This window comes from Meles meles, chromosome 8 (genome assembly GCF_922984935.1).
Source record: "Meles meles chromosome 8, mMelMel3.1 paternal haplotype, whole genome shotgun sequence".
In the NCBI taxonomy this organism is placed as follows: Eukaryota; Metazoa; Chordata; class Mammalia; order Carnivora; family Mustelidae; genus Meles; species Meles meles.
Genome location: NC_060073.1, coordinates 43,699,955 through 43,828,212, shown reverse-complemented (window position 1 = coordinate 43,828,212; position 128,258 = coordinate 43,699,955). Strand labels below are relative to the sequence as shown.

The 128,258-nt window shown below is 50.1% G+C and overlaps 3 protein-coding genes across 4 annotated transcripts; 1 reads left to right on the top strand and 2 right to left on the bottom strand.

The window, feature by feature from the left end:
* Positions 1-6,965: 6,965 nt before the first annotated feature.
* On the top strand, positions 6,966-11,331 carry TMEM86A (transmembrane protein 86A). Its single transcript, XM_046014208.1, has 3 exons — positions 6,966-7,091; positions 9,201-9,465; positions 9,823-11,331. Exons 1-3 carry the CDS (start codon positions 7,071-7,073, stop codon positions 10,257-10,259), a joined length of 723 nt encoding a protein of 240 aa, XP_045870164.1. The 5' UTR covers positions 6,966-7,070; the 3' UTR covers positions 10,260-11,331.
* Positions 11,332-12,422: 1,091 nt separating this feature from the next.
* Positions 12,423-36,840, bottom strand: IGSF22 (immunoglobulin superfamily member 22). Its single transcript, XM_046017417.1, has 23 exons — positions 36,017-36,840; positions 29,737-29,870; positions 27,428-27,559; positions 27,051-27,187; positions 26,250-26,349; positions 26,129-26,168; positions 25,749-25,923; positions 25,029-25,142; positions 24,374-24,536; positions 23,463-23,735; positions 22,215-22,499; positions 21,381-21,505; positions 21,128-21,269; positions 20,679-20,975; positions 19,358-19,660; positions 18,393-18,566; positions 18,055-18,183; positions 17,102-17,398; positions 16,579-16,667; positions 16,185-16,377; positions 15,163-15,462; positions 14,038-14,367; positions 12,423-12,766 (listed from the first exon to the last, which is right to left on the bottom strand). Exons 2-23 carry the CDS (start codon positions 29,843-29,845, stop codon positions 12,696-12,698), a joined length of 3,978 nt encoding a protein of 1,325 aa, XP_045873373.1. The 5' UTR covers positions 29,846-29,870; positions 36,017-36,840; the 3' UTR covers positions 12,423-12,695.
* Positions 33,082-87,909, bottom strand: PTPN5 (protein tyrosine phosphatase non-receptor type 5). 2 transcript variants are annotated; one of them, XM_046017416.1, is made up of 15 exons: positions 87,606-87,909; positions 72,222-72,311; positions 66,031-66,107; positions 47,289-47,482; positions 46,609-46,716; positions 46,293-46,370; positions 45,584-45,825; positions 44,229-44,418; positions 41,849-41,933; positions 38,122-38,201; positions 37,790-37,927; positions 37,194-37,304; positions 34,893-35,053; positions 34,689-34,802; positions 33,082-34,262 (listed from the first exon to the last, which is right to left on the bottom strand). In XM_046017416.1, the coding sequence occupies exons 2-15, from the start codon at positions 72,239-72,241 to the stop codon at positions 34,169-34,171; spliced, it is 1,692 nt and encodes a 563-aa protein (XP_045873372.1). In that variant the 5' UTR covers positions 72,242-72,311; positions 87,606-87,909; the 3' UTR covers positions 33,082-34,168. The 2 variants fall into 2 exon arrangements, with proteins under 2 accessions (XP_045873372.1, XP_045873371.1); XM_046017415.1 differs by lacking the exon at positions 87,606-87,909 and adding an exon at positions 69,286-69,549 and having other exon boundaries at positions 72,222-72,310.
* Between the last annotated feature and the right edge of the window lie 40,349 nt (positions 87,910-128,258).

Sequence of the window (128,258 nt, the reverse complement as noted above, 5' to 3'; positions counted from 1 at the left end):
TAATTTAAATTCAACTAACATATAATGCATTATTTGTTTCTGTGATTCATCAGTCTTATTTAACACCCAGTACTCATTACAACACATACCCTCCCCAATGTCCATCACACCGGTTACTCTATCCCTCCACCTCCCTGCCCTCCAGCAACCCTCAGTTGCTGGAGTAAGAGTAAGAGTAAGAGTCTCTTATGGTTTGTCTCCGTCTCTGGTTTCGTGTTGTTTCATTTGGTCATCAGTCTGAAACTCCTTAGACCACCACAAGCCAGTGCCATGCACATGTCCTACCACTCTCCCTGGCACCCTTTGCTCCAGCCATACCTACGCACACCCCCACTCACCATACCTATGCACACTCCCGCCTTTATGTCTTTGCACATGTCCACACTGCTCTGCCTGGGAAACCTGGCCTGCTCTTCAAGCTGTCCGATGCTCCCCACCCCAGTCCTGGTTACCCTTCGGCTACCCTTTCTTTGGTGCCCCTTTTCATCACAAGTCCACATAGTTACTTACTGATGTGTATGATCGTGTCCAACACAAACGTTGTCAAACTTCAGTATGCATACGAATCCTTTGGGGGGAGCTTGTTAAAACACAGATCCCGGAGCGACTGAGGCAGAACTCCTGGGTGAAGTTCTACTACCTGCCCGTTTAACCAGCTTCCCAAGGGACTCTGATGCACTCCCGGATCTGTGAAGGTTGAGAAGTCCCACCCATCTTCAGAAGAGACCGTGCCTAAGTGATTCCAAGCAGACAAATGCCCACTCGGAAAGGAAAGTAAGCATTCGATACAGAGCACTGATTTCAGCATCAGCATGTTACGTGCCTTCTGCACTTTTCTCATAAAAATCCCACCAAAAACTCTCTGAGGGAATTACTCGTTTCCGCAAAGGAAACTGACCCTCAGAAAGATTCAGACGTGTGCCCGGGAGAAGGTGGTGGGTTTGGTACTCCAACCAGGAACTGCTGGCCTCTGTGAGAGCCAGTGCTCTCTGGGTGCCCCATTCTTTATAGGGCACCATTGCTGCTGCTGGCCTAGAAGAAGGGGGAAAAAATCAACGTCATACAACCCTTGACACTAGGTTGAATCTATTTACAGGATTGGCCTCAATTCTGAGATTGCTTTCCATTTTTAGGGTTAAAATGTTTTTTCCTTTACTAAGTGAGAGAGATGGTAGTTGATTGTTTTCCCTTTTTTAGTCTTTACGTGGCAAAATAAAAAGTTGGTGGGGCACCTGGGTGGCTCAGTTGGTTAAACGACTGCCTTCAGCTCAGGTCATGATCCCAGGGTGCGTGTGTGGGGTGGGGTGGGGGGGTCCCCATTCAGCAGGGTGTCTACTTCTCCCCTCCCTCTCGCCTTCCGCCTGCTTGTGTTCTCTCTCTCTCTCAAATAAAATCTTAAAAAAAAATGCAACCCCTGATCACTGTCCTTTTTTCTTAAATTAGACTTGCTCTGGAAATCTTAAAATGTGGTACTGCTGATTTAAATGAGTGGGATCATCTAGGGGTTTTTTTCCCTCAAAAACTGTCCTCTTGCTCAAACCCCAGATAATTCTCCTTTCTTGTTTCTACTTCCTCATATTAATATCCCAACACTGAGGAAGAACAACTCAAAAGCACAACCCAAAGAGTTTAGGGTTGGATGGAAAGGGAAAATGGAGTGGGACTGAGGTTGGCAAGACAGCTGAACTTGAGTGACCCCCACATGAGGATTGACAAAACACTTGGACTTCACAGAGCTAGGGACTCTAGAAGCTTGGGCATTAGAGCTCATCTAATCCCACATACCCCACTGAAATCAGGGATCCCTCCTGGGGCATCTCTGGTATTGAACCCCATTAGGAGACCCTTTGTTTTGTATCTTTACAGTAAGAGAAATCTACGTAGGTCCAATGGCCTCATGATGTCCTTGTCAAAAGACAAAGGAAAGGAAAGAGGAGTAGAAACCCAGGTGTATCTGGCTCCAAGCCCAGAAGTCAACCAAAGAGCCCAGAATGTCCTTAGTGACACTGACCCACATACTATCTCAAAAGAGCATTAAAATTTAGAACCGAGTGTCTGGAAAGAGGAGTCCTGCTAAAATCTCTGTCTTTTTCCTAAAGGCTCCAGGAGCAGACCCCATATCATGGGCTATGTCAGGCACTCCAGAACTCACCTGCAAGGCCCATGTGGGCTCCAGCATGACAGAGGCATTCTGGAACGGATGTTTTCAGAGGATGAGTGATACTCAGATTTCATAACCTAGGCTGACTCCTGTAAGCAGAGGGGCACCTGTAGGCATGTCCTGTCCTGGGATGGGGGCGTTGAACCTCATACAGACCATGAGCTGATGGAACACACAGTCGGGAATGGAGAAGGGTCATTGTCCTCTGTCTTCAAAGCTTCTGACCCTACCACAATGGGGAAGCAGAACCACCATCTGTCATCTGTTCTGGAAGGAGGCAACCAAACACAGAGACCACAGATCATCTATGGAAGCGTATACTTCTCTGGGTGTGTCTCTTTCCTTGTGAGTATGCTTGGCCCTGGGTATATTTGGGTTTAGTAAGATATATCTATTTGTCTGTGTGTTTGCTTCCTCTCTGGTTCTCCTTTTTTATCCCTCCCTCTTCAATATCATATCCCCCAGGGTTTGGTCTGGCCCCTTTTCTCTATTCCCTCAAGACCTTTCTCTGGTTAATTTCATTCACATAGCTTTCAATATGGCTACGAATTCCAAATCTATATCCCTGTGTTCACCTTGGTCCTGAGCACCAGATTTGTATCCAAACACCTCGATTTGTTTGACACACATCCAGCTTGCTCCTAAGAACTCACCAACTCCCCCACATTATTATCAGAATATCTGAACTTGCCACACCCTCTTGAACACCTCTTCATTAATGTCTGATTTTCTTCCCCAGATTTACAGGTGGGGCAGCGGTGGGATGGGATGTGGAAGGATGGCTCTGAGAGTTGGTTAAAAGTGTTCTGGGAGCCCGGAACAAACACAGAGAAATTAGCAGGGATCCAGCAACGAATGGGTCAGGAAGAAGGTAAACAATTGTCTACGGCCATACCACGGTGAACATGCCCGATCTCATCTGATCTCACAAGAATAAGGTAAGCAATTTAGAGCTGGATTACAATGCCAAATGGAGCAAACCAGATGAGAACAAAGCATCTGGTGGCAAAACCGTGGGGGTCAGAGATGGACGAACTACTGGGTTAGATGAAGCCCCATAGGAGAAAGTGAGGCTGGCCCAGAATGATGGTCGGTCACCATTCCTACGTATTATCCATGTATCTGGCACGTGAGATCTGGGGACAATCAGAGAAGCTAGGGAATAAAAAACACCTAGCTTACTGTCATTTATAGATCGAGACCAAACTCCCCAGCCAGAACATTCAGATCCCCTCTGACCTGGATCATGCTTATTTCTACAGGGTCACTCTTTTCACTTTCCAGCTCATGCCACTACTGCAGGCATTTCCCCGATTCAGCGTGTCTCTTGTGCTCCTATGTGCACATGCAATTCCCTCTGCCTAGAATATTATTGCCATTTCCATTTTCATTTACTCAGTAAAGACCAACTCATCCCTATGGAGTTAGCCTGAGCTTCCTCAGCTCCTCCAGGCACAATGAATGATTCTGACGTCTTTCTGATGTCACCCGAAACATGCTTTTTTACCTCAGTTCTTTCAGTTGCTGTACTACATGATAATGGTGTTTACTTGCCTGCCTTAACTGAGCTGTGCGTCCCCTGAGGACAGAACTGTATCTTACTGCAGTGTTTAAACCCCCACATCTAATATGGTAGGTAGCACATAGTTGGTGCTCAGTAAACAGTTGCTGGCTGGCTGGATGAATGGATAATTAAAAAAAGGATGGATGGATGATGGATTGACTCACATTCTTATCAGGGAGACGGACAAGTAAAGAAAACAATTACAAAGCTGTGAGGAAAAGGCTGTGCTAACAGGTCATTTTGGGTACACAGAGGAAGGAATGCCGACTTCAGGCAGCCCTACTCCCTTTCTGCTCCCTGCAATATGCAATTCAACATAAAAACGCTAAACAGTAAAATAAAATTTTTGAAACAAACAGGAAATCTTCTCCCTAGACATGAAATGTCATAAGCGCTTTCTTTTTGGGAAGGGGAAACACCTCTGCTTTGTGGGTAACTCTACCAGTCAGGGTGCTTGTACCCTCAAGAGTATAACAGAAGAGAATGTCATGGCTCTTGGTAGAGACGTGGGCCGGTTAAGGAAACCAGCCAGGACTGAAGGGGTACCCACCTAAAGACAAGTGACAGCAGGAGGAAGTTGCCCTGCCTAGGCCTGAGGTCCAGGGTGGGAGCTAGAGCTGTGGCCATGGAAGAGTCCAGCCAGCAAGCTGGTGGGGGGGGGATCCCCAATCACACCCTCCTTCGACCTTCAGATCTGCCTCTGCCTCTTGTTAGCCAAACTCCATCAGGAACCAGAGGGCAAGTGAGCCCAGGTGCCACAGTCATAGAGGTCAGCCTCTGGGGCGGGGGAGAGAAGGGCTGAGAACGGAACTGGGTAGTGAGAGGGCAGAGGATAACCAGCACTGTGGGGAGAAATGCCTCTGCTTTGGAGGTGACCTATGTCTGTGATCACTGCCTGGACGCAAACATGGATTCAGGCCCCGCCGATGACAAGTCTACATCTCAGGCTTTCTCTATTTGGATATTTGCGTAGCCAAGCTTATTAAAATCTGTGCCCCTTAATTAGTAGGTCTGGGATGGGGCAAGGGTATCTAGGTTTTTAAAAAGCTTCCCAAGAAATTCTGATAGGCCTCGCTTGTTGAGAACCACTTGTATAGCCCCATCCTCTCACTTTTGTCAACAGGGAAACCAGCCTCTAGGGAAGTGAAGAAGGCCCTGACTTGTTCTTGCTCTGGGAATTATCCCTTAGGTGCCATTAAAGGGTTTGGCTGGAAAACGGACATGTTGGCACATGTCTCCCAGCCCCATTTCTCCATTTTTTGATGAGGAAACCCAGACTCCAAAGATGGAGTGGCGTGCCCAATTAATAGAGCTAGTAAGTCCCAGAGAAGGAGGGGCTAGCACCAAGTACAGTAGTTCTAACTTTCAATCCAGGCTTTTTTCTTGGCAGGACACTGTAGGAAGGGGTGTGTGTGTGTGTGTGTGTGTGTGTGTGTGTGTGACACCAAGCCCTCTAGGCAGCAATTATAGTCTCCCATTCTGGTAAGGTAGGTCTCCCTACCGCCCCTGGCCAGGAAGAGAGTGGAGCAGGCAGAGTTCCCTGCCCACTGGGGCCCTACGCAGAAGGGGCCTGGAGGCGGTGGGAGAAGGCTGTGTGTGACCCCAAATCCCAAGTCTTAATTCTCACCCTATTGCCCCTGCCTCTGAATCTCTGCTTGTCAATTCTGTCATGAAAGAGGGCTGCTCCCCACTCCACATGGGTGTCAGGTCAGCACAGGCTTTGGGGAAAGCTGGGCTGGTTCCAAAAGAGAAAGAAAGGGGCCCGCTATGGGACAGGCTCAGAGAAGGCAAGCTGCAGGCTTCTCCTGGCCCAGCACCAGGTCCGGGTGCAGCAACAGTGTCAGCCCAGGATGTTTAAAACTCCTTGTTGGCTGCTAATTGAGGCCAGTTAGGGCTGGTTATGCCCTCTAACCCCAATTCCCAAAGCCTGGCACACGGCGCCTTCCCTTCTCCAGCAGAAAGACCACAGGCCATCCTTTAAGAAGTATCTGAAATCTCTGTCTCCAGGATGCCTCCCAGACTTTCCTGACACCAGCAACCCACTCCTTCCCTGTCCTACACAACATGATGGCCTGGGAGGACACTTAGAGATCATGCACTTATCTTATATATGAGGAAATCAAGTCCAGAGAGGGCAGCTGATTCACCCAGTGGCCCAACATGGACCTGGCCAATTGGATCAGAGATCCCTGTCCACTTGACTACTTACCATGTAATTCCCACAGTTCTGATGAAGCCCGGTGGCAAATTGTCTGTAATGTGTCGCAAATTAGTCTCTGTAATCTTGACACTCAAGCTTCTTAAGCCGGATTTTGGCAAAGCTAGTCCTCACTCGTGTGGGTCCTTAAGTATGCTCAGGTCTGCCTGAGGGCCTCAGGTCTGTCGTTCCTGGTGCGTTCTTGTGTTACAGTTGTGTCTGAGATATGAGAGGCATGTACCTAAGAGCAATTAAGTATTTGTGGTCTGGAGGTGTGCCTGTCTCTGCCTCTCTTTATGTTGAAGGATGTGTGTCCACCTGCCGCTGGTGGTTTTAGGTCTACATATTTGTGTGATGCCCAAGGGTAACTGTAATTCTGTATAGTTTGTATATACGTGAGGACAATGGGTCTGCGGGCTGCTCTGGACTTATTGAGGTGTCTCCTTTCATGTTGAAGGTGGTATGTACGCTGACCACTGTGTCCATTTGCATGTGTGTTTGTACACAATGAAGGCTGTGGGTCTAATTGTAACTATGTCTGTGTATGGGGCGTGTGGGTGGCTCAGTCGGTTAAGCGGCTGCCCTGGGCTCGGCGTTGTGATCCCACGGTCCTGGAATCGAGCCCTATATCGGGCTCCTTGCTCAGCAGGAATATGCTTCCCCCTCTCCCACTCCCCCTGCTTCTGTGTGCGCTCCCTCTCTCTCTCAAATAAATTAGTAAAATCTTAAAAACAAACAAACCCGATGTCCCCGTAAATTGCGTGTTTAAAGGCTGAAGGGAATCAGCTTTTTATCCCCGGGTTACGTTGTGGGCCCACGACAGGAATGTGTTTGACTCTCAGCCAACCTCTGTCTTCACTCGGGGGAGGAGGGGGGGTGTCACAGTCAGATTCCGGGATGCCCTGGTCCGGGCTCCCGGAGGGGCGGGTCCTCGGACGCCCCGCCCCCCCGCCCCCAGCCCTCTCATTGGCGGTGTGCGCTGTGACGTCCGAGGGATCGCAGACAGAAATCCCAGCGCCCGGAGAGCGGGAGGTATTGTCCGTCACCCGGGGCTTTGTTACGTCTTCGCCTACTCACCTGGCCGCGGGCGCGTCCTGGCCGCTGCAGCCCGGAGCGGAGTGTCAGCCGCTGCCGCCGCCGCTGCCGCCATGGTGTCCCCGGTCACTGTGGTGAGTGAGCGAGCGAGCGAGCCAGTGTCCGGCGCGGCCGGAGCCCACCGGCCTGGGGACTGGGCTGCGGCAGGCCAGGCCGTCGGGGGCCGAGGAAAGACAGGGAGCCCGCGGCGGTTGGTGTCCCCGGGCGGGGAGGCGGGCGCTGTCAAGGGCCTCGCACCCGGGACCCGCGGCGCCCCTCCTCCACGCAGTCCCCGCCCGCCCGCGGGAGGGAGGAAAACAGTGGGCACGTGACTCGGAAGCGTGACTTTGTTGATGTCTGTGTGTCCCACGCGGGTCGGCGGGGTGGCTGCCAGGGAGAGAGAGGCGACAGCAGCTGGCCGCCAGGTTCTGCGTGGACAGACCACAGGGAGGCGTGGGACAGGGCGGGGAAGGGCAGGAGGGTGACTGGGACCTCTTGGGAATCCTAGCCAAACTTGTTTCCTCCCGCTCCTCATCCTATAAACAAGCCTGGGGCGCGAGAGGGGACGCCCCTGAGTCCTTGCAGCGTTGGTCTTGCGCTGGATGAAGAGGGCTCCTTCTCTCTTGACCACTCTTCCTATTCAGACTTCTCAACTCGAACCTCTTTCTCTTCCCCAACCTTCATCTTCTAGTGTTGGATTCTCTCTGACTGTCAAAAGTCTCACCAGCCGCTACTACTCTATGGCCTGTTTCTCCTTATAGGAAATATGGGGCTGGGGGAGGGGCATGGAGCAGACCTTGATGCTTCCAGGGGCTGGCAGGTTGTTGCTGGGGAGAACTGGGGACTGCGGTTGTTCATCTGCTCCAGTTTCCTCCTCTACCCATGCCCTTACCCCACTGAGCCTGGATGAGGGAGATCGCCATAGGAAGGAACTTAGTTGTCTTTTCTCCCTGCTCTCACCCCTGGCAGAGCAAGGGCAGGCTTGGACCCTGGGCCTACCCATCTGCCTCTTCCCAACCTCCTCCATCACAGTCTGATCAGTCCTCAGGTAACTGGCAGTCTGGGAATCAGTGTGTTCCCAGAGCCTTGTGCTGGACAGCTCACCCAGCTAGAGGCACAATCATTTTGGGCAGAGTGTATGTATACAGGGAACCTCAGGAGTTTTGAATCGCCCACAGAGACTCTGTACCCGAAGCCCCAAAAAACAGGGAGCTTCAGGGGATCACAGATTCAGAATATTTGCAGTAGCCCCCTCCCTCAGCCTGAAGTGGCCTCGGACATACCTTTCTTTAGCTGCCCTCCCCCCAATCCCGCTGAGGCCAAGTCAGCTGCTCCAACTTCCCCCTCTCAGTTCCACATCTCCTCCCAGCCAGTCTGCTGGCTGCAGATCAAAAGCTGGAAAGAGAACCCCTCCCCTGCTTCCTGCCTCTCTTTTTGATGAACTCTTGAATTGCTCTTGTTTTCTTGGAAATGAGACTGACCAAGAGACACCCTGCCCCTTCAACTCCCTGATCCCTGAAATCGTCCTCTAGCCAGCATCCCTATCTCCTCTCCTTGCTCTTGATGGTACCTTGAGGCTGGTACCTTTCAGGACAGCTGGAATGAAGGCTGAGGAGCAGGCCAGCCAAGGAGAGAGCCTGTGGGGGTTGAGGGCTCACCCTCACACATTCCTGGCACTCACCGGGTGTTGCCAGGGCCCTAAGCCTGTGCCCGGGCCCCACTGCAGAGGATCACGAGTTGGCTAGTTGTGGCGTCTCTGTGGTTTCCTGCTGACTCCACTCCATTCCAGACAGCCGGTGGCTGATGCTGGCAGAGATGGGTAAAGGGGCTTTGGGGAGGGACAGGGAGGAGGAGCCAGGAAGGGCAAAGCGTTGCTTGCAGGAGGGGACTTTATCCTCAGATATGTTTTCTGCCTACTGAGTGACCATTCTGGTCCGTTTTGGGCCAAGAAGGTACATGGGCAGCAGAACAATGGAGCCCTTCCCCTTCCTAATCGGTTAAGCCCCAGGGTGATGATGGGAATGTGCGTACTCGGCTGGCTGGTTGGGACAGGCCAAACTGGGTTTCTGGGGGTCAATCCTGCCTGCTTGGGAGGCAGGTCTGGCTCTGGGGTATATGTCTGGGTTGAGGGTGCTGGCTCTGAACACCTCCGTGGGCTTCTGAGCTCCAAGTGCTGAGTGCTGCCCTTGTCCTGTGTCCTCCAGGTGAAGAGTGAGGGACCCAAGCTGGTGCCCTTCTTCAAGGCCACCTGCGTGTATTTTGTGCTCTGGCTGCCCTCGTCCAGTCCATCGTGGGTCAGCGCCCTCATCAAGTGCCTGCCCATCTTCTGCCTCTGGCTCTTCCTTCTGGCCCATGGCCTAGGATTCCTGCTGACCCATCCCAGTGCCACCCGCATCTTTGCGGGGCTCGTCTTCTCTGCTCTAGGTGATGCCTTCCTCATCTGGCAGGACCAGGGTTACTTTATGCACGGTCAGTTGCCCCAGTAGCTGTCTGGGAGGAATCCTGGGGCTGGGTGCTAGCGGGGCTTAGGTGGCTGAGGACTGGGGAGAGGGAGCTTTGGAACAAGAATATGGCGAATCTGAGGGGTTCTGAGGCCAAAGACTGTGGGGCCCTTGTTGGAGGATTCCCTTGCACTGATCTGGTGATCAGTTCTAGAGTTTCTCGGGGGAAGGGAGAGTGTATCTTTACCTCTGTGCATTTCCTCCCACCCCTGAGACTTTCCAAAGCTGCTGGGTTATCCCCACACCCCCCTCCTACCCCCCACCCTGTTACTCATTACTCCCCTGAGCCCGCCCTCAGCATCCCCTCATCCCCTCTCACTCCCAGGTCTGCTGATGTTTGCTGTGACCCACGTGCTCTACGCCTCGGCCTTTGGCATGCGGCCATTGGCTCTTCGGACAGGCCTGGTGATGGCAGTGCTCTCGGGCCTGTGCTATGCTCTCCTCTACCCATGCCTCTCAGGTGCCTTCACTTATCTGGTGGGGATCTATGTGGCCCTCATCGGCTTCATGGGCTGGCGGGCTGTGTCAGGACTCCGGCTGGTCGGGGCAGCCTGGCGCTGGACCGAGCTGGCAGCAGGCAGTGGTGCGCTGCTCTTTATCATCTCAGACCTGACCATCGCCCTCAGCAAGTTCTGCTTCCCGGTGCCCTACGCACGGGCACTCATCATGTCCACCTACTATGCTGCCCAGATGTTCATCGCCCTGTCTGCCGTTGAGAGCCGGGAGCCAGTGGAAGACTACAGACAGAGCAAGGCCAACTGAAGGGCCAGGGTCTGGTTACCCCTCTCTCCTTCTGGGGCAGGGGTCCAGAACGTGCAAGAACTGGGTCAGGATGGCTGTAGGCCTAAGCTGGAGGAGCAGATACCACCTGGAAAATGTACAAGTTTGAGGGGGTAAGCAGGAAAAGGACCTCTCTAGCAAAGCTCGTGGTCTGGAACAATTCTGAGAGCCAAAAAGAGCCAGCCTAATTCTCCTTGAGTGGGGCCGGAATTAGACATCTCCCCACCTCTAACCCCACCTGGACTGTCGAAGCCCCTCTGGGGGGTGATGGTGCTCCATGTCTTGACCTCCCCCCACTTCTACTAGATGGAAGAGTCTGACTTACCCATTCCCGTTCTTTCTCATCTGTACAGAGTTGAGGGAAGAGAGAAGTCTGAGCCGAGATGACCCAAGCCCAGGGCTTGAAGCCCCTTTTGCAGGCCCCTAGTTGGGAAGATTGGATGAGGATGGAGTCTCCCTTTCCTTCATCTATCCTTGTTACTTGAACAATCTCTGTTTCTAAGTGTTGGGTGGGAAGGTGTAGGGGCGTCTTGTTGAGGTAGGTGAGACTGGGGACTTCATTGGCCTGGGAGCTTGGTGACCAAGGATTTAAGTTGGTCCCATCTCTCTCAGGGGCTAGCCCAGAGTGCAGGCCCACCACCACCACCCTTAGACCCTGTCCCCAGGGCTAGAGTGAACCATGCCAAAGGAAGGGGCCAGCCTGTATGTGTGCACGTGAGTCTGTGTGTATGTGGTCTGTCTCCCAGCCTGTCTGTCTGACTGTGCCATCTGTCTCTGTCCTGCTGTCTAAGTCTTAATAGGGAGAGGGCCTCAGGGAGTTGCTGAGAGGGTGCTGAGCCTGGCTTAGAGAGCTGGGACCCTACCCTGCCTCCATCAGTGCTTTTCTGTTTGCCCCTTCTGCACTGGGAGCCAGAGGAGGGGGCTCCAATGACATTCTAGGGTCATAAGACCTAAGGCACATTCAATGCAAAAGGAGCAAGGATGGGACAACTCCATCCTTTGCTGCTCATGTGAAAAAAAAAATAAAAACCAAGGGCCATTGGCTGTCCTCTTGTCCGCCTGTGTGGCATGTGCCTGTCCTGGAGGGGAGGGGTTGGGGGCATGGTGCCAGGGGCCCTGGATGTCCTTACAGCTTGGGTCACAGTCCTGGCCAGTGCATCTTGGCGCCAGGCGGTCTCCCTGGCTCTGGTGACACGGTGCTGGTTGGAGTGGGTCTCACTTCCCTGGTCACGTGTGTGGGTGAGGATGGTGTTCAGGAGGATGGGGGATGGGTAGTCACTACCATCCAAGTTTCTCCTTGATACATTCTCCTGTGCACCAGTGCCTGGCACCTTTGGTAAGTCTTAGTTACCCAGTGTCCTCTACTGCTGCCCACCTCCTCCCAGACCTGCTGCGTGCTCCAGAATGATCCATATTCCCTTCAAGGGTCTCCTCTCTTCTTGGACTGTGGGCTCCTTAAATAGCAGGGAGGAGGGAGATTAGATTGGTTGATTAGCACTTTAGATGAGAAGCCCAGGACAAACAATGGAGTGGAGTCACTCCACTCCAGGGGCATTTGCATCTTAATGGGCAGTGCCCTGACCCAGAAGCAGAAAGGGAAGCCTTGGGTAGTGGTGAATATATCTTTAGTGGAGAGGTTGTGGAGTTGTGGGGACTGGAGAGAGGAGGCAGGCTCAGTCCCATGTGGGTGGTGGGTGAATCAGTGATTTCCAAACTAGGATTTTTACAGAGACACCTGGTGGGGGACAGTGAAAGAATAAGTAGAGGAGAGAGGCTCCGAGATCCCCCCCTATCCTTGTTTGAAGTCCAGTATTTATGATTTATTTCTTTTACAGGAAGAATTCTGCTATAAAACCTAAATTTGAAACCTACTGAGCTGGATGACCAATTCCTTCTAGCTCTGAGATGCACTAAGTCTCAAATAGTGGGAACCCTGGATAGTAAAGAGGCAAGGCCCTGACCCCCTCAAGCCCCAGAACTCTGATGGCAGACCTACCTCTTGAAAAAGTAGGAGGGAAGGACCTGGAGAAGGATGAAGTTTATCAGGCCTTGCTTTCCCTTGCCCTGAGGGGAGGGGAGGGGAGGGGAGGGTGCAGTGTGGCTGCAGAGGAGCAGGGGGGCATGGGGAGGCCCAGTCAAGAAGGAGCTGGTCACTCCCACTGTGAGTGGGTTTGAACTAAGCTCTTGGAGCCATGTGTCCCCATCCATGCCCAAGTCCATGCCCTTGGTCCCATGCTGCACATGCCCTCAGGAACAGGCAGGTGAGCTTAGTCAATTTATTGTCCCATGCCTTCACTGACTTTCAACATTGACAAGCACCAGAGAGCCAACAGGATTGCCCTCCCTGGGGCCACACACAGGATGGGCCCCCAAACCACACATTCCAACATCCTCCTGATGCCTGGGCTGGGCTGGAGCTCACATAAGGTACTTCGACTTCTTCTGCAGACTTTCAGTGACTGATGCTAGGATGGACTTGTCATCTTTGTCTGAAAGAGCAAAACAAGGATTTGTCAGTGTTCATGTTGCTGGGAGGAAGGCAAACTCCAAACCCATGGCCTTGCAGTTAAGGCCCCAGTCTCCCAAGGTCAGCTGAGTGTGTGGGGCCAAGAGCTACCAGTTACTCAGCCCTTAATATTTGCCAAGCGTTGTGCCAGGCACTTCTGTGCACTATCTCATGTAAGCCTCCAAAGGGCCGTAAGGAATGGATGAGAAAACAGGCTCAGCGTGGTTTGCCAAGGTCGCACAGCCGGACAGCGGTGGAGCCCGGGCTCTGGGCCCACGTGCTTACAACCAGAATTAAGTTGTCAGGGATTTCTCTAGCTGTGGAATGAAAGCTGGATGTCTCCCACGGTGCCTTCCCTGGCCTAGTTCTGTCATACAGTTGAGCCACCCTCTGGAGGCCTTATCTCAGTGGCTAACATCTAGCTGAGTCCTTGAGGGACAGAGCACCAGGGTGTGGTACTTTCCCCAAAGAAAGGCACCAACAACAGGACACCAGTGGACTGTCACGGAGAGTTCAGGGAGTGGCAGAGGATGAGGCTGGAGAAGTAGATGTGAGAGGCAGGGGACAGGGTGGAGGACCTTGCGGGCTGAGGTTTACTCAAGAGGGTCATGGAAAAGTTAGGGAGTGAAAGCAAGAAGGGAGCAGCGCAGGGCAGCTTTGCTGTTGGAGAATTCCTGCTACTCGCTGCGTAGTTGTGAAGACAGCGGAGTGTGTAGGAAGAAAATAAGATAGTTCCCTGACACGTGCACACATGAGCAGAGGTGTGGCACACCGGTGCAGAGGAAGGGTCTCCACTAGGTCCCCTTCAGTCCTTCCCCCATTTGTACTTCCCGTCTCTCCTGACCCTAGACCAGCAGTTTTCAGTCTTGGTTGTGTATACGAATGACTTATCAAAATTTGTGAACATAAAATTTCCTTCCAGAAACCTGTCACAGAGACCGTAACTGGTGAGTCTGGTTTAGGCCTAATCACCAGTATCTTTTTCAAAGGCAAGTCTAGGCTCACCAAGGGTGGCAAACTACAGTTTGTTGAGGGATTGCAAACTCCCAAGTCTGCAAGGGCCAGGCACATGACAAATGACATGGAGAGGATGGGAGAAAGGAACCATGCACCGCCACTGGGGAATGTTTACACCACCTGATGGCAGAGGAAATAAAAAAGGGCAGGAGAGGGCCATCTTGCACCTCTGGAGCTGGTGGGCTGCAGGGACGCCTCCCCGCCCCCCACCGGGCCGGCCCTGCCAGGTGCCCTCACCATAGACAGTGAGTGCGCAGCTGCTGCGGTCCTTGCCCAGCTCGTTCTCCACCAGCACGCTGTAGTCGCCGCTGTCCTTGAGCGTGCAGGTGGGGATGACGATCGTGCAGACCCCGCTGGTGGAGTTGTACCAGAACTTGGAGTTGGCCGTGATGTTGACGTCGCCCTTGTAGAGAGTCACCGTGGGGCGCGGGTTCCCAAGGAAGGCGCAGGTCATAGTGCAGTCCTGGCCGCGCAGCACCGTGTGCGGCTTGAGCGGGATCAGGAAGCGCGGCGCGTGGCGCCAGTCCTTCTGCTCGTATGGCTTCAGCTTGGCACTCAGGTCCTCAACTGTGCGGGCAGGACACGGTGCACAGTGAGTGGGCCCGGCAGTCAAGCTGCCGCCCGCCCCTGAGAGCTCCCAAGGTGGCCCAGAGACCCAGCTCCCCAAGCCCCGATGGCCTGGGCTACATTCCCATGCTCTGCCAACTCTGGGGTCCCGATCTGACACTGGTGTGCCCGAGGTTCCCCTTCCGCCACCCTCCCACCCCTTGTCACTCCAGGGTTCCACGATCAAAGCCAGGTGCCCGCATTTGGGTTTTTACGCCTTTCCAGACCGGGGAGTCCTAACTTCTTGCCAGCTGCCAGCTGCCAGCTGCCAGCTTCCAAACGGAGCTACTATCTGGCTGTTAACTGCCCATCCAGGCTTTCCCCCGGCGTCCTCTCAGCCTCTACGATCTCCCCTCACCTCCATTTAGCTCCTCATTTCAAGCTTACCCGACCATATCCCCACCCTTAACCCCTTTCCTTCCTGGACATCATCCTCAGAGACCCTCCCCAGTCCTCACTTGTGGACCCCTTGGCTCTGAAGGTCCCTCTCAGCTCCACGCCGATTGCCCTCCCCTGTCACCCCCCGCCCCCAAGGGCACCTCCCCACCCTCGCGGTAGTCCCACCCCTCAGAGTATCCAGAAAGTGTCCTCGTCAGGCTTCAGGATGGCTACTTCCCCTCCCAGCTTCCCTGACATTAGGCGTTCCACCTCAGCGATTCTTAGATTTCACCTCAAATCTTGGGTACCCCCAGGAATGCTTATGCCATCCCTGCCATCGGGGATATAACCCCGACCCCTGAGTCCCCCAACACTCACTCTTGTCCTTGTTGACGAGCCAGGTGTCCTTGGAGTCGAGCGGGTCACTGTCACCGATCTCGTTCCGGGCCAGCACTCGGAAGTAGTACTTCCTGCCGGGGAGTAACCCTGTCACCGTGTACTTGTTGCTGAAAACGTGGTCGGCTGCTGTGAACCAGGTGGCAGTGCTGGCATCCCGCTTCAGGATGACGTAGTGGGCCTCGCTGTCCTCCTGCACGTCAGGGCTATGGTTCCAGGTCAGAGTCACTGTGTTGGGGACCTCCTCAAACAGCTGTAGGTTTGTGGGTGGCCGCGGAAAATCTGGAACAGCCACAAGGTCCGTCAGCCACCCTCGGGGGCCTGAAGAGTTGTGCCCCACCCCAGCCACCTGCCAAGCCCTATGGAAGATGGAATGGGGAATGTGTCTTCTTGGAGTGTTTTGGAGTCAGAAAGAACTATTTCTGAGGTGTAGCAGCCCTCATGTGGCCTCTCCCGTGTACCAGCCCTGTAAACTCTGGGACCCACTTCTTCATTTGCAAAATAGGGCTAACAGTAACTCCCCCAGAAACGTTGAGTAAAGTGCCTGGCACATAGTAACTATTCAATAAAAGTTTATCCCTTCATCCCTTGGGGGTTTAAGGCTTGATTATAAAGCTTCTAGCCCTCACTATGAGGTCACTCCAAATTTTAATGGACTCTTCTCCATCTGCCCCTCCTGCCTCCCACTCATTTTCTGTTCTCTCTCTCTCTCTCTGCCAACCATACTCTGCATACGTCCCCAAAGCTCATCAGCTATGAGTGCAGAAACTGAAACAAGGGTTTGGTCCTGGTTCAATGCCTCAAGGGCTCCAGGACATTGAGACAAGGTGGAAACTAACCTCCCCATGAAGGCAAAGGTCAGTCAGTCCTGAAGTGTGGCATGAGAGAAACCTTTACTACCTTCAGCCCGACTTTACTTTGGCAGGAACTCAGGCAGCAGTGGGGAGCTCTGTTTCAGAGTGTATGCAAAGGTGCCTCCCCGAGGCCTCTGCCCACAGTCGCACCTGCCACACGCACATGGATGTCATAGTACGCCTCTCCGAACTCATTCTGGAGCAAGATGCGGTACACGCCTGAGTCGGAGCGCTTGGTGCTGTTGATCAGGAACTGGGAGTGGTTTTTGCCCTTGGTGATGGTTTCCCGGCCCTTGGTGGGGATGCCATCTTTCTGCCAGATCACGTTGGGTGGTGGTGAGCCCTGCGTGGTGACAGGAGATGGCGCTGGGGTCACCCAGGTGATACTTGGGGGCGGGCCCTCTCCCACTCCACTAGCCAGGGGTCTCCTGCCAGGCTCTAGTGCCAGGGTCTGGCAAGGGGCAGACACAGAGATTATGATAGCTAAGGCAGCCATCTTGGCTAAGCGGGGGGCATTGGGGGGCCAGGGTCTGGAATGACTCACAGAGAAGGCAGCATGGATGCAGAGGGCTGTCCCAGCACGAACCACCATGTGACTCTTCAGCCGGGCACTGAGGTCAAACTTGGGGGCAGCTGAGTGAGATGGAGGAGACAGAGGTGGGGCCATGGACTCAGCTTTAAATCCTCTCTAGAGCCTTTCTCAGTCTCTCCTCCATGTTCCCATGACAGGTCATACGGACAGCCAGCAGTCCCAACACTGTGAAGCATTTAGTTGTTCCTCCTTTGTCTTCCCCCAATAGTATGTAAGATTCTAGGGCAGGTCCTGTGTCTTGTTTCTGTATTTCTAACACCTCCCTTGGCACATAGTAGATACTACTTGGCATACAGTGAGTAGGGATTTTTTTGGGGGGGTGGGACAGGTCACCCCTAGCCCCGTCCAGGCACAAGTACGGATGACTTCTTAATCATAGCATCTCCCAGTTTTCCCCTGTGGGCTGAAGTCCCAGAGAGGAAAGTATGGGGCCAGGATGTTGGGGCCTAAGCCCCTGCTCCCTCTGCATCCTCACCTGGGGGTGGCATGGCACGGACCCCCTCATCCAGCTCCACGGGCTCCCCAACCCCAGCCTCGTTCACAGCCCGGATTCGGAAGAAATATTTCTGCCTCTCGGTGAGGCCTCCCACGGTGTAGCAGGTGCCTGAGATGGGGATCTTTGTGCACTTGGACCACTCCTTCGTGTCCTCTGCCCGCATCTCAAGGATGTAACCGGAGGGTGGGTCTCCCTCTGCAGGCTCCCGCCAGGCCAGGGAGATGCTGGAGTTGGAGGAATCAGACACGTGCAGACCCTGCACCAGGCCTGGGGGTTCTGGGGTGGGGGGCACAGACATCCAGTCAGCCTTCCGACTCCTCTGCATTCAACCTCATACCCAGTTCCCGCACTCAGTACCCCTGAAACCTAACATCCACCACCTCTGCCTCCAGCTCCCAGGTAACACTTTCCACACCAGCCCTGCACGCTCAACAACCTCCAAATTCAATTCTTTCACTGGACCCACCCTTTCAGCCTTGAAGTCAGTACCCTCCAAATTCAACATACCCTACACCCTCAATCATCCCCCTACAGTCTAAACTCCATCAGCCTTTAGCCCAACCATCTCCACCACATCCATTTGTGTGCAGTACCCCCATCCCGCCTCCTAAACTCACCTCCCTCCCAACCATCTACCCTAGAGCCCCACCCCATCCTCAAACATGCGTCCACCACCTTACCTAACCAGAAATACTCAGAGTTTGATAATTTTTTTCCCTCACCCTGTCTCCTCGCTGACCCTGACTCTCAATCTTGATTTGCTGGCTTTCTTTTGGGTGTGAATGCTGTCCCTCTCTGAGGCTGGAAGCTCCCGGGAAGTGGAGATTATGTGAAGGGGTCATCCTGTTAGATTCTCCCAGAGGAGAAATCCACTGTCTACCCTGAATGGGCTAATTCTGCTACGTGATGGGGCTTCACAGCCCCCTACTCACTGACAGGGTCCTTGGCTACCACTGAGTTGGATGCCATACTGGGCTGTCCGGGGCCTGCCTTATTCACAGCTATAACTCGGAATTCATATTCTGTGTCCTCCAGGAGACCATCCACAGTGCACTTGGTGTCTGAAATGGGAATTTGAGGAGTCATGAGGCCGGGGGGCCAGAGATGGGAGACCACAGAGTGAGAGGACATGGAAGAGGGAGTTATGGGATGCTATTAAAACTCCCAAAGGAGTTGGGGAATGGAATATGTGCAGGGCAGGCAGGGGTACATAGGTCCACCCAGCAAAGCCTCCCTTGATCCTCCTGGGTGCTTCTCCCTAGGACCTCACCTTGGATGGGGTCCTTGTTGACTGGCACCCATAGGTTACTGCCTTTCTTCCTCCGTTCCACAATGTAGCCGAGCACTGGGGCTCCCCCATCCTGGGTAGGGGCATTCCATGTGATGGTCATGGTGTCTTTGGTCACATCAGTCACTTGAGGCTGGGAGGCAAGACCCGGGGGCTCTGGGGGAGACAAAGGTCAGAGGTTTGGATGGGGAGCGTGTAGATGGTTGTCCACCCTATGCTGATCTCTGGCTCCTGCTTAAAAAAAAAACAACCGATGATTCCTAACTGTGGTTGCGCACTAAGATCAAGTGGGGAGTTAAAAAAAAATACCATCACCAAAAAACAATGTCTGGGTTTTACCTCCAGATAGTTTAGTTTAATTGGCCTTGGGTGGAGGCCAATCACGGGCATGTTCTTCAAGACCTCAGATGATTCTACTGTGTGGCCAAGACTGAGAATCACCAACTCGAATCTTGCAACCTGTGTCATTCTCAGTGCCACAGTTCTCAATGTTCTTGACACATGGAGACAGGCAGACTTGGAGACCAACTGGGAGGAGTGTAGTAAGCAGTTAATTAACATAATTAAAATGCTAATGTTGTCAAAGGTTTTCTTTGGGAAAAAGTTAGAATAGAATCAAGGTTATCTCTAAGGTAATATCAGTTCCACTTGGATTTGGGATGGTTTCTGGAATAGAGAAACAAGTGGAGTCATTTCCCTGGAATCAAATGCAGTTCTGGATATACACATGGGAGTGTGTTGTACATGAGATCTGAGTGGGAAAAGTCGAGAATTGCTGCCCAGAATGATGTTCTGCTCTGGATTCCATCTGTCTCATAGGATAGCTACAGAGGTGACCCAGAATTCTGGTGACCCAGAATTCCCCCCCAGACTAGCATTCCTCACTGTCTGAAGACCCCCCTCCTGACCTCTGAGTTGCCCACTCAGCAGGGGGCTATGTCACTGACCAATGGGATTTCCTGCAAACACTTCATCTGTTTCCAGGGGGTCGCTCACTCCTTCTGAATTAACCGCCAGGATACGAAACTGGTAGGCTTTCCCCTCTTCTACTTTGTTGGTGGAGAAGTTCGTGACTTTGCTGTCCACCTCGCCTATCTTAATCCAGGACTTCTTGCCGACCATCCGCCGTTCCACTATGAACTGTGTCACAGGCCGCCCGCCATTGTCCTTCGGGGCCTTCCACTTCATGTGCACGCAGTTCCCCGAGAGTTCCAGGAACTCCACCCGGCCCTGGGGAGGCTTGGGACGGTCTGAAGACAGGAGACAGCATCAGAATGGGAGCGAAGGATCCGAAAGGCTTTATCCCACTCGCCAGAGGTCCAGCCAGACTGGGGATAATTAGATTTGGAGCTTTCTAGATGTGTCACCCTTCTCTGTGTTCACTGTCCCTCCTTGTAACACTTGCCCAAAGAGTTGGATCCTTGGCCCCCTGAGACTCTCACTTGACTAGCAGTGGGGGGACTGGGGACCTGAGGGGCCCCTGCCTCAGCTTATTCCCCCCTTGTCTCCTTCCAGACAAGATCTCCCCCTCCTCTCAGCTTCTAGAACTCCAATGCTTTCTGGTATTAATAGTTTATCTTATGTTATAATTACATGCCTGCTGGTTGAGAAACTGCTGGGACACTTCCATTGCTGTATCCTCAGCACTGAGAACACAGAAGAGCTCAGTCATGCTGCTGAATTGAATTGAAACCCAAACTTTCTCACTCCACAGCTTGATGGCATGGGGTGTGCGTGCATGTGTGTGTGTGTGTGTGTGTGTGCGCGCATTACAGGTTCACTCTGAGCTCACTAAGGCCAGCTCCTCATTCCTTTCCTTAGCCTTATGTTTAGACCCAGTCCAAATCCCTTTCATTTTTCCAACCTCATTTTATTCTCAATCTTATCTCAGCTCCCCTCACTCCATTTCACTTCTACCCCCAGAACTCCCCCACCAATCTCACTTCTATCCCTAAATCCAACCTCTGTCTATGATGTGTCCTGCACTCTCCTATGTGCCTTAAACTCAACTGAAATGGATACAGAAAATGACCCAACTAACAAAAAACCAAGTCATCCTGTTGCAGGTAAGAAACTGAGGCTTCAGAAAGTTCTCACCTTCTGTGACTCGCCCAAGATCACATAATTAGGAAGTCAGAACCTGCGGACTTCTGGCTGCAAAGCTAGCACCCCATTCCCTTTCTCAATTCCCAGCTCCATCTCTATCCACATCCCCAGCACCAAGCAACTGGTGCCCTCAGCCCCGCCCAGCCAGGGTCCTGCCCTCACCCAGCACGCTGAGGTGCAGAGTGGCTGTGGCTGTGCCGTGGTCATTCTTGAGCTTGAGCAGAATGAGGCCACTGTCCTCACGCACGCACGTTGAAATGGTGAGCATCGCCTGGTCTTCCCCGCGCTCCATGGACACACGCTCCTCCTCCGTCACCTCCACGCCGTCCTTGTACCACGTCACTTTGGGCAGCGGCTTCGCCCGGAAGGGCACCTTGATGTTCGCCGTGTGACCCACCTTCACAGTCACGGGGTGCGCTGCTAGCGCCTCCAGCACCGACGGGTCGATGGTAGGTGGATCTGTGGGGCGCGTCAGAGGAGGCTCGCCCAGCAGGAATGGGGGCGGGGCAGCGAGGGGTGGAGGAGGACCCTGTCCAGGTCTGGGAAGAGCTCTGAGCACGTGGGCGGGCCAGGCGTGGTTGAGTTTTGCTTCTAGGGGGCGGTGGCCTTACCTGCAATGAACACCGAGGCTTCACTCTCTGCGCCCTTGGCCCGGAATGTGTACTTGCCCTCGTGCTCCGGGCCCATATTGGGGAAGATGAGCTTGTGCACTGCACCCTGCTTCACAATCTGCACGCCCGGCAAGTCCGTGATCTGGGCAGCGGAGCGGGGTGGGGGCGGGGGCGAGGGGCGAGTGTGAGTGCGAATGTATGCCCTGTCGACCCCTATCCTCCTTGGTCCCCTTTTCTAGCCCTCGCCTCAGACCTCCTTGCCGTCCTTCAGCCACACACCCTCCACCTTCTCGTCGTTGAGCACGACGCACAGCTCAGCCGGGCTCCCAGTGGCAGCGTGCACGTCGGACAGCCCGCTCTTCACCGTGGCCAGACGCTCTGGGGAGAAAGGGAGCAGGGCTGGTCTAGGGTCTAGGGTGCTGGGGGCGGAAGGGACTCGGAGGAAAATGGCTGGTGGCCATGGCCAAAGGAAGGGGCTGGGGCGCCACCTCTATCAAAATAATTTATGATTAGCAGGAGGTTTGGAAAAGGTCAATGGATGACTGGGGGGACTGGAGCAAGTACGTGGGAGGTTGGGCAAAAATCAGTTGCATTGGGAAATGGCCAAGGAGGGCTTATCACGGGGTGGTGGGGGGGTGGGGGGGGGAGATGGTCGGTGGGGACTTGGGATGCTCAGCTGAAGAAGGGGACTAGATGGCGAGGCTGTGGGTGGTTAGAGGAGATGGGATGGTTAGTTGCGGTTATGGTAGATAGGTTAGACTATGTTTAGGAGTTGAGGGTGGTCAGGGGGGAATGGTCAGGATTAGTGAGTAGCGGGCTGGGCAGGGTCAAGGGATAAAGTCAAGGGATTTCAGATAGAGTTCAAGAGATGGGGTATGATCGGGGCCTAGGAGGTAGAGATGTTCAGGGCCTGCGAGGTGGGAGATGGTCAGAATTTGGGAGATGGGGGTGGTCAGAGTGGGGAAGTGGAAACTGATCATGGCCTGAGAAAGGCTAGCCTCAGTAGGGGGCGGATCAGTGTCCATGGTAGGGAGCTGTCAGGGTTGGGGGGGATGGGCCAGTGGGGACTGACAGGGTGGGTGTGTACCCTCCACGGTGACCATGGCAGTACTGTAGTATTCCGTGGGGTCTCCATCTTGCATGGCCACCACGGTGTACTCGCCACTGTCACTGAGCTGTGCATCCTCAATGACCAGCTCTGCTCGCTTGCCCTCATGGCTCATGCTGAACTTGGTGCTGCGTTCCAGCAGCTGCCCGTCCTTCTTCCAGTGCAGCGTCACGTCCTTGGACGTCAGCTCACACTCGAGGCATGCTCGGCCCCTCTCTTTCACACGTACGTTCTTTAGGGTTCTCACAAACTTGATGGGGATGCCTGTGGATAGATAGGCCCAGATGTGCACCCAATCTCTGACATTCCTTCTCCGCAGCTACCTGCTGCCTTGCTCCTCTTTTTGGTTCCAGAAACACAGGGACTTGTGATGTGGAATGTGTGCAACCTGTGACCCACAGAGGTAACTGGCAGGGAGAGTTCCAGCTCTGGCCCGTCCTCGCTTGCTGACCCTATGCAATGCATTCACTTCCTGAGCCTCAGTCTCCTCGTCTGTAAAATGGGATAACAACTTTCACCTCATCACAGCATGGCAGGCAGTATCTCTAATGCCCTTTTGGAACTCTGGCCATAATTGCTTTGTCTTTCTGGTATCCGAGCCTTGACACATGCTCTTCTCTCTGCTGAGAACTTCCTCTTCCCCATTTGCTGAAAGCTGAACTCCTTTTTGTTCTTCTTGGTAAGAAGCAGCTTGGCCATCACCTCATCACATCCTTTCTGACCTCACCTCATGGTGTCCCTTCTTTGGGTTCCCACAACCTCTGTGCCTCCCTCCATCACAGCCACAATGATTCCACGGTGTCAAGTGCCGTTCACATGTGTGGCATGCTTCTGGGTGTACCCACCACCATGTGTAACTCTCCAAACTTGCTCTCATGTAAGAATGCAAGCGGTTAAGAGAGATGTGCTAGAATATATGAGATTAGAGCCAGAAGGGCTAATCATTTCTGGACCCATGCTCTCTCAGCTGATAAAACCACAGCGTGTCTTGACTCCTTGCCTGAGAACTCACGTACTAATTCCATTTCACACCTACCTCCCTACTACAGTAGAAGTTAGTGAAGAGAACCCTCTGTCTTTCTAGTAGCCATCACGGGGCTTTGCAAGGAGAGATGGGCAGATGGATGGATGGATGGATGGATGGATGGATGGATGGATGGATGACTGCCCGCAAGGAGGTGGCTGTGGCATGAGGCCCACCCTGCAAGCTCTGGCCCAACCACTCACGGTCAATACTGAGCTGGGCCTTCTGTACCAGGTCCCCCGCCTCAGCAGAGAACTCGCCGGCATCACAGAGTCTGGCATCCTTAATCTTAAGCGTGTGGGTCAGACCATCCTCAGACACTGTGATTTCATACTTTTCATCCCTCTTCAGCTCCTTCCCATTGAACTTCCAAACAAAGTTAGGTACTTTCTTGGAGAGGCGGATCTCAAATACAGCCGTCTGCCGCTCTGTCACCTTCACTGGCTTCATCTCTCCCAAGAACTTCAGGGGCTCATCTATGGGAGAGCAAGAGGGACAGTCACTGGGCTGAAGCCCTGGTCTCTCCTGAGGAGTGGGGTGATGAAGGGGGCATGGAGCTTCAGGGGTCACTGGCCTCCTGTAGCCCACAATGGGGGAAAGCATCCTGCCTTGCATTCTGCTTATGACTCCCTCCCATGATGTTCATCTGGTCTCCTCCCCAGTAATATTAACACAGCAATTTTATGAAGCACTTACGTAGTTCCAGTATGTGCCAGGCACTCTTCTAGCCAATTTGCACATATGAATGGATCCAATTCCCATATAGGTAGATTTTACTATTATTCCCCCACTTTATAGATAGGGAAATTGAGGCTAATAGAAGTTAAATAACTTGTCCCAAATCACAAGCTCATAGTGACAGAAGCTGGGACTTGAACCCCACCAGTCTACATCAGAGACTGTGCGCTTAACCACGATGCCACCCCGCCCCATGGTATTCACTACCTCATAGTCTTCTCCCATGTTTCCCTCCTCCATTAATGTCCATCCCCATGCAGTCCTCAACTACATAGCCCCACAAGCCTCTCTCCTATATCCCCATGGGCCCCCATGGCTATTCCTCCCTCAACCCTGACTGTGTCCTCTTTGTTCCCCTTGATGCCCACATCCATACCCAGAACTGTGAGCTCTGCTCTCATCCGCTTGTCACCCACGGACAGGCTGTAGGTGCCTGCGTCGTTCATGTTCACGTTGGCAATAACCAGCATGTACTTGGTGCCCATCTGCTTCACATCATACTTGCCTAGGGAGTACTGGATCCTCAGTGGTTCATTTCCCTGCCTCACGAAATGGGTAGAAAAGCTGATGAAGGACTTTAGGAGGAGACTTCCAGAGATTCAATTCCCCAAGGCCAGCTGGAGCTGGAGGGTGCCATACCTTCCTCTCTACCATCCTCAGACACATCAGAGACCCCTGAGAGCTCTTTAGCCTCATAATCTGGCTCAGTGGGATCCAGGATCCCTGCTTCCCACGACACCTGAACTCTTAATGTGACCTTCAGGATTACCTAACCCAGCCTTTTCAGATAGGTAGACTGAGGCATAGAGAAAGGAAGGTAACTGTCTCAAATCAAAAGGCAAAGTGACAGAACAGCTAAGAATAGAGCCCAGCTCCCAGCCAGTTTCAGTCATACCAGGAGGTGTCCTCTTGCTGGGATGGAAGAGAGGACCTGGTTGATGGGTAAAGAGGGAGGTCTGTGAAGGGAGGAAGTGCAGAGATGAAAGGATATTGCCGGGGCAGGCCCTGCCTAGGGGCATACATATCCCCACCTTCATCCATGTCATCTTGACATTGGGGTCCTTCAGCTCCATGATGCAGTCAAAGACCACAGTTGTGTCGATCTTGGTTTCTATGTCTTCTAGGGGCTTCAGAATCCGGATGGTCTGTGAGATTGTGACAATAAAATGGCGGGCGTCAGGGACATCTGGAGCCTGAGCAGCCTGTTAACCCAGTTCTGGAGGAGCCCCCTAAAGGTCTGGGGAGAAATGACTAGGCTGATTGGATAGCTGTGCTGCCCCCACTTTATGCCACTGAAAGCCTGCAAGACTTAGGGGGAGACAGATATGATGGACAATGAGAAATAAACCACCATTTGCGGAACAGTCACTATGTACAGGGCCCATTAAGTCCCCTAATTCCATTGTAGACGCTTAATAAGTGCAAGCTGGTTGAGTGAATGAATGATGACAAGTCAAAAACAAGTGAAAGAGGAAAGGAGAAATTTCACTTTGCAAATGAGAAACTGAGGTTCAGAGAGATGCCCAAGTTCACATAGTTAATAAGGCAGTAGAACTGGGATCTGAACCCAGGAGTGTCTGACTCCAAAGTCCATGCAATCCCATTAGGGGCTAGTGGAGAGAGAAGTACTAAAAGGAAGGCGAGTTCCTTTTCTGCTCTTTAAGCATTGTGTGCAGGGTGGAGAAGCCTTGCCACTGGGAGACACACAGGCACTAGCATTCCCAGACCCCAGCCCCACTATGGGCACTGACCTCCACCTCCACTTTCTTCATCTCTTTGAGCTTCTTGAGCAGCCCCCGGAAGTCAGTGAAGCCATACTCCATGCAGACCTTCTCAAAGTCCTTCTTGGGCACCTTGGACAAAATCTCCAACATCTCTTTCTCACCTATTCCCTTCTTCTGCTTCTTTTTGGGAGCAGGGGGTGCCCTGCGAGGAGGTGGGTTCCAAGTTTGGACTCAGCACCTCCCTCTGAAGACAGAGGGAGCCTCTCCTAACCTTGAGATCCCCTCCCTACTTCACGGTTCTTGGAGCTTGGGCCATTAACTCAGGGTCCTACTGAAAGGCCTTCAAGAAGCTCTAGCCTTGAGGGTGGAGGGACAGCTCCCCAGGTAGAGGGGCCTCCCATTCTCACCTCTTCTTCAACATCTTCTTGAAATCCATTATCTCTTGACCTGAGGACAGAGAGATGGACAGGGTCAGACAGGGGGAGTCTGGTCCCTAAGAGGAAAGGCCAGAGGAGGGAGCTGGCTCACCTTCTGTCACCAGCAAGGATACAGTGTAGATGGCATCTGCATGGTCATTGCTTGCAATGCACTTGTAGTTGTCAGAGTCATCAGAGGTCAGTGGCTCCAGCTGTGTTAGAGTCAGGCCATTAGTGAGGGAAGGGGGGCCTCCAGGGAGACCCTCAGGGAGAGGAGGGCCAGTAAGGAGAAAGAACAGAGTTCTGTCTGTGGGGGAGAGGGGAGACTCTGCCCTTCACAATGGTAAGTCCTGGCAGGATCAACTGGGACAAGTCTCCGTATGGCCCATCTTTCCTTTTCTTCAAGGGTTTGGAGCTAAAGGTTGCAGAAGCTAGTTAGATCTAAAGATGATCAGCCCTTAGTGCGAGCCTTCTGGAAGGCTCCCCTGAAGAGCCCAGGAACCCTGACCCTCACCCCCAGGCTCTGCTCTTTTCCTCCCTCTGTCCCTTGGCTCCACCCACCGCGGCCCCGCCCCTTCTAGCCACGCCCACAGTTTTTGCCCAGCTTCCCTCTAGGCTTGCTCTCCTTCTGGAACGGGTCTCTTCCAGTGGGGCCTGCCCCTCCTTGACTTTACCCCAGCTCTGCTTCACCTCGTCTGATTTTGGTTCCCTGCTCACTCTAGCAACGCCCCAGCTCCTCATTTGACTTCTTTTATCCTGCCTCCCCTCTAGGGCAATGACAGCGTCTTCTCCTATGGCCCAGTTCTTGGGTCACTGTTGTGGCTCCCTTGTCCACAACAGGGGCTGCCGCATGACCTCGGGTCCCTGCCTATGGCCTCATCCATAACTGGGTCTCTGGCTTGGGTCCCCGCACCTTCAGCACATGCTCCTTGTTAATGCTGTCGTAGAACATCTTGGCCGACTCCTTGATGGGGATGCCGCTCTCTCTCTTCCAGGAGATGTTGGGTTTGGGGTTCCCCTGCACCCGGGCTCGGAACACGGCTTTATCCCCTGCAGTGGGCGCGGGACTCAAGTTCACCTCCTAGCCTCCAGGCCTGACCTTCTGCCTGCACCCTGCCTCCTCCCAGGGATCACGCGGCCGCCCTGGGCAGGGAGGGACCCTCAGCCTGTTGCAGCCGGTGTTTGTGGAAGGTGGGGGGGGGGGGGGTCTGGGGGTGGTGGTGTTGGTTGGGGCACTGGGAGAAGAACGGGAAACAGGTAGGGGCAGGAAAGACATGGGGAGCTACACACCCTCGGGCGCGGTGACGGGGTGAGGTTTCTCCACGAACTCTGGGACGCTCTCCCCCGGAGGGATGTTAGAACTCCGAGTGACCAAGCTGAAGAACTCTACAGTGCTGGAGGACTTCCTTGTCACGACTTCCTCTGTGATGGCAGGCGAGAGGTCAGAATGGGCTCCAGGCGGAGCTCAGCCCGGAATTGGAGGGTTGGTCTTTTCTTGACCGGACAATGGAGCATTTTAGGCCAGTGCTGGGACTTTGGCCCGGAAAAGAGGGCTTAGAGTCCATGGGTTGTTGTGTTATGGCAAATTTCAAACACTGGGGGGAGCCAACTCCTCTGTCCTTCATTGGACTACATTATTGGGTCCTAATTTTTCTCTTTCTTTAGTTAAAGGAGACTTATTTTGGGGGGGTTTCTTTTCTTTTTTTTTTTTTTTAAGGTTTTATTTATTTCTTTGACAGACAGAGATCACAAGTAGGCAGAGAGGCAGACAGAGAGAGAGGAGGAAGCAGGCTCCCTGTGGAGCAGAGAGCCCAATGTGGGGCTCAATCCCAGGACCCTGGGATCATGACCTGAGCCCAAGGCAGAGGCTTTAATCCACTGAGCCTCCCAGGCGCCCCCGCGGGTTTTCTTGAACTCTTGAGCTTCTCTCCTGGAAGTTCTGGTCCCCCAGCAGCCTTAAGAAGGGCCAGGGCTTTCTGCTTGGGAGGCCTGGTAGCTTAGTTGGGCTCTGCTATAGCCTTCTGCCTGCCCTTCTGTGGTTCAGCACTCATTGCTATGGGAGTAGTAGTTACTTTTGAGTGAGGGACAGGAAACAGTCCCCCTCCAGAGGGGCTATATGTGTGAATCTCCTTATCTGAGAGAGTGTATTCAATGTGGTAGGGTCATTTTATATTTGGAAAATAAAAAGTTGTATTTTCAGCATAAACTACAGAAAATCTTGTTGGCTGGTGAGCTGACAGTTAAAACGAATTGCTCGGATTCGCGGAGCACTTTCCTTGGGTCAGGAACAGTGCTAAGCACATCTCAGAGATTATTTTATCTAATTCTCAAATACCTCAGTGAAGTATGTGCCTTCATTATTCCCGCTAATCTGAAGGACTTAGATATGAAAAAATGTCTTAGGAAGCTCTGCTTTCAGATAGCAATCAGAGGTCTCAGACAAGCAGTGTGTGGGCTGCCCCTGACCTGCAGATGTGTGTACTTGACCTCTTCCATGGCTAAACAAAAAGGAGCCCTAGATCTAAAAATTGAGAGATTTCACATAAAAATTCAGATTTCTGGATTCTCAACACTGAGCTCATACACCCATATGGCAACGGTCAGTGGGTGATGAATAGGCCCCTTTAGGTGGGGCATGGTCTCTATGGTTCACCTCAGTCTTTTTTCTGTATTTATATTCCCTGCCTGAACCCTACTGGCCAGTGGTTTTAAACTCTGACTGCATGCTAGGATCTTTGAAGAGCTTGAAAAACAAACAAACAAAAGCACACCTGATTTAGTGGTTGGGTCAGACTTACGTATTGCTCTTTTTTCCTTTCCCTTCCTCTCTGCCTGCTACACTAAGATAATTCTAATGGGCAACCAGGGCTTCGAGTCACTGGTTGCACTTGCCTTGCCTCACTGACCAGGAGGGGTTGCTATGGAGAGTTCATCTGGCCCTTGCCTCTGTGCACAGAGGAGTTGGAGGGCCTGTGCCCCTCCAGAACTTTGAGGGAGGGGCAGTGACTGGGAGGAGATAACTGGATATCTTGGCTCCTGGCCATCTTTTAATCCCTTTCCACTAGAGACATGACTAAAACAATCTGTTCTACTCTGAGACCATTTCTCAGCTTTCCCTTGGATCCACCCTCCCCCCAAGCCTTGTCCCCAAGGGTTGAGAGCCTGGAAGCTTAGGTCACTTGTTTATGTGTTCATCTTCTCTCTACTGGTGGCTATAAGCCTCCTGGTTCTGAATGGTCAGCAGTACTCAGATCTAGGAAGGTAGTTACTTCCCTAACTTCCTTTGTGTCTGTAATTCTGCCATCCGAGACACATCTATCTGACCATGGCCCTGATCTCCTCAAGCAATTAAGTTTATCAGTCACTCATACACATTCACATGATTGACTTTTCCTAAGCTGTTTTCCGGAAGATCTGATCTGTGGGTAACCATCCCACTGGCTGAAGCTTTATCAAAATGCAGGTTAGGAGAGGGCTGCTCTCTGTATCTCAGACACTTGATGGCCCCGCATTCACAAAGCCTGCGGCCACCCAGGGGGTGGATGTGGAGGGAGAAAGGCTGCCCTTTCCCGATCCCCCGTCCCACCCACTGTACTTGCCTCCTACGATCTTGGTTGTCTGGGAGAAGGCCTGCATGTGGGTGGTGGAGCTGGAGAACTCCATGGACATGTGCTCCTGCAGCATCTGCTGGTGGTGAATGGTCGTCATGGTGACAGCAGGCGTGGGCACTCACCTGGGAGGACCAGGGAGAGGATGAGGCCATGAAGGGCAAGGAAGGGAATAGGAAAGAGATCCAAATAGGTTATTCTCTGTGTGTGTGTGTGTGTGTGTGTGTGTATGTGTGTGTGTGTGTGTGTGTAAAGGGACAGGGCAGTTGGACAAAGGGGAGATGGCTGTGCACAGGGGACGGTGAGGGGAAGTAGGGCAGGAAGCCTCTTCTCTCTGGCCTTGCTTTTCTTCCCTTCATATCTCATCTTCCCAGGATGGTTTCAAGGACCTCTGGGCCTGTCATCCCCACCAAGTAATCCCAAACCATTCCAGATCTCAGGGGGAGAGAATGTAGGGCTTAGATTTACCCAGGGAACCAAGTGAGGCCCAGGGGGAGCTGAGGGTACATACTGATAGCTACATGGAACGAGGGAGGTGGTACTAGGCATGTCAGCAGGAGGGAATGAACTCAGACCTAAGAAGGAACTTCCTGACTAAGCCATACTTCAGTGGGCCTTAGAAGGAAGCCGGGATTTTCCTCCTGAGCCCTGGGGCCCCCTGGCATTCGTGGAATGCTAAGACAGATGACAGCATGTGTCTACAGCTCTGCTTTCATTTGTGACTGGGTAAAGACAGGTTGAGTTTTCGTTTCTCACACTACTTAAAAAGTCATTCAATTTCATAGTTAATAAAACAATAGAAGCGTCTCTTCGAAGAGGCTCCCTCCCACTCCTGAGCCCCCAACTCCCAACCCTCCCCCAACATGTAACCCCTGTGGTCTCTCAGCTCCTGGAATTCCTTCAGCCCCTTTTTGCACTTCAGGGAGCCCTACTATATACACTCTTCAGCCCTCCCTTTTTCACGTACTACATCTTGGAGATCTCTCCTTGCCAGTTCATAAAGACTTTCCTCGTTCTTGCTAACAGCTACACAGTATTTCAACGGATGGGTCAGCATGGCTGTTTTTCCATATGAGGAAACAGATATCTGAGAGAAATCACCTGTTCAAGGTCATTCAGGCCAGAAGCCTGGCCTCTTGACTCCCAGTCCAGTGCCCTTGCAAGGGACCCAAGAGCCTGGTTCTGAGCCAGTTGGAGGCTAAACTCCCATCTCCCCGCCATGGCAGATCTCTGCCTGGCTTACTTCCGCATCTGAGCTCTGAAACTGTCACCAGGTAGACCCCAAGAACTGACCTTTACTCCTCACCTGCTTGTGCCCACCGAAACTCTGTCCCACATTTTTCCTTAAGCTGCTTATCTCTTAGCTCAAGCAAAAGACCTGAGGGGCCTAACATCCCGTGAAGGAAATCAAAGCCACCCCTCAAGCAGTAACCATTGTGGGACAGGAGCTCGACTGGAGCAGGCGGCCCAGACCAGTGTGAGCTTAACCCCCAACCCACCCCTGCGCAGAGGGACCATGGAGGGACCGCCAGTTGCCATTTACCTTGAATACTAAAATCTCCTCAAGGGGGAGCCTCAGCCTCATTTACATGACATACAATGTACGTTTGAGCGTGTTTCCTTGAGGCGCATGCATGACCTTATGCCCACGTCTACGTGTGATGACAAGGCTCCTCTATTTAAATATTCATCCTAACCTCTATAAAAGAAACCCACTCGCCCTTGGTCAGGGAGTCACGGCTCTGGAAGTTATTCCTCGTGATCTTATTTGCTGGAAATCACGTTTCCTTTGTGCGACAACTCACCTGGTGTAGTTTCTACCTGGGACTCGCGTGTTAGGTTACTCTGGCCGTCCTGCTCTGGGCTCCGAAGGTAGCAGGCTCTGACCCTTCTTGAGGAAAGAGGGGAGTTTTACCTTTGTGTGACCAGTTCCTCCTAACCCTTGAACGCTGTGTCCACGTCTTTGGGGGTGAAGCCGTGCCTGGGCTATTGGTGGGCTGGTCTCCTCCTCCTTTTGCCCCACCAGGAGTCACGGGTTCCTTATATGTCCGGCCCCTTGGGGGCGATCCCTTACTGAGGCTCCACAGCTGTCCCGGCTAGACTGGCATGCTGCTTTGGGGGGAGGGGAGTGGGGGAAGGGAGGGTGGTGCCAAGGCGGGAGGGAATGCTGGGGTCCAGGGGTGTGGGCGGGAGTCCAAGGGTGGTGGTTCAGGTTATTTTTCCTGTTCCCTTTTGGCTGAGGTTTTGGTTCTCACTGCTGGTGAGTGGGTCCTCTCCGAGCCGAGGGACTCAGGGTAGAGTGTATGTGTGTGTGTGCGTGCGCATGCACACACACATATACACACATATACATGTGCCCACAGGCCAGTGGGGCTGGGGTCAAGGAAGTTGGCTATTTTGCAGAAGTCCTGGGGTGACTGTTCTTGTACTCTGTGACTAATGCCTGCGCAGCTTGAGTCCCTCCCAGGGCCACTGGCGGGGGGGGGGGGGGGTGGGGGGGGGTGGGGATAGCCCGGTTAGCTCCCCTCCCCCTCTCCCACTCCTACAGCTCAATCCTCATCTGGGTGGACCGTCGGAGGCTCACCCTCCATGGCTGGAGGGCATGCCCCCTGCTCTGGGACCAGCATCCCAGCTGTTCAAGCCTTTCCCTGTTGTTTCCTCATTGTCTGTAGTAGAGCTGGGTGCTTGGACCCTCTATCAAAAACACAAAATTCTGATACCTCCTAAAGACCCACTGGTTGGTCAGCAGCCCTGCCGTGAACCCTCCCGTGCCCTGGAGTGACACCCCCACCCCCCCAGCTACGCCATCAGAGCTACTTTTGCTGCCTCCCCGAGGGCAGGGGTAAGAATAGAGCAGGAGTGTCAGGGATGGCTCAGGACCTGGGCCCTGGGGCAGAGTGTCTGGGCCCCTTGGGAGAGGCTACTCTCAGCCCAGGCCTTACAAGGGAAATTTCCAGGATGCAGCTGCTGTTGGGACCTGTCAGGCTCACGGGATAAGTGGGTGGGCCAAAAGGGAGGGGCCTGTGACCTGAAAGTCTCTGCTCTAGCAGAAGTCTCTGCCAAACACTTTGCCTTCTCTGGAAGCCTCCCACACCTGTCCTTGAGGCTCCCCATGGTCCAGGGCTCCCGGATGGGTTGGTGGGGGGGGGGGCGGGGGGAAGGTGTAGGAGAATCCTGCCAAAATCAAATGGATTTGGTCTATACTTCCATTCTTCCTTCCAAACCAGGGGCACCAGGGAGCTTGAGAGAGAGAGAGTGTGTGTGTGTAGAGGGTGCACAAAGACCAGATTACGGGGAGGCAGGGAGGGGAGAGGCAATCACACAGACCCAGGGGGCTAGTTTTGCTCAAAATGCTCCGTTTATTGCTCTATTCAATGACCACGAGCAAATTATAAAAAGACACCAAATGTCTCTGTCTGCCGTGGAATAAATATTTAAAGTCAGCAATAAAAACACGTGGCTCCAAGATAACACATGTTGCCAAGAGTCATGCACGCCCTGCTGCTGGGCTCTCAACACACGCATGGACACAGGAACACACGCAGAGCAACACGCAGCGGAACTGCTGGGAAGGCTTTCCCACAGGGACACAGAGAAATGTTTCACACAGATCTGGGGCCCAAACCCCACCCCGCCCTCAGAGCTCCCCTTTCTCCCATACCCACTGGGGTCCAGGTCCTCTGGGTTCACAGCCCCCCTCCGTCCTTACCCCCCATGCCTCACAGGCTGGCCACTGCCTCCTGAGGGCATCTGACACCAGGAGGTCACCCTTGCTGTGACATTCCTCCCTCCCCACCCCAACCCAGAGACCTTTCCCCCAGCTGAGATCTTTCAGTCAACTCCTCAGGAGCTCCCCATCCGGTCCCCGGTCCCCATAACTGGGGCAAAATGCAATCTGCTGCATGGGAAGTGGGGGTGGGGGCCCGAGGCAGGTGCCTCGGCCTGGGCTGCTTTGGGGCTGAAGCTCACGACCCCTTTCCCGGGCTGAAGACACAGTGGCCGGTATAGACAGCAGAGACGGATGGACAGACAGATACACTGTGGCAGGACACTTGGGAGTGCGGCACAGAAACGTTTTGGATCAAGTAGCAATGGAACCATAGTTAAAAACTGAGGCCCCAGGTCTGCATGGCGCGGGTCAGGCCCCGGGGCCCCAGGCCTGGCCTGGCACATCCCTTCCCCTCTCCACCCCCCTCCCCAGTATATACAGTAGGAAGTGCTATATTGGGGGGGGGGGGCTGGGACCAGGCCAAGGCTGATGGAGGAGGAAGGGAGGGAAGGAGGACGCAGACTGAAGAGAAGGAAGCAGGAGAGGCAGGGATGTGGGGGCAGGCCAGGCCGAGGCAGGGCTCTGCACGCGGCCAGGGTGGGGGCCCAGACTCAGGTTGGGTGGTGCCCAGAGGACCTCAGGGCAGGAGTGCCATCACTCTGGGGCCTGGCGGGACAGCTGCTTCTCGTAGAGGCTCATGACATGGTGCACGAACTGGTATTGCTCGCATGTCTGGATCATGCCGCCCCTGGGGGGCAGAGACACACAGGGGCATGGGGTTGTGGACGGATGGGCTGTGGGAGGGCGCCCCCAAACCCGTGACTACCAGTCATTCGCAAGGGGCCTTGTCTTTGTGTAGAGTGGAAGGTCCGATCCCTGCCAGCCACCCCCTCTGCTCCTTCCTGCCCCTCCCCCCTCCACACAGATAGCGGGGCAGGGATGGCATGCTCCTCTACCTCTCGCCCCTGTCCTTCTGCTCACCAGTGGTGTTCCTTTTCCCTCCCCACCCAGCCTTCAGCAGTCTGGATCCAGCTGTCCTCTCTGCTCCCTACCTACCAGGCAGTCCATCTGCAGCGTGTCCTCTGGCCCCTGACCTCGTGTGTGCATCGGTTGCCCCCTGCTGCCCCTGGTACTCTGGTTCCCCGTGGGCCCCCACCCCTGCGCCTGGGCTGACCTGTCCTGGCGGAGCTGGCACGTGGTCTTAAGGATGTCCACCACTCCCTCATGCCTCAGCTGCTGGCAGCAGATGCTGGTGGCAATGAAGCAGCCCGTCCTGCCGATCCCTGCGCTGAGAGCGGAAGGATGCCGGGGTAAGGGACAGGGCATCTTCGGTAGTAGGGAGGCCACCCTGCCCAGGGGGCCGGCCACGGAGACCCACCTGCAGTGGACGATGATGGGGGCACAGCGGGGCCCCTCCTGCTGGGCTGCCTCCTCCACCTCCCGCACCAGGTGCAGGAGTGGGGGCGCCCGGTCTGGGGTTTTCTGGTCGGGCCAGGACGTGAACCAGTAATGTTTCAGGCCTCGCTCTTCAGTCCCACTCTGTCCAGGAGACAGAGACCCACCCCAGATACACATGAACTCTCAGACCCCACAAACCAGCCCACAGAGGGGATGGGAGGAGCAGCAAGAACACAGCGAGGAGGACCCAGGGAGTGGGACCAATGGCCTCTGCCGTCGACACCGTGTATGGCTCAGTGGCATCAGAGACCCAGAGCCAGCCTGGTAGTGAAAGCTCATCAGTGATGCTGGCACTGGTCTTCACTGGCCAGTTCTGCCCCAGCAACTCCAGGATCATCCAAGAGAGGCGGAGTCCCTCTCCAATTCATTCCTGTCCTCTGGTTCTTTAGCTTGACAAACCGCCTGGTCACCCACTAGTCCCTTGATGCAGAGGGCTGGGACTCTCCCTGTCCCGTCACCGCTCTGCTCCGCCTGCCCTCCCCTGGCAAGTCTTGTCCGTTTTCTCTCCTCTCCGCCAGCACAACCTCTGCTTTGGCCTTTGTCATCTCTGCCGTCCCTCACTCTTCCCTGACTACTCCATCTCCAACACGGCCAGACATGGTCTGTCTGTAGCACCAATCTGGACAGGCCACTCTTCTGCTCAGAACCCTCCCAGGGCTCCTGCTGGTCTCCGAATAAAATCCATTCTTCTCAGTCTTCAGTCTGGCCAACAGGACCCATGGTCCAGGGTCTAGACCCCCAGGTCCTTCTCCCACCCCTATATACTAGTACTCAATGCTCCTGCATTCCAGGGGTCTGTAGATAAAACCTCGGCCCCCCTCCCCCCACACTCTCAAGGTTAGCCTATCTTCCATGCCATTCTTTTTTACTTTTTTCTCTGCCTGGGATGTTCTTCCCCCTTGTTTGCCCCCCCCCCCAGTCAATTCTTATTCATCCCGCAAAACCCCAGCCAGCACCATCACTTTCAGGAAGCCCTCCCTGAGCACCCTGGCTAACAGAGGGTCGGTCTTCTGTTTTCTTGCCCATCACTAGGTTGGTACTTACCATCTGTGGGTGCTCCTCTAGGAGAGAGTCCAGGCTTTGGACAGCTCTATGTTACCAGGACCCAACCCAGAATGAGGCTTAGGGTGGGTACTTGTAAAGACTCACGGACAAAAGTAAATACCCCCAAGCTGTCCCGTGTCACTGAGACAATAAGGCAGCCCTCACCTCACTTCGGCCTCTTTCTAGGGAAGCCAGAAAGCTGGTTCCTTGGGCCTCTAGGTTATCTGGTTATGGCGGCTACCCGAGTTTCATCCCCCACCTCCTGGCTCTCTCCTGCCCTCTGGCAAGGACTAGATCTTGGAGTGTCTCAGGTGGCCACTGCCCTTCCGGGGCTGAGCGCTTTGACACCGCACCTTCTACCGTCTATGGTGGGAGAGGGCCAATCAGAGGGACAAGTCTCAGGCCTGGAGTTTGACCCTGTGGCTACCAGTGTCAGCAGACTTCAGACTGTTTCTGGATAGAGCACCGGCTTCCTGGTGCCTGGCTCACCTCTTCCAACCCGCGGGGTTATGCCATTGGGCTCTACTTTCCCCAAACAGGGGTCTTATTTCTCAAAAACAGAACCCATTAATCCTCCTGATTCCAAAGGAACAGTCTCCTCTGTTATGCCTTGCATGGAAGAAGCACAACTTCAGGGTGGGAGGGTACCCCCCCCCCCCAACACACACACACTCTTCTGGGCTGTTCTGTGTTGTTCGTAAAGTATATGCCTTTTTTTTTTTTTTTTAATCTTTTTTTGTGTAACCCTCACGTCCCTGTGAAACCCAAACGCAGCAAGGAGCGCCTGCCCTCTGGTGGACAGGTTGCATACTACAGGATCCCAGTGTGACAATGGATCTTCTGTTTTAAGTAAGGACAGTGCTGGAGGCTTTTGGAGATGCCTCATCCAGGCAGTCCTGGACTTGAGCGTGTCTGAAGCAGAGCTGGAAAGCATTCAGAATGACAGTGTAGACACAGAGAGAATCCAAGAGCTTTAAATGCAACTGAGGTTTTGTCATGCCTCTGGTCATCCACCCCTCCCCCATCCCTGCTTATGGATACACACTGAGAATGCACAGGCCTGGATCTCAGCTACAGGGGACTCTTGGACCCCATTATCTGTGGTGCCCCCCCCACCCCCCGTCATGGCCCTGTCCCCCATCCTCCCCACGCGGCCCAGCCCAGCCCCTGGCCTCACCCTGAGGGAGATGAGTCGCAGCCGGTAATCCTCAGTATGAATGACTTTCTGCACGATGATCTCCACACCGTCGTACACCACCTGCTCCTCTGGCCAATACTCAGTGCACTTCTGCAGGGGCCCAGACCAGCTGCTACACTCACAGTCCCCGCACCTCCAGTCTCCCCAGTGCCCCACCAGGGCCAGCAGGGCAAGATATGAAAGGGCAACGGGTTTGCAATTCGAGAGAGCAGAGTTCAAATCTCAGCTTCCTAACCTGTAAGTTACTTCCCCCTTCTGAGCCTCAGGTCTCTCGTCTGGCAAATGGGAGTAATACCTACTTCAAAGGACTCCTCTGGGGATTCGAGTAAATGGGCTGGCATGGTTACAGGAGTTGCCAGAATGAGCCCATCACAGGTTGGCCCGTCTACGTGGCCCTGAGCAAATGACCTCACCTTGCTCAGCTTCCCATTTCCCCACTTTGGCGGCAGGCTACCAACCTCCCAAGATTGTCCTCAGGAGGAATATGGAAACGAGATGCTCTGTTAAGGGCACATAGTGGCGGACCCCTGGCAACAGCACGAGGGGGGGGGTGGGGTGGGGGGGGAGAGGCCTACCTCGTTCATCTCCTCGATGTTGGTGATCATGACGATGATGGGTGTGTGCTCCTGCCACACCATGCGCCAGAAGTCCCCAACCGTGCTGACGATGGGTCCCTGAGTGGCGATGTACACCTTCTCCTCCCCACCATAGCCCTGCGGCCAGCCAAGTCCAGGCTGTCAGGGCCTGATGCAGTGCTCCCTGGGCCTAGTCCCCACACTCAGGCCTTTCCCTGGGGGGTGGGGGTGGCTGGTGGGAGCCACACTGGCTTAGGGCCAAGCCTGGAAGACGGATCTTGTGGGTTCGGGCCTCCCTTTCAGGGAGAGGTCACAGGGATAGGGCTACGTACCCGGATATAGTTGGCATTGATGTAAGAACTCAGAGGGTCTTCAGGGTCTGGTGAGGTCAGACACACTCTGCTGTGGGGGTCTGGGGTGGGGGGAGACAGGTGAGGCTGGTATTTGACAGGTGCGACAACCCCTTCAACCCCTTTAGAGCAGGGCCCCATCTTATCTGGCCCACTACAGGGCACCCACATTTCTTCTGAGACTCTCGAAGTTTCTCCTTCCCTTGCCCACTAGCCAAACACTGGCCCCATCTCTGTGGCCCTGGCTCTCTGCCTCTGTGGCATCAGTGCCTGCCCCTTATATGTGTCCCTTAAGCTGCCCTGGTCTCTCCATGCCTCATGTTCTGGAGAGGACAGAGCTAAGTCAAGTAAAGAACGACCTAGGGGACACATCCCCATCAGCAGGGACAAGCGTTTGGCACACATGGTCACTGATGTGCTGGGTCTACTTGAAAAGCACACGGCCTTCTTAAGCCTCAATTGTCCTATCTGTAATAAGGGGGTAAAGCTGCCTACTTCCTACAGTTGCTGGAAAGATAAATAAGAAAACAGCTGGGAAGGTGTGATGTAAACCGTAAAGTACTTTGTAAAAATAAAGGACTGTTGAGGTTTGGGGTTAGAAAGCCAAGGGAGAGCACAGGGATGGAAGGTGCGGAGCCTTCCAAGCCTGCCATCCAACCGCGGGATCTCAGCAGCCGACGCACGTGTGCACAAACGGCTTTTTTCTTTTTCTTTTTTCCAACCCATTTGCACATCCAGTCCCGCAGTTACAGAGTCTTACAACCTCCTGCTCCTCTCCCTGGAGTAGAATCTGTTCTGTTCCATCTAGAGCCTCCCTGGATGGAGTCTTCTCTTGGTGGTGAGGAGCTGAGACAGACACAGGGAGGCTGCATGGGGTGCTTGGGAAGGTGGTGGGGGGCCCGGGGCCTGGTTTCTGCCCTGGCTCTGACTCCAGCTCCCTGTCTTGTCCCTTCTCTGGGCTTCCCTTTCTCTCCCGAATAGGGAGAACTGAACTAAAGATGTTGCCAGCACCCATTTCTGGGGCTCTCCAAGGCAGGACAGGGGAGCCGGACAGCTGGGTTCAAGTCCTGATGCTATGACTTGCTGGTAGTGTGAACGTGAACCATTAACTTAGCTTCCCTGTGCTCTGTCTGCAGACTGGAGACATCCCTTCCATCCTAGCCCTACTGGTCTTGTAATGAAAAGAGTGAATGGTAACTTGTCCCTGGGCCAGTAACTTAGCCCAACACCCACTATGTAGCCCAGAGCTGTTACGACTGCATTTACTACCAGCTTCCCTAGAAGTTACCGGGTAGAGAGGATCCCAAACTGGGGAGGGGAAACAGGTGACACTCACAAGCCTCTGCTCTCTAGCCCTTTTATGCCCAGCCCCAAGGCCTGAGGTCCTGGCAGCTGATCTGGGGACGGGGCAGCAGAGGAGGGAGGGGAAGGGAAGGCGACGCTGGGTGGTCCAGGCAGAAGAAAGGAACAGGGAGGGAGTGCTGAGGGGCCGGGTCCCTTTTTGTGGATACCTGCCCAGATTAGGGGCCAGAAATGGGCACAGCACACTTGGGCTGACACCAGGGCCTTTGGCATGAACTGGGGACACGATGAGCCCACTGCCTTTGTGCCTGGCACTGTGCTTGAGGGCAGGGACTCTTCGACAAAGGAGGTGCGGTCCCTGCCCCCAAGTACTGGGTGGGCAGGCAAGCAGTGGGTGGTCTGACAACCCCAGGCTGGGTGTGACGACCCAGTAGGGGCACTGTAGGGGACACCATTCTGTCTGACTCCAGGGCACAGGCCAGGATGGGGGATGGGGACATGAGCTGGAGAGGAACCAGCTGATAGAGGGTCTTAGAAACCATGCTGCTAAGGCTAGACTGGAACACAAGGAATACAAGGGTGACAATGACGGTGTTTAAGGAGGAGAAGGACACGACTGGATTTCTGTTTTGCAGCATTTCTGTGATAATGGTAGACGATGGGCAGGAGGGGAGAGTGCGGGACTCAGGAGACCCGTCAGGAGATCACTGCCTGGCCCTAGGCCAGGGGCATTACGTCAATGCAGTCTTTGCAAATGGTGCCCCTGGAACTGGGTAAGAGAGATGCTCTGACCCACAAAAGTCACATGGCAGTGAGGATGGAGAGGGAGAGCTGATCTGAGAGACCTTCGTTTGTTCATTCATTCATTCATTCCCTCCCTCCTTCCTTCACTCAGATAGGAACAGAACGTCTACTATGGGCCAGGCACCATTTTGGTATCTGGGAAACACAGTGGCAAATGCACAGAAATCACATCCCCATATCTCGTCTTCTGTGCTGCCAGCTAGCTGGGGTTACCGGTCAGTCTGTTCTATGAACTGCCCTTGGATCTGTTCCTCCCATTAGACTGGGAGCTCCCTGTGTCTCATTCATGCCTCAATTCCCAGCCCCTAGGGTGGGGGTTCAGCCAATGTGTGCCAAATGAATGAGAGAACGAGCCTCACAGTGACCTGGATCGGGCAGGCTCCTGTCCCCTCCAGTCTCTGAGGCCCAGGGTCAATTCTTGCTGGCTGCGGAGGATGCTCTGTGGGGGCTCCAAGGCCTGGAGGCTCAGAGCATGGCTGAAGTGGCTCAAGAGCTTTCAGGGATCCAGCGGGGACCAGGAGGAGAGGTGGCCTGGCTCCCGCCCACCCCCAGGGGCCATTCTGAGTGAGCAGCAAGGCCCTAGGTTCTGGAGGACCTGAGCCCCTCCCTCCACAGGCGGCTGGTTGGTTGGAAGGTGACAAGATGAGGAAAGAGGTGAACAGCCCTGAATAATGCATCCTGGCCTTAAATGGTGCTTTGTTTAACCGGAACTACCTAGAGACTGAGTAACCATAGCAACCACAAGTCGATATTTTAAAAGTTAAAAATAAGTCATGACATCTTACATGTTGTTGGAGATGCTGATGGCAAAACTGCTTTTTTAAAGCCTCGTTACTCCACAAACTGAGTGGAGTAGGTTGGTGGGGATTCACTTTCAACAAGTCACCCCCTAAGCTAGCCCTGGGGCCTGGGGCCAGAACTTGGCAGGGGTGACAGCTAGACAGGGGCTTGATGAAAGTTATCTGAAAATGACACCCCAGGGCTGAAAGAGGAGTGTTAGGTCACCTGGTCTAACTGCCCTCAAAAGGGGAAAATCCCTCTCAGATCTGCCAGGGGATGGATCATGCAACATCACTTGAATATCTTGAGTGATGGGGAGCTCACGCTCTGGCAGACAGCTCATTCCCTTGTGGGGTGGCTCTTGCTGTTAGAAGACTCACAGTCTGACCCAACTCGACTCAAGGTAGACAAAAGAGCTTGATTCCAGGGTCAAAGAGGTCCAGACTGAAACTCAGTTCAGCACTTCCTAGCTATGTGACTATGGGTGAGTCACTTAACATCTCTGAGCCTTATTTTCCCCTCTTTAAAATCTGCCCATTCTGAAGAGATAAAAAGGCCTTTAAACTCCTGTCTGGGAGCTGCTATTATCCTCATTCTTTCTCTCTGGGTTTCCACAGCCAGGGCAAGGGTCAAGGAATGAACTCACCTCTGCCCTCACAAGGGGGGGGGGGCTTTCCCTTCATTGGGTACCCCCAACCCTCTTCCTCTTCTCCTGGTGACTCTGGACACCTAGCTCTAGGGTTGAGGTCTTCCTCAGTCAGGGCAAGGGGCACTGAGGCGAAGGTGAGCCTGTCCCCACCCCCTGGGGCACGGAGTTACTCACTGGGAAGGATGGTTTTATACCGGTTCTTCCGCACCAGCCCAGGGATGTCATACTCCTTCGGATCCACAAAGTTCATGGGGATTTCCTGTGAGAGGAGGACACGGGGGTGTTAGCAGCTTTGGGCTGCCTCTCACAGACGTTTGAATCCTGGTCGGCCCTTAACTTCTAGCCCAGACGCTTGCTTGAATGCATACATTCATTCAGTGAACATTTACTAGTAAACGAGTCTGCATGTAAAAAGCACTGTGAATCGTGCCTGGCACGTAGGGAGTGTATAATAACAATTATTATTACAACTGTTGGTCCAGAGCCAGCCTGGCATGTAGTAGATGCTCAGTAAAGGCTGATAAACAAGAACAAGAGAAAAAGTGACCCAGCCAATCCCCGCCTTCTACCACACACCCAGAGCTGCAGTCAACCTGAGTGGCTTTGCAGATCCGAGTGCCCGCCCTGGGCATCCCCACCTCAGGAGCTTGGCTTGGGCAGCTTGCCTTGTGGGAACATCCACCCCATCCTCCTCTTCCTCTGTCCTGTCCACCTTAAATGACACCTCCTCCAAGAAGCCTTCCCTAATTCTCTGGCAGGAAAGAACCCTCCTTCTTTGAGCTTCTCAATCTTGTTTTGTGTCAAAAGCCCCAAGTCCAAAGTTCTCTGCCTGGTATGTGAGGTGGCCTGGGATCTGGTCTTTGTTTCTGTTGCTCCCCTCACCTTCCCCTATCACCTCCCCCTACCTCCCCCCCCCCCCGCCCCCCTCCCGCCAGGGGACCTGCTCTCCAATTACATGTCTGTCTCTCTTCCCTGCTGTGAATATGCCCCTTCCCCTCCTGCCTCCAGGTCTGAGCTTACAGCATTCCTTCTGACCTTCCGCAGGTTCGGGAGCACTGTTCTCACCTTTCTCCATCTGTCCAAACGGTTCCAGCCTTTCCTCCCCACTGTTCTTGGGGTGAGTCCCCCGTGCCTCTGGCTTCTTTGCTCCCCCCTCCACCTGTCCACATGGCTCAGTGTGTGACCACAGACAGGTTCACAGTGTCCACAGTTTCAGGACATAGTAAGTATGGGCTTCAAGGATCACTACACTCAATTTCTAGGGTTACTATGAGAATCCAACCCCTCCCCCAAAACCAACATGTATAAAAATGCCCATGGAGTGAAGGTATAGGCTGTGTTCCTCTGTCTCTGGGCCAAATCCACAATGATCTACTGAACAGGAAACACCAGAGAGGATGCAAGCCCCTTCTTCAAGGGGAGGTGAGGGTGGTGGGAACTTACAGCAAAGCGGAGGGTGGGGTAGTTGGGGAAGGCTTTCTGGAAGCATCCAGTGAGAGGATGATGTGAGCAGATGCCTGAGAAGAGAAAGGCCTGGGTGTGTGGGGAGGTGATGGTCCAGTTTGATGTGGACAGTCCCTGTAGGCGTGGGAGGCTGGCCCAACTCAGCTAAGATAGGCCATGCCCAGCCGTGGAGAATGTGGAGCTGTGTGGGTCAGAGGGCGGCAGAGGCTTTCTCAGAAGAAATAGCCATCAGGTCCAGGTAGGAGGCAAGGTGGCCTGTGCAAGGGAAACTGAGGGAGTCTCATGACTGTCCCATCCCCCTGGCTTCTCCCAGGATGGGCTCTCCCCAAATACTCAGGGCCTCTTGCCCTTTTCTGCCCACTGGTGGGTGAGTTCCTGGATGGGTAAGCTGGAGTGAGGAATGCACTTTTGGGCCCAAGCCCCTTCCTTCCTCCTCCTTGGGGACCCTCCTGCAGAGAAAGAAATGTAGGGGTTCACCACCTGGGGTGGGTAGAAAACTTGTTAATTCCTAGCATTAGGAAGCTGGCTATTGCTCCGCACCTAAGCCTCATTCTAAGCTTAGTTTCATCAACAAAAATGAAGGTGATATTGTCATCTCCCACATCTTAGCTAACGACCGGCTGAGTGCTCAGGCGGGCAAAGCAGAGATGTCATTTATTGGGTCCCTCTAAGTCCAACAAGAGGCAGCTGGAGGCCCTTGTAGGGGTGTCGGGGGCTGGAGGTGACCGGAGAGTTGTCAGAGGATGAACAGTGCTTGGAGATGCGGGGCAGCAGGAGGGAGGGGAAACAGTCAAGTCAGAAGGAAGGCTTTCTATCACTTTCAAAGCACAGTTAGGACTTGGGCATGCCACTGGACACCAGTCACTGGGCTGAGGGCTCTGCACACGTTAGTCATCTCTTTAACCCTTGCAACATTCAGTGATTTTTATCCCCATTTTCCAGACAAGGAAACCGAGGCTCAGAGGGGAAGCAGCTTGCCCAAGACGGAGGGAGAGCTGATGGACACTCCGCTCCACTGCCTGGCTGGATGCGTGACTGATGTAAGCGGCAAGGTCTGCCTGCTGCGGGTGGCTGGCTCGGGGGGACTCACAAAGAACTCTGCCTGCAGCAGGAAGGGGTCCAGGGCCTTCTCGTGAAGCTCCTCGGCCTGCAGGACCCGGGAGGCGCTGAGCAGGTACTCCCGGGCTGACTCCTCTCGTGGGGACATGAGGTAGCCAAAGCCCTCCTCATTGCAGCCCGGTGTGCACATGTCCAGGGTCAGGGAGACGTTGGAGCCCCTCCTGGAAGGGCCGGAAAAGGAGGAGCACGTCTCAGAGGTGGGGAGGCGGGAGAGATCCAGAGTGGAGAGGAGGGGGGCACCCAGGAGAGGAGTGGGAGGGGGACAACACTCCTGTGCGAGGAGTACGAGTCTCAGCCCTGAGGCTGAGGCCTGACTCCCCATCTCCTGCCTCCTGCAGTGGAGTCGCTAACCAAGGGAGGCTGGGGGCCCCAGTTCCAGAGGTTCCATCCAAGGCAATCTCAGCAAAGCCCTCCCGGGCTCTCTTCTGTCACTGCTGTCCCAGCCCTGTGGCCCCAGGTGGTCATGAGAGGGGGCACCTGCCTAGAGCAGAGAAGCAGGGCTTTACCCTCTGTGTCATGGCTTTAGGCCCACCAGTCCTGGGTAAGGCTGCCACGGAGTCATGGACATCTCCTCCAGGAGAGGTCAGGCCCCTTGGCTATCGGGGAGGAGGGACTCCCGGGGCAGAACACAGCAACACAGATGTCTGCACTAGACCAGCTCTACGATCATGTTCAGGGTCTACGGCCCAGGGCAGCTGAAAAGCCCTCATTATATAGGAAGGGAAACTGAGTCCCAGAGAGAGGACAAGAATTGTCCAAGCTCACACAGTAAGGGGATGGCAGAGCTGAAACCAAAAGAGAGGTTTTCTGACTCCTCATCCAGGGCTTCTTCCATGACATCATATGGGTAATGCAAACCTGGTTTGATCTGGCTTCCCCAGCAGGGTTCTGAAAAGAAGGTGCTGACACCTCCCAAATTATGCTCTAGGGAACACTATGGGACCCTCCATAGAAGTATAGATGTAGGGTTCACTCTATAGAAGTTGAGGAATGCCACACGCTACCCCCCTTGCCCATTTACAATGAACACAATCGTGTTAAAGGTCCTGACAAGTCCTGTAATAAACGAACCTACCCAAACTTGCTCGAGTATGGGAGTTTACGTGTGACTGTACACATGTGCACCTGTGTATGCCTATGTGCTCATGTGCAGTAACAGCATTTACCTTGGGCCATTCTGATCTATGTAATCAGACCTGAGGAGCATGTGTCTACACCAGTGGCTCTGACCTGGCCACTGGGAGTCAGAGTCAGGCGCCTGTCCTTCTGATGCACTGCTGACACCTCAAGAGCCCACAGAGCCCACCCCTCCTCTGCCCTTCCCACCTTTCCTGTAGACCCATGGACTTGACAGTCAGTGAGGCAGGGTCGGCCTCAGGCTTGATGTCCATCACACAGTCAAACACAGGAGTCTCAGGGACGGGGTCCAAGTCCAGGAAGTCATCCTCAGCCTTCTCTTCCATCCACTCGGAGTAGGTGAAGGAGGGCTGGCGGCTCACTGACTGGCGCCTGTCCTCAGGGGGCGGTGCGGTGGGTGGCTCTGGGGGGGCCCTTAAGAGGTGCCATGCCTAGTTGGGAAGATAAAGCATCATGGACCTGGGGCCATGCTGGCTAGCCCCGGAGTGATGGGGTGGCCATGAGATTGAGCCCCTGCCCTCAGTGAGTCTAGAACATCCCTCCTCTCCTCGGAGTGGTGTGCATGGCACTGTCACTAAGATGGGAGCTTCCAGCCCCCACCCTACCCCCTGCCCCTTCCCCTTGCCTGCCCTCAGTTTCCTGGGGATTGAGATCTTCTTGGAGGGGTGTGGAGCTCCTACACTACTCTTCTCTGGCCTTGGTCCTTCCCTCAGCCAAGAATACCGCAAACCCATTTTCGAGAAGAAGGTGCCCTTCATCCCATTCTAGGCACACTGGTGGAGGGAGACAGATGCCCTGACCTGAAACATCTAGCTTGGGGATCAAATGGGAGCCGGTGGGGACTGGGCCTCTGGGTCTGAGGAGGGGAGCACTGAGGTCAGGTCAGGAGGTGCCTTACCAGGGTGGTAATGAGGATCACAGACAGAGTAACCAGCAGCAGACTGGGGACTTCCCAGGTCCCAAAACCCAGCCAGGCCTGGGGAACACGAGACAAACAGGTCAGGGGGTGGTGGGGACGCAGTTCTCATCCATTCCGACAGTGACAAAACCGAGGCTCTGAAAGCTGCCGACCAGGGCTGGGTGGGGAGCAGGGAGAAGGGTTTTAGGGGTGTGGAAGTATCTTCTGAGCTCAGAGAAGCCCCATCCAGGGGTTGGTGATACTGGAGGTCCCAAGTCACTCCCTCCTACCTGGGAGCTCCCTGGAGCTTACTCACCGTGGGTCCCAGCCGTTCCAGGAGTGTGAACAAGGAGGAGAGGAGGTCTGTGGCATTCTGTGACCAGATGGGGCCGTAGCCGCTGAGCCAGATCACCCCGCAGGCAAGCTGGGGCAGCCAGGGGTAGGGGGGAATGAACTGAGTTTGGAGCCTGGGCTTCTTGCTCCCTTATTCCCCCTGCAGAGCTCACCTGTAGCCTCAACCTAGCCCTGCAAAGTCCAGACCGTACGGCTGAGGGAAGAGGCCAGGTACTGCGTGCACCGAGAAGGCCTCAGTACGCTCCCTGCAGAAAAGCTGACTGGAGGGAGCCAAGATAAAGCCCCTCCCAGAGGGGATCTCCCCTCCCCAACCAGGTACATACATAAAAGGAAAAGTTTCCAGAGCTCTCTCCCTAGACAGGAAGTCCTCAGAGAGACCCTGCAGGCCTGGCTGCTGGGGAGCCCTACATTCCTGCTTCTCAGCTTAGGGAAGGCAGGCTGTGAGGGTCTTAGCTAGCGCGGCTGTCGCTGAGAACCCCAGCCTCCTCCACACACCAGCCAGAGAGCTTCGAGGCACTGAGGGCCACCAAGAAGGCCCCTCGTCCCCCACGAGCCCCAGGTGGCCATCTTGGCGAGGACACGGTGGGCTGTCCCTCCACCTGCCCTCTCTCCAGACCCTCGTGAGGCCCGAGGTATCCTTACCAGGAACTGCGAGGCAGCCAACAGGCACAGGCTGCTCCTGACATGGAGGGAGTGGCTCCCAGCGCCTTGAGGTGGCGGCTTCTGAGCGGGCTCTGAGGGCGGTGAAGGCGGCAGGGGCGGTGGCATCTCTCTGGGCGAGTCCATGAGCCCTTCGGCCTGGTCCAGCGCCTCCATCATTACCGGCTGGGGGAGACCTGTGGAAGGTGGACAGGTGCCTGGTGACTCGGGGCCCGGCGACCCACGGCGGGCCGCTCCTTCTGGGGTGGCTGTGGCTTCCTCTCAATCCGGAATCAGTCAGCGTGGCTCCACTTCCAGCCGTCACCCTCGATTAGCAAAGCAATATTCACCTACCTTCGTCAGAAAGAGCTAAGTGTGGGTGGACAAATTATTTCTCTTTTATTTCTCCAGTAACAGAGTTAAAATGGCAGGAGGTTTTTCAGGGAGTTAACATCGCTGTGTTTACGCAGTTTCATTCTTTTCCATTTCTTAAGGAAACAAAAAACAACCACCTCAAACTCAATTAAAAGGGAGACAGAGAGAGAGAGAGAGAGGAAAAAAAAGACACAGCATAACCAGGCCGTGACCCCGAACAACCCTCCCACGCCTGCCTTCCAGATTTTTGTCTCTTGTGGTCTGTGGCCTGGCTGTGGCTGGAGGCCGGACCCTGGACAAGATCCTGGCTGTGCGCCCCTTCCCCACCTCAAGGCCCCACACTGGGGGCGGTTGGGGGTGTGCGGAGGAAAATCTTGGGGTATAAAATCAATGTCTAATGTCTCGATCTAGTTCTGGGTCTGTCCCTAGTTGTGTGACCCTGGAAGAGTCACCCCTTCTCTGGGCTTCGGTTTCCATACCTGCGGGAAATAGAGGTTCAGCTCAACCCTTGGGTTCTGTACTGCTTTTTGGAGACCTGGTGCTTTCTCAGAAGCAACGGGTGTTACCAAGAGCTCTGAGTCCTTGGTATGGAAGCTCTGCTTGTCCCCATTCCACACCCTGGGTTCCTTCTCAGATTATTTCAACAAAGGGTTCCACGAGTAAAAACACATGAACACCACTGGCTTAGAACTGAGGAACTGGCCGTAGGGAGTCTATCGGCATCCACTCTGGATGAGTCCCCGGTGTTGGATGTCACCATTGGAAGCCACAAGGTTTATCCTACTGCCAAGAAGAGAGGGGCTAGCCAAATGGGTGTTTAACAGCTTGACAGTGGGATGGGGCTGTCCAGACAGCACCGTGTGAATGGGACAGTGGACTCCTTTCCTAGCTGGGTGACAACAGAACACCCCTAGCCAAGACCACGTGAGGCTAACAGTTTTTTGTCCACGCGCTTGCTTGCCCACTGGACAAACATTTACTGAGCTTCTTCCGTGGCCTGGATCACCGGTGTGGTGCAATGGGCCCAGGTCCTGGTGACAGCTCTATCTGGTTCTTCCCAGGTTCCTCCTTCTAGATGCTGACCTGGCGCGGCTGCCCACGTGATGTGATCCAGCCACACTCCTCGCAGTTCCTCAGGTGAGCTCACCTACGTGCTCTGCGCACCACCGCCCCCCATGTTTTGTACCTGCTAGTCCCTCTGCTCGGAACATCCCTCCAACCTCCTGCTCCCCTCCCCTGCCCACCCCCCCACACTGCCAAGTTAACTCCTCTTCACCTTATAGAACTCACATCACATGTCACCCCTGAAGCGGGTCCTCCCCTGCCGCATTCTTCCTAGCATGCCCCGCCTCTCAGTACCACCAGCAGCAACGATACACCTGGAATGTGCGAGACCCTGCTCTGAGAGCTTTATATATGTGTGACTGTCTTCCCTCTTCATGGTATTCCTGTGAAGTCAGTACGACAATGACTGTCATTTTATAGAAGAAGGAGATGAGGTACAGGGAGGGTATAAGACTCTGCCCCGGTCACTTAGCTAAGAAGTCATTGAGGCATGTTCAAACTGAGGCAGATAAATGGGCTCTGGCTGTGGTTTGTAAAATTATTCACTGAATATCATCTTTCCAACTTGTCAGTAATTTCCACGAGGGCAGGAGTGGAGCCCATTTTGTTCATCACAACTGTCCACAGCATCTAGCAAAGTCCTGACAGGTAAGTCGACAATAAAGACTTCTACCAAAATATTTGTGTGTAGGATGGTAGGCCAGTGTTAACCACTCAGTTTTCTTAGCAGATAACTGGGGATGACGATACCTTCCTCGAAAAGCTGTGATGAAGACTGTAAATACTATAAATGAAACACTAAGGAAGGCCCCTGGAGTCTAGTAGGTGTTCAATAAATGTCAGATTATAGTAACAACGTTAGGTCCTAATTCCTGCCTTCAGGAGGCTCCCAGTCTCATGGGGAAGGCAGACCAGTGGATACACACCCATAATCCACTATATTCACTGGAAAATCCAAGTGCTGGGGGAGTCACTGAGCACACAGCTCAGATCCTGGCCAGCAAGGTGAAAAGGAAAAACTGCTGCTAAGGATGGGTCCTGCAGGAAGCCAGAACTTTCCACCACTGAGATGCAGAGGCTTGATTGCTCAAGAGGCAAGGTCAGAAAAAGGAGTCAAAGGGTGATGCCAAATTCGGAAGGGCAGGAGGGGTCCAGGTCACTTGGCTTGGCTCTACAATGCATAACCTCGCGCAATCCCTCCTTCTCTTTGGGACTCAGTTTCCTCCTCTGTAAAAAGAGCGGCTTGAACTTAAATTTGGTGCCTCTCAGATGTTTCTGCCAGCCTCAGAGGAGAGTGGACGTGGGTCTTCAGGAGAATAACGGAAAGCTCTCACAATTTTGGACCTTGCTGCTTTGTTTTAAAATTCATGGGTGCTCTGGGTTCTATGCTATGGCGTATCTGTACTTGTTTTGATATTAAAATAATGGGCTTTTTCCCTTTCTCAAAACCTCGAGTCAAATTTCTCCTTCAGGAAAATGCGCTACAATTTATCCCGTGGCTTTGCCCTCAGGGGTACACGCACCCCAGTCTGAGAAGCGTGGAACCTGCCGGCAATAAGACATCATGCCGCGGTTATAAAAGATTCTGTAAATGAATATTTAATATCATGGAAGGAAGTTTCGATGGTGTGGAGAAAGGCAAGGTGACAAAACAGTATCATCTCCTTGGCCTTAAAAATTAAGAAAATACAAATGTGCGAATAAGGTGGTGGTAAATGCCCACCATAAGATGAGAAGTTAATGTGAGATGCTGCTTGGGAAGCACACCGCATGGCAAACTTCTGGCATACAGTAAGTGCTCAATAAATGCTGGACATGGTAAATGGAAAGAACAGAAGCCAGGTGTTCACAGTGGTTCTTTGGAGGAGGGGGAGAGGAGAGGAGGGCTTTTTGTCACTGTTTATATATTGTCAATTTCCTCCGATACATATATACATACAGTGATATGGAGATACATAAACACACGTGTGCCCAGACACGTACACACATATACAAATACACATGTATTTATATATAGTGGAAGAAATATTTAGAAGAGGGATCACTGCTCTGAGTTCAGACACCGCGGGGCCTCGTTAATACTCCTAGATTCCGGGTCCTGACTGTCACACCTGTCCCACCTAAACGCGCGAGGTGGGACATGAGAGCGCGAGAGTGTACGCAGCTCTGTGACCCACCCAGTGGCGTAACAGCCCCTCCCAAGACAGGCCCCCTGATGATGCGGGGTCATCACTTTTCTGTATAAAAGACGGCAGGTCGATGGCCTGGCACCTTGTGGGGGCTGAAGGGGAACTGCAGGCTGGTAGGACCCTGTATGCCCCTCTCAAAGAGAAAAAGGGAAGGCTGCTCTTCTGTTTTGTTTTGTTTTTAAATCCAGAGGGCACCTGGCAGTGAATCCAACTGATGGTATTCACTGAGCACCTGGGAGACACTGTTACCTTTCAGAGCAGTCTTTACCGAAAAATTGTTCTGGGCAGAACGCGGACGCTTGATTCAGGAAGATAAGTTTTCAAAAACGCAGTATACTGTGCATGTCGTTTTGGAGGGGGTCCACAGACTCTAAGTTAAGCACCTGTGATCTTGGGTGTGCGGAGCGGAGGTCTGTGAGAGAAAGCAGTGGAAGCAGGCGAGGTGGAGAACAGGCTCGGGAACTGTCTCTCTTTTAGTCTCTGTTCATTCAGGCATGAGCCCAACACACACAGATTGGGCACCAACTGTATACTTCTCCGAGTCTGGGCCAGGCTCCCAAGACACACCAGTGAACAAAGCAGTCTCTACCTGCAGGCACCACCGTGGTCCTGGTCACGCTTGTCCTTTCGGCTTCCGGTCCCGCTCCTAGAGATTGTGATGTCAGCTCTCACCCTTGCCCTGCCCACCCTGCCACTCGCTATCCTGTGGTGGGAGTGGTACCCCTCCCCGGGCAGGCTCCACACGGTTCACAAAGTGCTGCTGCACACGCAGTTGCGTTGGCTTCCCTCGGCAGCCCCGTGAGGCAGACATTAGCATCATCAGCCCCATTTTGTCGGTGAGAGGCGGCTGCTTGTGTCAAAGGCTGGCTTTTCAATAGTTCACAGCGAGGTAGCTGCCTTGCCACGCGTGAAGCCCTGACTCAGAGACAGCTCGCTGACGACGCTGTTAGGCAGGGCTCCTCCTGGGCTTGCCTCCTGCGCGGGGTGGAGGGGAGTTTCCAGGCTCGCAAACGGAGGCTGAGAGAGGTCAGATGGCTTGCCCAAGGAAGCCAAGACCTGGGATTCAAACCCAAGGCTTCTGGACACAGAGTGATCTTTCTAGGCTTGCCCATTTTGCCATACTGCTTATCAGGAGGGGTCACTGCAGCGAAGGAGGGAGGCTGTGAGAGCCTGGGAGGGAGGGAGGAAGTCCCCGTGTTTGGGGGAATCCTGAACCCTCACCGGCTGCAGGGGGTCGGGGTAGTGCAGAATTTGTGCCTGACCGCCCCCTGCTCTGGGACTGATGGCTCCTCAAAGGCTACAGAGTTGTGGAGGGAAGAAGCCCGGGAAGGCAGGTGTTTGGGATCCCGGCCAAAGCTCTAGGGACCCTGGGTAAGGCCTGCAAGCAAATAGCCTTCAGATTTTACCTGGGGCATGTAAAGCACTGTGATCCCCCTCCTGTCACCTAGCACCTGAATCCCACCATTAAACTCTGCAGCTACCCTGTGCCCTGGGGCTGGCGCCGCCTGAGCTCCGGAACCGTGGCTGCTCCTGTCAGTGACTCATCCTTGGAGCTCACGGGCTGCCAGCCCACCGGAACTGGAGCAGAAGGCTGGCTCAGCCTGTTCCTGTTTACATGACAAAGGAGGTTCTGTCCCATTCAGCTTTTCTTCCTTTCCCAAACAAGGCCAGGAATGACCTCCCGGCCATGCCCACATACTCTCGGGGCCCTGACCAGCAGAGCAGCACACTCAGTCCCAACCTGGCCTTTGGAATCAGTGACAGCAGAGTCTGACAGGCCCCGAGGGGCATCTAGTCTAGTCTGCTAATTTCAAGGGGGAAAACTCAGGACCAGAGAGGGGAAGGGGCTTACTCAGGTCACAGAGCTGGGAAGCAGTAGAACTGGGATCTGACCCCAGGTCTGTGGGCTTCTACTATCCAGGATCTTTCTGTTATTCCACAGAAAGATCTGGAAGCCCTACAGAGGATAAGCCAGGGCAGGCCAAGCAAGCCTATCCTGAGGTTTTGCTTGGGTAAGCCCCGACTGTAGAACCAAGGGAAGTAGGGGCCCCCAGGGTTATTTGCGAAGGGGTGGAAGAGCCTAGAAGGAAGAGGACCAATCAGCCATTTCTGCCACCACAATGATCACACTCAGCCATTCCCCGGGGAAAGGGACAGCCTGGCCTCAATGGGCCAGAACTCTGTCCTCCCTGGGAGGCTAGAGGGTGGCCTCCATTTTCTGCTACCTTTTGGGAGGTGTGTAGCAGGCAAACTAGGAGTCAGAGGGGATGTGTTGGGGGGTAAGGAGATTCCCCAAAACAATGTTTTCATTTCACAAACATTCACCAAGCACCTGTTCCACGCTCTTGGGGTGTTTTATATCTTGATCCTAATGGTGACCAGCAGGACTCCTAGGTGTGAAAATAGCCCTGACATGAGCACACATGTGCACACACACCCACACACATGCGCACACACAAATCTAGCCCCACTGGCCAAAGTCAAACTGGTGGTGGGTGTCGGGTTCTAGAAGTGGGCACTGGCTCCCTACAAGCCCTCTGCCGCCTCAGTCCTGCTGATCAACAAGCAAGCAGGCTGCCATACCCCAGAAAGAGGCAGAGAGATGGCAAGAACTGGGCTGGCCTTGAGTACCTGCTCTTGCATGGTAAGCTGGCTAAGGGTAAGGCCCGAGTCCTCCTCGCTGCTGCACTCCCCTGGCAGGATGGCTTGCAAACAGGAGACTCACTCTGGCATACGAAGATTCTGGACTAGGACCTGGGCGCCCACCACTTATCACCGTTTATCAGCTACCTGACTTAGGTGGGCGGCTTACCCTCTGTATAATGTGATTCCTATGATGGTTTTCGGATGTGTCTGTGCATACCTCCACCTTCTCCTGTTGCTGGGGTAGTAGAACGAACGTCCCCTTCCTCTGCCCACTATCCCCAGACTGGATGATTGCCCTGAAGATGGGAATGTGGGAGATGATGATGTCTGACCCTTGAGACTAGGTTAGAAAAGTCCATTTAGCTTCTGTGGCTTCTCTCTGAATGCTTGCTCTGGAAACCTTCAGCAGTCCTGGGAAAACATCTAGCTGCCCTGAGGCTGCCTTGTGGAGAGAGACAGCGACAGAGCATGCAACTGAGCGAGAGTGAATGCATCAGACCTAGTAGGTACTCAGGAAAATCTGCAGACTGAAAAGCAGCCCTCAACTCGGCACCCAGGCCAATGCAGCAGGAGGGGACCTGCACTGTAGGCCCCACGGGATAAACGAACTATCACATGTATGGGACTTTTGTGTTTCAAGCTGATGTTCTGTGAGCTCCCCTCAAGCAAGGTGAGAAATCTGTACCACAAAAAAGAGGTGGGGAGGCAGCTCTATTATGCTCCCTTCTGTCTGATGCAGAATTCTCCAGAACTTTCCTCAGTGACTTGCTTCAAGCTAGGGACCCTGGTTCTCAGACTGCTGCAGAGTGCAAGCCCGTGGGTGTGAGGTTTGGGTCACATAAGCTCTGCTTCCTCCAAGCCAATTCTCTTAACCAGCCTACAAGACACAGCGCCAAGCACCCCCATGACTGTCTTACCGACACCAACTCATTCAGGCCTTATAACCATCACAAGAGGTAGGTAAGGGGACTGTCCTCTTTCACAGACAGGAAAACAGGAGTTTAGGAGGTTAAGTGACTTGTCCAAGGCCATCATGGCTCGTGGAAGGCCCAGTCAGGCCTCAGACACAGGCAGCTGGGCTTCTAAGCAGACCCCGTGTGGCCCATCCCTGGCTGGATCTCCAGTACTTCTTCCTCCTGCCTATCCGGGGAAGTCAGTTTGGGAAAGAGCTGCGGCCCATTCTAGAATACAGGGGACAGGGGTGACCCCAGAATGGAGGGGACAGGTCTTCTCCCATCAGCACCATCACACCCCAGCATTGCGGCAGGGTTGGGGGAGGCTCTTCTAAGGGCAGGGTGGGCAGAGAAAAGTAGGCTTGGGATGAAGATGAGAAGTCTGGGAATTCAGGTGTCCCACGCTCAGTCTGGAGAGGACATGGTGGGTGCGGGGTGGGCAGGGGGTGCTGGAAGCTGTGTGCAGACCGCTGAGAGGCTGTGCTGGGGAAGGGGCGTGGCAAGGGGCAAGAACAGGACCCACGTGTGAATGCTCTCAGTAGGCCGACTTAAGTAACAAGAAGTCTCTCTAGAACCTGACTCGTGGGTGCTATCTTCCCATCTCCCAGAGTGGCTCTGTTTCCAGGGAGGTAGTTTTTTGTAGTGGCTCTTGGAGAAAGTTTAAGAGTCACACAAACTTCAGTTTGAGGCCAGACGTTGCTGATCACTACTTCTGTGACCTTGGATAAGTGACTCACTCTCTTCTCTGGACGACAGATATGGTAAGACCTGTTTGTTGGATATTGAGGATACCAAAAAGTAAGATATGCAAGGCGCTCGGTCTGGTGCCTGACACATGGTGAACGCTCCATAAACAGCACAATTTAGAGAGGAGGAGGAAGAGGGGAAGGGAGGGGAGAGTGAGGGAGAAGCAGCAGGCAGGACTTCCCTTTCATCTGCCAGGTGAGTCCCCCAAGAGAACAGTGGATGCCCTGACCCCACGTGGGCAGAGGCTGTGAGCTGGAGGCTGGCAGCTGGGGCTGGAGGATGGAGTGGGCATGGGCTGAGGATGGCAGGAAGGGGGGGAAAAGTAGTGTTGTCTCTGCCAGTTAATTAAATCCAGAATGCTAACAAGCGTTCAAAACAAAACACAACTCAAGTAATCTTTGGATGGGATATAATAAAATGGTTCTATCTGAAATTGTAAACAGCTTTGTGGCTGCAAACAATGGCTTAGTTTTTCTTGCCTCTCCAGAGCAAAGGTCCAGAATTACGAGGGTGAAAAGGGTCAGTGAAACTCTGAAGGTGCACCTCCCCCACCCACCCACCCCAGCTTCCCATGCTCAGAATTAAAAGAACGGACAGAGAGGCCTTAGGGTGAGGGGGTATGAGAAGTCTAAGTGCCTTATACTTCAGTGCAAATGCATGGGGAGGAAGGGACAGACTTGAGAGAGCATTTGGTCTACCGCCCATTTCACAGATGAGGAAACTGAGGTTCAAAGGGTGAGAGGCAGAACCAGGACTGGCACACATGTCTTTAACCCTCTCATTCAGTTCTCTCTCATTACGCCAGCATGGGAAGCCTCCCAGGGGCTGCCAGTGGGCATCTGAAGGGCTGAGGCCTTCAGGTCTGAGTCCCGGCTTGGGGTTCTTCGGCAGGCCCTGGTCAGTGCCCCCAGAAGTATAGGCAAGTCCAGTGGTAGGAAGGGAGCAGGAGCGACCTGAGACTCCCCAGGACAGCAGCGCCCTCACATCTCACGCCTCCAGAGGCCGCCATCCTGGGTCAGCTCTCTGCAACCGGGAAGGCTCACGATGTTGGTAAAGTGTCAGGAGACAGCAATCATAGTCCTAGGTCTGCCTCTCCCGAGCTGTTGGGCCCTGGGCCTCTTACTGACTCTGTGGGCCTCTGAGGCCTTCTGTAAATTCAGAGTGTGACCAGGGGTCTCTAAGGGCCCTTCTGGTGCTAAAGACACACCTATTTGTTTTAAAAAACAATTAAAAAATTTAATTCAATGGTCTCCCCTTGTTTAGGATAAAAACCAAACTCCTTGTCATGGTCAGCAATAAAGACCCAGCACACGTTGGCCCCTGCTTATCTCCCTAGCCTCTGCGCACACCACCTTACTCCTAGTTCTCTCTGTTCCAGCTTCTTCCAGATCCTCTATGGGAACTGGCCAAGGAAGCAGAAATCTGGAAACCAGTGGTTCTGAACCAAGAAATTCTCACACAGTCCCTAAGGGGGTACAGAAGTCTATGCTGTCTCCAGTGGAGGTGGGAGAAGTGGGGGGATTAAAAGTACAAATTAAAATACATGCACACAAAATCTCACCACCCCTTCTGCAAGAGCTCACGGAGTCAAACAAAAAACATACACTAAATACCTTAGAACACATTAACTATGGGGAGGAGCAGTATGGCAGTGGCAGAGAAAAGAAAATGAATAAGTGAACAGAACCAGAGAGGGGCCTCTTGGAGACCAGTGGGGATAATGGGACCATGCACATGAATACCTCAAATGATCATTACCCTGCCTCCCAAGGAAACAGGAAACAAAGCCACCAAGTTACTTACACCAAGTTGTAAGTTGGGTCAAGTCCTGATGGCGAAAGACCAACAGCCAAGGGAAGGCCCATTATCTTGCCTGGTCCCAGACCTGGGAGTGCTGGAGAAAGGGACAGCGTTCTTCTGACCCTAAGGCAGGCTATGGTGGCTTGGGAGTCAGCGCCCCCTGTAGGGGGAAAGGCTCATGGTCTTGGCTAAAGCAGAGAGAGCCAACCACCAAGGAGAACCCCGCCTGACTCGAATCTTCTCTTTTCTGAGCAACTTCACCAGCATGATATCTGAGTCATTGTGTTGGCTTTCTCCAGGGAGTGGAGGGGATTCCAGGGCTTGGTAACTGTCTCCACAGATGCCTTCACAGGACTAACTAACCCCATTAGATCCTGGGGGTTGGGTGACCCTGAAATTCTGGGTCTGCCAGGATGGGTGAGGAATGTGACTGACCCCAGAAGGCCTCCATTACCCCCAACTACCACTCTTGCCTGGCAAGGACTGATTAATATTTTAGGATGGCTAATCGTTTTTTAAGTGATTTGGGAAAATATGAGGGGAAAAACCCCTCATAAAAGCATAAAGGAAACTCAAGTCATCCATAATCCTACCACGCTGAGAAAGACACTGGTTTCCTTTTGACATATTTTCTGGTATTTTTCCTTCCTTTGTGGGTGGATTTTTTTCCCTCATAAATCATTCTGTGTATAGACGTATCCTTAGAATATGTCTCTTCGGATTTCAAGGGTTCAACTTTTCAGCAGCATGGCAGACGGCCTCCAAGGTGCCCTAATGATTCCTCCTCCCCACCTCCACCCCCTCCCCCCGTGGTGTTCACATTGAGCGGCCACACATATAAGAAAAGCTTTCTTGGGCCTCCTATCCCAGCCCAGCACCAGGTGAATACAGCTAAGTGAGTGACCTCAGCTGAAGCCACATGAACAGAAGAATCTCCCAGCAGAGACTTCCAGGACCCTCTGAATCATGAGCAAATAAGAGGCAGCTGTTTTCACTCCCTAAGTTTTCAGACTATTAGGTAGTGAACAGATTAACTAAAAGAAGAGGTTGGGACTTGAAAGGAAGAAATGAGCTCAAATGGAAAGATGAAGTTTTTGTTTTAGTGGCTGAAATATTCTTTTTTTTTTAACATTTTTTTTGACAAGTTTTTTTTTTTAAAGATTTTTATTTGTTTATTTGTCAGAGAGAGAGAGCGCGCGAGAGCGAGCACAGACAGACAGAGTCGTAGGCAGAGACAGAGAGAGAAGCAGGCTCCCCGCCGAGCATGGAGCCCGATGTGGGACTCGATCCCAGGACGCTGGGATCATGACCTGAGCCGAAGGCAGCCGCTCAACCAACTGAGCCACCCAGGCGTCCCTGAAATATTCTTTTTTAAAAACTTATTCATTTATTGATTTTGAGAAGGAGCAAGAGCAGGGGCGGGGAGGGACAGAGGTAGAGGAGAGAGAATCACAAGCAGACACCCTGTCCAACAACTCAATGTGGGGCTTGAGCCCATAATCCCGAGATCATGACCCCAGCCAAAAACAAGAGCTGGACACTTAACTGACTGAACCACGCAGGCACCCCAAGATGAGATTTTTTTGGAGGGTCCCTGGGCCAGGCAATGTGAAAGGGGACAGCGTCTGCCACTGCTTATCTTAGGGATATGCCAGATGTCCATTTGTCTAAAGACCTTTAGCATCAACCTGTGTTGAGGCAGACAGCCTTTCTTCCCGTTGTGAAGACTCTTTGGTCACATCACACATCCAGGTAACTCCCTAGAGTATCAGAACCATTTCTACCCCGGTGAGTATCAGAACCATTTCCACCCTGGTGAGTATCAGAACCATTTCCATCTTGGTGAGTATCAGAGCCATTTCCACCCTGGTGAATATCAGGACCATTTCTACCCTGGTGAAGGAAAATGAGTGACCCTCTTCCTGTTCCGCCGCCTCACTCAGCATGTAGACAACACTCTTGCCTGTGTCTGTGCTGGTTCTACGAGGTGCCAGGTCTGTGGCAGGGCATCAAGAAACACCCACGAAACTATCCCCTCCACTCCACTGCTGAAGGACCGGGCTGTGACTTGATGCCTGGGCCCTTGGGAATATTTGAAGGCTTTTCTGTTCACACTCCATATCCTGGAGCAATCCTCACCATCACTGCTAGCTAGCATGTATGGAGCATTGTGGAAGAAGCACTTAGCCTGCGTCAACTCATTTAATCCTCACAAAATCTCTGTAAAGATCTTATCATGGTATCACCTCATTTTAGAGTGAAGAAGGTGGAACTCAGAGCACTCAGATAAGTTACCCGAGGTCATGCTGCTGATCTGTGGCAGAGCTGGGATTTGAACCCAGATGGGTCTGCCTCCTCACAGCATCCCAAGACTCAGCTAGATGGGTTCATCCCTCCATTATCTACCTTAATATCTGATGGTAGAATCACTGATCAGTGGGTACCTGGGTTAGTACTTCTCAATACAAAGGTATCATTACAGAACGCTCTCCAATTAGGATTCTTAGCACATCCAAATGGTGTTTTGTTTTTCTCTAATTTCCACTCTGAGGACTCAAGACAAAGACACTTCACTACACCACTAGCCACAATAAACTTTCCTAAAGGCATTAGTAGTTTTGAATGAAAACAGAACTCCAATGATACAAAGAAAGAGAAATCCACAGAACCTAAGTTGCTCAGTGTCAACAGGGACAAGAGACCCCTCAACAATACAACTATATCCAGGCCATGTCTATCTGGGCTCCTGCACTTGCTCCCAGACCAGTCTGAACCAGGGCTAGGTACCAGACCCAGACCAGAGTCTTTGTGAGAATGAGGGTTAGTAGATGGGGGACAAAGCCCATTAGGAGGTTAACCTATTCCTTAAAGTGCTTTGGTAGCTGGTTCCTAAAGATGAACCAGAGCCTTACTCATCCTCAGGTCACAAGTGAAAGGCCATTTCTTCCAGGAAGTCTTCCCTGACCGCCCCCAAGATAAGGCTGCATTAGGGGTGCACCCTTCACCAGTGCTCTGGCCTCCCCGAGAGCAGGCTCCAGGGTCTGTCCTGCTCTTCCCTGTATCACCATAGCTTGGCCCAGCTGTGGGCACAGAGTGGATGCTCAATAAAAATTTGTCAAATTGATAAAAGCACTTTTCAATTGGCCCTTGCTGGCTTCTGGCCCAAGATTTTGTCTGTGTCATGAAGGGACAGCTGGGGAAGCTGTGATGTGACCCTCTGTCATGGCCAGGGTTAGTCCCTGTGGGATTAGGGTAACAAAGACTTCCTCGATAATGCATCCCCTTGGGACACCTGGGTGGCTCAGTCGGATAAGAATCTGCTTTTGGCTCAGGTCATGATCCCAGGGTCCTGGGATGGAGCCCCGCGTTGGGCTTCCTGCTCAGTGGGGAGCCTGCTTCTCCCTTTGTCAGCTGCTTCCTCTGCCTGCACTCCTCCTGCTTGTGCACACGCTCTCTTTCTGACAAATAAATAAAATCTTTAAAAAAATGGCATCCCTTTTACTTCATAAAAGGCCACCCAGGATGGTCAAGGGTGTCTTGCTGAGACCTAGACCTTGTCCCCCTCACAAGAGGGTCAGCTTGATAACCATGATGATTTAGAACCTAGGGCTGGGCAGAGGGTAGCTTTGAAGGCGCTGGGACTTAGGTGGGAGTGAGTAGGGGAGCCAACCAGGGGGCCAACTGCTCCTACCTAATGGGCAGTGGCCTCCTCAGGCCTTCAGTGACTGCTTACAACCTTGCACAGAGCTGGCTAATCACAATGCACTTACATCTCAGGGTGGCGGTGACCCTCGCGGCTCCAGGCAGCTGTTGGCTGCAGGATGTTGCAGGAGCCCCTGTTCCTAAGACTCGAGTTGTCCTTACCCCAGCACCAAGCTCCTTCTCCTCTGGCCACGCCACTCCCTTCGGGGCAAGGAGTCCACAGGACAGGAGTTATGCCCACGCTCTACTTTTCAGTCCATGCTCTGGTGACTGGGATTCTAGAGCTCCCTTCCCAAATGTCCCGGAGCCTGCATGGGTACAGGTACACCCTTCTGAGGGTGGACGCGGCCTTCTGCTTGGGGTACCTTTAGATTTGAGGGCTGGCCAAGAGGCAGAAACTGGGGTGGGATGAGGAGCACATGTGGACGCACAGACCGACGTGCCTGCAAGCGTGCACACAAGGGCCCTCGCAGTGCAGGACTCAGCAGAGGGTGGCGCGTCACCAGGGCCATGATGACGCGATGATGATGACACATCATCATCGTTCGCAGCCTGGCCTTGGTCCCTGCCCATGTTAGGAGCGGGCCAGCCCGTGAGCCTGCCTGCTGGAGACCGTAGGAGTGACACTGATGACGTCATGCCACCCATTCCCAGCACCTCCTGGGGCCTTGTCTACTTCCTTCCTCTGACCCGTACCCCAAAGGAAGCTGCTGCTTCCAGGCTGGGCCTGCAGTGGTGCTGGCTGGGGAGGGAGCGGAGGCCACAGCATCCGCAGGGTTGCCTGGTTTCCTGCAAATATGAACACCTACACACAGAGGCGGGGGGAGTGTGAGTTTGAATGTATAAATGTGTTTGGGTGACTGCGAGCAAGGGAATGAGCAAGCACTGGGGAGTGAAAGAGAAGGAACGGAGAATGACCCCGTGCACGAGGAAGAAGGAAATGTATGTGTGTGTGTGCACAGAGTGGGGTACATGGAGACTGCATGCCTCTGACGGCCTGGGGAAAGGATAGAGAATGGGAGGAAGAAGTGTGCTCGCTGGCGTGTATGTGTACGTGAGAAGGGGCCTGGCCACGGAAGAGAAAGAAATCTAAAGCCCGAACGACAGAGTAGGCGGATGGGCCTGGATGATGGCACCATAGAGCAAAGAGATGCAGAGCAGGCAAGCGGAAGGAGGCCCGCAGGTGCATGGGCTTCAAGTGGGTGTGCATCCGTGGGGCTGCAGGAGGCAGAGAGAGACAGGGCGTGTGCCTGGGTAGCTGGGTGTGTGGGTCTGTGCATGTGCATATGTGCGCACGGGGCTGGGACAAGTGAGAACGGAGATGAGCGTGTGAGCACAGGCGGGCGGCGCCCTGGGACACGAGTGAGCGCACCTGTCCCCTGGAGCTGGGGGCCTCCCGGGGGTGTTGGCTGCTGGAGGCGGTTTTCACCCAGAAATCTCAAGCTGGGAGGTCTACACGACTAGATGTGCTGGTTCAGGTCCAGGTGACCGTGGCCGGGCGTGTTGGCCATGCCGTCCCTGCCTGGCAGTGCATGTGGGAATGCGTGAGTCACTCAGGCAAGGCTAGCCCTCACTCCACCTCATCTCGCCCCGCGGGAAGACAGCTGGGAGGGGAAGACATGACTTGATGGCTGTATTTTTACACCATCCTTATGCAATTGCTTGTAGTGCCCTGGCTCATTCTAAAGGTCCTGCTCCCCAATTCTCTCGGCCTTTATGCCCCCTTTTATGTCTAAGTTGCTGTTCAGATTGGTGGTTCTGGCTGATGAGAATTTATGGAAGTGTCCTTACCAGCTTCTAGAACCGCCCTATTTACAATATGAAACCACTCCCCATTCCGTTCTCATCCCTCCTTCTCGGCTTTAATTTCCTCCACAGCACTACCCCATCTACCATCCTAAACATTTTACTTATTTATTTATTCATTATCTAGCTTTCTCTACAAAGCAAATGCCTATGGATCAAACTCCAGGGACCGTTCTGAGCTTTCCATTAATCCATGTGCTCCTCCAACAACTCTACGTGGTTGTAAATAGTATTCATGCTTTTCTTTTGTAACTGGGAGGCACAGAAAGGTTAAGTCGCTTGCCCATGATCACTCCCAGGGGTAAATGGTGGAACCAAGCCCAGGTCCAGGGTCCCTGCTCTTTATCAGTGCACCACTGTCCTGCGAGGGTGGACATTTTCTCAGTTCGGTTCCCTGCTGAATATTCAGCGCTTGCACGAATGCCCTGCACGGGGATTCCCTCCATGAACAGTCGTCCAGGGAATGAAGAAATGAGTGAAAGACTCCCCTGGACATGGAGGACAAAATAGGCACTCGCCTTCAAAGAACTCGTAGTCCCGCGGACGAAACAGACAAAACACGATTACAAGATCACATTGTGATGGCATCGTGCATGGGAGTCCTGTGGGGCGTCTAACTTGCCTAACCTCTGGCAGGCAGGGCTTTCTGGAGGAAGGACACAGATGGAGACAGGCAGGGTAACATTGCCCATCTCCTCCAGACTCCTCCCTGGGGCTTCTTGTCTCTGTTCACACAGTGCCAGAAACTGATGGTGGCTCTGTGGTAATAATGGAGGCAGAATGGGGAAGCGACCAGGAGCGTGGGCTCTGGAAAGAGACGGCACGAACTGAGTCCTCACTCTACCAAACACCAGTAAAGTGACCTTGGACGGACTCCCTCACTTCCCTGGGCCTCGGTCCTCTCATTTAGAAGATGGGGATCGGAAACGATCTCAGCAGGAGTCTGTGAGATGTACCTGTGAGAAGTTAGAACAGTGCCAAGCACAACGACGGCAACGTGTCCGCCCCACTGGAGATAACCAATATTCCTCTTCCATTCTAAGCTGGTTGCTGGTTTTCAGGGAGGGTTGAAATTTCATGTATTATTACTGTAGCCTCTCTCCTTGTGGCTCCATGCCATTTTTTCAGAAGCAGCTCAAAGCAGGGCAGGGAGAACATCTGTTTTATTTACCACTAGATTCCTAGCACCTAGTATAATACCCAACATGTAGTGGGGACTCAAAAAGTGTTTGTGAAATGAACATCTGTGTAATTATATCCAATCCTTGTAAGGATAAATACTCATATTGGTGTTGTTCCCATTTATACATAAGGATTAGAGGCCCAGCAGGGGTATGTGACCTGTCCATAAACACAGAGCCTATAAGCCAGACTCCAACGCCAAAGCCAGTGCTCTTTCCTTCACACTGTGCTACTCCCCGCACTCCTATACATCATGTCCTATTTCCCGTGGGTTTTTTCTAGCCACTGGGCCATCCCCGGTCATAGAATCATCTCTGAATTCTATGACTCATATCTGAATCACGGAACGTTTAATAGTTGAAAGGGACTTTTGATGTCATCTCGACCTCCCACCCATTGTGGAAATTTCCTCTCTACTGTCTATCCAGATAATACTTGAATGCCTCCAGTGATGGAACACTCATTTTCTTCTTCTTGAATTATCCAGTTCCATGACTGGACCACTTTCAGATTCAGAAAGAAGGTTTCGGGGGCTCCTGGGTGGCTCAGTCAGTTCAGCATCTGCCTTTGGCTCAGGGCATGACCCCAGGGTCCTGGGGTGGAGCCCCCGCGTTTGTCGGGCTCCCGGCTAATTGGGAGTCTGCTCCCCGCACCCTGTTCATGCTCTCTCTCTCTATCCCAAAATAACTGGTTGCATCCAAGCCAACCAAAGGGAAAAATAAATAAATAAATAAAATCTTAAAGAAAGTTCTGGATCCCTCACGCCAACAGGCCTCTTTTTATCAGGTTTATGCCAGCCTCTTAAGAGACACAGAACAAATCTGCTGCCTTCTCCAAAGGACAGCCTTTCATGTATTCACAGACAGCTCTCACATCCCTTTGGAGAATTCTGTTCTTGAAACTAGCTGTTTCCTGTCCCCACCAGGCACCTGAAAGGCACCAGACACCCATCCTAGACCAGCTAGACAGGCCTTCCAAAGCGTTTTTGAGCAATGGTACCCCCTACTGGATATGGTGTGAACTGCACTGAAGGGCTCCATCCCTACCTGGAGGCGGGAGGAAGCTTCATCAGCAGCTGGAGCACTGGCTCATGGTGGGAGCAACACAACCACTTATTTTATTTTAAAGAGTCATCGCTTTAGAGTCACACCTACTTGTTTTCAATGTCTGTCTTAAAGAGTGCCACTGAAAATGCCACTAGAAGCTTCCTTGCCAGTCATGAGGTTTCTGACAAGCTGACCTTGGGACTTTAAAGTCAGCCTTCAGAAGGCTGTTTCTGAACCAAAAGGATTGGAAGGAAAGAGGGAAAGGAATATTGTGTCATGGGATCAGGGCAGTTTTTTTCATTTGTCTTATATCTATCGTTCTGCAGTGAATATTTGTGTGTGTTTTTTTTAAATATTTTATTTATTTGACAGAGAGAAATCACAACTAGGCAGAGAGGCAGGCAGAGAGAGAGGAGGAAGCAGGCTCCCTGTGGAGCGAGAGCCCGATGTGGGGCTCTATCCCAGGACCCTGGGATCATGACCTGAGCCAAAAGCAGAGGCTTTAACCCACTGAGCCACCCAGGTGCCCCGCAGTGAATATTTGTTATAAGAAATAAAGTTTTATGAAAAGAGAATGAATACTAAGAATGTCTCCTAGCCTCCTTTCCTTTTTTCCTCTGTGAGCAGGGTACCTGGTCTACAGCTGGGACACGCTGCCACCCCAGGGGCAGGGGCAGAGCAGTAACATCTCAGCGGTGACTGACAGCCAACCAGGCTCCCCGTGAGCGTGACCAATCAGCCTCAAGCAGTCCCACGGACCCTCACAGCCCAGGATTTCAACAGGCCAGGCGCTTTCTCCTCATCGCCCACCCACCCTTGGTTCATGCCACATTCCGGTTGTCCGTGTCCCCTCGCCTTACCTCTTTTTTTTTTTCTGCCTTACCTCTTGAAGTCTGCCCCATACACTGCTGGCCAGCGGCCAGGGCCCCAGCATCACTGGACTCCCCAGCTCCTCAACCCTCTCCCTACCCTCCCAGCACGCCCCCAGCTGCCCGCCCTTCCCTCCGTGGGAGCCCAGAGCAGCTTCAAATGACAACAGGTCATGAAAGATTATGAAAGACATCACGGATTAGAAAAACAAATCCTCATTTAAATGGAGACCTTGTGAGCAGCCGAGTCACCCCTCCGGAGCAAGTTCACAGCTAAGTAGGCTCAACTTCGGCTGGCGCCATCTGGGGCTCTCTCCACGCACGCACGGGGAACTCTGGGGACCCTGGGTGCCCGGCAGACTCACCCGGCAGCCTCTGGCTGCAGCACATGTCCAGGGCCCCTCCCTCGGAGTCATCGGCTGGGGGCTTCTCTCTCTCGCTCCTGCAGATGAAAAATGCCAGATGACACCGGGCAGCAGGGATCAAGGCAGAAAGCTGAAGAAGGATAAAAAGTCTTCTCGTTCACACTGTGTCCCTTGGAATAACCCTACCCCATGGTAGGGGGAGGGGGTGAGGAGAAGGACCAACATACAGGAAGGTCAAGTGGCAGAGGCAGGAGCAGGATGGTGCAAGGGTTTTCCCCATGCAATAACCACCCTGTCATCACCATCATCCCCTCTGCCATGGAGGGAGGGCTTACTATGTGCAAAGCACTTACACACTTTATCACATTAAGTCTTCATGGTGACCCCAGGGATCAGGGATCAATCAACAGGTTCAGAGGAGTTAAGTAACTTGCCTAAGGTCACGCAGCTCAATAGGGCAGAGCTGGGTATGAAATTACAGTCTAGGACTCCAGGCGCATGCACTCACTGTTGTGTTATTCTGCCTCCTACTTCTGGAGGGTTTGAATCATAGGTGAGCAAGAAGAGAGGTCTGGGTCACACACAGTCTGTGCCCAGCTCCTTGAGGCCTGCAAGTACCTTGTACTTTGGGCAGTAGAAAGTGGCCTGCAAAACTCTTTTTCAGAAATAGTTAGAAAATGGGGCGCCTGGGTGGCTCAGTAGGTTGAGCTGCTGCCTTCAGCTCAGGTCATGATCTCAGGGTCCTGGGATCGAGCCCCGTGTCGGGCTCCTTGCTCAGTGGGGAGCCTGCTTCTCTCTCTGCCTCTGCCTGCCTCTCTGCCTGCTTGTGCTCTCTCTGTGTGTCAAATAAATAAAATCTTAAAAAAAAAAAAAGAAATAGTTAGAAAATATAGGTATATATATATATATATTTTTTTTTTTTTGGGTGTGTTCTATTTCTTTCTGACATCAGAAAACCCCCTTTCTAGCCAATCAGGGCACCTTCCAGGACTGTAATGGGGTTCTAGCTTTTCTCCTTTACCCCGTAAGCTGGAAAAATGTTGCTGGAGATCAGCCAGACCCCAGGAAGTGTCAGCAGAATAGACACACCCTGGGAGAAACTGGGTAGCTCACAGGGGTTCCCCTACTTTGGAAATGGCCTGATATGCAAATGTGTGTTCCAGTGGCCCTGCCTGCCCTTCATGTTCTCACTCCTGGCACAAGCTGACCGATCAAGGGCTAGACACATCAGCCAGGCCACCGCAAGCAGATCCTCTCCTCTGTACTTTTTTTAAAAAAATATTTTATTTATTTGACAGAAAGAAATCACAACTAGGCAGAGAGGCAGGCAGAGAGAGAGAAGGAAGCAGGCTCCCCAGAGTAGAGAGCCCGATGTGGGGCTCGATCCCAGGACCCTGGGATCATGACCTGAGCCGAAGGCAGAGGCTCTAACCCACTGAGCCACCCAGGCGCCCCTCCCCTGTACTTTTCAAATGCATTCTGGAGGGCCTGCAGTCTGTAGTTGCTGGCTCTAAATCATGATAGCCACAGTGTCCTGGAGAGAAGGTCCAAAAACATCTGCTGCTATGGGCCTTGGGGCTGCTTCATTCCTGCCCATCCTGAGTCTTGAGTCTGTCTATTGAAACCATGAGATGCCCCAGGATCCTGCCAATAAATTCCAACATTTTAGCTTAAGCCAGTGGGATCTGATCTCTGAAATGAGTAACCCAAAGAAACTTGAATACAGCACTGCCAGTGTAATACTTCCACGAAGTCTAAGAGGTCAACTACCTATTGGGTAGGTCAACCCACTATTTCTGCCATCCTGACTCTTAGACTGGTCCTGAGGCCCTGTTAGGCCCAACTGCAGACCTGAAACAATTAAGGATAGACAAGCAGGGTTAAGGGTGACTCTTTATATCCCGACATCTTCTGCTCTCAACTGGTATTGCATTATTTTGTCTCTTCCTCACGCCAAGGAGGCTCTGAGGATCCCAAACCCTGGAGCCCAGCTCTTGCAGAAAGAAGGCTGCTATCTTCAAGGCCCTTTAAATGTCTCCTGAATCCTTCCACTTTTCTCCCTCTTCACCACCTACATCTTGGTCCACACCAGCCTCTCCGGCCTAGATTATTCTGGCAGTCTTTTAACTGGTCTCTGGCATTCACTCAGGCTGGCCCCTAAAACATTCTCCATCTGGTTCTAACACATATGGCTTCATAGGTTGTGCAGTTTACAACTTGCACAACTGGATGGGGCGGGCCTGAGCTAGAGAGGTTTCAAAAACTCACCATTTATCAAATAACTTTCTTTAAAAAAATACTTTAAGTAAAAAATACTTTAAGTGGCATCCTACTACACTTAGAACAAAGACAGAAATGCTTTAACATGCTTTACTAGGTCTTGCATGATTTGACCCCGGTATATCCCTCCAATCTTATTTTATACCCCCTTTCCCTCTGTGCTCAGCACCCTACCTGCAATGGACAGGCTCTTTTCTCCACAGTGCCCCTGCACATGCTTTTCTCTCTGCCTAGAGAGCCCTCTGCCCCTCCAGCTCTACTTCCTAGTACTTTTTATGCAGAGCACTGGACACAGCTTGAAGTTTCATTTTCATGTATGCCATTGTTTGAGTAACATTAGACTACAAGCTCCGTTTCTTTTTTACTCTTCACTATACCTTCAAAGCCTTACACAGTGCCTGGCTCAAAGTAGGTGTTAAATAAATGAATAAACAAATAAACACTCATTGAATCTGTTAGTGTTGTCCTGACCTTGAAAGAAACATCAGGAACCTCAAACATGGCCCCTCTCCGAGCTGCCCTGCGGGCAGGTCTTTGTGAAGCCCCCTGGAGCCCTCCTCCACAGCTGTTGTCTGGGGCAGGCACAGAATCACACATCCGGAATGCCCCTCTTTTAGGAGAGGAGGAAAGGGGAGAGGCACAGAATGGAGGTCTGCCCTGCTCCAGACACCGTATTGAGCTGGTGGCCATGGGGATTGGGACGCTGGGCTTTTTCTCTTTATGGTAAAGAGCAGCCCGGCTGGAGGGCAGCCCATGAAGGCTGGCTCCTGGCTGGGTGCAGAAAGGTGACCAAGGTATCCAGATACCTCTGGAAGGGGACCCATGTGTGACTCACAGCTGCTTTCACACCTTAAGCCTCCCAGGCCCCAAGCCGTGTTCAGAATAGCTCAGCACTGCATGTGTGCGGTGGACTCTATAAATAAGCTTCCTAGAAAATGACTAATTTCATAATCAGAAAAGCAGAAAGAGTAGCACCTCTCATCTGTAGAGGAAAATGGAGCAAGAGCCCGCTGCTCGGCATTGTAGTTGAAGGACTCCAGGCAACCGGAGCCCAAATCTGCATGGCTGGGCTGTTCAGGGCAGGTCTTTGATGAGATCTCCGAAGAGAAGAGATGGTCCATTCAGGCTGGATGGAGAAGCCCAGTCTCTGGACACCACTCTCTCCTCCCCTCCAAGAGCAGAAATAGCTGCTTGCAGACGATTCCTGCAGGCTCCCTCCTTCTCCTCGATTTCTAGGAGCTGGGCGACGGGAGCAGAAAATGCAGCAACTTGCTGGGCTGCCCCCCCACTGCTGCTCTTAGAACCAGAGAACCCAGCCTTGAGATGAGAAGACTTGGAGATCACCCAGCCTGTCCCTCCCTCACTGACGGAGACTATCTGGGCGGGGACAGAACCTTCCCAAAGCCACTGCCTCATTCAACAAGCGTTAGTGAGCAACGCACCAGAGCTGTCCTGGGAATACAGTGACGAACCAGCCAGGCCCCTCCCTGCACGGCTCCCAGTTGTCTAAGGAAGGCACGCGCACACACACATTTGCGTGCACACGTGCACGCACACACACGTGCACACACACAAGGCTGCTCCCGCACCTGCTTTAATCAACATCTTCATGCAATACCTTGGGGTGCACAGCTCAGATTGTGGCGAGTGGGCAGGGTATAGGGGGAGGTCTTCTGCAAGGGGAAGATAAGAGCTGGTTCTTAAAGGATGTTTCTAGATGGATAAGGGGTCACAAGGGAAAGACCCTCCTTCACAGGGCGGATAGGGAGAGCAACGGAGAGATCTGAGATGTATGGAACATTTGGCGCCAACTGGGGGAGCAGGCTGGTCAGTGGGTGGGAAGCGACGGGGGCTAGGCCTCACTGCCAGGAATCCTGCCTTCCCCAGTGGGGCAGCTTTCTTCCACTTGACCATGGGGCTTGCCTTGAACTGGGGTGGCACAGGCCCCTCACCCGTGGGCTGGTGGGAGAGGTCTCTCATAGGAGGCCAGTAGCATGTGTTTGAGGAATGGACACTAGACCTGGGCAGTGGCATGGGATCTGGTTCCAAACTACTCTTTTTCCTAAACTGTGGTAAAATTCACCGAAGAGAAAAATCCACTATTTTAACCATCGTGAGTGTGCACAATCTTGCGGTATTTAACACATTCACAACGTGGCACCACTCCTCCCACTCTCGGGTTCCAGAGCACTTTTATCGACCCAAAAGGAAGCCTCAGACCCATGAGGGAGCCCTGCTCACTGTCCCCTCCCCTAGCCTCTGGCAGTCATTCATCTGCTTCCTGTCCACATGGATTAGCCAGTTCTGGATATTTCATAGAAACGGAATCATACGCTATGTGGTCTTTTGTGTCTGGCTTCTTTCACTTCAGCATAATGTTTTCTAGGTTCATCCGGGTTGGAGCACACATCAGTGCTCCGTTCCTTTTTATGGCTCGACAGCATTTGGCTGGGTGGATAGACTACGTTTTATCCATTCATCAAGCCATGGATGTCTAGGTTGCTTCCACCTTCTGGCTATTATGAACAGGGCTGCCACGAACCAACCTCTCCTTTAAACTCTGCCCCCACCATGCTCATGACTGGGTAATCTTTTCTCACCCCGGGACCCTGAAGCCTCATCTATCAAATACGGTGGTCAGACCCCTTGCAGCCTGAATGGCATCTCTATCACTTGTTCACAGGCGTGTGTGTGTGTGTGTGTGTGTGTGTGAAGGTAAGGTGGACCCTGCAGCTTTTCCACCATTGCTGGTTGCTGGACAATGGGCCTGGACCAGTCTGCTTCATCTTTCCAGAACTCATGGCTAGTGTTGGGTGGGGGAGGGTGTCAGAGGACAGGTACAGGCTGCAGGCTGGGTGACTCAGCATTCTAGCAGAGCCCCATCTGGAATAGGCTGGGAGCACCTCACCTCTCCCTGGGTGGGGGAGGAGGACAGGTGGGTGCTGTGAGGAGCTGATGCCAGTTTTGCCCAGGACTAGTATAGAGAATTGGTTGAAAGTTTTGGGAGGGAGGCCAAGGAGCCTGTGCCCTCTTCCTGGGCAGGTGAGGGGCTAGGAGGGGCGAGGATGCTGAAGTCTTATTTCTGAGTATGAGCCTGAGCCCCTAGCAACCTCCTGATCCAATCCCAGGCCGACATGTCCTCTACCTTGGTCATACTCCTAGGGCTCTGAGCCCCTGAGATATCCCCCCACTGTCACCATGGAGCTCCTTCTGCCCTCCCAGAGCTCTGATCTTACCAAACATCACTATTCCCATAATCAAACACGTACAATCTCTATTTCTAGGTCTTTGTTCATGCTGCTACCTCAACCTGAAATTTCCTTTCTCCTTCCTGCCAAATCTTACCCATCCTCAACATTTCCTCTTCCGTGGAGCCCTCCGTGATCTCCTGGGGAGACCAAGTTTTCCCATCCCCGGGCTCCCCACACTCCTGGCTCACTACTTCTCTGCCTCTTGCTTTGTTCTGCTGCTGTAGTTAGCTGTTTAGACAACTGCCTCCCCAATCAGGTTTCCAGTCCCTTGAGAGCATGCCCGCCCCCTCAGCCACCTCAGCCTCCCAACTGTTCAGGATGTAAGCCTGCTGTTGCACACGTTAGAGGTCAAGTGGAAGGCAGTGGCAGGGTCTTAGAGGTCGTGGCTCTGGGGGGCTATGGGAGGACTGACTCTAGTTGGGATCCTCCCAGCCTGGATAAGCTGGCCAGGCCATGACCAGAAAGAGCCCCATAATGTGGTCTCGATTTTCATCAGCGTGTTCAGCAGGCAAGGGCCAAGGACACGCTGGTTTCATGGAAGACAATGGATGAAGCTGACTACTTCATGCAAATGAGTCATGTGCCCCCACACATGCACAGGGAGAGGGCTTGCCCTCCTCAGTGTGGTGAGCGGCAGGGACACCCACACACACCACTCACCTGGCTTCCTCATAATTCATTCCCAAGGTGTCCAGATGGGGAAAGGCGCCATCGGGGGCCAGGGCCGGAAGCTTCTCAGCAAAAAGCACACTGGAGATGCGAATGGAGAGAGGCCGACTTTAGAACACTCCGATGGGGGACTCAGGCAAGAAAGGTCGGATGCCTTGCCTCCCATCACACAGCATGGACAGCGGTTTTCAGATAGTTAGCGAAAATCCAAATTTCCTTGGGGAGTTAACTCTCTTTTTTTCCCCAGGCGCCCTGCTTGTCCGCTGCCACATGGAAGGCCCAAGACCAGAGGTCTATCCTGTGTTATTCCGTGTTAGACCTTTCTGCCTAAATGACTCAGTCAGTTTCTGTTGCTGGTTACCAGAGAACTCAGGCTGATGTGCGCGGTGAAGTTGGGGAACAGAGAGGCTCTGAGCCCCAAGCTCCCAATGCCTAGTTCACTGCTATTTCCATCTTGCCAAGCTGCCTACCCTCCCTGCCCAGCTGTCCACTGTCCGGCCATCTGTCCCCACGTCTGAGCAGACTGCAAACTTGGAGTGTTCGGGTTCCCAAACACAGGGTCTGAGTGTTCCCTGCTTGGGATGTGCCCAGATAAATGATGACTTCTCCATCCTGCTCCATTGGTGGGAAACCAGGGCGTGGGTGTGGCAGAAACCCAGTGGAAGGGAAGGTGGAAGGATCCTGGAGAGGCCTAGCCTGCAGAGTGGCTCATGCAACACAAAGTTTCCCATGTTCCATATGAATCAGATCCAGGATTGGAACGTTCATTTGCTCAACTAGTGTTTACTGAGCAGTTCCTGTGTGCAGGCCACCGTATGAACTCTAGTTCACGGCCTTGTGGGGGAATGAAATCAGGACAGCAAAAGGCCAGTCTGATGGAGATGCTCAGGGTACTGTGGGGGCACCTGTGAGGTCCCTAATGAGGCAGAGAAGTCGGGAAACTTCCAGGGAAGGAATCTATGATGTGCCGTGAAGGAGGAGGTGGGGTCAGTGGCTACAGAATGACAGGGGCAGGTGGGCCCTTCCAGGCAGAAGGAAGGCATATGAACGGGCCTGGAGTTCAGAGAAAGCAGGGCACATTCAAGAGATGGGAAGAAATTCAGTCTGACAAGGGGAGAGTAAAAAGGGAACACAATGCGGGACAGGGATGCTAATGGAGATGCTCATTTGTGATACTCTTATTTCTTGTTTTCCATCTCCCTTCCCTCTCTCCCAAGGTGAAACAGACCTTCATTCTTCAAACAGCCCGAGGAGGAACATAGTTTAATTTCCTGTGTTTTCTAGATGAAAAGATGGAGATTCAGAAACGTGAAGTGACCCGCCCCAGGCCACACAGCTAGTAATGACAGATCTGCCCCTCACTGCCCATGTTCCTCAGCTCTCTTCTCTTCTGGCTTTCCACCTTGGTTGAAAACAGTGCTCTGAAGGTAGGAAGAGAGTGAACATGAATGAATCAGCAGACTACAGCGGCTGTGCTGTAATGGTTCTTTTTAAAAATTCCTTACTGTAGATCTATTAGGCTGCGTCCCATTTCACAGATGAAGAAACTAAGGCTTGGGGATGAAGAGACTCTGCCAGGCTCATGCAGTGGGCAGATGAGTGAAGGAGCCAGAGGTGGACTCTGGCATGCCTGTCTTCCTGCACAGGACCTCAAAGGAGCTCCTTGCTGTAGGGCCATTCGCTTTTTGTGCCCTCCCTAGGCCTGGAATGACTGGAAATCCTGCCCTGGACAACGGTCTCAGGTTCCTCCATGTGAGTAATCAGCCCAGAGAGTCCTCCTTGGGAGACTGGTTTGAGTGGGGATATCTATGATGGCAGCTTCATTCCAATCCCGGAGCAACAAATATACTCTCCGGCCAGCAGCCCAGGACTCTTGCCCAAGTCCACCCTGTGACTTCAGGCTGGTCGTTTCTTCTAGTCCGAGTCTCAGTAGCACCAGCTAAAATCAAGGGACTTGAACTTAAAGAATTTTAAGGGCCTTTCCTTAACGTCAAGCCTCAACTTCAGGGCTGTCAATGGATTTAATGAGGCGGGGTGGTGGTGGAGGGGCAGGGAACCAGCAGAGGGCGCTCCCAGCAGCAGGGAGCCAAAGCTCCAGTCCACGGAGAGGAACCCACCCCAGCCAGTCACTGACAGAGGCCATGTTCACTTCTGATGTTTAGTATCTGTTGCGGATAGTCCTATTTGTATGGTGAGTCCCCAGAAAGATCAATCCAAGAGCAAGATTTCAGCGTTCATAGGTCACCGGGCTCAACCCTGTGTTCCAACACTCTGAAAACACTCATTCCATTCCCTCTCTCAACACCTCCTGAGCCCCAGGTAGAGAGTCCAGTGTACAAGGAGAAAACAGACCCTCACAAATGTGAAGACACGATCTCATCTCTTGTGAGGGTCTACTGCTATCTCCATTTGGTTAATGTCCACTCCTACCTGTAACACCTTGGCATGTAATTTTCCCTTCACTGGAAAAGCCCCCTTTCCCCTTCCCAGCATGGAAAACTCTTGAAGACCCTTTTAAGCTCTTGTTCCAATGTCCCCTCTTTCTTTCTCACCTCTCTGTTCAGAAATGATCTATTGATGCCTGTATCCCAGTTCCCACGGAGCATCTGTACAGAAACCTGTGGACTAGCATTCCCACGCGCACCCCCCACCCCGGCCACCCCCTGGATTGAGTGCTCGCTGTGTGCTGGAGACCATGCCAACTGCTGGGCACATTCTCCATCCTTCATCTCTCGCTGTAACCCCATCAACTAAACACAGTGCTCCTCCTCCTCCTACACATGCGGAGATTGGGACTTGGAGGAACTGAGTCATTGTTCAAGGTCACACAGTTGGTAAGTGGCAGAACCAGGCTTCCAGCTCAGTTTGCCTCAACCTCAGGCCCAGGCTTTATTTAAACCACGAAGTGTGCAGCTTCTGGCACGGACCCTCCTGTTTCCCCTACCTATACTCGATCTGACACCTGGCAGATAGATTCAAGATGTATTTCTTGGAAAGATCAATTAAAAGCAGGTTAGAGACTGAGTATGAATAAATGGCTCATTAAAAACCAAAAAGCACAGGCTGGGGGATTGGGCAGCCTGAGTATGAACGACGGATTCCCCCAGTGGTTGCCCAGTCTTGCATAAGATACTTGGATTCTCTATGCCTCAGTTTCCTTATCTGTGAAATGGAAAAAATCATCTAGACATCGAAGGATTCTTAAGGGTCTTAAGTGAGGGGTGCCTGGGGGGCTCAGTGGGTTAAGCTTCTGCCTTTGGCTCAGGTCATGATCTCAGGGTCATCGGATCGAGCCCTGCATCGGGCTCTCTGCTCAGCAGGGGCCTGCTTCCCTTCCTCTCTTTCTGCTGGCCTCCCTGCCTACCTGTGATCTCTCTCTCTCTGCCAAATAAATAAAATCTTTAAAAAAAACCCCTAAAAACGTTAGCTGTTTGTCTTGTACACATACATTATCTTGTATGTCAGGTGTTGCCTGTTTCTCAGTGAATACAGCTCTTCTTTCCCCACACAGATGAGGCCTATGGAGACTCTAGAATGAGTCTGATGATGTGCTGGGAAATTGGTTCTCAGAAATATAAATAAATAAATGGAAAAACCCTGATTAGTGGCACCTGCCGATTTCCATGGTGTAAATGGTCCCACCGTAGCTGACTGACAAATGTGAGGGTCAGGCTGCCAGTCGTGGGGGAGATCAGGAGTTTTACTCCAACTCTCTGAGCCTGTTTCCTCATCTTTAACATCCCATTGTGGGGATGAGTAAACATCCAGCTCCTAGAGGAATGATGGAGAGGTTCAGGGCACAGAGTGCACTATGTACGAGTGAGTTCACATAACGGTGTGGACAGTTGTAACAACACTCCGTCTCAGGGCTGCTTGTCTGGCTCGGACACTGGTCCAGCCTCAGCACCTGGCCTTTTGCCGAAGGCCCTGGCAGAGTTCTCTGTCTTGGACTTCTTGGACTTCTAGGATTAAGGCCTTGTCCATCCTTGTAGCTCTCCCCGGTCGACATGCAACGCGTGTTCTGACTTGGCCTATGTTGGTCACACACACACACTGACCACAAATGGTTTCATGTGGCTGGTGTCTATGGGCCTCTGGTTTCAGCCCTCGGTGTCCCTGATGCCACCCCTTGGCCTGGACTACCTGTGCCTCTACTTTGCTCTGGATCGTCCACAATGGTCCCATTTGGCCTCTGCTCTGCCCTTCACGCTTATGAAACCTCTTCTCATAGGGCTTGTGTGTGCTTACAGAGCAGAGAGCCACGGTTTCTCCCCCTGCAGCCAGGGAAGGTTCTAGCTCCTGCCTCTCCCCATCATGAAGTCTAGTCCTGGCCCGAGTCCCCACCCTCTGCCTCTGATTTAAGCCTTCAGTGCTAAGGCCTGGCCCAAGCAGTGCCAGCCCAGGCTGGGAAGACCCTGGCACTTTAGGATTTGGTGAAAGACTCAGACAAACCGAGTCACAGGCAGAGACTGGGAGAGGCAAGGCAGAGGCTACCTTTGAAAACCTTGGTTGGGTCCGAGGAGAGACAAGAGTTATCAAATGGAATGGGAGGAAAAAAGAAAAAAAAAACACAAACAGATGGGGCCAGGAATCAAAGTTTCAAAGGGTCTGACCTCCTGTATTCGGATGTACTGCCAGCTGCATGCCTCCGACATGCCTCATGCTTTCCAATGCCGTATCTAATTAGACCCTTGCAACAACTTGTGAAAAAGACATCATAAGCTCCCTTTGCCTAGGAGCTAATAGGCACTTGGAGGGGTTAGAGCTTGGCAAGAGCACAGGTTAAATGTCACGCTAGTCCTGCTCAGGTGACCCATGGAAAAGACAGGACACAACCTTGCTCTGGGCGAAGGATAGACGATCTTCTCCATGCCTCATGCTACCATACAGCTGGAAACCTGGGGCCCAAGGCAGGCTGTCAACAGAGGTCCTTGGTTATGGGCACAATCCCTCAAAACATGACAGCGGACCATTCTGAGGTCACATACCTCAATGCAACTGTAGCACTCTGGAAAAAGGATGGATTTAGAGGCAGAGAGACCTGGTTGAAACACTGTGCTTTGCCATCTTCTCCCCGTGGGATCCCTGGGCGGTGTCTGGACCTCTCTGAACCTCAGTTTCTTCCTCTGGGCTGCAGGAGCAACAGAGCTGCCTGCGACAGGGTTGTGGTATGGGCTGTGGAAGCGACTGCAGTAAACAAAGTACCAGGCAACCTGAGGCAGACAGCTTCCTCCTGATGACAGCTGACCTGGCTCAAAGCTTCATTTCCTGGCTCCCTCGAAGTCAGCCCCGCACGGGAGGTGCTCCTGTTCTTTGGACCAGGCAGAGCTGTCAGCTCCAAAGGTCTGTTTCTTTTTTCCTTGAGGTCTGTCAGGTGTTCCCGGAGCTAATGAGAACAACACAGCGCCTCCCCAGCAGATCTGGCTCTTCTCCCTTCTGGAGAGCCCTGGGCTATTGCCAGGTTCCCCCAACAGACCCAGAGCCCTTGGGAAGATGGTCAAAGAACTGGAAACGGGACATCACCGGATTCCCCGAATCTTCCTGCACCATGAACACTGCCCCACCTTCTAGCCACACTCATTTTTGATTCTCAGCCTTTTTCTCTCCTGTTCCTCCTTCCTGCAGAGGACTCTGCTCCTCCTCTCTGAGCTGCGGCTTTGAGCCGTTCTGCCCTTCGGATCTCTGCTTCGGCACCATGCCTACTCCAGAAAGCCTTTGTGGTGAGCCCAGGACAGGCTTACTGTCCCTCTGGCTGAATTATTCTCCCACCTTTTGACTTGTGACTTGGAATCTGGTAAAACACTTCACCCCACCCTGGGCTGCTCCCTGGCTCTCTTGTTCTTAATCTGGGCTTCTGTGAGCTGCCCAGGCTAAAAAGGGGTAAACGACTGGCCTCCTGCTATAAGGCCCATGACGGGGAGCCCAGTGCAGAGGAATGGGGATGGAAAGCAAGACAGTGTGCACCCAGCATTTTCCTGTATGCTCAGATTTGAAAAGAAGACAGGAAGGAGTGACTAAGTGGGAGAAAAAGAAGGAAGAAGTGAGTGAACAGAAGTGAAAGGGGAGGACAGCCGTGTGAGACTCAGGAACAGGTCACAAGAGGACAGATCCCAGCTGTTTTGGATCATGCGTTAAGGCCCTCTGTGAATTGCCCCCTGATTATGTAACTTTCTGCCTTAACAGACTCCTCTTTGAAAGCATTTGGAACTTTACCTCCTCCAGGCAGCCTTCCCTGATCGACTTGGATCTCTTCCTTGGCTCCCTGAGCTGTACTACTGTGTACTCACTGATGCCATTTCCCATGATGCTAGGTCCTCTGGGGAAGGGCTGGGGGCTCTCTGCTTCACTGGGGGCGAGTCTCACTCTCCATTTATCATCTGTACTCAGAGATATTTTACACTGTCCCTTTTATTGGCTTCAGAGGGTGGGTGAGATTTATTCTGCATGTTTTTTTTTTTTTTAAGATTTTTAAATTTATTTGTCAGAGAGAGAGCACATGCAGGCACACAAGTGGGGGAATGACAGGCAGAGGGAGAAGCAGGCTCCTCGCTGAGCAAGGAGCCTGATGAAGGACTTGATCCCAGGGCCCTGAGATCATGACCTGAGTTGAAAGGAGACACTTAACTGACTGAGCCACCCAGGCACCCCTCCATGGTCGTTTTAAATCCAGTTTGCCTCCAAGACAATCTTGAGACAAGGCTGTTATCATCTTATATTCTTATATGATTCTTTACTATCAGACTCTGTTGGGCCCAAGACCCAGTGCCTGCCCTCAGCCAGGGTCCAGCTTAGAGCACAGAGTCAGAAATGGCTAAAATGGAGAAAGAGCCCAGCTGATGAGTCCATTGATGGATGAGTGGATAAAGCAGACGTGGTACACACACACAACAGAATATTACGCAGTCATCAGAAAGAATGAGATCTTGCCATTTGCAACGAGGTGGATGGAACTAGAGGGTATTATGCGAAGCAAAATAAGTTAATCAGAGAAAGACAATTATCCTATGATCTCACACATATGTGGAATTTAACACACATGCACAGGTGTGTTCCCTTGAACATGGGGGAAGGGAAGGAAAAGTAAAATAAGGTGGAAATTGAGAGGGAGGCAAACATGAGAGACAGTAAACTCTAGGAAACAAAAGAAGGGTTGCTGGAGGGGATGTTGAGGGGGCAGGGTAACTGGGTGATGGGCATGAAGGAGGGCACGTGATGTAATGAGCACTGGGTGTTATACACAACTGATGAATCACTGAACTCTACCTGTGAAACTAATAAAAACAACAACAAAGAAATGTGTTAAATATCAACTCCCATCTTATGGGAGTGCCCAGGAGGGCACGAGGGGAGGGGCTGGGAAGCTGCATGGAGAGATGATGAGCATCTCTGGGACAAGCAGGAGTCCAGCCGGCAATGGGGAGGGTGTTCCAGGTAGAGGACAGCGCTGGGGCAAAGACTTGGAGACATGCAGGAGTAGGGGAGTGGGAGAAAGACGACATATGGGTGCAGCTGGAGAGGGGGCAGGAAAGGGGACTCCCGTGGCATAGAGGCCTGCTTGGCAGCAGGCTAAGGCACTGAGACTTGAACTTGAGGCCGCTTTTTCTCAGTGGCATGAAGGCAGGCATTGTCACTCTAGCTGGATATAGAAATCTGTGCCAGTGAGGTTGGGGGCACAACGGGGATGGATCCCCTCACTGCTTTATGCCCCAAATGACCCCATGCGATGATGCCATTCCTATGAAGATCAAGAGCAGACAAGACATCCACAATGGTAGGACCGGGAACACCGGTTACCTTGGAGGGCAGCTCCTTCATTCCTGGAGGTCACGACTAAAGGTGCAGCTGGCAGTATTTACGGGATGGGGCCGGGAAGCCTTTCACAATGAAGAGTTCTCCCACTCAAAGGCCAAGATGTCCCTGGTAGGAAGCAGGGCTGCAGGCCATGGGCCGCACCCGGGGATTAAGGAGCTGAGGGGACGGACTACATTTAGGTTTCGGGAAGGTGGAATTTTGGCCATGATGGAAGCCCGCGAGGTCTGGGCATCTCAGGGCACCAAAGTGGTACAGATGTTGCACACGCAATGTCCACGGACACTCCTGGGCTTTGCGTTTGGTCAGTTCTGGCCCTCTGTCTTGAAGCTGCTCGTGCCCAGGAGGAGCCCTGGATGTCCCTCTGTGGCACCCCAGGAGGGGCTAGAAGGAGGTCAAGCAAGGAAGCCAGAGGAAAAAGGAAATGGCCCCTGCAGGCCTCCCTGCTTATGATAAGCACTGGGGGATGACGAATGAGCTTCCTCCTCTGATATGAGTCTCAGCGAGGCAGGGCACCCTCGGAGGTCAGAGTCCCTGGCATCAGGTCTGGAGGCTGCTCCTGCTGCTGCTACAGAAAATCATTTTCTGAAACCATGGGCGAAAGCAGAACACAGCTGACTTACACTAAAATGCCGCCCTCACCTCCTCCTGCAGGAAGCCCTCTCGGATCGCCACACTGTGCACATGTGTCTCCTGTGTTCCCGCAGCCCTCTGCCCAGCACTAGAGGATGTTACAGCCTAGGTCTGCATTCTGGCTCTGCCACTCCCCTGCTGTGTGTTCTTGGCAAGTTCCTCAAGCTCTCTGAGCCTGTACGCTGAGGATAATAAAAGCCTTCTGTACGGAACTGTCATGAGGGTCAGGTGAGATCATGTCATAAGCACCCAGAAGAAGTTAGTGCTTGTTATTATTATTATCAGAGCACACGTCAGGATGGAGCACTGTTGCTGGGTTACTCGACCGGCACCCCCAAGAGACATAAGCTCCTTGTGGGCAGGGGCCTTGTGGCCATGTGGATTTCCTGGCACAGTGAATACTTGCATGCATGAATGAAGGGTGTCCTCTAAGACCTCTCCGGAGAGCTTTCTTTTCCACCCACAAGGCCTCTAAATCACAATAATTCTTCACACATGGAGGCTGGATTCATTTTAACTCTGTTCTCTCTTCTCTCCTTTCTATTAGCTCCAAGGCCATGAAAAAGCCACAAACTTCTTCTTCTTCTTCTTTTTTTTTTAAGATTTTATTTATTTGAGAGAGAGAGAAAGCACAGGAGCTCGGGGGAAAGGGAGAGAGAATCTAGAGCAGACTCCGTGCTGAGCGCAGAGCAAAATGAGGGGCTCGATCTCATGACTGTGAGATCACAACCTGAACCGAAACCAAGAGTTGGCCACTTAAACAACTGAGCCATCCAAGTGCCCAAGCATCTTTTTTTTTTTTTTTAAATTAATGGCTTGTTCCCAGATTCCTAACTCCCAAGACTTCCTCCAGTGGCCTTTTTCATGCTGGGCCCACAAAAATCCCCTTAAAAGAAAGCCCCAATGGTTTCTAACAAATTTAAACATACAGTGACCCTATGATCCAGCAATTCCATTTCTAGGTCCAAAAAAATCGAAATCAGGGGCTTAGATATGTACATCAGTATTCACTGGAACGAAGTCCATAATAGCCCAATGCTGGAAGCAAACCACGAGCTCCTCAATGGATGAACAGATAAACCAAGTGTGGTCGTGCAGACAACAGAATATTACTCAGCCTTAAAAAGGAAGGAAACTCTGGCCCATGCTACAACCTGGAAGCATCCTGAGGGCGCTGTGCTAAGGGGAAGCAATCCGGACACAAAAAAGGCAAAAACACTATGATTCCACTTATGATTCCAGTATTATTCCTGGGCCCAGGACAGGTGAATTCATAGAGAAAGAAAGTGGAATACAGGCCACCAGAGGCTGGGTGGGAATGAGGGCTTATTGTTTAACGGATACAGAATTTCAGTTTTGTATGATGAAGAGAGTTCTCTGTGTGGGGGATGGTGATGGTAGTGTAATATTAGGAAAATATTGCAAATGTACTTAAATGCCCCTGGAAATGTACGCTTAGAAATGAATAACATAGCAAATTTCAGGTACTTCCCAATTTTAAAAAAGCACCCCCTACAGAACCAACAAAATGCTGGAGGGACCCCATCTCAAATCAGACAGAGCTGGGTACCACTCTGGCATACCCTCAGCGCTCTTTTGCCTCTGGCCTCCTGATCTGAGATCTCCCCGTCCATCCCCTCCTTGGCTCTTGCTCTGGGGTCCCCTGTTCTCTTTCTATGCCAGGACCCAGGGCTACATCATTTATGTCCATGAAATCACCCTGCCCCTGTCCACAGTCACTCCTTTCCATCCCTTGGGCCCCTCTTTAACCCCTCGATGGGTCCGTCATACCCTCTTGAGGATGCTCAAAACGGAAGCCTCGAGAACCTGAGATAGAAAAGCTGTGGTTGAGGATGTTCACTATGGGATCCACCGACAAGGAAATGGTTAACCGAAATAGAGTAAAGCCACTGAGGATAAAAAAAAGATCAGGATGGACCACAGAAGTCACGATAAAGTGTTAAGTGAACAACACAAGATACTAAAGCTAGGTGTGGACTGATTATATCCATTAAAAAATATAGACCTTTAGAGACAATCAAGAAACAGACTCTTAATACAGAGAACAAATTGATGGTTACCAGAGGGGAGGTAGGTGAGGGGAGGCAGATAGGGATTAAGGAGTCCTTAATTGTGATGAGCACCTGGTGATACAGGGAAGTGTTGCATCACTATATGGTACACTTGAAATTAACATTACACTCGATGTTAACTGAAATTTAAATAAAAAAATAAACTGCAGGAAGGAAAGATTTTCAGAAGAAAGAACAGGATGTTCAAGATCATGGTTTGTCTCACATTTGCTTTACAGTGCGGTCATGTTATTTTTATAATGCAATTTATTTTTTGAGGCCAGGCAACACCCTTGGGCTGATGATGAAACATATAATCTCTGCAGCTGACTCCAGACACCCACAGGCTGCCCATTGCTGAAGTCCACAAGTCCCTCTGAGGGACCTCCAGAGAGTTCTGGGACAGGGGAACATCTGACTTGAAGCCTCTCTAATGACTTCAACAAACCACCTCACCAAGCAAAGGAAGGGCAACTTAGGGTCTTTCTTTGACCATCACACTGAACAGGAGATTTGGCCATGAGCGGTTTAGCCCCTACATTAGCCCAAAGTTAGACATTCTCACCAAGATCCTTGATCTCCAACAAATCTGCAAACTGTGGACTTTTCATACTTGAATGACAGCACATTCAAATCATCTGAGCTTTATCATTTTGATCCTACTACACCTTACTATGTCATAATATACTTAGTGGTTCATACAATTCCAAAGTATGCAGCTTCATACATAAATGGTCATTTCTAAAATTCACGCATTCAACGACTATTTAGTGAGCTAGTGCTGAGTATCGGGTTTGGTTTGCTAGTCACTAAGGATACAAGGAGAATAGGACTCTGGTTCTCTTGGGACTCCTTAACACTGTGATTTCTATTTCTTTTAAAAAATTTTTTTACTTTATATTTTTGACAGAGAGAAATCACAACTAGACAGAGAGGCAGGCAGAGAGAGAGGAGGAAGCAGGCTCCCCGCGGAGCAGAGAGCCCGATGTGGGGCTTGATCCCAGGACCCTGGGATCATGACCTGAGCCGAAGGCAGAGGCCTTAACCCACTGAGCCACCCAGGCACCCCAACACTGTGATTTCTTATTTCTCAGGCCTATAAACACCTACATGATCTGGCCCTGCCCCTCTCTTCTACCTTTTTCCTTACCACCCTTCCTCTCTGCCCATCTCTTATAGCCACACTTGCTGCTCCCTGAAAACACCAAGGTATTCTTACCCCAGGGCCTTTGCACTGGTGGTCTCCTCTTCTTAGAATGCTCTTGTCCCTGATTTCCTCACTTCATTCAGGTCTTTGGTCAACTCTCACCTCCTCAAAGATAGTTCCATTTAAAGGCATATCCCTTCCTTCCCTCTTCCCCCTCCCCGCCCTGTTTTATTTTTCTCCAGAGCACTTCTCACCCCTTGAAATGTCATATCTCTGCTTATGTTTTATTTTCTGTCTCCCTTGGTAGAGCTTGGGCAGGAAGTTCATCTTTTTCAGCAATGTATCCCCAGAGCCCAGAACAACCTGGCACATAACAGATGTTTATATGTATCTGGAGATTGAATGAATGGATGAACGAACTGGCTCTTGACAGTTCGGGGTGCTCAGTGAGCCAGCTTTGCAGGAGTCATTATGGCGTCCTGTCAGACCCACGCCCCCCACTGGCAGGCCTCCCTATCCTCCCTCCTGTTGGGCTCTTTCTGTGAATGGCATCCTTAGCAACTCAGGCTCAAAACCCTTGCCACCACTTCTCATTCCCCCCTCCCTCTAGCACCCACATCCAAACCCCTGCCCATTTCGGTGACACTCTGGCCTCCTGCATCAACTCCTTTCTGTCTTCATTCTTAGGACAACCCCCACTCCTTATCTCTCACATAGACACTGTCATTGTATCTCACCTGGGCCCCCTGCCAGTGGGTCCTCCCCTCCAATCTGTTCTCCACAGGGCAGCCAGGATGGGATTCCTATTGACCAGGCTGGATCAGGTCTCTCCTCTACTCAGAAACTAAAGACCAGTCTCTTAGCTTGGCATTCAGTGCTCCCAGGAACTGCCTCCACCTTCCTACCCAGTCTTCCTTCTCTCAACTCCTCTGTTATCCTTTCTGCTCCAGTTGGAACGAAACACTTCCCAGGTTCTACACATGCCCAAGAAGGCCCCGCTGCCTGTTCTCTGTTCATGCTCCCTCTAACACTTGAAATAATGTCCTTTCCTTCTTCTAGTGTAATAATCACGTAGACCCAACTCACATGCTACACAGCTTCTCCAAGAAGCAACTCCTGATTTTCCAGAAGAATAAAATCCATCCTTCTTCTCAACTCTTTCCCAAAGGTCATCTGTATCTCTTTTAGGGCAGGTGTTGGGAAAAGACAGGCGATATGGCAGGGTAGAGTTCAGAATCTGGATTCAGATGATCTGAGCTTGAGGCACAGCTCTCTGGCTCTGAGACTTTTAAATTATGCACCCTTAGATAAGTTCGACTCTGAGTCTTAGCTTCCCCGTTTCTAAAATGGGAATGATAACACTGTGGCTATCATGGGTGTGTTAGAGAATTAAATGTAAGCGACAGTGTAAGAAAAGCTTTGACACTATATCAATTACTAAATTCCGTCACGATTAGCTGCGAAACAACGGATGAAGAGAAGCGTTCCTTGTCCCAGGGAGGTTTCATGGATGTCTTATGCCAGCTGAGCCCTAAGTCCGGCGGGGAAGGGAATTTTGGGGAGAGAGGAACTCTGGGGCCCTAAAATCCCATGTCTTTGGGCAATCGGAAGAGGGGAGACGTGGAGGGTATACCCACAAAGCCGGGGCTCTAATGGTATTAATAGTTACCTATTCTGGAGCTCCTTCTATGCCCTAGGCACTGTGCTAAGTACCCTACATAAATGATCTCACCTCATTGTCTTCCCTCATAGAGTAATAGAAGAGGAAAAGCAGGCCCACAGTAGTTATATAAATAAGTGCTCCCCTTCCCCCCACCCTTCTCCCCGGTTCAGCCCTGAAAGGAACCCTGCAAATTTCCAATCCCATGATCTTATCTTTCAGATGGAGAATCTCAGACCCAGAGAGGTTATGAGCATTCATTGACGCTGTCCAGCCAGTGAGGAGGAGGCTGGGCCTGGAACCCAGATCGCTCCACTTTCAGGGTGGGAGCCACTGGTCCACAAAAAGCCAAGGGGCACCATGCATTAGGAAGTCTATGTAAATGGCGCTTCTGGAGCACAATGCCATTCCTGGGGCCTACGGCCTGAGTGGTCGTCCCTGAAGTTAGGACACCTAGTCACCTTGCCAGGCTGCTCACCCCACTCAAGAAGGAAGCTCTTGAGACAAGAGCCTCAGGCCCCTACAGACTGAACACTGCCCTCCTTGCCAACTATGTTGTCTACGTCTCGAGTCTCCTCAAGAGTGACTGACTTCATCCACTCACTACCCAGCTTGTACTCCTTTGACATACCTCTTGGGGCACCCTGTCTGCACCAGGCATTGGGCTCAGCTCTGGGGACACCCAGCTGCCCTTGAGGGAACCTTGCCCCGAGCTACCACCTGAGCCTGATGAAGCTGTAACTCAAGCTTCCCCAGCAGCTTTGTCAGCAGCACCAAGAGGCCATACTCAACAGACATCAATGAGGAAGGGGCAGCAACGTGAAGGATTTGGGGGATCTCCACAAAGGGATGATGCAAGGGGCCTGGGTATGAGATGCAGGCCATTAAGAAGGAGGGGAGCATGACGGGGAAGCCGTATAGTCAGGTCAAGGTGAGGGAAGGGGTTGACTCTTGAATGCCACAGCAACTGGTCCAACTGAGGACACAGACTCAATGACTTCTGGGAGAGCCCAACATCCTAGAATCTGATCTCCTGCCCAGAGCTGCTTCATTCTTGCCAATCAAATCCCCAGACCTGGAGTGCTTGCTTGCATAAGAGAGCTCTCCTTTGAGGCTGACTAAAGCAAACTAAAGGCCATCCTTTTCCCCCACAGTAAGGATGGTAGCAAATGAATGGCACCTGCCGCTCCAAGTGGGGGCAGGGCTAGAATTACAAAGACTTTCCTGGTACACTCAGATGAATTTTGGGGTTTCAGTGGCTATAGAATTGAATCATGTAGGAGAAAAATGAACAGGAAAGCCACAGACCCTGAATTCTAAGGCAGGCTTTGTCACTAACTCTGGTGACCTTGGTCAAGCCACCTCGCTGGACCTCAGTTTCCCTATTGGTACAGTGAGAGGGTTAAGTGAGTTCCGAGGGCTCATCTGGTTCTGACCCTCTAAGCCACATGATCCTTGGTCAGGTAAGCCCCTCAAGGCTCTGATCAGGACAATCTCCGGATTTTGCAGGAGTCTGGGCCTCATCTAGGAAAAAGGGACATGCTGAGGGAGGGGAACGCGCTGGGCTCTTATTTTGAGGGTGGGTGGGTAGCTGGTGGTTTAAGCTACACTGTCGGTCCGGGGGAGGCGAAGCGAAGGGAAGGCTGGGAGTTCGTTTTACAGGCCAGCAGGCTAGCGGCGATCTCCTGCCTCCCTCTGGAGCTTTAGACCCTGGAGAGGCGATGAAGCCAAGAGCCGCGCACCAGCCTCGGTCGTGGAGGCTCGGACCCGGGACCACCGCCTCCATCCTTCCCCGGAACCGTGCACGAGCTTCGTGGGGAGTGGCTACCGCTCTCTCCCCGGTACCCAGCGCCGAGCCCCCTCCCCGGCGCGGGTCCCCCTCCCCCAGTCCGGGGGCGCAGGGAGCCCCATGGGGGCGTGGCGGTGGCGGGCTCTGGCTTCTCGGCCCTGGGGGTTGGAGGAGGTCTCACTCGCGGGGCGGCCCCCGGAGGGACCCCGTGCCTTCCACCTCCCCGCTCCCCACACAAAGGCGCCCACAGAGGCGCCGCACTTACCGGTCAGAGCGGGCTCCGGGCGCCGGCGGGCGGGCGGGTGGGCAGGCTGGCGGGAGGATGTGCGCGCGCGAGTGTGCGTGTGTCTGCGTGTGTTCCTGTGTGTGTCTGCGCGAGTGTGTGTGTGTGTGTGTGTGTGACGGGGGCCGCCGCGAGCTCTGTGCGTCTGCGTGTGCGGGGGCGTCCGTCCGTCGGTCCGTCCGCCCGGCGCTCCGTCCCGCGCTCCGTGCGCGCTCCCTTGCCCGGCCGCCCCACCAAATGCGCTTGGGCTGCGGAGTCGCGGGCGCAGCCGCCGGGTCTGCTCGGCACCCCCCGGCCCCGGCTCCGCCCCGCCCTCGGGCGGCCTGGCGTCGCTCCCCGGGAACTGCGCAGGGCCCGCGGGGCTGGCGGGCGGGGCGTGGGAGCTCCGGCAGCGCCCAGGGGCCGGAGTGGGGCCGGATCCCGGAGCCTTAGTCCCAGACCCTGCTCTCAGGCGCCCCCTCCCCCTACTCTGCGCGGAGTCCCCGCGCGAGCCGCCCCCGCGCGGAGGTTGCCTGGACAGCGAGGGCGGGGGAGCGGGAGAACCGCATGCATTTCATTCATGATTTTCTCTGCACGGGAGCCCCGGGCCCGGGCTGCGTCGATACGGCGACCGCCAGAGGGACCCCAGCGGGGCTGTGCGCTCCGAACACCGTGCGGGACGTACAGGCAGACAGATTAGGGTAAAAGAGAGCGAGACAAAGGGGTCAGTCCTGGGGGCGGGGGGCGGAAGTGTGCCTGGAGAGGGTGCTGTGCCGCTCCCCGATGTTGCCCGCAAGATGCCAACATCTGCACGGAGTGGTTGCATACCCGGGCGCACACAGTTTCGGGTGCCCAGGACCTGCTCCAGGGCTCGAAGGAGGCACCCGCCTTCCCACTCTTCTTTCTTCAGTTTCTGGGGAGCAAGACCTCGCTCCGCCGGGTCTCTCCGGCCTGACGCTGGTGGTGGGGCACGCACCTGTCTTGGTTTTCTCCTGGGTACCAGAGGCCGGGACGTTCAAGGAGCTGCCCATGGCCCCACAATCTCACATTTTCCCAGGCTGGCGCCCTGCTAGTTGGAGGTTCCTCATATTCCTGATTGGGGGGGGGGGCTTTTTGAGGTATCAGGCTGCACACAGAGCAGGGATCCTGAGCTCCATTTTTACATGGGGTAACCGAGGCGAGATACCACACAGCCATCACCCTCGTTTCAGCCACTATCCTCTTTCACCCGAATTCTGCTATAGCCACCAGATTGGTCTTCCTGCTTCCAGCCTTGGCCCCCTGCAGTTGATTCGCCACACAGCAGTCAGAGATCCTTTTAAAACGTAAGTCTTCAATCCTACGATGGCTCTTCATTCTAGGCAAGTGAAAGCTAAAGCCCCTTAACAGGCTGCAAGGCCTCTCCTGAGCTGACTCCCTTTGAACTCTCTAACCTCACTACCTACCACTCTATTCGCAGTGGTCTCTTTTAATGCACCGCCAACATGGCAGCTACCCTGTGGCCTCAGGACCTTTGCACCGCTCTGCCTGGAAACTGCCCCCAGAGAGTCACATGTCTTGCTCCTTTACATCTTAAATGGGTCACCTCAAAGAGGTCTTCTGTGACCATCCTATTTTAAATTGGAAGCCCACTCTCCCTATTTTATTCGTGGTAGTCATGACCTTTTTGTGTGTTTCCTGTAGCTCATTGGCCTTTCACTGTAGCTCTCACCTCAGTCTGTGGCATTCCAGTCCCCCAGACTCCCCCAAATTTTGTTCTCTAAACAAACTGTATTTTTCTGGTTTCTATCCTTCGTTCATCCAGTGCTTTCAGCCTGGAAAGCCATGCCCCTATGTTTTACCTCGTTTGTAAGGTCCAGTTCAAATACATCCTTCTCCATAGGGCCTTTACTCATATCCCACCTGGATACTAAGTACTCATTCCTTTCTGTCTGCTATGATAGCAGTTTCTTTTTTTCTTTCTTCTAAGTGCATTATAAACTCCTGGGCTAGGGATGGGTCTCTTATCTCTCCCCAGTTCCCAGCACGGAGGGACCATCATTACATGCTTGTGGATCAAGGGCAGTGATTTGGAAAGACTGGATCTTGATTAGTCTTTTTCCCCCTAGGAGAGGCACAGAGCCCAGCTAGGTCTTCTCGTTATCCTCAGGTAGTTGTCTGTGGATCCAGTATCAGATAACCAGGTCGTGCTGCTTGGTCTGTACGGAAGCGTGGGTAGACATGTCAGTTACTGCTCAAGGACTTGTTCTCCCTCCCTGAGAGCATCATCTCTGTCCTTCAGCATAAGGTTGATTTTCCCTAATGGCATCAGTGTAACAATAGCAGCGACCATAAATGAACATTGAGTAAGCTCCAGGCACCGTTTCGTGTATTTTCAATACATTGCTCTATTCATCTTCATGATAACTTTGGGAGGCAGGCATTTTGATATTCTCATTTTCAGAATAGAAACCAGAAGGGAAAAGTGACTCATGTTTAAGGTCCTGCAGTTGATATGCGAGGGGTGTGTGTTTCAAATTCAGATCTAGCTAAATCCAAAGCCCGAGTTCACAGAGCAGGGGTGCCTTACCGGTGAAGGCCCTGGAGGCTGATGGAGGGGAGGGAAGGAGGAGGGCTCAGAGAGATTCAGCAAGGTCAGTCTGGCCCAGATTCTTTTGGAAGCCAGCTCAGGGAGTCACAGAGGCTTGGCACTCTAGCACGTCTGGGGACTTGCTGGCTTCTCTCAGGGATGCCTGTGATGTCCTATGGGGAAGGTGAGTTGTCACCCTTTGTGAAGACAATACCGGAAGGCCAGGACTGCCTCACAGACATTCCCAGCTGTGTGCTCTGGGTTCCAAACCCAGTCCTAGCTGTCAGATGTGATGTACAACGTCATCTCCAGGGGTTACAGTAAGGATCTGTGATAACATCCATGGTAAGATACATGCGTGATACATACCTGTGTGACTGGACCTACAACGTAGTAGAGGCTCAAAAAATGATCTGTCTCCTTTGCTTCTCGTAGGGTATTTCTGTCCCATAGGGACAGAGCTAAACTAGTCTTCTTACCCCTTTTCTGCCCTGTACATCCTCTTATTAAAGAGTTTTAGATTCCCATTGTCCGGTAAGTGTTATCATGGGGTGCAGTTAAGGAAGGAAAGTCCAGCTTTTACGAAAGGCTTTAAAAACCAGCTATCCATGTTGCTTCCCTCTGTTCTCCCGGGTCATCTTCATGGGTGCTGTTATTACCAACGAGGAAGCTGAGGCCCAGTACTGTGACCATGGCTTCCCGTTGGCCACAGTACTCTCTAATGAATGGCAGGAATGAGATTCTGACCGGTGCCTGACTCAGTGCCCTGAGCAGCACCCGTCTATGTACCTCGTCCGCACGCAGAGCGAGCCCACCAATTTCCTTCTCTTCTCTGATGGGGAAGAAGGAGAATTCTGTGAGTCCCATGGCAACGGAGTCATCCTTTGGGGGTCGGCAGGGGTTAGGCTTCCTGGGCCATTTCGTGCGACTCCTATAGCCTCTTTTTTTTTTTTTTTTAAAGATTTTATTTATGTACTTGACAGAGAGAGATCCCAAGTAGGCAGAGAGGCAGGCAGAGAGAGTGAGAGGGAAGCAGGCTCCCTGCCGAGCAGAGAGCCTGATGCGGGACTCGATCCCAGGACCCTGAGATCACGACCTGAGCCGAAGGCAGTGGCCTAAACCACTGAGCCACCCAGGCGCCCCTCCTATAGCCTCTTTTGAGGAAGGGAGGAAGAGGGGTTTGGAAAAGAGGAGCAGGGGGGAGAGAAAGAGGGCCTGACTAACCAGAGAGCAACTTGCTGGTGGTTTTTGATGGGCTTTTAGAGATCAGAGTCGATATTTCTTGCTTTTGGTCTCACTTGGAATTCACTCTACTGATAATGAAATGTTTTGCTTCAGTGAAAATGTTCCCTTATCCAGATTTTATTTATTTACTTACTTATTTATAACCTACCCCAATCCACAAAGGATTTGAGGTAGCTTACCGCAGGAGCAGAAACCATAAAACAATGTTAAAATATCAATAAGGATAGAGAATCAGGACCAAGGAAGATGTAAATAAACTTTGAGAGACAAGACCAAAGCTTGATAATTACAGCTGATTTTTATTGAGTTCTTCCTGAATGCAAAGGAATTTGTATACATCACTTTATTTAATCCGTAAAAAGAGTCCTGTGAGGTAGTTGCTATTATTATCTTCCTTTTGAGGCATAGAGAACTGAGGGCCAGAGAGATGAACTATGATGCCCAAAGTCACGTAGCTGGTGAGCCACAGAACCAATATTTGGTTTGACTTTGGAACTCGTGCCCTTCACCACTGTCCTGCCCTGCCTCCCCAATAGAAAAAAGACCACAAATATGCAGACCACGGTGGCCTCCAGGGCACTGGGCTTGAGCCTCAAATTCAGTTTTGATCATCTTGGATGGCAAAAAGAAAGGGAAATAGCACATGGAACTAATGCCCTCACACCATACAAGTCTTTGCTCAAGGTCACTTCCTCAATGAGGCCCACTCTGACCACTCTTCTTAATAGTGGAGCTGGCCTCTGCCTCCTCCCTGTTGCTGCCCAGTCCCCCTTTACCTTTTCCTTTATGATGGCACATTTTACCTTCTAACAGACCAGGTAATATATAAGCTATATTGTATATTTGTTGTAACATAAAGCCCTCTTCAATATATTCTTTATTAACACATTTATTTGTAAATTTTAAATTAACTTATGTGGCTAATAGGGTCACTGTTTCAGTGTCCATCTTCTTCTGCTAGAATACAGGTTCCACACGGGCAGACATTGTCATCTGTTTGGATCACTGATATATCCCAAGTGTCACAATGCCTGGTGTGTAGTAGGTACTCAATAAATTTTTGTTGCATGCTTGAATGATTATTTCAGCGAGGAAGAAACAGACCAATACGTCTAAAGTGGCAAAGTAGGTCACCTTTGTTTGTTTTTTTTTTTTTTTTTGGCTAGTTTACATTATCTTCCCTTCCTTCCTCTTTTCTTTTCTTCTTTGTTTTTCTCCTGTTCATTTCCATAAAGAATTCGAGGCAGCTCTAACACTTAGCTCTCAGAGCACAGTATTGGGAGGATTTTTCTGATGGTAGAACCTTAGGATCCCTGTGGCCAATGACCTTAGTCTCATTGTTATAGGAAATGTATAAATGGGTTTCATGAAGCCGATTTTGGTGAGGTCTCTCAGCAAAAGCTGGGCATTATCCCACACCTAAATTGGCAAAAGTAATTCATTTAGGGGTCGAGGAATCATGTCTAAATATCTTTCCCAAGGACTTGGGATTTGGAGCAGATGCTGTGGGATGGAGATGGGAAAATGAAAAGCAGAGCATTTATGTGAACTAATCGACTTAAAAAGAGAGGACATCTTTGTGTTCCTAAAAGCTCACCTCCGGAGTCGTATTTCCTGGCTGCAAGCCTGAAGAGTGAAGCCAAGGACATTAACAAGGTTTGTCAGAGGAGAAGCTGAGCTGGGGTGGATTCGGGCTGGGGGTGTGATGTGATCTTTCTGTAGCAGCTGGCCTCATATCCGAGCCGAGCCTCTGAGAGCTGCAGACACCAGCACGTCAACTCAAGGTGAAGGCCAAGGGCACCTAGCTGCCAATCCCAGGGAGAAACATCTGAAACACCATCTCAGGAGGAGTGAGTGTCGGAACTTTGATCACTCATCTAGGATCTTATGAAGCAGATTCATTCAAAAAAATATTTTATAGAGGGCCTCCTCTGAGCTGGTCCCTATTCCAGAAGCTGGGTACATATTAGAGAACAAGACGGTCATCTTCCCTGCTCTCATGGAACATACATTCTAGGGGGGACACACTGCCAATGAACCAGGATAAAATAACGAATAAAAAGATAACTTCAGACAGGGATAAGTGCAGTAAAGGAAAAGAAAAGAGAACGGGGCAATGGAGCGTGAAGACAGAGGGAGGATGTTTCTGACTGGGTGTTCAGGGAGGGCCTCTCAGAGGAGATCACATCTGAGCAGAGGTTTGAGTTAGAAGAAAATGGCCACTCAGAGTAGGGAAGAGGTTTGTAGGCAGAACTTTCTCTTCTAGGCACAGCAGAAAGGCCAAGGACCGATGAGGTAGGAGAGGAGGCTGGGGGAGTTTGCGTTTTATTCTGGTGTGCTAGGAAGTGACAGAAAGTTTCTCTGTGGGGAGAGTGATGGGGCTTGACTCCGAATCTGGAATCAGAGAGAGTAGCAGCAGCAGAGAAGCCCTGAGAATCCCAGCCCTTTGCTCCCAGAGGGCCCCCGGAAGACCTCTCATCCTGTGCTTCCCAAGTTGGTTGCATCTCAGAATTACTAGGGAGAACTATTTTAAAAATATAGATTCTCAGGCTCCCCCCACCCTCTAGAAAGTCTGACTCGGTAGGATTGGGCGAGGCTCTATCTTAAGATGCTGTCACTGATCGGCTGGGAACAAGTAGCCGGCCAAGGCCCCCCACTTTAGGGGGAGTATATGGAGGTACAAGAAGGAGAAATGCCTTGTCTGAGGCCCCACAGGGTGTCTGCAGACCCTGGAGCACTGATGGCCAGGGGTGTCTGGTAAAAAGCCATAGGAGTGACTATTGGCTAAATAGGCAAAAGGGAATTTATTGGAAGGCAGTGGGGGCAGCTCATGGTTGGAAGGGAAGGCTGAAGAACCATACCTGGAAAGGTGAGAGTCAGGCTTGTAAGTTTCCAGGGTTGGGACATCTCCATCGTCCCATCCACGTGTCCCCATAGAGATGCACGAGCACCTAACTTGGATTTCTTCCTTCCTACCACTCAAGACTCCAAGTTCTGGGAGAGCCAGAGACTGATTGGCTGGGTTCTGGTTGTAGACTCCTGCCGCTTGCTAAGGGAGGGCACATCCTGATTGATAGTCCTATTTAGACTTCACTCAAGACTTCTTCCAAAAGGAAACCAGGGGTCTGTTGCCAAAAGAGCAGCCACAAATGTGCACTACACGCGGAACCTCACGGGGTCATAAAGATCACTAATCACTAGCATCATTCCCATCCTTATAGTAACACTTACTCACCACGTACTATTCAAAGCATGGTACATATATGAGCTAATTTAACTCACACTTTAAGGCTATGAGGCAGGTACTGAAGTAGGTGCTGAGCTGGGAGACTGAAGCACAGAGAAGATAGGTAGCAACTAACGTCTAGATTCTGCTTTTGAAGGCTCCAATGGTCATTTACACCTGTTGCCTAATACGCTTCTCATTTTTAACTTGTGAGGGCAGGCATTTTTACAGTGGAGGAAGTGAGAGTGAACATGCTGTAAGATCTAGTTAGTAAGTAGGGAGTCCTTGGATTCATACATTCACTCATTCATTCATCCACTCACCCACCGATCGTCCGTCTGTCCATCCATCCATCTATCCATCCATCCATTCACTTATTCATTCATCAAGCAGCAAGCAGCTGTCAGGTTCTGGGAATGCACTGGTTAATAAGATGCAGTTTCTTTTCTCCAGGAGTTCCCCAACCCCAGGTAGCGTGTTTGGGGCAGTGGCAAGAGAAGAGTCTAGAATGTGAGGCTGGCCCAGGAAAGATAAAAATGAAAACAAAACCAAGGGCCTCTTGTTAAGGAGTTTGGATTTTGTCTTGAGGGCAACCGCAGAAGGATTTGAAGCTGGGAATATGTGTCTTATGCAGACAACTCTGTGCAGTATGAAGAAAGAACTAGAGGGTAAGAATGAAGGTAGGGAGACAGTTGTGGGGTAATTGGGATGAGAAAGCATGGCTGCCCGGGTTAGGATGTTGGCAGTGAAGATGGAAGGAAGTGAACAGAGTTGACCGATCAAAAGTGGAATTGACAGGACTTGCTGGTTGGCTGAGGCTGGGGGGTGAGGGTGGGTTTGGGGATGAGGCCAGGGTTTCTGGCTTGGGCAGCTAGGTGAGGTGTGGTGCCCTATACTGTGGGTGAGGTCCAGATGAGGGACCGACCATTCGGGTGTGGGAGAGGATAGCTCAGTTTTGGACGTGCGGTATTTGAAGTTTCACTATGACAGCGACAGGGAGGGATAGAGAAGTTTGTAGACCTTTTGCCTCCAGACCCTGGGATCTTCCCAGAATGCCTTGCTAATGTGAGACTCGCCATCTGTGAAGAACACTCAGAAACTGAGACTGTCGGATAAACGTTGGAGATCCCCTACTTCATTGCCCTACATTTCACATGAGAAAACAGAGGCCAGGGAAACGTGGCTCCCGGAAGATCCCAGAGCAAGGGGATGGTTGAACTAAAACCAGAAGGGCTTCAGAAGGCCCGTTCCCTACCCTCCCACAGGACCCTAGTCCAGAGGGCATGTACCGGACGCTTCACAGCGGAAGCCAGACTCCAGAAGGGTTCTTTTGGGCCTGCAACTAGTTTAAACTAGTTGTCACCATTAAGAAGCGATTAGAACATTTCAGGGGCGCCTGGTGGCTCAGTCATTTAGCATCTGCCTTCAGCTCAGGTCATGATCCCGGGGTCCTGGGATCGAGCTCCACGTCGGGCTCCCTGCTCCTCATGAAGCCTGCTTCTGCCTCTCCCACTTCCTCTGCTGTGTTCCCTCTCTCGAGGTGTGTCTCTCTGTCAAATAAATAAATAAAATCTTTAAAAAAAAAAGAGAGAAAAGATTAGAACATTTCAAGTACAAATCCATATTTAAAAAAAAATAACAAGATCTGGCAACCTCAGGCTCCCATGCCTACATGACAGTGACCAATGACGCTGGGGAGCAGCTGCTCCCTTGAAGCGGGACGTGTCCAGTTTGTCACAGTCCCCACTCTTTTCCCCATCACCGAGGGCATGTGCTATTTGCCACTTGTCAACAGGCCTGCTCTGTTGTTTTTCTTAAAGAGCAAAGTCACAAATTTTTGGTATCATAACTAAAATATCTCTTATCTGTCCCCAGCTTGCTTCATTGCCCTGGCTTCTGGAAGCATTTGAGTGATGACCCTACCCCTGCTCCTCCGTGAACCACGCATTCCTCTTCTGTAAAGCAAGGCATTTGAATACGCTTCCCGGACCCCCCTCCAAGATGCACTTCAGAAAGGAGATGTGCTATTGGCAATGTGTAATTGTTCTGCAGACGGTTTTTGAGGGATTGCTCACCCTTGACTCTTTTGTTCTTGAATTATGATTTATCTAAGCCCTTGGAAGAAAAATGCCTTTTGTTTTGGGAGTTTATCCTTCATCTTTCGATTTTGAAAAAAATGAGTACTTCAAACAACACAGCGTCGCTGCAGCGGCTAGGAAGAGAGCAGCGCCGGAGGCTGCCTGGAGATAAGGCAGCAGAAAACTCTTGTCTCTCTTTCTCTTCCCTCCCCACCCCTTCCATACCTTCTCTTCCCTTGCCTTCCCCTCCCTTCCCTCCCTTTCTTTCTCTTCCCTTCCTTTCTTTTCCCATCCCTTCCCCCATCCTTCCCTCTCTCCTCTCTTTTCTCTTTTGAGCAAAGATGTCATAATCAAAAACCTCTTCTAAAAAGACCAGTCTTATGCCCAGTAGAGTTTACGTTGGGGATGCCTGGGTGGCTCAGTTGGTTAAGCCTCTGCCTTCAGCTCAGGACATGATCCAGGGTCCTGGGATCAAGTCCCCCATCAGACTCCTTGCTCAGCAAGGAGCCTGCTTCTCTCTACACCTCTGCCTGCCATTCTGCCTGCTTGTGTGCGCTCATTCTCTCTCTCTCTCTCTCTGACAAATAAATAAATAAATAAATAAATAAAATCTTTTAAAAAATAGAGTTTAGGTTGCCCTTGAATCCAAAGGGTTGTTTCTAAAGACCATCTCCTCCCCAGCCAAACTATCAAATACTCAATGAAATGAACTCCTGAGTTTTAATTCTGGCTCTGCTATTAGATAGTTGGTTCATCTTGGGAAAGTAATTTACTTTTCTCTGGGCTTTGGTTTTCCCATCTATAAAATGGAAGGTTGGAGGAAATGCTTGGATGCTGTTGCATTTCCTTATGGCCCTAACATTTTAGGAGACTGCCAGAAATTTAGAGTTGTTTGTTTGTTTTTATTTAAATGATCTCTACACCTAACATGGGGCTCAAACTCACCACCCAAGATCAAGAGTCTCGGGCTCCTCTTACCGAGCCAGCCAGGCACCCCACCCTGGAGTTAATCCATGGTAAGGGAAGGATTTCTGTCCACCCTTCTCAGTAGATAGGATGTGCTCCCAGCACCTGTCTTTCTAGGTAATCTTTCTTTTAGCATCACTCATTTGTTGTAGGACCGAAATGTCTAATTAGTTCTCCAAGTCCGATAGAGCCCTCAGACTGCAGGTCCCCAGCCACAGGGATGATAGAAACTATTTAAGCAACAAGTGCACCCCCTGGTGACCGATGTAAAAATCGCAGAAAGTCTCCGCAGTTCAGCAAATACTGAATTTAAATCTAGCCTCTGCCTAACCCTCAAGCTAAGATTTTTAGAAAGGGCATGGAAGTCTTATAAAGTAATCTACAGCATACATATGGGAAAGTTACTGTTTCTGAAGGTTGTATGTCCTCTCCCAGAGCCAACATTTGCCTGCGTGACATGTCCACCCTCAGGGCTCCTCAGTTCTTGACTTAACAGTTGGGGTAGTGGATGTGTTAAGTCTCGCACTGCCAACCTCCAGTTATGCCTGTTTCTCAGTATCGTGATGGGACTGGTTATTCTGGGACAGAATCAGCTCTCAGCTCTTGGAGATGTAGAAACACATGTTACAGGAGTTCTTAGTCCTGCTGGAAAAGGGTTGGGGATAATGTTAGATTCACTTATTCAAATGATCAAATACTGAGCACCCACTATGTTCCAGAAAGTTCCTAAGTAACAGGTGTACAAGTTGTGAACAAAACAAAGACCTTGTTTTATGAGTTTACATTTTATTGGTGAGGGGGAACAAACCCCAATATTCTTTTCTAATCAGAGATGCGAAGATTCATTGATTGCAAGTCATGGTTGTCTGATCTGGCAAAAATTTGTGACAACGATGTGGCCAGGGACTCGGCCTAAGGAGATTTAGTGTGTCAGATTGAAAGCAACAGAGGCCTCAGGGCGTAACGCTGACAGACGGAAGCCCTACCCCGGAAGCTATTCTGGGTCCTGAAAATGCAATCTGAAGGAGGCTGGTTCAAGGTCTTCATTCTCCCAGGTATGATTAGTTTGGGGTAGAGCCTGTAGCTGAGAGGAGAAGAGAAAGACGAAGGTATACAAACATCAGAATTTGCATATATTCAAAATCTCCAGAGCTGGAAGACCATGTTAGAGATGATCTCTTATAACAGGGTAACTGAGACTCAGAGAGGAGGGCCTTGCTTGAAATTGCATAATTAATGACCATAATAGCACAGTGAGATTAAAAATTGAATTTGTATAAATTGATAAGGAGAACAATCGTATTACAAATAAGTGTAAACAGTATGATTCCAATTTTGATTAAAAATCCTATGTGGGGGTGCCTGGGTGGCTCAGTGGGTTAAAGCCTCTGCCTGCAGCTCAGGTCATGATCCCAGGGTTCTGGGATTGAGCCCCGCATCAGGCTCTCTGCTCAGCGGGGAGCCTGCTTCCCGCACCCCTCCCCCCCGCCACCTGCCTCTCTGCCTACTTGTGATCTCTCTCTGTCAAAAGATTTTTATCTATTTCTGTCAAATAAATAAATAAAAATCTTTTTAAAAAATCATATGTGGTTATATTTTGGAGGTGGGATCATAAGGGTTTTGATTTTGGGGCACACATTGATATACTTTCAAAATATTCCACAGTAGGGTGTATATTTGTAAAATAAAAATAAGCATTATTCAAAAGAACTTGTATTTTCAGTAATTCAAGGGAAATAAACCAAAATACAATAGCAGAAGTGGAATATGTATATACATATATACACACACACACATACATACATACATATATATATTTTTTCTATTTTCATGAATCTTCTGCATTTTGTTTAATAATGGTTGTAGACATCGCTAGTCTTCCCAATATGCAGTTCCTCCCTCATTCTGGGCATACAGCAGGATTCCCCTTTCTTGGGGATTACTCTCCTTTGGTGTATTCATCATGTAATCAGTGTAATCAGTGGAAATGCTGACAGGTCACCTTAGGGCTTCAGCATTTGACATCCAGTGTGAGTCTCTCCAGCAACAGTGAACACTAAGCCTCTCGATGAGATGGAAGTACCTTAAGCTGGAAGTTTCCTGCACTGCTGAGTGGTGGGCCTGGAGGGCAGCCTCTCTGAGGAGGTGCCCAGACGGGCTGTGGGCTTTGTACGACAAAGAGATACCCTTTTCCTCTGTGATATCACCAACCCTTTGGTGGCGCATTCCCGAGTCTATAATGACCAGTACAGTGATACATATCAGCTTATAAAGTAAAAAGAATCATTATCATTTTGTAAAATGTAGTCAACGGCACATATAATATTCAGGACTATCTATGTCAAATTTCACATTATTTTTGTAGTGAATAATCATCCTAAGTTTGATTTAAAATTGAGATAATTTTTTTTCAGTTAAGGAATATTGATGTGTAATGACTAGTTTACAAACTGCAGACTTGGGCTATCGGGAGGGGCCTCCAAATGGCATCTGGCACATTCTATGGGTTCATAGAGAGGCGTATCGAAACCATCCAGCACAAATGAATTGTCCAAACTAATGGATTCCAAAACCTTAACAACCAGTAGTACCAGGAGAGCTTTACATTGTGGGACTTCTCAGTCTCACCTGTGGAGTCTTGGTGAAGGAGGCCTCATACAGGACCCAGCAAGCGGCAGTTTAAGAAATCTGCCGTGTGATTTCAATCCCAGGTCAGGGAATGGTCGAGAGGCTGACTTCAAACTGCATTTGTCAGTCAATTTAAGTTTCATTTAAATTTTGTATTCATTTTGAGACTGAAATCACTTTCGTATTTCTATGTCCGGTTCTCTCGAAGTGGAATCCAAGGCGGGCATTCCCGTGCACAGGATGTGTAAGGGACGCCCTCCGGAGAAGCCTGTAAGGGAAGGAGGAAAGGCAAACAGGGAAGAGGCAGCAGCTGAGCCAGAGGATGACGTCAGCGAAGCCTAGCCTCCGCATGAGCTTGCAGGAGCTCTGGAGTGTGAATGGCTCCCCAGAGTTGCTCCACCTTGAGCCAAGGGAGCTGGGCTTCTGTACCCCTCCCCGCCCCCACAGATGGGCAATCATTCGTCACAGGCAGCCTGGACTACAGGTAATATAAGCTGTGAGGTGGATCCAGTCAGCCAAGGACAACTTGCTGGTGGAGTAGCAAGTGTGAGCTGTCAGCAGGAATTCAGTTGGCAGCTGGGGGATAAGCAGAGCAGATTGGGAAAAGGCATCCTGAGGGCGCCAACGGCATCTGCTCTGGTCCAGCTCAAGCACCACTTCGAGCCACTGGCTTCTCATGTTGAATTCTCTCCACCTTATCTCAGCTTCTCTGGGATTCTGGATGGCCACGGTGTGTAGTGAAAGTTATAAGAGAGGAATACGGGACGAGTTGTAGTACCCAGTTCTGTGGTTGGCCCCAAGGCTGCAATGGACGTTTACCGTCTCTTTTCTGTACCACCCATAACAGCTTCTCTTCAACTCTGCTGGCATTTCTGCTGGTCTTGGTGGCTTGATGGTGGAATGACCTAGACACTCAGGGTGTCTGAACCCCTTTTTATCAGGTTCTTATGAGGCCATGGTTACATATATTTTTTCCATGTACAGATAAACTTGGCATGGGAGTAGGAAGGGATACTCCAATGGTCCAATGGTTGCTTTAGGCTATCCAATGGTAAACATATTCCTCCCTACCCCCAATATGTGTTAGCAACCCTACGTCCTCATGATAAGGACCAATTATTCCTGGAAGTATGGCAGTGCCTTTCTTTGACTGGTGGTGTGCTAGCACGAAAACCACGGAAAGTCTTAGGAGGCAGCCAGGGTTGGTTTTAAGTTCAATGGGCTTCTTATTTTTTATTCCCTGGTGTAAGCATGCTCCTTCTGGAGACCAGGACCTCTAGATTGCCAGAGTCCAGAGGTGTAGGCATGGGAAGCACAAATTCCCTAGAGGGTCACTGGGACTAAAGGTAAGTGGGGCCACTCTTAGTTTAATCTCTTCATCCCGGACCCAAGTATTCCACCTACGGAGGATGTTCCCCCTCTAGTGGCCATTGGTTTGAGAATCCATGGCTTTTCAGCGCATCTTTATGAGGGGCGTTCACCACCATCAGGTTGGCAGCTTTGGGATAATGTGGTAAGAGGAATGGATTCCATGTGCCCATTGCTTTTGTTTCACCATTGGTAAGGTTCCTTGGCCCAAAGCCATGTTTTATCTGTAGTTTCACGTTGGTAAATGAGATACTGTACAGGGAGAGGACTGGAGGGAGGCGAGTGGGATGCCTAGGAGGCTAACTTGAAGATGACAGTCACTCTTTGCTACTCCAGATGCCTCACTTGCCTCATCTTGGTCCTGGCCCTGACTATGTGAGCCCTTGGATTGCGGCGCCGGTAGAGCCATTCCAGGCAGGAAAGGGAAATGGAAATGCCAAGAATATGTGTCAATGTTAGTCAGGATGAGTTGCTGCCATTTCTGGGGTGGACGCTTCCAATTATAGCCCATGTGTCAATAGGTTCTTGTCGTCCTCCTTGGGGGTCTGAGTGTTGGTCTTTGTTGCTGATGCATTGGACATTGGGAGCAGCAGTATCTAGATCAATCTTGGTGAGAAGAAATGGTGCTGCAGGACCCAGGCATAACCTCCATCTCTGTCACCATAGTTGTTCCACGCATGATACCATTTCACCAACACTCAGGTGTCCAAGGACAGGGGCTGGCTGATATCTAATGGATCCTGTTCCACTTGGTTGTTCTCACGCTGCTTCTGCAGAGGATGCCCCCTGGTGGCCATTAACATGTGATACACAGCATACAGTTCCGTGGTTCTGGGTACATTCACAGAGCTGAGCAAACACCATGACAATCCAATTTTAGAACATTTCATTACCCCAGAAAGAAACCCTGCACCTTTTAGCAGTTATTCCCCATTCCTGCTCCTCTCCCCTTCTCCCCTTCCCCGGCCCCAGGCAACCACTCATCTACTTTCTGTCTCTATGGATTTGTCTCTCCTGGGCGTTCCACATAAATGGAGTCATATAATATGTGTGCTCTTTTGTGTATGGTTTCTTTCACTGAACATAATATTTTCAAGATTCATCCATGTGGTAACATGTGTTAGTACTTCCTGATTTTTATTGCCAACTGATAGGCCATTGGATGGATATACATTTTTTTTATCCATTCATCAACAGATGCATGTTTAAGTTGTTTGCACTTTTTTGCTGTTATGAGTAATGCTGCTATGAATGTTTGTGCACAGCTTTTTGAGTAGACATGGATTTTCATTTTTCTTGGGTATGAGAGTGGAATTGCTAGGTCGGATAGTAACTCTATGCTTAGCATTTGGAGGAACTGCCTAACTCTTCCATGGCCTGTTAGAAGAAACTGCCTCCCAAAATTTTAAAGGAAGAAAAAAAAATATATATATATATATAACTAAGGGTAAACATGAGGAGGAAGATGGAATATGACTATAAATATGAAAATTAAAAAAGATTCTAAAAAAGGAATTGATAAGATAAGCAGTTGGTTGAAGAAAGAAAAAAAAAAAGAGGAAAGAATGTGATCAGGCTGGAGACTAGAACAAAGCCATGCACTAGATTTAGGGTATATTTTGATCTGTTAGAAGAAACTGTATCCCAAAATTTTAAAGAAAGAAAAACCTATATCTATACAAAAAATAAGCTTAAATACAATGAAGGGAGAGAATATGACTATAAGATTTTAATTTTAATTTTAAAAGATTTTTTAAAAAAGGTATTGATAAGCTAAAATAGTTTAAAAAGGTTAAAATAGGAAAGAGGAAAAATGTAAAGAATAGAATAAGAAAAAATAAAAATTTAAAAATTTAGCTTTGAAAGACTAAAGGATCATGGGGGGAAAGCCACGAATTCCATGCATTACTTTCCCCTAGCTCTGGATTTCTGCAGTTCTCATTAATCGATGAACGTGGTCTTGGCTGGATGTTCTTGCTGATCTTCTGGGGAAGGATCTGTTGCAGTGATTCTCAGATGTCTTTGCCGGAGACGGAATTGCACCGCCCTTGCCAGGGGCCAGGCTAAGTAATCTGCCCAGGGTTCACTCTCAGGGGCTTTTGTTCCCTGAACGCTTTCCATGGAGTTCTGGAGGACAAGAATGAAAATGGCGGCCTCCCAATCTCCAGCCTGGAGCAGCCGAGAGTGAGGGGAGTGAGGAGTGAGGGGGCCCCACTCCTCAGTGTACCCTCAGAGAAAAGCGCTCAATCACTCCCGTCTCCTTGGTCTCCGGCCGCATTCCATGCTCACCTGGTCTGTGTTTGAGCGTTTCTGTCTCTGGCACACGGCCCCGTTTGGAGTCTCCAAACCCAGCAGATTCCTGCCAGTGCTCCCGTGCTGCTTCTCTCCAGGGAGGAAGGTGAGTCTCCCCGGATCTGCCGCTTGTGGAAGAGCAGTGGCCCGACTGTGCCACGGATCACAGTTTAAGGTAACCCCTAGCTGAGAGTGCACTCCTGGGCTCCGTCTCTGCAGCTGGCTTCCCTGCTCCGATACCTGAAAGCTCGGCCACACTCAGACACCCCCGGTCTTTCTGTGACCCTGCGGGTGCTGAGGCCACACTGTCCTTGTGAGGGCTCCACTGCCATTTAGCCTCTGGAGTGACGTCCCTCAGTGGAGCAGACTTCTAAAATTCTGAATTTGTGCTCTGCAGCTCTACCGCTTGCCGGGAGCCTGCACCTCCCCCTGTGGTCTATTTTCCCAGTTCTCTCAGACTCACTTCTCCCCATGTCCTACCTTCCGGAAAGTGGTCGATTTTCTGTTCCTAGAATTGCTGCTCTTCTCTTCAGTCTCCTGTTGAGTTTGTAGGCGTTCAGAATGGTTCGATAACTATCTAGCTGAACTCCTGGGACCCCACGATATTTAGGTCTCCTCCTCCTCCACCATCTTTCTCCTCCCCCAGCATCTAGCTCTTGATTTCAGCTCAGGTCATGATCTCAGGGTCCTGGGATCAAACCCCGCATCGGGCTCTCTGCTCAGCAGGAAGCCTGCTTCCTCCTCTCTCTCTTCCTGCCTCTCTGCCTACTTGTAATCTCTGTCTGTCAAATAAATAAATAAAATCTTTAAAAAAAAAAGTCTTTTTTTTGCATCTGGTCCAGGATCACGTGTCATGTCTTCCTGGTCTTCTTCAATCTTCAACTTTCATGATTTGTACATCGTTTTGAAGATCACAGGCCAGTTATGTTGTAGAATGTTCTTCAGCGTGGTCGAGTCAGGGATTTCCTCATGATTAGCCCTGGGTTATAATTTTGGTCAGAACACCACAGATGTGATGCTGTATCCTTCACACTGCAATCCTACATGATAAGGATTTGTCCTATGACTGGTGATATTAATTTGATCACTTGATCAAAATAGTGTATGCTGTGTTTCTCCACTATAGTTACTTTTCTCCCCCTTGTAAAATAGTATGAATTTTGGGGAAATACTTTGAAGCTATATTAAATTCCTCATCTTGGGGTGCTGGGTGGCTCAGTTATTAGGTGTCTGCCTTCGGCTCAGGGCATAATCCCAGGGTCCTGGGATCAAGCCCCACATTGGGCTCCCTGCTCTGTGGGAAGCCTGCTTCTGCCTCTCTCACTGCCCCTGCTTGTGTTCCCTCTCTGCTGTGTCTCTCCCTATCAAATAAATAAAACATTTAAATAAATAAATAAATAAATTCTCATTTTAGTCCTCTAGTTTTAGCATCCATTGATAGTTCTTGCCTGAATTAATTATTACTTGAATGGTTGCTAAATGTTGATTTCCTAATTCCATCAATCTTCATTTTGCATTCTACTATACGGAAACACTTTTTCTATTCCCCATTTATTTTTCCACTTACACATTTTTGTCATTATGGACTCACTGATTTCTACAGTTTCATGAGTTATAATCTGGTACTACCAGGATTTATTTTGGTGCTCATATGGTCCCAGATATTTCCAGTAAGAGTCCCTTCAAGCTGGGGCGCCTGGGTGGCTCAGTGGGTTAAGCCTCTGCCTTTGGCTCAGGTCATGATCTCAGGGTCCTGGGATCGAGCCCCACATCGGGCTCTCTGCTTGGCAGGGAGCCTGCTTCCTCCTCTCTCTCTGCCTGCTTCTCTGCCTACTTGTGATCTCTGTCTGTCAAAGAAATAAATAAAATCTTAAAAAAAAAAGAGTCCCTTCAAACTGTTTTGTTTGTTTTTAAGATTTATTTATTTATTTTAGAGTGAGAGAGAGAGAGAGAGCATGAGCACACAAGCATGAACAGGGAGAAAGGGAGAGGGAGAGAGAGAATCTAAAGCAGACTCTTCACTGATTGTGGAGTCTGACACAAGGCTCAATATCACGACCCAGAGATCATGATGTAGGCCCAAATCAGGAGTTGGATGCTTAACTGACTGAGCCTCCCAGGCATCCTTTTGTGTTTGTTTTCTACATCTCCATCATTCTTTGAGTGCTTCCTTATTTTCTCAAGTAATAGAACTTTTCTAAGTCATCTTTGGTTTTTTCTTGCCTCAGTCCTGGGGTCAGCCATTTTTTTTCAAGTAGACTTACTTTCTTTAATTAATTAATTTATTTTTTTCAGCGTAACAGTATTCATTGTTTTTGCACAACACCCAGTGCTCCATGCAATACATGCCCTCCCTATTACCCACCACCTGGTTCCCCCAACCTCCCACCCCCGACCCTTCAAAACCCTCAGGTTGTTTTTCAGAGTCCATAGTCTCTTATGGTTCGCCTCCCCTTCCAATTTCCCTCAACTTCCTTCTCCTCTCCATCTCCCACTGTCCTCCATGTCATTTGTTATGCTCCACAAATGACTTACTTTCTTTAAATGGAGAATGGTATCTAGAAACTAAAATCTATTGGAGTACTGCCATTGAAAGTCTCGATCCCGCACCACCAGTAGTCAGAGCTAGAGTATGTATGTGTGTGTCTATATGTATATGTATCTCTGTGTGTTTCTATATAGAGATTAATACAGATATTTCTGTATCTACATATATGTTGAAAACCATTAGCTTACACCTATACCTCCAATTCCAATTCAACACCAATCCAACAGGGTTGGGTATAACTTTACCTGTATTTGCTTTTTCCAACTGTGAGAAATCTGGCTCCCATTATGCTAAATATATTTATTGCTGAACCCCCCCCACCCCCCTCAGTAGGACAAGTAACCTGACCACACTAGGCCAGCATCCTGCTTGGATGCTCTCCTCATGCAGGCCCTGATCCTGCTCTGATGGTCTGCCTCACCCCTGCTCTGATGTCCTCTGATGTCCTCCTTGTCAGCCTCCCTTTCAATTGGTGGGTGTTAGGTCTGAGACCTGGCTCAGGTCTAAAAACTGGGTAATGCATCAAGACCATCTGTTGGGGTGACTGACTTCAACCTTCAGCTCATTCATTCTTGATTTCTTTGATTATATGTATTAAGTGATATCTTTGATGCCTGCAAACATTTATTGCCCTGAGGAATACCATGCTCCACTTTCCATCACCATAGACTCCTCCAGGTCAGGCCACTGGACTGCCATTCTGATGTCGCCACCCCCTGTGAGGATTAGGGTCATCTTGTCATTGATGATTAATGCCGCCATCTGGCCTCTACTACTCCGGAATGCTATCATCCCTTCTGAAACCAGAGAACCCAGCTATGCAACAGCATCTCCTGCTGCCAGTTTCAGCCTGCAGAGGACAGCCTCGATGGGGCTTCTCCATCATGCTGACAGCCCCCTCATCATTCATGCCTTCTCACCTTGGTAGGGGGAGTGTCCTCTGGGCTGTTCTGGGGTGCAGAGCCTGAACTGGGAATTATGACACAAGTGATTAGATAATGAAGCATGAGAGAATCCTGTGAGAGAATGGGGGAAATGGAATAGAGAAGGAGCAGAGCTAAGCATGGAAATGGTTCCAGGTAAAATCAAGTGTCATCTTGACCTTGAGTAACATGGAGTCCTTCCCATCTTGAGTCAAGAAGGAAGGGATTTTGAAACTTTGATCCTGCATGATTAGTATTTCAGGATGAGCAGGCTGCATTCACCCAAGCACCAGCCTCTGGAGGTGGTTGCAGGGACGAGCTATTACCAGTGGCTCCTGCACCAGCTGGTGGATGGACAAATGGAACAAAGCCAGCACAGAGAGTTTCAGGGGTCTGGACAGGTCAGTAGCAGTGTCTGCTCTACCTGGACAGGCCTAAACCATAGGTCACTCTAACTCTGCTTATCCTCCCCAGGACTGGGGACATTTCCCCAGTCCATTCATCTCTGATTCTCCTACATGACTGTTCCATGATCCCTTCTTTCCTTAAACCTCTGACACCTTTACCATCATCCTCACTGTCAGCGGATGACCTGAACAAGGACAATGGAAACAATCAGAAGAGACAGTCCTCAAATTTCCACCTCCATATCTGTCACCTACCTGCATCTTTTAACTATGTACCTCCTCCTCCTTCCTTTTGTTACTGTGGGTGAACCATCCCTTCTCTGCTGTTACTATAGGTCAACTGTCACTATTCCTACTGAGGCCAACTGCTTGTGGTAGGAATAGGAGGTTGGAAGGTGACACTCCACCCAGAGGGCAAGGCTGGCCTGCCCGGGGCCACTCTGATCCAAGTGTAAGGGCTGTGGCAGAGTAAGACATATGCTAACCACTCTCTGATCTCCTGCTTGTGCCTCCTGTTGGGTGAACCAAGGAAGCCTAGATGTTGGAGTCAGTAGAAGATAGCCTCTTGGGGGCACAGAGGAAGGCAGAAATGGGTAAGAATTTGTTGAGATTGGGAGACATAGACCATAACCAGCACAAAGCTATTGATATATTGATAGATTACCAAATTTATGTCTCCACTGGAACCTCTTAATTCCAGACTTCTATAACTAGTTTCTTGTCAACCTATTGTTGCATAGCAAATTACTACTCATTAAGAGGCTTCAAGCAGCACACATTTACTGTCTCAGAGTTTCTGTGGGTCAAGAGTCAGGGCGTGGCTCAGCTGGGTCCTCTGCCCTGGGGTTGGGGGGGGTGGCAGGATCTCACAAAGCTGCCACAAAGGCACATTTGCTCTTTCATATGGGATCATATTTGGCTCCTAGGGCTTCAACTGAAGACTATGGGTCTGTGTTTATAAAATGGTAGCGGTTTGCGCTGCCAGCGATCTAAAGGATATGTTGTTCCCCCGGGGGTGAAGCAGAGACCATGGAGAGGAGGAGTCTTGGGCACCAGTTCCCACTTGTTGACTGATTGTATTCTTTAGTCTGGGATGACTCTGCGCACATCCATACTGTTCTGAGGACTGTTGTGGCTGTGACTTTTGGATAGCTTCAAGTTGTCTTCCTGTGGGGAGCATGACTAAAACAATTGACCCTATCTCCGTCAGGTCGGTTGTGTTGGTCAACACTTACAGTGAGGACCCAACAATGGGCTGTTCTGCCCTCTGCTTATGGAAGCCCCCAGAAAGAAGTGAGGAGAAGAGGATACTTCCCTGGGGTATCATGAGTGCAGTCATGTGGTTGTGGGACAAGTACAGCCATTCTTCGCACACTTGCTGTGATGCCAAGCTTCAGATTTTCCAGGAAGGGGGCTGAGAGAATAAGTCTATGGGAACACCAGAGGAGTATAGTGGTTATGTAAAAGTTCTGACTTTTCACTTTACTTGTTAGAGATGCAGGGGTCTCACACACTTGAATGGACAGGTCCCAGAGTTTGGTGTCACCCAAATGAACAGGAATTTTTTTTTTTTGGTACCTCTGGCAACTAGATAAAACAATGTCTAATCAACTTTCTAGACTCTCTGACATTTAGCATTCTAGCTTCTACTTACCCTTCTGTCCACATTTATTATATTATCTCATATCATATTATCACATATATTACATATTATCACATATATTATTTCTCTCCTATTTTCTGGCATCATCCTTCAAAGCCTTGTCCATAAAAGGCATAATTAATGGATCCCAGGACACTGTCACACTGAGTGTGGCTAGAATTGGAGAATTCTCCTGAAGACAGCACTCAATAGACTCTACCAATCAATTCATCTTAACCTGAGGAGGAAACCTGCATCTTGTTCAATGCTCCCCAAGTTACTTTTGTGCTTTTCCTGAAATTACCTCATGTCTTACAGCTTTCCCAGTCACCATCTCTTCCTATCATAAGTTGTCTTGTCTTAAACTTACGTACCACCCAGCACTGTGAATCAAAAGATCAAAAAGATGTAGAAAGGTCCTTCCCTGAAGCTGCGCCATGTTTGTGACCTCCCCTCTGTGCTCAACTAGCCTGGAGATGGTAGTTCCTGGTAGCCAACATGCCCACCATCCTGAGAGCACAGCCTAGTGCAATATCTTGTCTATTTCTACAGCTCCCACAGGGTCAGAGCGCTTTGCCAGTGTTGATACTTGATATTTATTTATGAATCACCTGATGACTGGACAGAAATGGCCGTCCATTGGCAGAATGAGCACCGTGGCATCAGCCCAGATTCCAAGCAGGCTGTGAATACCAGAAGGCAGTGCAGCAGAGTAGGTTGGAAAAAAAGTAGCCTGTGTTGGACACTGGTTGGTGTGGCTGGCTGGCTCACAAATTCTTTACTGCCCATGTTTCATGCTACAACCTTCCCCTTTTGCTAGTGACAGATCCCCCTTTCCTGAAAAGGGATGATGGATTATGAGTTAATGGGAGCCTTCACGTCTTGTCTCTAGCAATTGGACCAGGTAGTTATGTGACCAGTTCTAGACCAGGGAACGTCATCCACTGAGGTTTTTTGTTTGTTTGTTTTTGTTGTTATTGTTTGCTTTATTGTTGTTGTTGTTTTTCTAACTGGAGGTAGCAAGGAAATTTCCTTTTTATATGGCGCCTTTAGAGAAGATCAAGAAAGGATAGTTTATCCCCAGAGATCAAGGTGATAAGAGTTATTACCATCTGCTGCAAGAGTTTGAGGGACTTTAAAAAATGTTATGGTGAGGGGCACCTGGGTAGCTCAGGTGTTAAGTGTCTGCCTTCGGCTCAGGTCATGATCCCAGGGTCCTGGGATCCAGCCCCATATTGGGCTCCCTACTTTGCAGGAAGCCTGCTTCTCCCTCTCCCACTCCCCCTGCTCGTGTTCCCTCTCTCACTGTGTTTCTCTCTGTCAAATAAATAAATAAAATCTTTTAAAAAAAATTTTTTAACGTTATGGTGAATGGGATTTGTGTTTCTGATGAGACTTCTGTGTTCACATGGTCTGTGTGTGTGCTTAGAGGGAAAATGTGAAGCAGCCCCACAGCAGGGCAGGAATCTTGGTCTTAATTTTAAGACTATACCTGGCTTACCTTGGACCACACCTTTGTTCTTCTGTCTTTCTGTCTCTTGTTGAACTTTTTTTTCTTTATAGGGCTGGAACTCACAACCCCAAGATCAACACCTGACCTGAGATCAAGCGTTGGACACATAACCAGCAGAGCAACCCAGTTGCCCCCTTCTTGGTGCACTTTTAATTTCTGAGTCACAGTGGATTTTTGTTCTCATTGTCACTTCTATTCCCTGAGTCATTGCTTTCTTTTTCCATGTGATTTTTCACACCAACTCATATGTACCAAAACTCATATACAATCTTTCTTAGTGTAATAAACTTTAATTAAGTTTTGGTGTTCATGGGAATTTATCCCATGGTTCATCAGAACCATGTAACTATGAAAGACCCAGAGCAAATATCATCCTCAATGGGAAAACGCTTGCAGCCTTCCCGTTGAGATCAGGAACACAACAAGGATGCCCACTCTCACCACTCTTGTTCAACATAGTATTAGATGTCCTAGCAACGGCAATCAGACAACAAAGAGAAATAAAAGGTATCCAAATTGGCAAGGAAGAAGTCAAACTCTCTCTCTTCGCAGATGACATGATTCTTTATATGGAAAACCCCAAAGACTCCACCCCCAAACTACTAGAACTCATACAGCAATTCAGTAACGTGGCAGGATACAAAGTCAATGTACAGAAATCAGTGGCTTTCTTATACACTAACAATGAAAACACAGAAAGGGAAATTAGAGAATCAATTCCATTTACTATAGCACCAAGAACCATAAGATACCTGGGAATAAACGTAACCAAAGAGGTAAAGGATCTGTACTCAAGGAACTATAGAACACTCATGAAAGAAATTGAAGAAGACACAAAAAGATGGAAGACAATTCCATGCTCTTGGATCGGAAGAATAAACATTGTTAAAATGTCTATACTGCCTAGAGCAATCTATACTTTTAATGCCATTCCGATCAAAATTCCACCGGTATTTTTCAAAGAGCTGGAGCAAATAATCCCAAAATTTGTATGGAATCAGAAGAGACCCTGAATTGCTAAGGAAATGCTGAAAAACAAAAACAAAACTGGCAGCATCACGTTACCTGATTTCAAGCTTTACTACAAAGCTGTGATCACCAAGACAGCATGGTACTGGCATAAAAACAGACACATAGACCAGTGGAACAGAGTAGAGAACCCAGATATGGACTCTCAACTCTATGGTCAAATAATCTTCAACAAAACAGGAAAAAATATACAGTGGAAAAAAGACAGTCTCTTCAATAAATGGTGCTGGGAAAACTGGACAGCTATATGTAGAAGAATGAAACTTAACCATTCTCTTACACCGTACACAAAGATAAACTCGAAATGGATAAAGGACCTCAACGTGAGACAGGAATCCATCAGAATCCTAGAGGAGAACATAGGCAGTAACCTCTTTGATGTCAGCCACAGCAAATTCTTTCAAGATATGTCTTCAAAGGCAAAGGAAACAAAAGCAAAAATGAACTTTTGGGACTTCATCAAGATCAAAAGCTTCTGCACAGCAAAGGAAACAGTCAACAAAACAAAAAGGCAATCCACGGAATGGGAGAAGATATTTGCAAATGACAGTACAGACAAAAGGTTGATATCCAGGATCTATAAAGAACTTCTCAAACTCAACACACACAAAACAGATAATCATATCAAAAAATGGGCAGAAGATATGAACAGACATTTCTCCAATGAAGACATACAAATGGCTATCAGACACATGAAAAAATGTTCATCATCACTAGCCATCAGGGAGATTCAAATTAAAACCACATTGAGATATCACCTTACACCAGTTAGAATGGCCAAAATTAGCAAGACAGGAAACAACGTGTATTGGAGAGGATGTGGAGAAAGGGGAACCCTCTTACACTGTTGGTGGGAAAGCAAGTTAGTGCAGCCACTTTGGAGAACAGTGTGGAGATTCCTCAAGAAATTAAAAATAGAGCTTCCCCATGACCCTGCAATTGCACTACTGGGTATTTACCCCAAAGATACAGATGTAGTGAAGAGAAGAGCCATCTGTACCCCAATGTTCATAGCAGCAATGGCCACGGTCACCAAACTGTGGAAAGAACCAAGATGCCCTTCAACGGACGAATGGATAAGGAAGATGTGGTCCATATACACGATGGAGTATTATGCCTCCATCAGAAAGGATGAATACCCATCTTTTGTAGCAACATGGACGGTACTGGAAGAGATTATGCTGAGTGAAATAAGTCAAGCAGAGAGAGTCAAGTATCATATGTTTTCACTTATTTGTGGAGCATAACAAATAACATGGAGGACATGGGGAGATGGAGAGGAGAGGGGAGTTGAGGGAAATTGGAAGGGGAGATGAACCATGAGAAACTATGGACTCTGAAAAACAACCTGAGGGTTTTGAAGGGGCAGGAGGTGGGAAGTTGGGGAACCAGGTGGTGGGTAATAGGGAGGGCACATATTGCATGGAGCACTGGGTGTGGTGCAAAAACAATGAATTCTGTTATGCTGAAAAGAAAAAAAAAAGAACCATGTAACTAGAATGTAACTAGATAATAATAATAATTGCTAACACTTGTGCATCACTAGCAGTTTTAATGACCCTACATATAAATACACTTGATTCCCAAACAGCCTTCTGAGCTAGTATCAACATGAGTTAAAAGTCTGTGCCATTATTATCTTTGTTATTCATAATGTTGGATGTAAAGGCCATTTTTATCCTTTGAGTTTGTCCTCTCCATATTGTTCTTTTTAAAAAAGATTTATTTATTTATTTGAAAGAGAGAAAGAGAAAGAGAGGGAGAAGGAGCAGAGGGAGAGACTCTTCAAACATCCCCCACACTGATCACGGAGCCCAATCTCACAACCCTGAGATCATGACCTGAGCCGAAATCTAGAGTCGGATGCTCAGTCAACTGAGCCACTCTGGTACTCCATGTCCTCTTTTTTTTCCTATTTTTCTAATCAACTTTATTGAACTAAAATTTATGTATCCCATTTTATGACGTGCCCATTTTGGGTGCACGATGTACAGTTAAAGTGAGTTTTGACAAATACATACGTCCCTATAACCATAACCAGCATTCAAGTTACTAAATAGTAATTTTTCCTGATTTAGGATGGACTAGTATAGTATCTCATCTTTTGTGTCCTGTTTCTTTCTTTTTAAAAAATATTTATTTATTTGAGAGAGAGAGGGAGAACACTAGCAGGGGGAGTAGCAGAGGGAGACAGAGAAGCAGATGCCCTGCTGAGCGCAGAGCCTGACATGGGGCTCCATCTCACAACCCTGAGGCCATGACCTGAGCCGAAAACCAGAGTCAGATGTTTAACCCACTGAGCCACCCAGTCACCCCTGTTCTGTTTCTTTCTTGCATGGGTCCAGACTTCCTTCTTTTTATTGCTGAATGTCCTCCATGGCATGAATTTGCCAAAATTCATTTATCCATTCACTTGTTGTAGAATATTTGGACTGTTTCAACCTTTAGATATCATGAATAAAGCTGCTACAAACATTCATGAACAAGTCTTTGTCTGTAAGTACATTTTTACTAGGTGTTTATCTCTTGGATAAACACCTAGGAGTGGGATTGTAGGACCATGTGGAAAAGTATATGTTTAACTTTATAAAATCATGTCAGCCCCCTTCTCCAAAGTAGTTGTACCATGTTACATCCCCGCCAATAATACATAAAGGCTCCACTTCTTCCTAATTCTAACCCTTCATGTTTCTATTCAGTTTGGATAATTCTCTAACTTCCCTAGGTTTTTTTTCTTCTTCTTCTTCCCTTTGAGTGTGGGTTATTTTTCTTAAAAGATTTTATTCATTTATTTGAGAGAGAGACAGATAGCAAGAGAAAGCATGAGCAGGGAGGAGAGGGAGAACCAGGACCCCAAGACTTCCTATGATAGTCCCTTGCCAATTGCCTTGGGGGCTGACAGAAAGCAGACGCTTAACTGACTGAGCTACCCAGATACCCTGAGCACGGGTTATTTAGAACCACATGATTTAATACCCAAATATTGGGTACTTCCCAAATATCTTTTAGTTATTGATATTTAATTTATTTTTTTTTCTGTTCAGAGAAAATAGACTGTATACTTTTGATCCTGTTAAATTGATTGGGACTTAATGACAAAACCAAAAGACACCCGACGGAATGAGAGAAGATATTTGCAAATGTCTTATCAGATAAGGGACTAGTTAGTATTTAAAACCTATAAAGAGCTTAGCAAACTCAACACCCAAAGAACAAATAATCCAATCAAGAAATGGGCAGAAGACAGGAACAGACATTTCTCCAAAGAAGATATTAGAAGAAGTTAGAAAATGGACAACAGACACCCCCAAAATTGCTCAGCATCACTCAGCATCAGGGAACTACAAACCAAAACCACAATGAGATACCACTTCGAACCTGTCAGAATGGCTAAAATTAACCAGTCAGTAAAGGACAGATGTTGGTGAGGATGTGGAGAAAGGGGAACCCTCCTACGCTGTTGGTGGGAATGCAAGCTGGTGCAGCCACTCTGGAAAACAGTGTGGAAATTCCTCAGAAAGTTGAAAATAGACCAATTCCTATGACCCAGGAATTGCACTACTAGGTATTTACCTCAAAGATACAAACGTAGTGATCTGAAGGGGCACCTGTGCCCCAATGTTTATAGCAGCAATGTCCACAATAGCCAAATTATGGAAACAGATGTCCATCAACAGATGTCCATCGACAGATGAATGGATAAGAAGATGTGGTATATATATACAGTGGAATATTACTCAGTCATCGAAAAATATGAAATCTTGCCATTTGAATGACATGGATGGAACTAAAGGGTATTATGCTAAGAGAAGTAAGTCAATCAGAGAAAGACAATCATCATACAATGTCACTCATATGTGGAGTTTAAGAAATGAAACAAGATCATAGGGGAAGGGAAGGAAAAATAAAACGAGATGAAATCAGAGAAGGAGAGAAACCATAAGAGACTCTTAATCATAGGAAACAAACTGAGGGTTGCTGGAGGGGATGTGGGTGTGGGGATGGCGTAACAGGGTGCTGGACATTAAAGGGGGCATGTGATGTAATGAGCACTTTGTATTATATAAAACTGATGAATCACTAAACTCTACCTCTGAAACTAGCAATACACTATATGTTAATTAATTAAATTTAAATTAAAAAATTTACCTTGGAATATTTGTATACTTGATTGATGGGCACATAATTTATGTAATCTTGAGGAATTTTAAACTGAAACTAATTTATGTTTTTAGCAACCTCATATTTGGTTTTTCAAATGTGTTGTTGTAAAATATGTGCTTATGCTAAATAAATTTAAACATTGCAAAAGCTACCAAAAATTAAAAAAATAAAGATAAAAATAAAAATTCAGCTATAAAAAATTTTTAAAAATAAGTTGATTGGGACTCTAAGTATCATGATCCTAGATAGGGTCTAGCTTGTCAAACTTGAATGAAATTTTCTTGAACTTTGATATATTTAATAGTTAAGTCATTTTTTAAAAAGATGACAAGTAGCTCGACTTGGCTGCAACATGAACCTCTTAAAAGGAAGACCCGGGACATAAAACTGAAAATGTTTCCTGGCACTTGACAAACTGAAAATGTATTGCTGACAAGAATCATGAGTTGGAAGAAGTATGTGCTAAATCCCTTCTCTTTCATAAAGAAGTCAGTAGACTGTGCCTGATGTAGAGAGCTGTGATCTCACCCTGTAAATTTATAATTTATAATCTTAACCTGTAAATTTATAATTTAAAATTATAAAGATAAATTTATAAAATTATAAAATTATAAAGATAAAAAGATAAATTTATAAAGATACAATTAAGAATAGAAGCTCTAAATGGTGATCCGCCCCCCCACACCCCCGCCCAGGTAATGGAATGGGAGGGCTTTTATCTTTTATTTTATTCAGTCCTGTCTCATTTGAAGAAAATACTTAAAATCCGTGTGTATGTTACTCCTATGATTAAAAAGGTCTAACAAAAGAAAACAAAGGATAGGGTGGACAGGGCCATGGAGGCCTTGAATGCCGAACAAAGGTCAGTGCACTTTATTCTTTAATTATAAAGCCTCCTGGTGTGGGCTCATGCTGCTTGGCAGTGGTGCCCAGACTCATCGCCCTTGACTGTGAAGGTTCTGGAACAGCGATTCTCTGCAGGAAGAATGCTGGATGGGTGGGGATGGGCAGAGGCTGAGGCTGATTAACATCTTGTGAGGTTTTGTGTGTCCGAGGAATCTGGGCCTCCAGCGGCCAGCAGGACCCTGGGAAGGAAGTCACAGGAGCCGTCTGGCATCTTGATAAGACCTCCTTGGGCACCAGTTTCCACTGGAGCTCCTGCAGTCACTCTCTGACAAGGCAAAGAGCAAACAGAAAAACTCTTCCTTTCCGCATGGTCCACCCAACCTCTCTGGTGAAAAGAATGGAGGAAAGGTAAGCTTTTGCTTAAGGATTTATCTTACTTTCAAAGCCAGTGATAGTTTTTCCCCACTAGTTCACATCTCTGACTCCACCTTGGGGTGGGTATGTATGGGGCTCTCCCAGGAAGAGGCAGGAGGTAGGAAATGTCCACCTGACAGCTTTGGGTGCTGGCAAACTTGGCTGTGGGAGATCTGTCTATGGTATTTGGGAGTTTTCCTCCTCTGGTCCACCTTTCTCTATTGGTTTGTTCCCTCCGGACGTTCAAATCTGTGAAATGGGGGCAGTAATTGACAGTATTTCATCTAGCAGATGGCCAACCATCATTTGTGCTCACAGGGACCTCAGAATGCTTCTGAGCATGTGTACGACACTCAAACCGGGTGACTAACTTCACATCGTGGAGTGGAAGTGAGCAGGTCAGTCCTCCAAGGAACAACCCTGCCTCACCGACAGATCTCATCGCTTGCCCTTCCGTGTTTCCGCCAACTTTTGGCTCTCAGACTCTGTGATGTTCTTTCTACCCCAGTTCTCCTTCCTATGATAGTCCCTTGCCGATTGCCTCGGGGGCTGCTTTTCTGGGGGAGAAAAAGAGTCCAGGCCGCTTTTCCTTTCAGCAATGGCTTTCAGCCACCTGTTTCTAGTTCAAGATTTTATTGACCATTCTCTTGTGGTGTTTCTGAAATTTGCCTCCTGGTAGGCTCAACATCTTCGCTCCCATGTGTAGTTACTTACACTCACACACAGACACTCACATAAACATCCACTCACATGAGAACACACACACTCATATGGCTTCGGGTTGTCTATTTTGTTTTATTGTGGATTAGAAATAATAACTTTTTTTCTTTACATGTTGCCCAGTGGAAACTCCGATGGGGAAGTGGGAGAGCATAGCGCCTATGGTTGGAAATTCTGTAGATAGGTTGTCTGGGAATAAATCTGGGCTCGGAACCTAACGCTTAGTGACCTCGTGCCTCCGCGAGTGGTTTGTGTCTCCATTCCTTGTCTGAGAAGAGGTGATTATGTTAGTACTCACCTCTTAAGATTATTTTGAACATTGAATGAGAAAAATGTACCCAGTGCCTGGCAACTATTGGGTCTCCATCATTGTTAGCTGATACTCTTAGTCCGAATGCCAACTGTGTCCTTGCCCTTGGGCTCCTGGATCTACCTGCACTCATGACTGTCACTCATACGAACATGGTAATAGCGCTCAATGCCTTTTCTCCTTTCTGTCTCGCATTTCTCAGAGTGCTTGTGTGGGTTCAATGAGGCAATGCATCTCATACTTCATCTGAGTAAGTGGCAACTCTTAGTATTATCTCCCTCTAAACAAATGTATATCCCATGTTCCTCCCAGGACCTGCTTCCCTTGAGAAGTGTTCACATCTCTGACTCCACCTTGGAGTGGGTATGTATGGGGCTCTCCCAGGAAGAGGCAGGAGGTAGGAAACGTCCACCTGACAGCTTTGGGTGCTGGCAAACTTGGCTGTGGGAGATCTGTCTATGGTATCTGGGAGTTTTCCTCCTCTGGATTTGTAGGCCAAATCCGGCCTACAAGCATATTTGTAAATAAAGTCTTGTGGGAACCCAGGCACACCCTTTTGTTTGCTAATGTCTATGGCTGCTTTCACACTATAATGGCAGAGTTGAGTCATTTCTGTAGAGACCAATGGCCTACAAAGCCTAAAATATTTTTTATCTGGCTGTCTGCAAAAAATGGTTCTTGGCTCCTATAGTAAAATAAAAGATGAAGGCAGATTAAATTTCTTTTGAGGTAGAGATGAGAGAAGGGAATTAGATATTTCAGGTCATGGCTGAGTGGGCTGAGGTGTGGATAAGGAACTGGAAGCTGGGGAGACCCAACTGTGGAGCCTTCCAGGGGCATTTTGAGAATGACGCCTAATGGCAACCCAGCTTGACCTTGTGGGTTAAAATCTAGAACCAGGAGAACCCACCTAGAAAGAAAATTACTCTCAGTAACCAGAAGAATGAGTGTATGTAGAAGGAGGGCACTGCCTAGAATTGAGTGCGAAGCAAGTGAGAGGAAATCTGATTCTTGGGGAGCAGGGAAAGGGACAGAAGTTCTAAGCTACCCACGTATTCTAAGATCCTGCTGTCTGCCAGCCTTGAGAGGAAATAACCATCAAATCCCTGAGTGGAAGGTGTGTGGAGGTCATGTCATCCAAACCCCTCCTTCTATGGTTGGGGATGTTGAGGCCAGAGAGGGAAAGGGTGAGCCCAAGTTTGCACAAGGAATTGATGGATGTGGAGACCATACTTGATCTTAGTGCACTTTGCACTGAGCTAACTTTAAATCCTGTTCCTACTTCTCTGTTAGGATGCTGACCTGGGACTAGGAAAATGTCCCTCCCCAGAATTTTGAGAGAGAGGGCTTTATTCATTCCACCATAAACAGCCAGCTACAGTCCTCAGTTAAGAGCTGAGCAGGGAGCCTGAAGTGGGACTTGATCCCAGGAACCTGGGATCATGACCTGAGCTGAAGCAGATGCTCAACCAACAGAGCCACTCTGGTGTCCCCCATGCTACCATTTCTAGTTTGAGGGCTGTTGTTAGAAGCAACCAATGAGAGGCTGTATAATAACGAATTTGTCTTCTCTTTGTCCCTGGTTCTTGGGAGGTAGCATCTAAACTCTTGGAATCTCCTGAATGACAGTAGAGTATTTGTTATTCATGGTGGGCCTTCCAGACCACACCTGATCGTTTATGGTAATGGCGTGACTCATAGTAGGCCCTAGACAATTAATACTGACTAGATGACTGAGAATGGGGGCTATCCATGTGGAAAGACCAACCATGTGGAGAGAGGGTTGGGTCCACCAAGACCACATGGCCAGTGAGTCAATAAATCATGCCTGCATAATAGAACTCCAATATAAACTCTGGCTCCTGAAGCTCAAAGTAAGCTTCCCTAGTTGGCAGTCTTCTGCGTATTGCCACATACCGCTGTGCCAGGGGAATGACACATTCCTGAGGGTGATGGAAACTTCATGTCCCAGACCTTGCCCTATATTCCTCTTTTTTGCCCGATTCTGATTTGTATTCTTTTGCTATAATAAAACTGTAATCATAAGTGCATTGCTTTTCTGAGTTTTGTGAGTCATTCTAGAGAATTATGGAACCTGAGGGGATAGTGCAAGCCATTGAATTAATAGCCGGCTGCTTAGAAGTGACGTTGACTAGAGGTTCAACTGGTGGTGTCTGAGGTGAAGGCCATCTTGTGAGGGCTATGCCCTTCACCTGGGATGTTTGGCCCCACTCCAGAGAGTCTGTGTCTGAAGTCATTGCAGAGGCTCACATTTGTGTCTTCTGTCAGGGTGGACTTGAGAATGTTGAGTTATGAGAGAGTCTTGGGGGCAGAGTCCCTTCTAATCTTGAGACAAAGTACAATAGTGGTTCTCCTGGGCAGTTGGCCTATTTATATATATCATGAATGTGGAACTGACTGTTGGAGAACTCGGGGCCCTAAGGGATTTGCTTGCTAGGTACTTCAGTCTCATTCCTGACATCATTTTGTCCCCAAGCCCGAGTGTCTTTCTTTTATTTTTTTGTCCCATGTTTAATTCATACTGTCATGGATAATCCAGATGTCATTGAGGGCCTTGAATTCTCCCATCACCTCTGTCTCCAGGATCTGTTTTATACCTGAGCTCTTTTTCCTCTGATACATTGTTCCAGAAGAAAGCTCATCTAAATTGATTTACACACATCTGCACACACAACTCCCCCTCCCTTCACCAACCTACCCACGTTATTCGTAAGTGTGATGTAGACTTCACTGAAGATTTGAGGGTCACGAGAAGAGGTCATATGTATATAAATAATCTATGTATAAATATCACACATTTCTGTTTTCCCTCATGAGAGGTTTCTCACCGGCCCTTTGTCTTACCTGGTACCCATCCAGCCATCTGCCATCTTGTTAATTCCCCTCTTCCTCTTTCTTCTCTGTTTCTTTCCTTCTTTCTCATAAACAGAAATAAATTCTTCACACTTTCTCAGTTGCCTGATGTGTAGGAGTCAGTCAACTCCTTTCTGGATTTCTCTCAAAGGGAATTGATCCTCCATGGGAGGAGGGCGAGTCAGAAGCCTCCTATCCAGCCATCTTCCTCTTAATTGTATGTCTGTATTCTAGCAATGAGCAACCAGAAAATGAGGTAAAAAATATCATGTACAGCAGCATTAAAAAACATAAAGTACTAACTTGACAAAAGATGTACAAGATTTATGTGCTGGAAGCTACAAAAAGTTGCTGAGAAAAATTAAAGGAGGCCTAAGTAAATAGCCAGTGATACCATGTGTATGAATTTAAAGACACTTTATTCTAAGATGTCAATTATTTCCAAATAAATGAATAGATTCAACTCAATCACAGAATGTTAGAGATGGTCAAGAGGTGCAGAGACTGCCCCCGGTATCCATTTTTCTCTTTGGTCAGGTAAGAATTCTGAGAGTTTCAGAACAGAGAAGGACCCCATCTCCCAACCTCCTTGATGTGGGAGGCACTGTATAACAAACTCCTGGGTTAGGGCTTCAAAAGAAGGAGCACGGCTTCCCCCCGACCCACAGTCCCCATCCTGGGGCTGAATGGGGCTGAATGCTGATGTGGTGGGGAGCCATGGAGGACCATAAGGCCTCTAGGGTAGACAGGAGCAGCAAGTTGGAAAGGATGCTGGAGTCTGAAGGCCTTGGAGTATTCAGGTCAGGTCTAACAAACTGGGTAGCAACATTAGGCAATGTGTGCTTGCCTTGTGAGGCTTTATAACTAAATAAAGTATGTCATAGAGTGCTTAAAAATTCACCATGGCTTGACCCCATTTCTTTTGTGGTATTTGTCTTCTTTATCATAGTAGTGATGCATTCATTTGTATAGCTTCTTTGCAAATGGTAGAGAAATGGTGTATAAAGTGACAGTATCCCTGAATCCCATTCTCCAGAGGCCACCAGTTATTAAAATTTCCATTCCTGTTTCTTTTACTACTATTAGCTTAGAATAGTAAGCTTATATTTCTATTTTTAGTTTAATTGCATCAACAAGTGGATCAAGTGACTTCTCTCTTTTAAAAAAATTTTTTTTAAGATTTTGTTTATTTATTTGACAGATGGAGATCACTAGTAGGCAGAGAGGCAGGCAGAGAGAGAGGGGGAAATGGGCTCCCCGCCGAGCAGAGAGCCCAATGTAGAGCTCGATCCCAGGACCCTGGGATCATGACCTGAGCTGAAGGCAGAGGCTTTAACCCACTGAGCCACCCAGGCTCCCCTCTTTTTTTTTTAATATTTAAAAAAGATTTTGTTTATTTGTTTGAGAGAAAGAGTGAGCAAGAGAGAGAGCATGAGCGGGGGCGGGGGGGAGAGGGGAGGAGCAAAGAGGGAAGCAGTCTTCCCCCTGAGCAGGGAGCTCATTGTGGGGATCAATCCCACAACCCTGAGATCAGGACCTGAGCTGAAAGCAGGCACATAACCGACTGAGCCACCCAGGTGCCCCTCGAGTGACTTCTCTTATAAAATGTAAAGAGTTCAGCACACATAACATTCTTCCTCTGCTCCATGAAATTATTTATTTATTTATATTTGGTGTAGATATTAAAAAATTTAAGTCTTATGTCCTATGACTTCTTTTCATAGGTCTCGTGCTACAGTCAAATTAAGCTACTTGTTTTTTTTTTAAATGTAATTTGACTTAGAAACTATTTCAGATAGTCAGAAAAATTCTTCAATGGATTTGTTCAGCAGATATTGAATAAGGATCTTGTTACAGACTGAACTGTGTCCCCCACATTGTGCCGCAGTCTGTCTTGCAGTAGGCTTCTTCCTTCTACAGACTGTGAGTTTCTTGAAGATGCGTGTGTTGCCTTTGGATCGCCAGTGCCTGGCACAGGGGCTAGAACATAGAAGATGTTCAGTTATTATTTATAGAACCAACAGAAGAATGACTGAGAGACTTTGCTATGAAAAGCCCACTCAACGACATATTCAAGCCTACACGTGGATAGGTTAATTGCAAAGATCTGTTAAATGGCAGTTAGAAAAAAGGGTACATTTGTATAAATATTTTATTTTTACCTGGAGTTCATTCACCAAAAATGCAGGGGAGAGAAGGACTTCCCTTTGAATACGGATTAGCAGATAGAGTTCTACTCTGTCTTTCTTGCAGAAAGCACATCCATTTAAGCATTGTCTGTGATTTGCAGTTGCATTTAGTAAAGTGGAGAGCATAATATCATACATATAGCATTCTGCATGAGGATATTTTTCATGATTGGTAGGTTTTTTCCAATCTAGTAGAGTTGTCAGTCTAATTCAATAACAATAATTTTGAAACTAGCTTTTATGGCCCCTTTAAACATTCATATTAATTTTCATTGAAATTATAATTCTCCTTTCATTCTCTTGTTACATTGATTTACATTATATTTTGTTAAGTTGGGTAATTACATGAAGAAGTCTGACCGGTGTAAGTAGGATTGGAAACAGACCCATCTCTTTCTCAGGAAGCAGGTAAATCAGTGCTCTCCTTTCCAGGTGTACTAGAGAATGAGTGAATGGCCCTGAGGGCTCAGCGTTTACTGGACATCAATCAATACAAGTTCGGGATGGAAAGAACAGGGTTGGTGAAAAAGAGTCTGTTAACCAGAGACTTACTTAAAAGGTGTCTACTTCACACAGAAATAGCAAAGTGCTTGATAAAATAGGTTTAAATAATGTTTGTTGAATTCATGTAAAAGTAAAGAGTTGTGGATGTCAGCTCCCAAAAGGTGACATAAGGGACTTTCAAATCTTTTCTCTGTCCTTGAAGGAAACTCCTGGATGTCCTGCACGATCTACCCCAAGGTGAAGTTACAAGGACAATCATCAGTAGCTTTAGGAAGAAGGGGCTCACGAACAGACACTTTCCTTCCCTTCTTATTTGCCCCCAGATGCAGCAAGCAGACCTGCAATGAAAGGGAAGAGCCTTCCTCAGACTGACTGACTCCAGAGGATACTTTCTGTTCCCTTGAGTGGGAGATGTTTGCAAGAGCTACGGTAGTGCCTGGTGACGGAGCCAGTCTTTTCTGAAAGGAGCTGGACACACCATGATCTTCAGGTAGGGCTTGGTTGAGAAAAATAATTGCCGAGAACCTTTGTAATGGTAGGACAAGTCCCATGCGCTAGGGATTCGAAGACACGCTGTCTGTTTGTTAGGACTTCTCAGTGTGGTGGAGGAAGAGATATACAAATGAGTCATTATGGCACAACGTGGTAAGTGCTGTAATAGAGGGATGTCAGGGCCAAGCAAGTTCAGTGTGGGCTGCAGTGGCTAAGTTTAAGCATCCAGGAACTCTGTCTCCTTGTGGCCAATATGAAGACGAACACCACTGACATCAAAAGAACCAGTTGCTTGGGTGAAGCCCGACAGTGTTCGATTCACGCACTAGATGAAACTTCTCCACAGACCTCCTCATGATGGATGTATTCAGCCAAAGCTGTACAGTTGAGGCTATCACCAGACTCCCAGGGCTGACTGTCATAGGAACCCTCAGTCTAAGTCAGTGGCATCACAGTGACACCTGTCTGGTGCAGAGGTTACAGCCATCTAATCCTGCTTCCTCCCACGACCCTGCACTCTAGCTGAGCCAAACTGGCATAGCCAAGCCCTACTGCAACACTTGGAAATCAAGAAATGCCCATAGGATACAGAATCAGCAGAGAGCTGGACAGAGAAGAGCACTGGATCTGGAGTCAGGGAACCAGAGTTCTGAGTACTGAAATGCATTACAGCAATGATTGATATATCTGGTTGGAAAAATAGAAAGTTGTGGTTGGCATAATTTTCATAGCTACCTTGTGTCATCTCCTGAGGACTCTGTTCATTCGTTAGCTCCTCTCTCTGAAGGTCAATCTGAAGGCAGTCTCACAGTCTGTGAGGAGTAGCAGCCTGCTGTGTTCTCACACCATCTCATGGTGGCCCCTTCTTGTCTGCTGAGTTCTGTGAGGAGTGAGTAACCACTAGCAGAGAACAGTCCAGAATTCTGTACTGACTCTAAGTTTTTATCAATACGACTGGCATAACTATGGAAGGATCAGATGTTTCCAATCCTACTCCTTATGGGGACTGGCCGTGGAATTGACTGAAAGTCATAGCTGGAACAAGTGGTACAAAATCTCGAGGCTTACAGAGTGTTCCCAAACCTAGTATCTGTAAGCTAATAATAAGTGGTTTCCAAGATAATTTCTTTTTTTTTTCATTTTATTTATTTTTTCAGTGTAACAGTATTCATTCTTTTTGCACAACACCCAGTGCTCCATGCAAAACGTGCCCTCCCCATTACCCACCACCTGTTCCCCCAACCTCCCACCCCTGACCCTTCAAAACCCTCAGGTTGCCCCAACCTCCCACCCCGACCCTTCAAAACCCTCAGGTTGTTTTTCAGAGTACATAGTCTCTTATGGTTCGCCTCCCCTCCCCAATGTCCATAGCCCGCTCCCCCTCTCCCAATCCCACCTCCCCCCAGCAACCCCCAGTTTGTTTTGTGAGATTAAGAGTCATTTATGGTTTGTCTCCCTCCCAATCCCATCTTGTTTCATTTACTCTTCTCCTATCCCCCTACCCCCCCATGTTGCTTCTCCATGTCCTCATATCAGGGAGATCATATGATAGTTGTCTTTCTCCGATTGACTTATTTCACTAAGCATGATACGCTCTAGTTCCATCCACGTCGTCGCAAATGGCATGATTTCATTTCTTTTGATGGCTGCATAGTATTCCATTGTGTATATATACCACATCTTCTTTATCCATTCATCTGTTGATGGACATCTAGGTTCTTTCCATAGTCTGGCTATTGTAGACATTGCTGCTATAAATAATTTCTATTTTGAAATCAGTACAGGTTGCAATGGCCAGATAGTATTTTGAAATCAGTATAGGCTGCAATGGCCAAATTAGAACTGGGGGGTCATATTTCTTGACTCTATACTGGTTGAGGCCAGAGCTGAATAGCCATTTACCAATTCTCAAGGACAAAAGCATGGTTCTCTTTATTAGAACCTAAAGCCAGCTGTCACCATGCCATGGACAAATGCCAAGAATTTTCATAGACTGAATTACCTGGACTAGTCTTTTGCAGGTAGAGAGTATGTCTCAAAGGACATCATTTTCCCCAAACTCAGAGAACCCAATGAGATTAAAAGTAGCAGAATTCACTTATTCAAGCTTTATACATGCAGAATGCCCCCAGTCATGGGACCAAACATGACTCTTAGGGGAAGGTAGTCTGGGGAGAAAAATAAGGGATCTTCTTTTCCTATGCCATAGACAGAGAATAAATATGAACAAGGGTTTTATGGTTTTTGGACAGTGAGCCCTTCCATTGCTATGAAAATTTGCAAAAGAAGAAGAAGAAGAAGAAGAAGAAGAAGAAGAAGAAGAAGAAGAAGAAGAAGAAGGAGAAGAAGAAGAAAAAGAAGAAGAAGGAGAAGAAGAAGGAGAAGGAGAAGAAGAAGGAGAAGGAGAAGGAGAAGTAAGAAAGAAAGAGCAAAAATTCGATAAAGAAGATTCAGAAGATTAGTGATTTCTCTGAGAAAAACTGGAAAAGCCAGATTAAAAACAATCAATTTCAAAGCTTTGGGGAATCACTGAGACATTTTGGAGATGAGGTTGAGAAAAGAGTAGATGATTGCCAAGGCTGACGAGGCAGTGTTGACTCTCAAATTTCTGAGACTCTTAATCACTGACCCGAATGTATTCCCAGGGGTGTCCTCCACTGGTGTCCCTGGGAACACAAACAAGACTTGAGCACCTGCCGTATGCTCATTGATTCTCAGGGCTACCCTGCAACATGGAAATTACTGTTCCCATATTACAGAGGAAGGAAAGGGAGGTTTGTAGAGACTATAATACTTACTGAAGGCCACACAGTCCTGGAACCTGGATTCAAACCCAGTTCTCTCCACCTTTAAAGCCTGGGCTCTCTCTACTGCAACACAGACCATCTACTGACATGGGAATGTTCTGTGATCCAAATATTCCCACTGACTGTCCGGGGCCATGACATGGTCCCTGGAGGCAAGGGGAGATATGTCTAGATAGGCTGTGTGGGATGACAACAGGACAAGTGCATTACTTCTGCTCTGGGACAGTGGTTTCTGCTCAGGGGCAGGAAGTCAGAAGGCTTAGGGATGAACAATGGATAATTTCAGTGACTGAGAGAGATCTACTCACCAAGAGAGAGGAGATCATGCTTAGGTCATGAAAGGAAGGTGACTTCTTGCTATGACACTGTGAGGACACCTTAGGCTGTTGGGCCAGAAGTAGCTCAGTGTGTCAGCTTTATGAGGACAGAGATGGATTTACTCTCATCTCTTGCTGTGTCTCCAAAGCCTAACTCTGTGGGAGTGACACAATGAGTAGTCAAGGAATTTTTAATCGATAAATGAGGAATGAATGAATGAATGAATGAGAAGTCTAAGGGTACTAGAAAATTTAGATTCAATGTAACATTAAAAAATTCTTATTGAAATTAGTTACCCAGGGACACACACATAAGGAAATGAAGAAAATTTCAATTCTTATTTTTCCTTCTGTGAAAAGTTCTGGTGTGTGTTTGAAAGAATTCCTAATGCTTGCACAAAGAACTAATGATGGCTGCTGTGAGGTTACCAACCCAGGGAGGGCCAGCATATGGCTTCAGTGAGCATATCCTGGAAGATTTAAGCATGTAATTTAGGGAGAGGGTTCAGAGCTTAACGGAATTTCTCTGCATTTCAGAGGAATAAGCGGCTAGGCTAGGGAAAGAGAGAAAGCCAGCACTGGGTC

Excerpts from the sequence above, each read along its gene's own strand:
- TMEM86A (XM_046014208.1), top strand. The coding sequence starts at position 7,071 with ATGGTGTCCCCGGTCACTGTG. Across the intron at positions 7,092-9,200 it reads TGGTGTCCCCGGTCACTGTG|GTGAAGAGTGAGGGACCCAA; the intron begins GTGAGTGAGCGA and ends TGTGTCCTCCAG. Across the intron at positions 9,466-9,822 it reads CCAGGGTTACTTTATGCACG|GTCTGCTGATGTTTGCTGTG; the intron begins GTCAGTTGCCCC and ends TCTCACTCCCAG.
- IGSF22 (XM_046017417.1), bottom strand. The coding sequence starts at position 29,845 with ATGACGACCATTCACCACCAGCAGATGCTGCAGGAGCACATGTCCATG. Across the intron at positions 27,560-29,736 it reads GACAACCAAGATCGTAGGAG|AGGAAGTCGTGACAAGGAAG; the intron begins GCAAGTACAGTG and ends CTGCCATCACAG. Across the intron at positions 27,188-27,427 it reads CCCCGTCACCGCGCCCGAGG|GGGATAAAGCCGTGTTCCGA; the intron begins GTGTGTAGCTCC and ends CGCCCACTGCAG.
- PTPN5 (XM_046017415.1), bottom strand. The coding sequence starts at position 69,431 with ATGGACCATCTCTTCTCTTCGGAGATCTCATCAAAGACCTGCCCTGAA. Across the intron at positions 38,202-41,848 it reads GTATAAAACCATCCTTCCCA|ACCCCCACAGCAGAGTGTGT; the intron begins GTGAGTAACTCC and ends CCCCCACCCCAG. Across the intron at positions 34,263-34,688 it reads TGCCAGCTCCGCCAGGACAG|GGGCGGCATGATCCAGACAT; the intron begins GTCAGCCCAGGC and ends TCTGCCCCCCAG.